We start from the raw sequence: 144,179 nt of genomic DNA, 5'->3' as shown, positions 1-144,179 counted from the left end.
GCATTTTTTTATCCACTACAATGTCATCAAAATAGATTATATTCTATTCAAACTGAGGTCAAAAGAAACACATCCTTCTTCTTTTGAGGTGCATTTATATGCAAAATCTGTGCCTTTAGTGATTTTTGTGCTGCAGATCAAAACAAGTATGGTTTAAACTAGATAGATGACATTTTATGAAATCACAAAATGTGCCTTTAAACATCATAATGGCTTTAATGCATTTTAATTAGCTATCTGGCAAATCAACAGATGTACATGAACAAGCTTGCATAAATTATCTGCTAACAATAGTGTTGGTCCTTTTTAAGAGGTTGTAACACTGCCTGCATTAACGCTTTTAATACATCATTGATTTCTGGCCTAACAATGTGCAGTAGTTTTAAAAACAGTACCATTTTGAAAATGTCAACAAAATATATGTTTTCCATAATCTGTGCAGATGCATAGTCTGGTACAAGTAATTTCTCACAACTGACACTAGGGTCTGTCAAAGGATATGTCACAACTTGGAGTTTTCATAGATAATGAGTTATAATCTATACCAGAATCTAAATGTCCCAATTTATTTTATATTTCCTCAAGGAAGCATTTTTATTCCTAAAGTTGCATAGCATATTGGTTTAAGGGTCACACTCGGGAGGCAGATTGCTCACACTTAAATACTGCTTCTAGAACTTCCTGGCTGTGTGACCTTGGATAGCTTATTTAACCTTATCAAGGCTTTGTTTCTTTAGTGTGTCATGTTTGGTAAATAAAAATAACATCCTTGTTGGATTGTTGTAAGGAAGAAAAATTGTATAGGCACGTGAAGATTTTTCAGTTAAGAATTTATTTGGTTTTAAAATTATTTGATGAAATGTGAAATCAAGAACTTCAATCTTGTTTTTTGTCAAATATAAGAAAAAAGATTATCTTTTTTAAAAAGTGTATTTTGCTCTTTATCATTGCATCTTGGAGACTTCTACTGTTGCATTGTTTCATTCAGGAGGCAGAGTAATGCTAGTTAGTAACCCTTCAGGAGCTTCCCTGGTATAATCTGAAACTTGCCCCTGTACACAGAGAACAGGAAGAGATGGAAGAAAGACACAGGCCACTCTATGTTGCTGGTGGCAGTTTTAAAAAGCAAAGGGGAATTATGTACAATGTTTGTCTTGGGTGGCAAGAAGACAAAAGGATCTCCACAGCCATCTGTCCATTCTTAAAAGTTTATAAAGAGGTTCCTTAACTGGATTTAGTCATGAATACCATTCAGGGGTTCTCTACACCACATCACTATCTCAAAGCTATTTTCTTGGAGGGGCCTCTTGGTGTGGGGAAGGTAAGCAGAATCTGTATTCCAAGGAGGTGGGGGTAAGGAGTCTCCTTGAATCTGGGTTCAGGTCACAGGTCTATCAGCAGTCACAGATTTTTGATGATGTTCTCCAAGACTCCATTCTTCATGACCGGCTCTTACAGTATCATGTGACTTACTTTTCCATAGTGGTCCCTGAGCAGCCAGCAAGGGGTTTCATTAGTAGGGATATAGTTCTTCTGGAGGCTGTGTGGCTGCATTGGAGGTAGATGCCACAGTAGCAATACAGGCACATGCAACAGAAAACAAAGATAATTATGATAATAATTCCCCAAACCATTGAAAACTTTTTCCACTAAGAGCCCTAGGATCTAAATCCTTGATTTACTACATCCTTTAGGCTGGGGGTTTCAAGGCGTTCATTTGTGTCCATGCGATTTAATGAAGATGATTCATTAGCAGACTTATCAGGTATTAACATCTAATATTCTGTTTGGATAATGGCACAAGAGCCTCATTCTGAGGCAGTAATAAAGTCTAAGGCCAATTTATTTTGGAGAATGGCTTTTCTTTTCAGAAACATTTCAATGTTCTGTAAGGGTAGGCTTTGTTTGCTGTCATTTAAGGCTTGCTGAGTGAATTAACAAGGGCTTTCATGTGTACTATAATGTCCTACAAGCCAATCGAGAGAAGAAAGACAACAGCCAAATGATCATTCAAAATAAAATATTCCTCCCCCTATCCAGCCTTGAAGAGAGGGAGGTTGGCAGCTTTAGTAATTTGACCTAGTTATATATACCATACGTATTTACTGGAGCAACAGCACTGTCAGGCATGAGGAGATGGCCTGGGGGTGAGACATGCTACACCAGGAACCCCATCTGTTCCCCTCTTTCAAGTGAGCATGCCCCATACCAGGTATAGTGTGTTGCAGTTGGTCTAGCTTGCAGGAGGACAATGGAATCCCAGTGAAGATTGAGTAGTTCCCCTTCACCCAGTGGTGCAGAGTAATTCACCCATCCCACTGAGATGTCCCATTGCAAATTCCAGGATATAATTTTTTTTCCAGGTGTGATGAGACTTGGTGTTCTCAGCAACACAGCATGTTGATTTACTGAGAGAGTTGGGGCAATTCCTATTTACCATGATTTACACACTTTTGTGATATTGGATGTCTAGGCAAGTGTCCCCAGTCTGGTATATGGGACAACAGGCCCTACTAGTAGAACATTCAAATGTATTAAAGACTGGAATAGTATTTTAGTTCATCCAGCCAAGGTGATTTTACCTGTTAACAATTTAATTGGCTGTTTTAATATTTCATTCGTCTTTTTACCCACCCTGCTACTTGTGCGATTATGGTGGAGATGGAACCTCCTTTCAAAGTCATGTTCTTTTGCACAGTCTTGCATATCATGACCTTTGAAATGTGATCCCTTATTATTATCTATTCAACAAGGGTATCCATATATGGTATTCAGTTTATTTAATCCCCTAATAGTGGCATCCTGGATTGAATGGTGGCAGAGGAAAGCTCAGATTCGGTCAAGTGCAGTGCTCACATAAATCAAGACATATTTAATACCCTCACTGGGAAGAAGGAAGCCAATAAAATCAATATGCCAATTCTTCACCAGCTGGAAACTCTGACAGATAAGCCCCAGATTCTTTTGGCATTTCTTTGGGACTTGTTTAGAACATTTAGGAATGGGCGTCTGGGTGGCTCAGTTGGTTGTGCATCTGACTTCAGCTCAGGTCATGATCTCACGGTTTGTGAATTCAAACCCTGGGTAGGGTTCTGTACTGATAGCTGGGAGCCTGGAGCCTTCTTCGGATTTTGTGTCTTCTTGTCTCTCTGCCCCTCCCCTGCTTGCACTCTGTCTCTCTCTGTCTCTCAAAAATGAATAAATTTAAAAAAGATTTTAAAAAGAACATTTAGGAAATCCTTTACTGCATTAACCAAGTCACTGTACTTCAAAGGTATTCCAGTATCCTTGGCAACATGGTATCGTATTGAGGCACTCTGGTGGCCACTCTTTCTATGCACCCAATTGGCCTTTATCTACTGAAAGGTCAGTAGTAGATAGGGCTTGTACCTGAGCAAGGGCATCAGCTTCCTGATTGCCAGGGGGTTCAGTGCCCTATTAGCCGGGACATGAAAAAAAGTGAGGATTGTCCCAGGTTCAGGCAAAGAAACCCGAATGTCTCATATCTTCTTGACCCCACGAGGGATAACTACATTTATCTACATAACTACATCACCTACATTTGGCTTCCCGTTGTCCCAGACAGAGGGTTAATTCATTTAAAATAAGCCAACAGTCAGGGAAGAGGGTTAGTGGCTATGGTTCCAGTGTAACCACCAGCCAGACCAGTTTGAGCTCAACCCACTGGCTGAGGCACTGGGTGCTATGTGAGAGGCTCTATCCCCAGGAGTGCTGTGTATATAGCTAGGAGCTGTTGCTCTATGGGATTATATCAGATTTTTACACATTTCCAGAGCTGGGACTAAAATCCCACTGGTATTCTCCCCTTTTGTGGTTTTTGGCACAACTCACAATTCATACCTTCCATAGTCAGAGCACATCCAAGTCAAATGTTAGCTTAAGAGATGTACAGAGCTTTAATCTGTTTCATTAGTATTTTTGTCTTCTCAAAGGTGGTTATTGCTCTGCTTCTTAGTCCCATATGTTCCCTTCCTTTACCAGGTGGTAAAGAGATGAGGGCACTGTGCCAGGTGGATATTGAAAGTCTTCCAAAAGTCCAAAATTCCTACAGAGGCTGGCTTGCACCTCTTTCACCTTCTTAGGGGTTGGATAGGCTTGCACGTTATCCATTATAGTTTTGGGGACAACATGTGTCTTATCCAGCCAGACACCCTAAACCTTATGACAGTGCCTGGGCCTTCAATTTTGTTTGGTTCACTGACCATTTTTTTCCCTTGCAGATGTTCCAGAAAAGCCTGCAGGGTGTCCTGCAGGAAAAGTAAATCTTTACATGTTAAGATTATACCAGTAATGTAATGGGCCCATTTTGTTGAAGTGAGGAAGGAGAATCAATGACAGGTCCCCAGCTAACATCTCATGACATACTAAGATGCTATGCGGGTAGCTTTGGGGCAGCACTTGAAAGGTTCATTGTCCCCCCTTCTCCCCCCAATGAAGTAAATTGACTTTAGTTATCAAAAAACTGTGCTTGTCAAAGTCTTCCACAAATCTTGAAGCACTTTTGCAGGAACATTTTTTTTGTGCCATAGCATTAGATCAAACAATAACTGTCTGTAAATGACCAAAAAAAAGCCACTTAAAAATGACCACAGTTACAGATAGGATGAGACTTCATTATAATGCAATTGACAATGGAACTTCTATAGGAGTTTATATTTTGAAAAGACTTCCCCCAACTTCACATATTTTTTCAGTGTCTATAGACAAATATTTTGGTTATCTTTAAGATGTTCATATTTCAAATGTGATAAGATTTACAATTGCAGAGATAGAGAAAGAATTCAAGTTTTCTCCTAGGCGTTTCGGGGTAATTTCTGTTTAAAATTTTCCTTTTTATTAGGGGTCAGAAGGCATGGAACATTTTGTCTGTTTCCTCAACAATTATCACAAAATATTTCTCTTCATTTTCCTTACTTTTTAGAGATTCCACTCATAGGGTCCTGACCAGACTTGGTCACAAGTGCCTGGATAGTAATCTGAGGCAGTGTGCACCCTCCTAGCTTTGCAAACCAGCACACTAAGGTCTAACTTATCCTACTCTCCCACCTTGTCCACTTGCCCTAAAACCATCAGGCTAGTGGACACTGTAATGTGCTTCTCTAGTCTTAGCTGACCTTCTAACATGAGCTTCAGCCTTCAGTAGAGGTCTACAGTGGCTTCCATGAGCTTCCTTCCCTTCCCTTCTGCAGTGCATTATGCACAGTTCCACCAACAAGCACTTTAGACTGGCTGCTATTTTGGGGCATCCTTGTAGGGGGCAGCCCAAAGGTATCTAACACGTGGGCCGTCCCTCTCTCACATAGATGTCAATGGCCAATCTGGGATTTCCCCCATGAATGTCTCATTCCGAAGGCCCATTTCTTCAGTCTCCTGGCTCACTAAACAATTGTTCATTTTGTACCTTTTTGGGAGCTTCCAGGATGTAACATGAAACTGGGCTCCTGCATGTGAAAGTCAAGGAGAGAAAAAAGAAAGAGGCCCGCCACTCCAAGTTGGTAAGTGGCTATTTTAATAAACAAAGTTAACTTACAAATAAGGCTTAGTTTGGACAGCAGCAAGAAAAACGGATCCCCACACTCACCCGCCAAATCTTAAAAGTATATAAAGAGGCTTTAACCAGGTTCAGTTACATACACCATGCAGGTGTTCTCAAAATCACATCACTATCTTATGGCTATTTCCTTGGGTCAGTGCCTGAAAGTGGGAAAGGCGAACAGAACCTACATTCCAAGGACAGGGGTTGATAATAAGGAGCCTCCAAGTGCTTGGGTTCAGCTTACAGGTCAATCAGTGGTCAAGACTTTTCTATGATATTTTACAACAGTAACTAGTTTTTGGAAAAGTGTGTGTATGTACACGTCTGCAATCATGCACAAATGTGTTCCTTTCCTCACATTTTACATTTAAACACTTTGACCTAGAGTAAGAAAGATTGTATAGATTTCCAAAGCATAACAATGCTCCAACCTCTTATATGAAAATATAACCTTTCTAGTGTCGGCTATGGTCCTAAACTAGCAAATGACTGCATGGGATTCCAATTAAGCTGACTTGTCACAACCTATAGTGCCTCTTATTATGCCTGTTTCCTCAATAAGTGCTTTTTGCCTTTTGCCTCCAAATGGACTTTGGTCAGGGTAAGAAGATGCTGTGAGACTTTCTCAATGGCTAGAAATGCACATTCTTAAGAGAGATGAGGTAACTCATGGACAACTATTTGATCAATGAGAGAGAAAAACCATTCTCTAGCTTCTCCCCTTTCCTGTCTCTGAGCAGAAAGTACATAATGGAAATGGAGATTAAGAGGTTAGGAAAGCATAAGAAAGAAGGAAACCTCAATAAAACCTTGTTAAGTCAATTACAAATGACTTGCTTGTAAAGAATTCAAATTTATTGAATTTGAAAATTTATTGAATTTTATAAAAATTTTATTGAATTTATGATTCAAATTTTATTCTCTGAGAAGGAAGCCTCTCTAAGTAGAAGGATTTCTCCAAGATCAATTAATAGAGCCAAAATTATTTTTTTCTGGAATATTTCCTCCAATTGAAATTATTTTCCCAGGACATGGAGTGTGGACAATGACTAAAATGACTGCCATTCTGTCAAGTGTAAAACTGAGCTCTCTAATGAAGATGGTGAGGTATTGACAACAGAAGACATAAAGAGGTCAATGGAATAAAATAGAGGACCCAGAAGTAGACCCAAATAAATATATTCAACTAATCTTTCAAAAAGGGGAAAAACAAAACAAAGAAAAATAACATTTCCCTAGTACTGGAGTAATTCGGCATCTACATGCAAAAAAAAAAACAAGTCTAGACAAAGGCCTTACATTTTTCACAAAAAGTAACTCAAAAGGGATCATACACCTAAATGTAAAACACAAAACCATTAAGCTCTAGAAGATAACACAGCAGAACCTAGATGGTCTTGGGGATGGCGATGACTTTTTAGATATAACACTAAAATCATGAGCCATGAAAGCAAGAATTGATAAACTTGATTTCATTCAAATTAAAATTTTCAGCTCTGCAAAAGCACTGTCTGTAGATTAAGAGGGCAAGCCATAGACTGGGAAAATATCTGTTCAAGATGTATTTGTAAAGGACTTATCTAAAATATAAAAAGAATTCTCATAACTCACATTAAGAAAAGAAGCAACATGATTTTAAAAAGGGGCCAAGTAGCTCATAAACCACCTCGTCAAAGAAGACATACAGATGGGAAATAAGCAAATGAGAAGGTACTGCACATCAGGTGTCATAAGAGAAATGCCAATTAAAACAAGTATGAGGTATGATTGTACTGCATTACTATGATATAGTTGAATGGCCAAAATCCAGAACACTGACACCAAATACTGACAAAAATGTGGAGCAACAGGAACTCTCATTCATTGCTAGTCAAAATGAAAAATGGGACAGCCACTTTGGAAGAAAGTTTCAAAGCTGCTTCTGAAACTAACCATAGTTTTGCCTTATGATCTAATAATCGTGTTCCTTGGTGTTTGCCCAAAGGGGTTGAAAACTGGTATCCACACAAAAACCTGCACGTGGGTGTTTATAGCATTTTTACTCATTACTGGCAAAACATGGATGCAATCAAGATGACCTTCAGTGGAAGAATGGAAAAAAATATATGGTACATTCATATAGTATAATATTATTCAGCACTAAAAATAAATGAGCTATCAAGCCATAAAAAAAACTAAACAGGAAACTTAAATGCATATACTAAGTAAAACTCATAGAGTATACACAACTAAGAATGGAGCTTAATGTGAACTATGGATTTGGGGTAATAATGATCTGTCAATGTTGGTTCATTAGTTGTAGCAAATATATTCCTCTGGTGGGGGGTACTGATAATGGAGGAGACTGTGCCTGTGTGGGATAGGGCTTATATGGAACTCTCCATACTCTCTGCTCAGTTTTGTTGTGAACCCAACACTGCTTTAAAAAAGAAAGTCTGGTAAAAAAAAAAAAAAGAAAGAAAGAAAACAACTGAGTTGTTCATTGACCTTGTTGTCTTCAGATACCACCAAATCTCTGCATTCATCTTGGGCAATACTTAATATTGTTTAATAAGAAAGTAAAATAGCCTGGAATAAACTCTAAAATACTAGGTATTAAGTTGCACTCTAAGAGCAATAGGTGAGCAGAAAGTGTGGGATGTTATCGTGTGTCCTTGCACACTATAATACTTACATAAAATGGTCACATTGGAGATATGGCATTGAACTAATCCACCTTCTGAGATCCTGAAGGATACATATTTATTCACCTGGTGGGCAATGCGAAAGAAATTTCAAAAAGTCCTCAGGTTAAAACCGCCAGAATTATGAAAAAAAAAAGTTGATTTTAATTCCTTTGGAAGATTCAACTCACAACATGAAAATACTTTGATTTTTTTCTTTTAATTCCTTTTAGTCTTTGGGTTTTGACTTGCAAGGGGATTTTAATTTCTCCCTGGAAATTTGATAATGAAGTGTATAAAGCAAATGTGTGATTTTTCTATGCTACTTGTATTTTATTTTTGACATGGCCTCAACATTTGATTATTTGAGTATATTTATGATTATGTTATTTTCACTATAGATAAAACATGTGATTGGGAAATGTAGATAGATATCTTTGGGGAAGTGAAATAAAATAGGGTATGAGCTTTCAAGTTTGAGCTTAACGTGTCCTTATAATAGATGTACCTCTTTTGCTATTTGATCCATAAGGACAAGAAATCCACTGCTCAAAAAAGGTTCTATGAATATTCACAAAGGGAAAGTTTGTAAAGTGTGAACCTACTCATGAATATGGGAGATTGATAGACTGATATTCCCCTACCTAAGGGCAATAGCCATATTCCTGGTTGAACATCAGCTTAAGGTAGGAACTGAAAAGACAGGGGCTTAGAAATGTTAAAATAGAAAATTTCTTATGGCAATTCCTTACAGGTAATTGATCTTAAGAAATTACAGGAGCTTGGTAACTATCTCTGAAAGACTCATTCATCATTCTGCATCTGTTGCCGGATCTTCAGATCTGAAGTGCAGGCCATCAGGAAGTAAAGATGAATATAGAGTAGAGTAGATCAAAGCTGGGATGGATGCACATGCATGAACTGGAATCCCACAAAAGAGAAGTGAAACTCGTGTCAGTTTTTGTTGTTTCTGACCTTAGTGACTACTGAAGGAGACAGTAGCCAGAGCCCTTCCTCAGAACTAGACACTAACTTTTCATACACTGGTGGGAATATCTGAGGGAGGATTTATGGCAAGGCAGAGCAGGTGCAGGCTCAACCATTGCGTTAAGCCAATGAGATGAGTCTGTAGGTCAACAACAATGTGTGTGAATCACAAAATGACTTTTTGCTTTCCTCCAAACTCAGTCTCTCAAGATTCTTTCTTGAATCCCACCCTTATAGGAAATATAATGGTGGAAATTCTGGGAAGTAAATAGTTCAGCCTAACAAGTTAACATATTATAAAGCCACCACACTATTCTTTTCCCTGTTCAAAGAGGGGGAACTCTGTCTTTGAGACTCTATCTCTGGCTGTCTTCAACTGAATGCCTTCACTCTTCCCCTTGATAGAGGTAGAGCAAGTTACGTGATGATGGTAGTAGTATTTACTTATGGTTTTGGATTTAGGAAAAGGAATCTGTATAAATTGTGGACATAGCAAAAAAAAGTTAGCCCACTGGAGGCAATAACCTAGCAAAAAGAAACTATTCTGTTCATTCAATCTATTCTCCAGTGGGCTGGAGAGTAGATGGTTAGCAAGTCTGCTTGGTTCTCACAACTAAGCCAAATTTTCCAATATGCTTTACAGCAGAAATAAAGCTTCCATTTTGTTTCTACATTTTTTAGAGTTAAATGTTTTGTTTATTAATTTAGAAATTGGGATGGGGGAAGGATGACATTTATTGGCCTTTCAATGTTATAATGGAGATAGGAATTCAATATTTCAAACTGTAACATATGTACTAAATACAATTAAATGTCTTTAAAATTGTATTCTTTTAAAGGTGATACATTTTCGGATGAATTTTGGCATTAGAAACTTGCCTTGAATATTGCCTTGAATAGACAGTTCAGGTTTCTAGCTAAAATATCCAGAGGGATTATTTAAAGTCTTTGCCAAAATACTATAAAAACAAAATATATTTTTGAAAATGCTTATCTCATAACGTGAAATGAGAACTGTGCAAAATTATATCATATAGACACCTGCCGAATGCGTATATGGATGTGTTTTCCATTCCTATAATTAATACTACCCCTTGATAGCCAGTGTTTCAGGATAAGGTTGTAGCTGTTATAATGGTAGAGAATAACAGTGTCATACTATTGCTATTTGTCCTTCAAAAACCAAGATCTTGTATATTTAGTTATATCTTTGAGAAAATTTGTCTAAAAGCTTATTTTGTTCCTGATTAAAATCCTCCTGGCCTTGGAGAAGTATTATCAGAGTGTCTGGAACTGGAGTGGCTTTCAGAAAGGGTATACAATTTGATCTTCCAAAACTGAGCCCCAGGAAGTATGATGACTGTTTACGATACATTGGGTTTGTAATAGATGAAGAATATGCCTGTGTTCTATTTTGCACCTGAAGTTCTGGAATGTAACTTAATATGAAGACCCTAATGTGATTATGAACAACAGAGATAGCAATGTGACATAACTAGCTAAAAACTCCCATAATGACTAGAATATGACAAAATAACATTTCTTTATGTAATTGAATTAGCTAAATTAATAAGACCACATCATTCTTCAATGATAAGTATTTATACAATAATCAAGTAAAAACTTTTACTATAATCATAGCGTGCTTAGAAAAAGAGAAATATAAGATAAAACATGATATGGGAAGGAGTACAAGCCCTACAATACTTGGAAGAGCTGGTAAAAAAAAAAGGGGGGGGGATTAGACTTAGGTGAAATCATTAAAAATCATGGATATAAGGTCACCAGGAAAGACTCTTCTTTACAAGAGCATATGAGAAAAGAAGCTATGCATAGCACTCTTTCTCTGGCAGGTCTTCTGTGATATGGGAAGAAGGGAGCATCATTGGTAAAGGACTATCTTTGATGTAGATAAATGGCCCGAAGTTGGGCTAGAGGATGGCATAGGGCATGTGGCAGATATGGAGATTTCCACATGCCTGCTTTTGAAACACAGATATGCCAAGAGCTCCCCAACGGACCTGGGCTTGTGTAGAATGCCCAGCTGACCAAATGCAATGAGTCTGCTTTCAAATGATCCTACAAGATTCTATGTGATTCCACATGACTGATACATTGCAACATAATTACAAGTGGGAATAAATTAGGGACATGGGCATCTCAGTGGAAGTCAGAAAAAGCCTCAAAGACATCAAATGGACCAGATTATGCTCCTAAAGTTTCACTTCCTGATTATAGAAATCCAGAAGGAATCTAATTACAATTTTGCCTAAATCAATGATATTCACATCTTCCTTCAAAACTTCTTGAGTTTTGTGGATTTCTTAGTAGCATTTTAATGTATTATTATTATTACTAATTATTATCATTTGTTATTACAACTTGCTTCTAATTAAGAATTTGATCATGGAAAACAGGCAGCAGAAAATAGAAAATTGTAAGATACTTGGAACTGGTTATTGTGTTTAAATGTGGTAAAAGACAATTATCAGGAAATGCCCATCCAAAGTTTGGAGTTAAAAAAAATTAGAAACACATGATTTTCAGAGAGAAAAAAAAATACCATGCCATATCCTCTACTTATCTGAGCTCTTGTACTTACTGAGAATATTTCTTTGGGGAAAATATATATGTTAGCTAGCATAGGCCAATTAGTAAGTACTTGGTGATTCAACTTTAAGAAACTGGAATTCTGAGTCATATTTGTCCTAATCTACATTCCATGGGACCTCCCAAAAAACTACTTTCCATCATGCCATGAAGAAAAATCGGTAGAGAAATGCCATAATCTTTGAAGAAATAATCGTTGTAGGGTTATTTTTTTTCCTTTTCAAGTTGGGATTATAGGAGATAAGAGTTTCTATCATAAAGAAGCTTTGATATCAGCAGAAACAGAAAGAAACTGAGACACCTGAGTCCATTCCCTGTATTTAACAGATCAATATAAATGTGTATAAGGTTAATATAACAAGCAGTGGAGTAAGCATGCTAATTGGATTCAGCAAGTAGTATACATGCTGTGTACTTTGGATATGGCTAATTAATCATGGAGCTCTTAGGAAAGAAATCAACAGGCAACCCATTGACAGAGCTACCACAAAATTTGTATAAACTGAGAAAAGTACAAGGTATCCATGCCTTTGGAAAAGAAATCTAATTTAACCACCAGTACAGATAGTTGCAGGCTCTACCTAGGTCTGTGTCACAGACACAAAGCCCCTTGAATGAAGTCCGTGTACCCTTGAAGAAAGACTGTTCTAACACTACACTCAATAACCACTAAAAGTTCTTTGTAGTCATTTCCAATACAATGCGTGGCTAGTTTCCAAGGAAACTGTAGACTAGGAAAAGCAAAATATCCATATAGTTTAGGGATTATTAAATTCTGGAACTAATAATAATTTCAGGGAACATAAAAACATCTTGGCCAACTGTTTGTGTGGGGTTGGAATTCAGGAATGCCAGGTGATAAATGAAGTGGAAATCAAATTTTGTATCACGTTAGGATTCTTGAAATTCTAAACATAACTGTTGTTTTTTATTTTTGAAATTGTGTAGAATTGCTATTGTTTCTGTCTCAAATAGCTGGTAGGATTTACCAATAAAGCCACTGTGGATGAAGTTTTGTTTTGTTTTGGTTTGGTTTTTTTTTAGAAAGGTTTTGATGCAAATTCAATTCCTTTGTTAGACTGGTTGTGTTCTCTTTCTTTTTAAATGATTTTGGTAGTTTTGTCTTCCAGGAATAGATCGATTTCATCTAAGTTATTAAAATTATTTGCACAAAACTTTTCCTACTGTCATGCATTATCCTTTTACGTCTGTGTGATCTATGTAATATGCCCTCCTTTGTTCCTGATATTGATAAGTTGTGTGTTCATATTTTTTTCTTGGTTTGAATAGAGTTTCAACAATTGTTTCTGACCTTAAAACATTGTTGGGGCGTCTGGATGGCTCAGTTGGTTAAGCATCTGACTGCCGCTCAGGTCATGATCTCATGGTTTGTGAGTTCAAGCCACACGCCTGGGCTCTGTGCTGACAGCTCAGAGCCTGAGCCTGCTTCTGATTCTGTGTCTCCCGCTCTCTCTGCTCCACCCCCGCTTGTGCTCTGTCTCACTCTGTCTCTCAAAAATGAATAAACATTAAAGAGAAAAGTTTAAAAAAAGAAAAAAACATTGTCTTTTATTATCAAGTACAATATTAGCTATAAATTTTCTATGGGTTATCTTTATCAGAATGAGAAATTTCCCTTATATTCTTTTGTTGTTGTTGTGGAGTGTTAGATTTTGTCAAATATTTTACATGCATCTCTTGTGATGATGTGTTTTTTTTGTTCTTTGTCTATCAACTTGGCATATTATATTAATTGATTTTCAAATGTTTAACCATTCCTGCATTTTTGGGATAAATCCCACTGCTTAATTTTTTTGAAAACAATTTCAAAAATTGGTATTACTTATTCTTTAGTCGTTTGGTAGGGTTTGACAGTTAAAGCATCTTCTATTTTTTGGAAGATTTTAAATTATGTTTCTATTTCTCTAGCTAGCCTCGCCTCTCCCTCTTGTTCTTTCTATCTTTATGAAAGATCACTGAATTAAATTTTCATTCATATCATACTTTAAGAATAAATTCTGTTGCTGGGATTTGGAGAAACTCAAATGAAGTTGTTATACCCATATTTCTCATTTAAATCTATTTGCAATGATATACTTTCTGAGTATTAAAAAAAAATTTTTTAATGCTTATTTATTTTTGAGAGAGACAGAGTGTGAGTGGGTGAGGGTCAGAGAGAGAGGGAGACACAGAATCTGAAGCAGGCTCTAGGCTCTGAGCTGAGCAGCACAGAGCCCGACACGGGGCTTTAACCCGTGAACCATGAGATCATGACCTGAGCTGAAGTCTGGTGCTTAACCGACTGAGCCACCCAGGCACCTCTCTGGGTATTTTTGAAGGGTTTTGATTTTAGTTTGTAGTTATTATATGGCTTAAGATGAAGTTTCTGATTTATTTTTCTTGTCATTGTTTTTGTTTCTTCAAGTAAGACATTACCATCTATAATCAGAAGTACTTGAGAATTGTTTTTTTTTTTATTTTAATACTTCTTTTATTTTAGGATACTTTCAGCTTTACGAAAAATTGTAAAAATAGTACAGAGAATCTCTATATAAACCATTATCACCATTTTATTAGTATAGTACATATGCAACAATTAATGAACCAATATTGATTGACATCTTATTATTAACTGAAACATATACTTTATTCAGATTTCCTTAGTTTTTACTTAATATCCTTTGTGTCTTTAATATCCTGATGATCCTGTTCCAGGATCCCATTTAGAATATTACATTACATTTAGTTTTCATATGTCCTTAGGTGCTTTTTGGCTGTGACAGTTTCTCAGACTATCCTTCATTCCTTCCATCCTTCCTTCCTTCCTTCCTTCCTTCCTTCCTTCCTTCCTTCCTTCTTTGCCCCCTTTCTCTCTTTCTTTCTTTCTTTCTTTCTTTCTTTCTTTCTTTCTTTCTTTCTTTCTTTCTTGCTTATGATCATGAGAGTTTTGAGCAGGGCTGGTCAAATGCTTTATAAAATATTTTTCATTTGGAATTTTTCTGATTTTTCCTTATGATTAAATTGAGGTTATGAATTTTAGAGAGGAAGACCACAGAGGTAAAGTGTCATTCTTATTGTACCAGGGTGCATATTATCATCATGACTTACCACTGTTGATGTTCATGTTTACTACCTGAGTGATGTATTGCTTTTCAGGTTTCTCCACTATAAATTTACCATTCCCTCCTCAACTCCCCACTTTATACACTATCCTCTTTGGAAGGAAGTCACTATGTATAGCCACATTGAGGCAATGGGGAATTATGTCCCACCATTTTGAGTATGGAATGTCTTCATAAATCATTTAGAATTCTTCCACATGGGAGATTTGTCTACTTCTCCCATTAATTTATTTAGTTATTCAATTATGTAATTATGGACTCATATATATTTATTTTGTACTTTTATTTATTTTATTTCTCAAATTATTCCAGCTTTGTCCTTTGAAAGACCTTTGATTTGCCTTTTATGTCCTTTTGACATAGCCCCATCATTGTCTCTGCATATGTGTGTGTGTGTGTGTGTGGTCCTTGTGTGCATATGTGTTGGTTTACTTGTTTGGTTGTTTGTTCTTGAGCACTTCTTTTTGACACTATTACACTGCAGGTTTATCCTGTATATTCCTTGTCTCAGCCTAAAAATAAGCTGTTTCTCCAAGGATTTTTAACTCATTTTGGTTGGAGAACAATATTAGAAATCAAGATCTGGGGATTACATGTGTTTCTTGCTACCAAGGAGTAGTTGCTTCTAGGCCCTCTCTGCTTATAAAGCAAGAATGTGTGTGTGTGTGTGTGTGTGTGTGTGTGTGTGTGTATACTAACAAATATAAATGCACACGCCTTTAAATATTTCTGATATAAACATCTATATTAAGTCAGAATTATTTTCAAAGGGCAGAAATATGATAATATTTTAATTTAGGGTGATAGCTATTCATCTATGAATAGATATAATGCAGTAAAGAAGAATCAATGTTGGAGAGACAATGTATGAAGATTACAGTGCAGATGGTAAGAATTCTCTTTATTTGAAATACATTAAAATCATTCAAAAATTCAGTGAATATGGATAATGAGTAACAAGGAAAAGTTACTTTCAATTTTTGTACTTTGGATAAAGCAAAACTTTAAATATAAGAAAAAATATAAGAGGGACATGTCTTTGTCTATTTTTTTTCTTTTTTTTTTTAAACTTTTTTTTTTTTAATGGTTATTTATTTTTGACAGAGACAGAATGCGAGTGGGTTAGGGGCAGAGAGAGAGGGAGACACAGAAGCAGAAGCAGGCTCCAGGCTCTGAGCTGTCAGCACAGACGTGGGGCTCGAACTCACGAACTGTGAGATCATGACCTGAGCCGAAGTCGGACGCTCAACTGACTGAGCCACCCAGGCGCCCCTGTCTATTTTTTTCTTACACAATGGCTGGAAAATCTGTCTGTCTCCAATTACATCATATGAACAAGGGCAAAAAGTTTTGAGAGAATATGGGAAGTAAGATGAAGACTGAATTTTTTTTTTTTTTAAACATTGTTTTTAATTTTTTTTTTTTTAACGTTTATTTATTTTTGAGACAGAGAGAGACAGAGCATGAATGGGGGAGGGTCACAGAGAGAGGGAGACACAGAATCTGAAACAGGCTCCAGGCTCTGAGCTGTCAGCACAGAGCCCGACGCGGGGCTCGAACTCACAGACCGCGAGATCGTGACCTGAGCCGAAGTCGGACGCTTAACCGACCGAGCCACCCAGGTGCCCCGAAGACTGAATTTTTATTATCCTTTGTCTTTTAATTTTGTTTAATAGAGGATTATATAAATTTTGAAGAAGAAACAAACATTGTTAAGTTCAGTTTGTTTCTTATTCATTAATTCAAAGTCTTTTGGTCCAGTATGTGAAGAAAATAAAATAGAACTCAAAGATCAACTAGAACCTACTTTGTTCTTGAAATTAAAATACCTTTGAGTTGCATCACTATTTGTTGCCCTCTAGATGTTCAATGTCAGCACAAAAGATCTACATTCCAAGGGGTCATCTTTAAATTGAAGAGACAGCTTCCTGGAGTTCACTTATTGTTCTACATCGCAGTTTAATATGTAGAAAGTAGCCCTTCTTTTGATATGCCTCTAAATTTATCATCTTCTAATTTATTAAATTTTACTGAACATACTGTGGGTTTCCATAGAAAGCATGTATTTCAGCATCAGAAGTAATTTTGAAAGGTGAGTCAGCCTTTCTATCCTTAAAATTGATTCTTTAAAATTATTTTGAATAATTATTAAATTTCCTCACCGAATGTGCCCCTTCCTAGATTTAATTAAATGTATCTCCAAATTTTTTGTCTCTCACATGCAGTAAAATATAACTCAAAGTGTTTGAAGCAGACTATCTTCATCTTTATCAAGCTGTAAATCTACCCTTGGGCTATTTGGCACCATTTTTATCTTTTCAGAAGTAACATCTCTTCATGACATCTCTAAATGCTTTTTCAGATGTTTCCAAAAGGTGACAAATGATTGCAATGATAACATAAATTCTCACTTGTCTTCTTGCCTCTTCTATGTTGGATCAATGATAGTTGAAATAGAGAAAAGTTAAAAGGTCTCCAGGACTTTTTGTTTTCTGTGTGGGAGAGTGAAGAGAGTTCTTGGGTCATTTGGAGTTCGTTTTAAGGACCAAAATGAATAAAACAGAGAAGGGGAAGCCTCTTTACACAACAACAAAATATATAGTGAGAAGGCAAAAGTTGATGGAAGTTGAAAGAAAATAAAATATCTGCTGGAAAATTTTTGAGAAATAGGGACTAGCCCTCCTCTTAAGCCATCTCATTGGAGGAGAAGAGACGGGGTTTGACAACCTGACAGCTTCCCAGTCACACTGCAGGAGCTGGGCTCTTTGTGGTAGGATAGCATAACCACAAAGAGCCCAGGCTCAGGGTCCAGACTACTCAGTTGGATTCCCAGTTCCAGCAATGAATGGCTTGTAATCTTTGACAAGTTACTTAGTTTTTTCCTGCCTCAGTTTCCTATTCTATTAAAAAAAAAAAAACCAAACAGAGATTATACCAGTGTCTACCTCATAGGTGTTATTCTGAAAACATAATGTACTAATATGTGCAAAGAATTTAGAGGAGAGTAAAAACAATAAGTGTCAGTGATGAACTTGTCATGTCACACAAATCCAGCTCTCATTTGGAGCTACCTAAAAACGTATCATGGAGTCAAGTGTTTGTATATCCCATCAGTCCTTTTTTTTTAAATGCTGAATATAGATCATTTATCATTGGTCATTGATATCAGTTCCAGCTGATCTTTTCTTGAAATACTCTAATACAGATTAGATATCTCACTAAAAGAAACACTACAGTAAGCCAATAATTGACAATCATAAACAAGTAGTCAATAAGATGGCTAAGAAAGGGTATGTGATATTTAAACAGAGCAATTTTAGACTGAATTAGTTTACAGATATTTTACAGAGTTCTACAATATTAAATTAAATTCTTGATTTTTTTTGCAAATCAATATACTATAATTGGATTTTTTTTAAATCCTAGAATTTTACTTTCATTTAAAAGGTATAAGAGCCATGATGATATAATGATTTATATTTCCCAGTTTAAAACCTACATGTTTGCTTTTATCAAAAAGATACTTTCAAAGGGAAAATTCATGAACATGTAAACATCTGTGTTCATTGAATATTAAAGCCTAAAATACCAGGTTGTCGCTAATAAATTAGAACCCGATACAGAAAAAGTGCTTTCACGCATTGATATCTTTTTAAAACATACTCAGTTCTGTGCCTCATTAAGTATCATATTTTTCTAAAATAGATTAATTTTCCCTCAAGCACAAAATTTTTCACCATTTAAATAGAGAAAATGAGTGCTTTTATATTGTACTGATTGCTCTCCTAAAATTCTTCACATCACTGAAAACTATTTTTATGTAATGTGTTCTTATATAAAATGTCAGTATATCAGGTAACTAATAGCGATATAGCTGCACATGCATTTTTTCTCTTACAATGCATATAGAGCTTCTGCAAACAAATAACATAAATAAGTGAAACATAAGATGTACCTTATATTTTGAAAGTACAATATCCATACATTGAATTACATAGAATTCTATAAATAGCTACATGGGAAATAAGTTGTAATTGGATCCATACATCCGTATATTCATTCATTTGCCATTAGAGTAGTTTTCCCTTGGCTTCATGGAAAATTTATCTGCAGTGCGCATATAAAAAAGGCCGAATCTAGATCCTGTGCCCCTTTTACCATGCGAAGACACAGCAAGAAGGCACAGGCTATGAACCAAGAAATGGGCCCCTATCATAATATGACCAGGCAGGCACTTTGGTTTTGGATTTTCCAGCCCCTGGAAGTACGAGGAAGCAAAATTTCTGCTGTATATAAGCCGCCAAGTGTGTAACATTTAGTCATAGCAACTGGAATGAACTAAGACACATATTTATATGGTATATTTGGGTGGAGACACACCATGAGAAGGCAGAGGTTTGGGATAATTAATTTATATATTAGCAAATGTCCTTTTATTTAAATATTGCTTTAAAAAACAAATAACTAAAATATAGATTATATTATCATTATGGAAGAAAGCTGTACTTCAGGTCAGTAAGAAGATCAAATAAAGATTTTTTAATTAAGTTCCAGAAAAAAAAATAAGGATGTTGTTTTGATATAAGTGTCCATGTGTATTTACATTTTTAAACTACTAGCAAAATCATTTCTATTTCTCCTGGGAAATAAATTAGTCAGTGCTTAGGAGGCAAGGGGGCTGTCTTTGCTAGGTGATGGGTGAAACACATACCTGACCAAATTTCATTCAAGCTTATTTTCTGGGTAAAATAGAAAGCTTATTTTTCTTGAAAATATCTTTAGAATTCACAGTGTCTGGATTCAGAGTATTACAAAAAGCAGGGACTCCCTCTCAGTTATGCTAGTTTAAGAGGAAAAGTCTTCCATTTGAAGAAAATTAAGAAATGACATAAAAACACATAAGGTCTTTCTCCTCATCTCTGGCACAAGGAGTAACTTAGAACAGAGGTTTGTTGAGAGTCCACTGCCATGTGGATTATCCATCTCACCTTGCTCAAAATCAAATAATCCAAAGCAGAATAGCTTGCTGGGAAATATCCTTATCCAAAAAATGTTAGCAACTCATCTAGGCAACAGATGTCTGGCTATATTTAAACAGTTGTTTAGGAAAGTCATAACTTCTTGAAATATTGAATCATTTTGTAAGGACTGGTGACATCTAAGTTACAAAAATCTATTTTTGTTTCATATGTATTTTTGTCTTTGTATATATAAGTGAAAAAAGTACCAAAAATAATATTTCTGTTATTCAGTTCTGTTTCTCAGAACTCCAAATAATAAAACATTATTTATAGAAGAATCTACATAAAAACCTGTAGTCATTACATATAATATTTGGGTAAATTAATATTGTGATGCATGTGTAAATAAATTTTAAAAATGTATATATGTATGTATGTGTGTGTGTGCATATATATATATATATACACATATATATGTGTATATATATATATATATATAATTTATTTATTTATTTATTTACCACCCATGGAACAATGAAAAATTTTTGTTTTTGTTTTTGTTTTCAGAAAAAAACAATTGATTGTGGGCCTTGCAGTTGTCTGTCAAAATATTGAGAATATTTCAAGGAATGGCATATACCTGCATCTGTGAATTTTTGCTGTGAATACATGCAGTGTTTTGCATTTTAATAAAATTTTTCCACAAGTAATCCCAGTACCAACCTTGATCTATCTTTTCAGCTATTGTTTTGTATTCTAGATAATAATGGGACTGAAATATTCAGGTAGCCACAGGTATATTAGAGACTAACTGAGAGGAAAAGATATTTATCTTCCCTTTGAGGCAAGAGAATGAAAAGGAGAAAGAAAGGTTAAGTACTGCCATGAACTTGAATTGGGACTATCAAACCTCCTATGCTTGAACATGCATGCTTTGATATGAATTATAATTATTGTTAATTTAGGATTTATAAATATTATTAACTTAGGAAACAAAATGGAGAGTTTTATTTCCAAGAACACCAGAGAGGAATATTCCCTGCATGGAAAACTCTTACAAACCTATTTATACTACTACGCATCTAAATCTCAATATTCATAATAAAAGCTATATTCGGAAAATATTTCAAAAATGTTAACTCTTTAAAAAACAATATAGAACATTATTAGCAACAACTCTTGTTCTATAGAGAATAGAGATGGGAAAAATCAGAAGTCACTTATTCCTAAGTCCACCTTCATTATGCAATAATTCTCAGACCTGGAAATAACACCCTTGTGGCTTTAAATATATCTCTTAAGAGGCATCTATGAGTGCATTTTCCCCACCATAAACAAAACATAACCTTAGGATCAGTGTGTACCTTGGTGATTACTTATGTATTAAGTCTACCTTCCAATATTGAAAGCATACTAAATTAATTCATCATATATAAATGAGTACAGCATCAGTATATCTGTTAAGGTACTGAAGTAATATTGCAAAGGAATTAAAATTATTTTTAAAGTTATGAAAATAATAAAGCAAATCTCATTTAAAATGGAGTCAGGAAGCCCTAAAAGGGAAGTTCTCTTGCATGTGCCACTCACTGAGACTGCCTAGCTAGCAGGAAGAAGAAAGATAAGAATTACTTTGACAAGTGAGGACATGTTTCATATAGGAAATTTACCTCCTGCATTTAAAGAAAAGAAGGAAGTACCCTCCCTACCCTAACAACAAGGCACTAACCACCCATTACAGAGAATGAGAAACTGCCACAACCTCAAATTTCCATTCAAAGCAGCTCGCCTGGATTTTCTCCTAACCTCACAAAAGCTTACCTTTTCTTTGTCTCTTCAGACTTGCCTATGGTTCACCATAGCTTGCTTGTCCTGACTTGTTATTCCTCTGCTACTGTGTTAGTAAAATGACAGGCTATTTTACTTTTGAGGTTGACAAAGTTGAACACGAATGATTATTAGAGTTCTAGTTGACAGCCAAAAGAAACTTTAGAAAATTGCATGAAGATTGGAAACATCTTTTGGTAAAACTATGCTCTATATTTGAGTATTCCTGACACACAGCCAAATGCATGCAAAGAAGAATGTAGTTACTATATTAAAGATACTGCATATAAATTTGCAAACTGGAAGTTTCTGTAGACATAGAGGTCATCTTATTTCATTTATAAGGCCTTTTCTCAAACTGGTCAACTGTGTAAGTTACTTTGGAGACTAAGAATTATATATCTGTGAATGGACAGATAGATGATAGATATAGATAGATAGATAGACAGATGATAGATAGATAGATAGATAGATAGATAGATAGATATAAATTTTAAGCCAGAGCTATAGAACTAGAAATTAGAGAAAAATATGCAGAGAATAATGCCATACATGAAAGATGACTTTGAATGATAGAATAGGATTTTGTAAGTGAGGAGTCAATGGTGATGGAATGACTTTGTTAAAACTGGAAATCATAAAAACCTCCACCAGTGGTCCAGTGATAGAATGTCTAATTGCATTTGAAAGGAGGATTAACATCATAAGCATTCGTGGTATCTGTGTTTTGAATTTATTATTCCAAGTACAATGGTAGAAGAGAATTATACACTTTGAGTTTAAGCTCCAGCTTAAACTGCTGGAAGTTTCATACTGCTAACACAGGTTTTAGAATTAAGAACTGAAGCAGATGATGTAGGAATAACCAAGCTTGGACGGGAAAGTTTAGGTTTCAGAAGAATTGGGGTAGAAAAAAAGCACCTTTTGTAAGAAAATTCTCACTCTAAATTCTCACCTATTTAATTCAGTGTGGGGGGGGGGGAAATGTAAGGGGGATATCCTTGTTTCCCTCTGGGAACAAAACTAGATCTCTGAATATGGATTAGAGTTGATAATGCAGACATAAGGATCTTCCTATATTGGTATGTTTCTTCTGAGTACTCCTTCATCTTTTTGTTTTTGTGGTAACTTTTCTTTTTTGATCCATGATTGCATTGCAAAAAGTAATCTAACTGCTGTCAGATTATTTGTTATTTGTTCAAATAATACATTTATTCCATTCATAAAAAGTGGAACTTTCAATGACTAAAAGTGATAGAAATCGATTTCTCATCTTGCTTTATACAGTAAATAGTTCAGTAAGTATTCCTCCTTTATGAAATAATTAAAGGAATCTGGCACAGGCTCTACCATTTTGAACAAAACATTTTTTGAGGTTGTCTTGGGGGTTGATGTCATCTAGGCATCTGGAAGACAAAAATACAATACAGTACAGTAGGGGAACTTGGGATATTTTATATGCCAGAATTAGAAGTACACTTATCACTTGTACCACACACTAATGTTTCAAAAAGCCATACCTGATTGCAAAAGGTTTGAGAATCATAGAACTTGAAATCTAATTTTTGGTAAAATTATGTGATGCTACATAGGAAAGCATAATTTATTGGTGGACAGCTAACTATCTCCACCAGCAATCCTAAACCTCAAACTAAGTCTGTTTGTTATTCATCATTGGATTGGGCTGATTCTTTATTAGTAATGTGTTAGTTGACAACAGTTTGGGGAGGAAGTTACTGATTAGTCAGGCAAAGCAAGTAGCTTCATTTAGGTGTTTTGTGTAGTAAATATGTTGCCAAATTGCCTAATAATGCATACTTTCCTCAGAAGTATCATCTCTAAATTCTTTATCCTACAAAGAAGGATTGTGTGATCTGTTTAGTTCTCTTAAACTAATTATGAGTTATACCTGAAGTGTTTATTTCTACCTATCACTTCTATCCCACCTTTCTATATAGACAACCTGTTTCTAGTCTCACCCATACACACAGATTTCTGGCAATTGGGTTGTGAACATACCTTTTGGGAGATTCCATTCAACTCACTACACTGACATATTGGAAATAATACCACTGATGTAAAGGACATGGTACTATTCTGCCTAGAATTTCGGTGTATATCTCACTTATTTTGAGATTTTGAATTTTCTATAGCCCTTTTCTCAATCTCTTTTTAGTTCAGCCAGAAATAAGGAAAATATCAGTTAATTCACTTGTACACTCTTGGGAAAGTGGCACTCTCTTTTTAAGGATATGGTTATTCTTAAAAGACAGTGCAATTCTAGAGTGGCTAGTGACCATTGTTCCCACAGCTTGATTAAAACCTGACTCAACAAGAGAATAAAACACACCAGAGAATGTTTAAAACAGCATATATTCCTAAGACCATCATTGTATTCTTATAACCACCTATGTCTCTATCCATTACTCTTTAACTTGTTAGATATACAAATTGAACACATCCCTACCTGTTAATGCTACTTGAACTTGAATTTCTGTCAGTTATCATACAAAAATCATTGTTACTTTTAAAGAAGGTAATATACATAAAAACACAGCACAGCACTTAAATATTTTTTTATTTCCTTTATAAAGTGAGTTCATTTCCATGTCACACATTTTAGTTTTCTATATTTTCCTCCAGAGTGAAATAAGTTCAAAAGCAGAGATACTTCGTCTCTATGTTTTTAGTGACTAGTATAAAACTACCATATGGAAGAGAGGAGATTCTGTGAGAAATAGTACTAATATAATTAAATGATTTAATGGCCTGAACCACCTTTTTTGTAGAGGATTTTCCTGCTGGTTTTGCTTAGTGTAGTAAATCCCAAAACTTTGTTTGGCTACAAACACCAACTGTGTGTGAGAGTGTAAATTACAGACCTGATGAACATGGAGCTTTCTTGGTTGAAGTGGGAGAAGGAGCCTAGCAGCACATCTATTTGTTCCTTTCATAAACATCTGCCAGTAAAAGCTACTGAAGTGCCTCATGGTCTCCCTTAATATACTTGGCACAAAATACATCGTTCTTGATCAATCTATACCAAATAAAATCTATCTAGCCATCAGGAAAATTTGTTGCTAGAATAAATAATTTTTTAAGTTTATTTATTTAATTTTTGAAAGAGAGGCATAGAGAGTAAGCAGGGGAGGGGCAGAGAGAAAGGGAGAGAGAGAATCCAAAGCAGGATCCACACTGTCAGCATGGAGCCCTACGTGGGGCTCTAACTCACAAACCATGAGATCATGACCTGAGCCAAAACCAAAAGTTCGATGCTCAACTGACTGAGCCACCCAGTTGCCTCTAGAACAAATAATTGTGAAGCTACATTATCATTGTGGGATACATCACTCTCAATTTTTCTTACTTCTCTGCAAATCAGCAATAATTATGGAACCCTAGCCTTAAGTTGGTCATCCAAACAATTTGAGTCCACACGAAAATAATCTGAAAATATAAATGCTTCTGTTTTTCTTCTAACGTGAAGCATCATTGGTGGCCTATTTGTAGATGGCATTACTATGTGTAATTAATTATATAGCAAAATACTGATCATGTATTATATTTATACTATTTTCATGGAAGCCTTTAATACAAAATGTAGACTTCTCCACCTAATGGTCTAACAAATATTGGCTACAAAAACTTACCAATGCATTACCTAAAAGTAAGGAAAAGCAGTTAAAACATGACCAATCTCATGCATGAACTATATGCAAATCCTATTATACTGAGTCTCATTCAGCCATTGAACTGACAGTTATAACATACAAAAGCCCTGGAAATTATTATATTTGTAAAAAGTTATATAGATAAAAAGTTATCTATAATCCTTAAACAAATAGGTTATGTGTATGAATCTTGGTGCTTGCAACTCAAACCAATTAATCAAGAATTCTAGATATGAATGTAATTATGTGAATAAGATAACATTAACCACTTACTGTTGCTTTTTGAGTACTTCAAATTTAAAAATTCTTAATTATTTCTAATCAAACTGAGTCATCAATAAGGATATAAAAATAAGTGGGCTAGTATTTTCTACCATTTTTATGGGACTAGTTATACTATATATGCACTCGGTAGTGGAAATCTATCTGGCTGATTGAAATATATACTCAATTCTCCATGACATAAAAACAAACATGATTCTGTAGCAACTTGTAAAGGTTCTGCTTATAAAATTGTCAAATCCTACTCTATGGAGAATTAGACTGATTCTCTATGATCACTAGAGAGAATGGTATGTCCTATGTTTTCTTGATACTAAGATGGATAATTAAACTCTGGAGTCAGTATTTTCTTTTTTTTAATATCACTTGCTTAACCCAAATGAATCACCTCAGAAACTATTTTTTAATTAATAGACTTCATTTTTTAGAGCAGTTTTAGTTTAAGAGAGAAAATTAAACAAAAAGTACAGAGAGTTCCCACATTCCCTTCACCGTACTCTTCAATTTCCCTTATTTTTAATACCTTACATCCATTAATATGGTTTATTGGTTACAACTGAGGAGCTAATATCAATACATTATTATGAACCAAAGTTTACAGTTTAAATTAAGTTTCATTGTCTGTGTTGTTTATTCCATGGGTTTTGACAAACATATAATGTCATGTATCCACCATTACATATCATACCAAATAATAATTTCATTGTCCTAAAAATCCCTCATTTTCCTCTTATTCCTCCCTCCTTTCTCCCCCTACTCAACCACTCATCTTTTACTGTCTGCATGTTTTTTTCTTTTCCAGAATGTCGTATATGTGGAATCATACATAGATAGCCTTTCCATATTGGCTTCTTTCACTTAGCAATATGCATTGAAGTTTCCTCCATGAATTTTTGTAGCTTGTTAGTTCATGACTTATTATGCTCAATAACATTCTATTGTATAAATTGCAGTTTGTTTATCTAATCACCTACCAAAGGACATCTTGCTTGCTTTCACATTTTGGCAACTATAAATAAAACTGCTATAAACATTCATGTGCAGGTTTTTCTGTAGATATAAATACCTCGTTTAAGTAGATATTAAGGGGTGTGATTGCAGAATCATATGGTAAGAGCATGTTAGTTTTATAAGAAACTGCCAAACTATTTTCCAAAGTGACATACCGTTTTGCATTCCCACCAACAATGAATATTTCTGTTGTTCCATGTCCTTGCCAGCATTTGATGCAAGGTATAAATTTTAATCCATTTCAACATATGTTAAATGTTGTCTAAGTATCAAATATTAAATAAATATTAAATAGAATAACAAATAAGTATAATTAATAATAAATAATATATAAATAAATAATATAAATATATAAATAAATAATAAATAAATAAAATAAATGAATGTTAAATAAATTTAATTTGCCATAGAATTGTTATATCTAATGAAATATCAATGTAAATAAAAAAGTAAAAAAAAATGAAGCCACTAAATATATCTAAATGGATTTAACTACCTTACTATGTTATTTAATTTTTAAAAATGTGAATCATTATTCTTGTCCACTACAATAATATCAGTTATTGCCTTGCACATGAAGAGCCTGGGTTTATATTTCTAACATATTAACTTGAGGATTTTATTTTTTAACCCCAACAAATCTTATATTTGATGTTCAAAACAAATATTTACATGTCTTGCATAAAAGAAATTTCATTCACATTATCTGTTGTTTATGTGGTGCTGTTTAAAACTAAAACATTACAGGGGCATCTGGGTGGCTCAGTCAGTTAAGTGTCAGACTCGGTTTTGGCTCAGGTCATGATCTCAGTTTCATGGGTTCGAGCCCACATTAGGTTCTGTGCTGACAGCTGAGCCTGTTTGAGATTCTCTCTCCCTCTCTCTGTGGCCCTCCTCCAGAGACATGCTGTCTCTGAGAGAGAGAGAGAGAGAGAGAGAGAAACAGAGTATGCATGGGGGAGGCGCACAGGGAGAGAGGTAGGCACAGAATCTGAAGCAGGCTCCAGGCCCTGAGCTGTCAACACAGAGCCAGGTGCAGGGCTTGAACTCATGAGATCATGACCTGAGTCAAAGTTGGACGCTCAACCAACTGAGCCACCCAGGTTCCCCAACTTAAAAAAAAAAATAGTTTAGAAAATAAATAAATAAAACTAAAACATTATATATAAGTATATATAATTATATACATATATAATTATATATAATTATTGTTCTACTTTATTTACAACACACTATTCTATGCCCTGAGGATATAGTGGTGAACAAAAGTGTTCTGGCTACATTGCTCATAGATTCTAGAGGGAGGAGACAGAACATAATAGAAATATTAATATAAAATATAAGGTCAGGTAAGGGGAAGGGAGGTGTAATTCAAAAGGATTATTCAGGAAGGATTTCCTAATAAGATAACATTTGAGTAGAAGCCCAAATGAAGCCCAAATGAGAAGAAGCCTTGAGGATATCTGAATAGAGATAATTCCAGAGATATGGGTGAATTCAAAGGCTCCACAGAGAAGGCTGTTTGGCTCATTCTGATGACTTATAGTCAGCTTGTGAGGCTGGAAGATAAATCTGATCTAAGAACAAAGACAAAGAAAACTGGTAAGAGTAATGAGTGTGTGATAGTCTGAGTGAAAGGAGGAAAACTAACTGGAAAGTAGCTACTGTATTCCAGACAAGAGATGAATGTTGTTTAGAGGAGGGTGTAGTTCTAGGTTTGGTGAACAGTTGATAGATTTTTGAAGTTAAGGACTCCATGCAATTTTATTGATAGACTATGCGATAATAAGAGAGACAACATTACTGATGACTCCAGGGTTTTTATCCTGACCTAAAGACTGTACAGAAGTTTGCTTTGTTAAAGATGGAATGATAACAGAAGCTACTGCTTTTCAGTGAAAACCAAGAATTTGGAGATAGGACAGAAATGCTTTTTGGATATCCCTTTTGAAATGTCTAGCAAACCATTCAAATTATTATTAAGAAATTCAGGGGCTGTAATTGGAAGCCATCATTTGGATTGGATGAAATCACCTAGAACTACACTGTCCCATAAAGTACACACCAACCTCATGTGGCTCTCATATTTAAATTTAATTAAATCAAAGTTAAATAAAAAAATTTAAATGTAGGTCCTCAGTTATGCTAGACACATCTCAATTCTTTTTTTAACTTTTTTTTTTTTTTTTTTATTTTTGAGACAGAGAGAGACAGAGCATGAACAGGGGAGGGGCAGAGAGAGAGGGAGACACAGAATTGGAAGGAAGCTCCAGGCTCTGAGCCATCGGCCCAGAGCCCGACGCGGGGCTCAAACCCACGGACCGCGAGATCATGATCTGAGCTGAAGTCAGCCGCTTAACCGACTGAGCCACCCAGGCGCCCCATGCCAGACACATTTCAAATAGCTACAAGTGGCTACTGGCTACCATATTGGATAGTGCAGAACATTTCCATCATCACAGTTTGAATCTTATGTACTAGGACACAATATCATTTGATGAAAAAGGTTTTATTCTTTTCCTCTATAGCTCTATTCGTTATCTAATAAAAATGGAAGATTTTATTTAATATTTAAATCATATTGACACTTAACCTAATACATTGCATCTACAGATTTATTTCTATGAATGAACTAAACAAGGAACATAAATGTTGATCTCCATGCTCTCCATCCCCACACAAAGACACATAAACACAGCTCAGTTCAAAAGCACATAAGCCAGCTTGTTAGTTGTTCTTGTTGTTTTAGCAAGGAGGTTTTTGTGCAAGAAAAAGAAAGTTGTGTATATTAACACAAAGTTATAGTTCTCAAAATTACCATCTAGCCTCAAACCCTCTCTGAGCCTTTCCCAGCTGTGTATATTTGGTCAAATTATTTAAACTTTATAAGTCCTGTTTTCCTCATGGGTAAAATGAGAATAATAATGTCTACCTCAAAGTATTTTTATAAGGAATAAGAGAACTGATGGTGGCTATAAAGTGCTTTGCACAGTAGCTGGCACATAGTAAGTATAAAATAAATATTAGCTTTAAAAATATCAACTGTAATAATAACACTATACAACTATATAAAAATAAATTGTTATTACTCATATGTTGGAAAATACCATAACTTTATTAGATTTTAAGAGAAGGAAAGGAGATGTTGCAAATAACATTACCAGGGTTGGTATGTGACTTTTGGCTGTAACATTAATAGAAATATTAAAAAATTTTTGAAGCATTAGTGAAAATAGATGTAATTAATAAAACATTAATGTTTATAAAGCTCTGGAATCATGCATTTAAAAACTATATATTTTGTATATTCAAATCTATATTAGAATATTTTCTCTACTTTTAAGTTTAATACCAGATTTCAATATCAGACTATGTTTCAGCATATCTAATCTTCTCCTTCATGTCAGAAGTCATTAGCAGTATAAGAAGTTGTAGAGAACAAATAAAAGCAGATTTGGAAGATGGAGATAAAAATAGTACTGAATTATTGGAATCTTTGATTAATTCGCTTGATATATAGTAGTCTCCCTTTATTTGTGGTTTCACCTTCTGCAGTTTCAGTTACTTGTGGTCAATGTTGGTCCAGAAACAGATGATTCTCCTTCTGACATCATCAGAAGGTCAGCAGTAGCATAACACAATATCACAGGGCCTCTGTCATTCACCTCACTTCATCTCATCACATAGTCATGTTATCATCTCACATCATCACAAGAAGAAGGGGGAGTACAGTGCAGATATTTTGAGAGAGAGACCATATTCACATAACTTTCATTGCAGTATATTATTATAATTGTTCTATTTTATTATTAGTTATAGTTGTTAATCTCTTACTATGCCTAATTTATAAATTAAACTTTATCACAGGTATGTATGTATAGGAAAACCCATAATATATATTCTGCAGTTTCAGGCATCCACTAGAGTCTTAGAATGTATTCCTTATGGATGATGGAGGTCTACTGTATAAGTAAACCTCATCCTTCAATTTGCTATATAGGTTTAAAGATCATCAGTTTTCCCAATCTTGTATAAAGAAAAATACACAGAAATCTGGAAAATGGTCTTTGGACATATTTGTGAATAGTAGGTAAAAATCATAGCTTCTCCAATGAGCTCCTCTTTTTCCATGTCATGCGCTGAGATCCCTTAGGGCTCATCATCTTATTATGCCTGTTCATCCTTAGTTAACTGAAAATGAGGAGTCCTGTGTGAATCCACAAATGTTTCTTAAACTATAAAATTACTCCATAAATGTTATCATTATACAATAATAATAGTTTGCCTTCAATTTTTTTTTTAAATTTGTTTATTTTGAGAGAGAAAGAGAGCAGGAGTGGGGGAAAGGCAGAGAGAGGGAGAGAGAGATAATCCCAAGCAGGCTCCACACTGCCAGCGTGGAGCCCGATGTAGGGCTCGAAACCACGAATTTTGAGATCATGACCTAAGCCAAAATTAAGAGTCAGACACTTGACCGACTGGGCCACCCAGGGGCCCTAGTTTGCCTTCGGTTTCTAGTTGGCTGAAATGTAGTTGCACAAATGCATTTAAGATCAGTGAATGATATTCACTGAACAATTATAAATTTCGCAACCAATACAAGCCTAGCAGGAGAATTATTTCTTCATACTGTAATGTTCATTACACACAATACCATGATTTATTACCAAGGGTAGACTATTTGCATTTGAACACTTGTTATTGGTTATAATGAGCACAATAGAAGTAGAACTAAAGCTGTAACTTATAAAGCATAACAACTCAGCACTGCATTTGAGCCACTGAATACTTTGCTGAAAAGACATTCTTTTATTTACTTTGTGTTCTCCTCATGTACATATTACAATTATTAATTCTTCTGCAAGACAAATTCAAAGGTTAAGGTCAAAGGTGATGGAGGAGACTGAGATACAGAAATTATGGAAAGGAGGTCAAATAAAGAATCAATTAGATTTTTCCCTATTTCCATCAAATATTTAATTACTTTAATTCAACAAATAATAAAACAATGATTGTTGTAAAAGTTAACATTATTCAGAAAAAATAATCTTGTTATTAATATGAAAAGATACAGAGCAATAGCTTCTTTATTATTATCAATGTTGTTGTCTTTCATGGAAACAATCACTTAATTTCAAAATTTTTGATAATACAAGGTCCCTTAGGAACATCAGTGATCAAATTATAGAAGAGAAAGTGTTGGACTCTGAGACATAAAGCTGACTAATAAATTGCCCACATCTAAAGGGGCTCAAAATATTTGAACAAAAAAAATTGAAATGTAATATGCAACATATAAAAATAGAGTATTTTTAAAAAACGTAGGATGGAAGAAAGTGCATTAACTTTTCTTTGAGAGTCAGTGAATAATTCACAAAAGAGTTTATCTTTGAACTGAAGCTTTAATGACCAAAAATAACTAGCTAGAATTTTTATTTCTGGTAATAGTTCTGTTTAAATAACTAGATTACCTCCCTTGTAAACAAAACTAAACTAAACTAAACCAGCAGTAAGGATTTGCTTGTTATGGCAGTGATGGGAAAAAGTCTTCTTAAATGTGTCAGTGAGCTGGGAGACATAAAGTAGCTTTCTTACCAAAAACTAAGGGAGGGAGAGTAGCCAGAGAGATATAAAAATAGTGATAAAGATAGCTTTTGGGTCCCTGGCATTTGTATGTTTTGGTGAAGTTGAAATCTGGTTCTCATTGTTTCAAAGCACATAAGAACAGAATGCAAAATTCACAGCATTCCCCAAAAATAAAAACTCATAGAAAACCCTCCTCATCTCAGGATGAAAGTGTTAAAGTGTGAACCAAATAGGCTTTTTTTTTTTTAATGTTGAGTAGAAAGGGAGAGAAAACAAAAACCATTGTGAACATGTTTTCTCATTAAAATAGAAGTCTTAAAAAACATTAAACATTTCTATTATTTCTTTCCAGGGCTGTTTATGACCTCTATTTGATTAGAATATAGAAAGGGAAAGGCTAACATACAGCACAGCTGGCCTGATGCTAGTGGCCATCATGAGATCAAAAACTATTGCTGAGTGTCTGAAAACTTAAGTATTTTCTGTCCTTTGTAACTACTCGGGCACTTAGAACAAGTTTGAGGTAGTCATCAGATTATTTGAAAAAGAAGAATGAGGGATATGTTTGATGTTCTTTTAAGACATTTATTTCACAGGTAATAATTTTTCTTGATCACATACTATACATAGTTCTAGTCCTGCATTAGCTGCTCTTTGTTACTGGTGAATAATAATGCAATGACTTGATTTATATTAAAATAAATATAAACTGGTAGTGTTTTATTTTGCAGGTTCAATAAAATTTAGCAGGGACAGTAATGTAATAGACCTATGTCAACTTTCATTAGCTGTAGGTCCAACAATTAATATTTGTTTGTTAATCACTTTTTCATGTATTTTTTCAGTAATTTACATTATATATTTGTATAATTTGCTCCATAAGATATTTTTCTTTGTGAAAAAATTACTTACAAGTAGAAATAACTTATAATTTATATTAAAAGATTATGCAGAAAAGATTATAAGGCAAGGAAAAACATGATTTGGGGTCAATATTGATTAACTGTAAAATTGGGACAGAGATAATCCACAGGCATTTACAATTGCTATTCTTGAGTGACCATTTTAATGCTAACCTTCTTGGTATTGAATGCTTCCAGAAAATTTGTATTCAAGATCTATCAGGAAAAAAATGTTGATTTAACTTTTTTGGTACAGTGTCTTTGTTTAAACAAAATACTTTTATATTCCAGAAGGTAAACTTCTTTGCCCATTGCCCTCTGTATGCACTTTTCTTGCATGATTTCATTCCATCTCTATCAAGTTATATCCCTTCCTTCAAATTTTGGAATTTGTTATCAATTCTTTTATATATTTCCCACAAGGTCTTTCACAACAATCTGCATTTTAAGATGTCTAAAACACTCATTTCCCCGCCTTTCTCCTATTATATCCTTTTTCTTTACTTTATATCATGGCTAGGTCCTTCTCACTAGCAACCCTACTAGAATGAATGTCTTCCTAACCTTTCCTTATGCTAACTCATGAAACCAAGCACCAAGCATTGCCCTATTTTGCCATTATTTTGCCTGTTTATTTTCTTTTTTCTTTTTTTAAACTATTTTTTTAAATTTTTTAATGTTTATTTATTTTTGAGAGACAGAGTCTGTGCAGGGGAGGGGCAGAGAGAGAGGGAGACACAGAATCTGAAGCAAGGTCCAGGCTCTGAGCTTTCAGCACAGAGCCAGACTTGGGGCTTGAACTCACGAACTGTGAGATCATGACCTGAGCCGAAGTCGAACACTTAACGGACTGAGTCACCCAGGTCCCCTGCCTGTTTTTTTTTTTTTTTAATAAGCATATTCTTTCAAGCCAGAAATCTAGTTGTAACACAATCTTTCCATTCTGTTTCCATTCTCACAATTTTTCTAATAGCCACAAAGGTGATCTATGCAAATACTTTTCAGTTTTCTTTCCCATCTAAAACTCTTTAATAGACCACAGCATTTACTAGATAAAGCTGGTATGCAACATCAACTATGCCAGTGCTAGAATAGATCTTCAGTCCTAACATTCTCCTACACCCTTCAAACTACAAGAAAGCCAAGTTACCCTTATAGTTTCCCAGGCATAAGATGGAATTTTTGCAGGTGTACCTTGGATTTTGCTTTTTCCGCTGCTTACAATTCTCTTTCGCCCCTCTTCCTGCATCTCCTTCATTTCCAACAAGGAACAGCCACCTCATCCTACAGGTAATTATACAAGTAATTACTTTTCCAAGAATTGATTTAGTCTTCCAGGCTGAGCACCACTCTACTGCCAAATGCATTATCTTCCATTGCCCTCAACTTTGTAAATAATAATTATTTGTCTATCTCACAAATTAGATTGTAGACTATTGTGGATGCTATTTAAGTCTCATTCTTCTTTATGTATCCTTTATATCCTCAGCCACCAGCACATTTTCGAAGTTAGAGATACCATAGAATATAATTTTCAGTGAGTGAATGAGAAGAGATACCCTTGTTTACTTATCTCAGTACAACTACATTTCTGTTACAATTTGAGTTACGGCTTATTTGAAATGTGCTATAACTTGTAAAATACATTCTGCTCACACATGTTTTTATTTTGCATAGAATATTTCCAAAAATAGCATGTCTTGCTATCACTTTTTTTGTTCATTTTACAAATGAATGTGGTTTAAATAAATTGAGTACATGAAATAGCATAAACGTATTCTTCTTGCAAGCTTATATTTGTAAGCATTGAGAACGTAATTCAATTCTGATCTTTCAAATTTTTTCTTTAATGCAACATATCAAATGTGTATATCTCCTTGAATACTTCTACTCTTCACAAATGTGACGGTTTGGAAATCTTTGAGATTCTGTATACTTACTATTTTTTGGTTTAGTTTTGCTTTAAATAAATTCATTTAAATTCAAGTTAGTTAATATACAGTGTAGTATCCATTTCAGGACTAGAACCCAGTGATTCATCACTTACATATAACACCCAGAGATCATCCCAACAGGTGCCCTCCTTAGTGCCCATCACCATTTAGCCCATCCCCCCATCCAACATCTTTTAGCAACCCTCAGTTTGTACTCTATTTAAAAGTCTCTTATGGTTTACATCCCTCTCTGTTTTTATCTTATCTTTCCCTCCCTTCCCCTATGTTCATCTGTTTTGTTTCTTAAATTCCACATGAGTGAAATCATATGATATTTGTGTTTCTCTGATTGCCTTATTTAGCTTAGCAGAATACACTCTAGTTCCACCGACATTGTTGCAAATGGCAAGATTTTATTCTTTTTGATCATCAAGTAATATTCCATTGAATATGTATACTTCCATTGAATATGTATACATACATATGAATATGTATGTATTCTTTATCCATTCATCAGTCAATAGCTATTTGGGCTCTTTCCGTACTTTGGCTATTGTAGATAGCACTGCTATAAACATTGGGGTGCATGTGCTCTTTTGAATCAGAATTTTTGTGTATACCTACTGTTAAAGGAAATATAATGAATCTATATATCCTTGGGAAAGGAATCTAATGAATTCCATAAACAAGATGATATAATCCAGATGCATATGATCAGGTAAGGAATTCTTTCCATGGGGAGAATGCTGGCTATGCATTAACTCAGCAACTCTAAGAAGGTCCAGGGGCCTCTACCTGTTTTGCTACTGGGGCAAAATTTAAACCAGAGAAATCACAGTGATAAATACAGATTTTTTTTTCTTTCTTCCTTTGAATCATTTTAGGTTTACAGGAATTTTCAAATATCATAGAAGATTCCTGTATACCCTTCACTCAGCTTCCCTTAATGTTAATATCTTTTATAACAGTAGTACACAACCATATAAAAAGTAACTTTAATACAATATCATTAACTAAACTGAAAACTTTATTCAAAGTACATCAGTTTTTCCACTTGTCATTTTGTGTTCCAGGGCCCAATCCAGAATCTCATATTAGATCTGGTTGTCATATTTCCTTAGTTTTCTGAATGCTGAGACAGTTCTTCAGTCTTTCCTGGTCTTTCATGACCTTGACACCTTTGAAGACCACAGATCAGTTATTTTGCAGTGTCCCTCAAGCTCAATTTGTCTAATGTTTTCTCATGATCAGATTGAGGCTATGCAATTTTGGCCAGAATACCAAAGAAGTGAGGCTTCTTATGCATCCTGTACCAGGGGACATTTTACTGATGTGTCTTATTACTTTTGATGTGACTCTTGGTCACTTGTTAAAGTAGTATCTGCCAGACTTCTCTACCATATGGTATATATTTTTTCCCCTGGGTGATTAAAAAAATTTTTTTGTGGGATACATTTTGAACTTTGGAATCTTTTATTTTCCTCAAACTTGTGTTCACTAATTTTGCATCCATTGGATGTTCTTGCCTACAATAATTATTACTGTGTTATTCTAATGGTGATTTTCTATTCTCCCCCTTCCTGTGTTCATTAACTGAAATTTTTCTGTAAGGAAAAAATATTCTTTAATTGAAATTCTTCTATAAGGTAAACTTGGCTTTTCTCCTCAGTTTATTTATTTATGTTAGTATGAATTCATGGATATTTATTTTATTCTATGGGGTAGGATACAATGCTACTGTTATTTGATTTGTTTCCAAGCTTGTTCCAGCTTTCACAGTTGTGGTCACTTTCATGTTGGCTATCCTGCTTTTGAAATATGCCTTCATATATTTTTGAGGACTTTCTTACTTTCTGACACTATGAGATGCTTCTTGGTTCATTTTGTTCCTTCTCTAACACAGCTCTGGACTCAACTAACTTTCGAAGGAGTCATGGTTCCTTTTATTGGAAAGTGATATTTAAAAGCAAAGATTTGGGACCTTTACATGTTCTATGCTCATTTTTACTCTTGTGTCATTTTTTTTGAGACTCCAGAGGATTGAGCTAGGAGATATAAGTATAGATACTAAGTCATACATACTTATATTAATATATGTTTGTATTTGTGTTTGCTTCATGAACATCAGACTTACAAATGAGGTAGGAAGTGTTAATTTTTCTTCTACTTTTTGGAAAAATTTAGTAGAATTGATGTTATTTTTTTCTTAAATGTTGGTGGAATTCACCAGTGAAATATCCCTGGAGTTTCCTCTTGGAGAAGGATTTTTTTAATTTTTTAAAAATTTTATTTTAGAGAGAGAGAGAGCACAAGATGAAAAGAGTGAGAGGCAGAGGGAGAGAGAGAGAAAGAGAGAGAGAGAGAGAAAGAAAGAATCTTAAGCAGGCTCCACACTCAGAACAGAGCCCCACATTGGGTTCAATCTACTGATCCTGGGATCATGACCTGAGCCGAAAACAAGAATAGGACTCTCAACTGACTGAGCCACCCAGGCACCCCCTTTTATAAATTGAATTAAATTTTATTGGAGAGAGAGAGAGACAGATAAAGTTTTTAATTAAAGATGTTACTTTCTTTAATAAATATATTACACACATAGTCTAGACAAGAAGTAGAAGAAAGAAGAAGAATAAAAAGTGTTTCTCCACTATCTGTCTTAATTTTAAGAAGCATTTTCAGAAATCCAACGGAATAAATTCATTGAGAAAAAGTTAGTTTCATAATCATGTGTAACTGCAATGTAATCTAAGAAATGCAATTTTTACCTGGATACATTGCCACAAATACAAAAGTTTTATTACTAACTAGGAAGAAATGAATGGCATTGGTGAGGCAATTAGTTTCTTCCCCTCAGTAATATTAGTAATTAGCTAAACAATATTAGTAATTAGCCAGAATACTATATTAACCACAGAGGGTCTGAAGTACCAGTGGGTCAATCTTGATGAATATTCAATAAATATTTAAGTATAATAAACTGGAGCATGAACTTCAGATAAAAATGGCTTTGTGAATTACAATTGTGTTGTGACATGATGAGGATGAATAAAGGTTCAGGAAGAGATTCTATGCTAAGAACATATAACTAGTAGAGCACCTAATCTAAACAACAACCAAAGCTGTGACACTGAAGCAGAGTGTAATAATTTCTACTGCATACTAGATAGGTTTCCAGTAGAGACTTCTTATAACTCTTGACACATCCAAGAGTATCAGTTACAGAGGACGAATGATTGTGTGTGTAAACAATGGAGAGACACCTTTTTTTCCGGTTCTCGTTTATGTTATAGAAACTGGAATGTGGAAATCTAGAATGACAACGTTTTATTCTGTTTTTATGCTTAGTGTTCTGAAATATCACAGTGATATGCTTTGGTGGGGATCTTTTTTATTTATATGGTATGCATTCAGTGGACTCCTGCACTTGCTTTTATTACTACTTGGATAATTTCCTCTGCATATTTTATGTGGAAATTATATTATTTCAATATTTTGCCTCCCAGCAGGTCTTCTTATTGTCTTTTCTACTATTTTCATTTTTGTATTTTTCTTCTCTTTTTTCCTTTTTAAAAGACAGTCCCAAATTTACCATGAATTAAACTTTTTTCCTATCATATTTTACACAATATTATATCTACTTTGGTTTTGCATATATTTAAATTTTATTTTCAAGGCTTTTTTACCCCTCTTATCTGTGTGTCTTATTTTCCTAGACATCCTATCTTGTTTTATGAGTGTAACAATATCTGTAATATTTGAGGGTATTATTAACTATGTTACACAAATATGTTTCATTTTTTCTTGCTTTCTGTATTTCTCTGTTATATCTTAGTTGTTCTCTCCCATCTTTCTTTTGTAAGAGCTTTTGAAATCCTCGATTATTCTCGGATCATTGCCATATTTAGGAAATAGTCTTTGTTTTCTTGGATAAGATTTGTCAATAGAGAATCTAATATTAAGGTGATCTAGCACGGGGATTGGCCATTTTTGTTGAAAGATTCTCAAATGTTAGAGTTGGTGGTCTCTTAGGCTTTCCAGTTTTTCCAAAAGGGATTCTTTTATTACTAGACAATTTTGAAGGTGACAGCTAGCATTCTGGAAGCTAATCAAGAAAAATGCTGGATTTTTAAGCATTCCATGTACAGAATTATTATTTATTTCCTTTCCTTCTTTCAACTGGGTATGTTTTCCCAAAGTTGAGAATCCCTTGTTCAAGTTCCACTAACAATAATACTTGTCTTCTATCACTGTGAAGTAGTCAAATAGACTGTTTGTGTTGGAGGTAATCTATTTGGAATCCAACTATAACTTAAATTATCTTTCACCAATTCTCTGTTTAGTGCCATTCAATGACATATTTTCTTTTTTTTTGAGTTTTTTTTTATATTTTTAAATTTTTTAATATGAAATTTATTGCCAAATTGGTTTCCATACAACACCCAGTTTTTCAAAGGTACTGTTACCTACATTTCTTATGACCTTCTTGGATTTTGTGGCACAAACAATTTTACATATTATTGACTTTCTGTGCTGAAGGTTCTTATTTAAAAAAAAAGAAAAAGCAGATTTAAGTCAATTATCACTCATCCATCTGCAAAATATCATAAACAAATAATTTGACATTTTTTAATCTACTCTGGTCACCTCTAAGTTCTCATTGTCCTTGTCTCTTTATGTTGTTTTTATTGTATTCTAAGTGTAGGATTTGAGAATGGAGTAGAGATAAACATGTTTTATCCTCCAGCTCTAACTGCAATTATGAATAGATGTGATTTTCTTCCTTATTAGTTCTTTTCTTCTATGTCGAGAAGTCGAGCATCAGTGTCGAGCATCAGTGCAGGAAATCTGTGTTTACTGCCACAGAAACATTAGAAAAATAGTGAAAAAGCCAATTAATTCTGTCTTTACAATCCTCCTTCATTATTTCTTAGTGTTTCTAATAATTATGTATAGGAAAATGTTTTATATTTCTAAATCCTAGTACTTCTATATGAGTAGGTCAAAATATGTTCTACAACTTTGATATGTGAAAATGCCTGTTGGTGTTCTCGTTTCTCTTACCTAAGGATTAACATAATTAAAAAAAAATTAATGTTTGTTTATTTTTGAGAGAGACAGAGACAGAATGCGAGTGGGTTGGGACAGAGAGAGAGGGAGGCACAGAATCTGAAGAAGGCTCCAGACTCTGAGATGTCAGCACAGAGCGCGACGTGGGGCTCGAACTCAGGAGCTGTGAGATCATGACCTAAGCTGAAGTCAGGTGCTCAACTGACTGAGCCACCCAGGCGCCCAGGATTAACATAATTTTTAAGACAGTGAAGGAGAAGGGAGTAAAGCAGAAATATAAAGAATAGAGATAGGTGGTATTGGAATGCTTGAGAGAGATTCTGTGTCTAGTCTCCCTTCAGCCTTTTTGTCACTGGAGCAAGAATATGATATAACCTCTAGGAACATTTAGTGAAATTTAAGAGTGGAGAAAATTTTGTTTCTTCACTCCCTGCTAGTACTCTGGAAGGTGAGAACTTGGCAGAAATTCCCAGCACCTCTTTGGTGTGACAACACCGTGGGTGTGTGAACAGGAGGAAAAGGTACCTGCCACAGGTTTACCAAACCTCTTGTTACCCTAGAGTTGGATGAGGAAAGAGCTAAATATTCCTGTGACACTCAAAAACATGGATCATTTAATAAAAGGGAGAACCTTCAGATCTTGAAGGAGACTTAGCTGCCCAGATCCCGAATGGGCAGGCACCACCAATGACCAGATGCTTTTCTTGGTGCCATAACAGAATATAAACTTCCAGAAACATAAACAGTGTCCTAGGAAGGAACTGTTGAAGCTCATATTAACAAGGCATAATAAAGCAAGTCTGTTTATACTGAATTGACTACAGTTTTTATTTTTTTTGGATTTCACAAAAATGAGGAAAAAGTTGTGATTTAGTTATCAAAAAATAAAGTCCTATTTTCTTTGCCACCTGGTTGTTGTTGTTACTATCATTATTATTTTATTATTATTCTAAAAATCATATCTGTGTGTGTCATGCTCAGAGAACTGAATATGCTGAGATTTCAAAATGAGTGTCAGATAAAAAGTTGTGGTGTGGTTGGAACATGAGGGTGTTCACACACTGCTAATAAGTACAAGGCAGAACTGTGGTTAACAGTCCATGATAGTTAATTTTGTGCATCAGCTTGAAGGGTGTTTTGGGATGAGATTAACATTTAAATGGGTGAACTTTGAGTAAAGCAGATTGCTCTCCATTATGTGAGTAGGCCTCATTCAATCAGTTGAGGTTTGAATAAAACAAAAAGACAGACCCTCCTGTGCAAGATGAAATTTTCTATTGGACTGTTTTCTGACTGGACCTGGAAAGTCAGCTCTCCTGAGTCTCTGCCTTTCAGCTTTTGGACTAGAACGGCACTGTTAGCTCTCCTAAGTCTTGAGCCTACCACCCACACTGCAGGATTGGGGCCAGCCAGCCTCCATAATCATGTAACACAGTTCCTTACAATAAATCTCTTTCTATATGTGGAATCCTATTGGTTCTGTTTCCTTGGAAAACCCTGCCTGATACACAGGGATTAATCCACTTGTATTTAACTGTCAAATGAGAGATTATCATCACTCGATATTTGCTATATTATCCCAAGATATGCTACCTGATGTAAGTAAATTTGAAATGATTAGGTATGCTCATATGATATTTTCATAGTAAGTACATAATGAAAGATTAAGGTGTGTCCAATAGGTCTTCAATTGAAAATACTTGATGCCATGTGGTACAGCCATATCTTCCCATAAAATAGTCCTAGAAATCTCTGTCAAGAATGAATTTAGGATTAGAAGGATCACTTGTGTAACCCAGTATGACATTTCTTATGCTCTCATAGAGATGATTTCATTTGGCAAAAAGATTTATGCAGCCTCTAAGAACACAAGGCAGATGACAAGTGCTGCTAATAATTGATATGGTCACTATTCAGATAGCAAGCCAGGATTCAGAAAAAAACTCTTCCATTTGCCCAGGCTCTGCCCCACAGAGCAGCAGAACAACAGATCAATTCAGTCAATTTCGTCCCACATCCCAATGATTTGTGGAGAAATTGAACCATTTTTAAGTCTCACATTAGATTAAACTATTAGCGGAATCTGGTAGTTTAAAATTTTGCCGTATTAATACTAATAGGTAAGATAATTTTATTACACTGTAAAGCACATTGAATGTTGAAATGTTGTTCTCCTGATGAATGAAACTGTTAAAAATAATAATCATTTGAATATATTAGCAAGATAATGCGAACACAGGAATATGATTTGCCTCATAAGCACATAGAAATTTCCAAGGAAATATGAAAATAGAAAGAAACAAAAAAGCTACCTCTGTGAAAGACTCTGCAAATGGTTAACAGCCAGATGTCAGAAGCTTTAAGCATAGGTTGAGCAATCTATAATTTTTTCCGTCAATAAGTCTATTCCTATCTCTACACACATGCAAGAAAAGATTTATAAAGTTATATCCAATAAAGTATGTAAACAAAAAGTAAATTTTTGTTAGAATCTTCCTCTTGGATCTTACGTGATGACATACAATTTCAAGAAACACAAAATAAAACACTTTTAGACAAATATTCTGTGCTGAAATTGCTTGTAACCTCACCAACTGGATCAATAAGCTTGTAACACAAACTTACATTATCCAGCATTCAAGATATTTCCATGCATATTACATTATGCATCACCACTTTTGCCTGTTCTCTGACCCACTGTTATTCTCCCTCCTTAGCCACCTAGTATTTAAAGTGATAACTAGATATAGTCGAAAATTTTGAAATATGATTAAAAGGGACACTGTTTAATTGTGTTTCCTTCCTTGTTTTTTTTTTTTTTTTTATCTCTTTGGTGATTAGTCAATTAAATTAACTTCTGTGAGGACACAATAAAACTACTTAAAATGGTTTCTTGAAGAGAACACATTTTATGACTGTTTTGTTCCTTGTACCCTAAAATGTTCTCTAACTCCACATAAAACCTCACTGCATTCTAGTTTTTCCGTACAAGCATTTAGTGGCCAGGGTCTATCTGGAAGAAAAGAAAATCCTTCCATTTTTGGTGTAGATCCAAAATATCCCTCTGGAAGGTAAAATGCATTTTTCCTTTGCTTGGTTGTAGCTCAGTAACAGTGAAATGTTGTGGTGACATTTTATTATTTTTTATTTATTTATTCGTTTATGTATGTACGTATTTATTTATTTATTTATTTATAGAGGGAAAGCTGTATTTCCATCATGTAAATTAATTTAACATATAAATTCAGTTTGGGATTCACCTCATACATGTAAGCAAACTGCCACCCCAACATACTGACATGATGAATCCCATTCCCTGCACTTTTCTTGCTGAAAAAATGTGCATAGAGATTCTGTGTTTAAGCTGGGGACTCTCAAATGTATTGTCATTATTTTTACTGTTTATCTTTTCTTATTAGACTCTACGTTTATGAAGACAAGAGAACATATTTACTTGTTTAAGGATGTATCCCTAGCATAATGCCTAGTGCCTGTCACAGAGTAGGTTCTGGATAAATGCTTATTGATTGATGATTGACTGAGCACCTATTCTCTCATACATATTATATTTATTCCAATTTCTTATTCATCCTGCTCCTTTTCCATAAATATACTTTCCTCAGTGCACAACATATTTTCTGATTGGCTTATTTAACTGATAGTAAATTTGAAATACAGGTATTTTTTTGTCCTTTTTTTCACTGCAATTGGATTTTTGCTATGCTATGCACTAAAAGATAAAACCAACAATAATTAATTATGTGCTAGCTCTAAGAAGCAGTACAAGGTACTATGGAGATACAAAAATTTATAATCCACGGTAAAGTTAAATCCATAAAAAGTCTAATCTAGTTGACATAATAATATTTAATCAACTGAAGGATCATTTGAAAAGTAAAAGGTTTAAGTAATAGTTCAAAATAAAGATAGAAAATCTGTAAAAATATGAAATTAACTTTACTTCTGGTATCAAATTGAGCCAAAATTGCAGTAGAAATTTGAATAAAAGTAATATCTTAGCATTTTACAAATCAAGGAAATCATCACAGAGGAGATGGACTGTGACCTCTTTTAAAGAATGTTGAGAATTGTGTAGGCACACAGGTTCCAAAACAGCAGCAACTCACTTCATATTTAGAATTTGAATTTCCTTGTCTATTTACCTTATTTAAGTTTTTATTGTGTAGAATAAACCCCAAATAAAACTTGGTTTTAGATACTTTTAAACCTAGAAGAGGTTTTCTAACTAAGACCACCTTCTAACATATATCATTATATTTGTTAGGTACCATTTCAAAAGTCAGATTTTTCTAAGTCCCATCTCATTATTATTCTTTATTCATACCTCATTGAGGTTTGATTGGGCCACAAAAATGACATTTTTCCTTTTCCTGCCATGTCCCAAACTGACCAAGAAACAGACATAAAGGATAATATACCTACAGATCTACACATCGTTTTCATTATTGAGATTGTTGATAAAGCACAGTGTGATCTAGGCATGCTGCAGTAATGGATTTCCTAACATTGAAAAAGGACATTGAAAGATTTCTGACCTATTCACATGGCATGCTAGGCAACCACAGGCCTTCCAGTCTGGGGACTAGTACTTGGATAACTTATGACATGAAAAAGCAGCCCACAAAGCAGTCCTCTGTTCAGGAAGACAAATCCTGAAAACAAGAAGAAATAAGAAGCTGAGATATGCCCACTACCTCTTTAATTAACCAATAAAAGAGATCACCTGTCTATTCAGAGTAGGAGTAAATGGGAGAGAAGGAAGGGCAGGAGCTAGGAGTGCCACGTTAATGGATAACCATCCACACAGAAGAAAACATCGAAAGTAGGAATAAAATTTTCCATGAGCACTTTTAAAAAAATAAAAATTTAATGTTTATTTATTTTTGAGAGAGAGAGAGGAAGAGAGGCAGAGTGTGAGGGGGGGAGGGGCAGAGAGAGACAGAGACACAGAATCCAAAGCAGGTACCAGGCTTTGAGCTGTCAGACAGAACCGAGCCCTAAATGGGGCTCCAACCCACCAACTGAACCATGAGATCATGACCTAGGCAGAATTCAGAGGCTCAACTGACTGAGCTACCCAGGCGCCCCTTCCCTGAGCACTTACATGTCTCTTCCTCCAGATCATTTGCTTCTGATGGAGCTAGGATTTTTGGTTGCTTTTGTTTGTTTATTTGCTTGCTTGATTTAATTTCAGAATGAAGTGCACTGTAATGACAAGACCATTAGTTTTGATGTAAGGAAAATATAGATTCATATTAATCAATTCTTGGCCTAACAAGTTTTACTCAATATTTTACAATGGTATGATTTAAACGAACCTTTTAAAATTGGAGAACATATCAGATGTATTTCCTCCAATATGATTAATTTGTATACTCTTAGTCTTTTCTTAGAATCATTCAGAAAATTTAAATATATGATAACGTTTAAAATACCCTCTTAGGTGACTACACTCAATAGTATATCTTGGAAAGTACTACTTTTCCTTTGAGTATTTGGTTCTGAGAATCAATTAATACCATGTGTGTGTGTGCCTGTATATACGTGCTTAACTGGATTTACTTTTGTGAATAAAAATGGAAAGCCTCCCTAAAGAGGTGACATGTGAGCTGGATAGTTAAAATGAATTAAGCATGTGAAGACAGAACTGGTATAAGAACTCATGGAAGCTACACAAGGCTTGGCTTTATTAAGGAACTGAGAAAGAATGTCAATGGGACAGGATTAGACTGAGTTAGAGTAGCAATACTAAGGAGTAAAGTTGGAGAATTAGTCAGAATGGAGTTAATCAGACTTATTGATCATGGAAAGAAGTGTAGATTTTATTTTAAGAGCAATAAAAACCCATTGAAGGCTTTAAGCATGGCAATGAAAGAATCTAATTTACATTTTTAAAGGGGTGTTTCTCTATACAAGGCTGAATGGATAAGAGAAAAACAAAGTGGAATGAGGGATTTTATTAGTCAAGAGGAAGCAGATTTTGGTTTGGATGAGTAAAAAGTTCACTAAAGACTTTGGTATTCCTTTAATATTTTATAGCAGCTTCCCTACCAGGGAAAATCTTACTTAGTTTCAAGTTTCAGCATTAAGATGCTACTAAGAGAAAAGATTAAATTATCAAAAGAATAAACGTGAGGACAATGGCAATTTTTATGGAAAACTTAGTCTCTGCAAGTTCCTTTTTAAAATTATTTTTTGTTAATATAAGAGTCTTTTAAAATGAAAACTATAAAGGACATCAGTAAATCTATAATTAAGATTATTTTTTTCCATTGAAATGGGCCCGTATCTGTTAATAAGATTAATGTATATTTTTTGGTGATACTCTTAACATTTGTAATTCTTATAGTTGTGATGTGCTTGAATTAAGCTAATTTAGGAGAAAAATAAATGAAATTTTCAAAGATACAACTTTGCATTGAATTATTCACTTTTTATTCATTTCCATGAAGCCTGATGTGAGTCAGAGTAAAGACAAAAACAAAAAACAGTAACAACAACCAAAAAATCCCAATGTTATCATTTAGTTGTTATCTGAGGCAACAGAGTTGATACATCATAAGTAAGGGCTAGATAACATGGAAGGATAGCTAAAACAAGGTTAAAGAAAAACTCCATGTGGATTAAGACTATGAGAATAAGTTAGAGAAGCCAGAATACTCCCTACAATTTATTCAGTTATTTACTTTTTACCCACTTGTACCTAAAATAGGATCCATCAAGATTAAACATATAAACAAGTTAAACACATGCACATACATACACACAAATGAAACCTGATTCTCTGACTCCACACAGGGCAGAAAACAGCAATACAGTAACTGAGCCATTGGGCAGCCCCTAATCAGACATCATGAAACGAATCACTGGTGTTCTCCATGAAAGATACAAGGAATTTGACAGGGATTTCTCCCTCAGAGGCCTCCTCTGTGCCTGTCCCTGCCACATCTACACATTAAGAATAGTTGAAACAACCCCCATGCAGCATATAGGAAAAGCACTACCATCAATGTATTTCTCTAAGTTAGATTCCAGGCACTTGTGAGAGGTTAAGTAGAAAAATATGTTAGATCACAAGAATTATTTGGAGGTCTACTTTTCACATAACAAATTGATGATACCTGCTTATTTTACTTCTTTTTTTTAATGTTTATTTATTTTTGAGATAATGTGAGAGAGCTGTCAGCCCGGAGCCCAACATGGGGCTTGAACTCATGAACTGTGAAATCATGACCTGAGCCAAAGTCAGATGCTTAACCAACTGAGCCACTTAGGCACCCCTCTCCTTCTGTGTAAAGTTACAAATCCAAAGAAAACAGAGAGTACTTGAAAATTCATTGGAGTGTTGGGGCGCCTGGGTGGCGCAGTCGGTTAAGCGTCCGACTTCAGCCAGGTCACGATCTCGCGGTCCGTGAGTTCGAGCCCCGCATCAGGCTCTGGGCTGATGGCTCAGAGCCTGGAGCCTGATTCCGATTCTGTGTCTCCCTCTCTCTCTGCCCCTCCCCCGTTCATGCTCTGTCTCTCTCTGTCCCAAAAAATAAATAAAAAACGTTGAAAAAAAAAATTCATTGGAGTGTCATCAAAATTTAGAAAGTCTGTAGAACAACTTTAAATGAATAAAATCTTTCCTAAAGATATAAAAAGGTAACATTAAAACTAAAATTATGTATGACTGTCTTTAATTTATGAATGTATTCTAAAAGAAATCAAAATAGAAAATGTATTTGCTGACTTTTCTCAAAGGTATTATTTACAATACATTTAGAAAAATCTACCACTACATATCTTTACGTTGATCCAACTGTGTATTGATACTACTTTTATTTTGTTGCTGTTCATAATTAATCAGATTTAGTAATATTGTTGCAGGATTTTTTTTTACCTCAATTCCCGGGGTTCCTCATCTTGCAGCTTCGAAGAATAAAGAGGTGGACACAAAATGAGTAGCAGGCAAAAGTTTATTACAGTATAAGATCAAAAAGGAAGAATCGTATGAAACCTGTCTTTATAGACAGGGGACATTTGAAGGTGAGTACCTGCGACTATAGACAAGGGGCCTTGTCTTAGAAGGTTCTCGTCGCCCCCTCCCCTTTTTTTCCCCCTCGTTCTTTCTCAGGTACTACCCTTCCTTATTGGCTTAATAACTCTAGCTACTGGGTTTTCCACTCCTGATTGGCTCAACTCCATTGTGGGAGAGATGGTCGATGGCCATACAGTTCCTTGTGGGTCACAGGTTTTATGGTCTACTTTCTTTAGTCAGGTGTTTTGTCAAATTCCTAAGGGGAACTTGAGGGGCAGTAGGTGGTGTCTGTTACATTCTTAAGAGGAACATTATGCCTGAGGGGGTTTGCTGTGATCAGACACTCCCAGCATTGTTTCAAAATATGTGTTTTTCCCCAACCAGGGAACTCATGTCCTAATTTTCCCTCTCTGTCTATTTTACCCTATCTTTTCCCTATCATAATATTAAATTTTATATTTAATTTGGGAACATTCTTAGTTAAGGAGAAATTTCTTATAACATTTACTGATTTCAAGAGTGTAGGCGTTACTAAGAATTAATTCAGAAGATTGTACTAAAAAGCAAGAAAGTACAGCAATAGTTACTTGTTTGTTTTTATTTTAGTACAATCTCTTAAGAATTGACAATTATGATTGTTAAGTGCTATTTTCATCACTCAATAGATCCATTCATCTGCTTACAAATTACTAATTTCATTTTTCTTCAAAAGTATACAATTTATTCTTAAAAGGAGAGAGGTGGTCATATGTGTCATATGTACTAGTAAAATGAGAAAAACACAAATTAAATATATTATTAATTTACTTCATATTTCACAAATAAAATGAATTTTTATTATTTAAATTGTCAACGATAACATGGTAAATAGAATTCATTCTGTTAGTGACATAAATGCAAAATTAAATGCAGATTACATTTAAATAGCAAATTATTTTGTATAACTCATTAATATTAAAGCCATTCTATGTTCAAAGTAGAGTAAGGGGTAAAATACTATATATGCTATAAAAAGTACTCTAAACAATTTATAATTAAGTAGATGAAATTTCAAAAGCATAATTAATGGCTAAAGAATTTAATAACAACAAAAAATGTTCTTTGAAATAGGTAAGCAGTGTTAAAATGAGTCATAGAATGGTTACTTCCAGAAGATAATCTAGGAAAATATTATGAGTGAGAAAACACTGATTTAGAACCCAAATTTTAGCCTTTGAAATCCTAGTAATTTTTGAATAATCAGAAATAAGAGGTAGAGAAATTACATATAAGAACAACTTTGTAAGTAAACTGAAGGCATGCAAATAAAAAGAAAAAAAAAAACCCTTCAAGTTGTTTGTAACATAGAAATGTCTAAAAGAGAGGAAGAGCATGAAAAATATATTGGGAAGCTGGATTATTAAAGTTCTTAAATACAAGGCTAAGAACATGATATATATATCATGTTATAATCTAAGGGACAAATGACAGGGATAAGTAAGGTTTGCATTTGAGTTTGTTTAGGATGACAATAATGAGTTCAATCTTCTACATTTTCCCTTAAATGTTTGTACCTTGCAGATGGTTAGACATATGGACCTTCATTTCTAGTTGTAATAGAGACTGAATTATTCAGTCTCTGAGAGAAAGGGTCAGAGGAATTCATTGTAATCTTGTGACAAGTCTAGATCATTGAGGAAAGCATGCAGTCACACAAGGGCTGTGACCAATAAGTGAGTTTGGCATTGTGGTGAAAATGAGATAATCCCAAAGTAGAGCAACAGTTCTAATAGTGGTAGGAACTGAAAAGCAAAAAGTAGTAACTGGATGTATGAAGGGAATATTTGTAAGAATGAGACAGCAAAGGAGACTAAAGTATGAATGTTGTGGAGGCCAAAGAAAATGGCTGTAGGAGTTTTTAAGAAGGAGGTAAATAGACATAGGTATCAACTCAGCAAAATGCTGCAGTATAAGTGGAAGTAAAGAGCAAGGAATAATGGGGAACAGGAGGTTTACTAGAAGTACAGTTATTTATTTATTTATTTTTATTTTTATTTTTATTTTTATTTTTATTTTAAGTAAGCTCCATGCCCTACATGGGGCTTGAACTCACAACTGTAAGAACAAGAGTCACATGTTTGGGCACCTGGGTGTCTCAGTTGTTAAGCATCTGACTTTGGCTCAGGTCATGATCTCACAGTTGGTGAGTTCCAGTCCCACATGGGGTGAGCACAAGCCCTGCTTTGGGTGAGCTCATGTTCTACTTCAGGTGAGCATGAGCCCACCTTGGGTAAAAACAGGAGCCCCAGGTGAGCCCCCCTTCTCTCTCTCTCTCTCTTTCTCTTAAAAAAAAAAAAGTCACATGTTCTACTGAGAGAGCCAGTCAGGGGCCCCTAGAAGTGCATTTAATGATATCTGTGTGGCTTGGCCAGAGTTCAGAATATGGATACACATGCCTGAAATGCTACCCAAACCTTAGTTAAGTCCAATATCTGGTAAACTCAAAGAAAATGTGCTTAATATTGCCTTTTCATTTTTTATTCATATTCAGATGGAATCTTTCATCTTCAATTAGATTGTAAATCACAAACAAATATGACACTCAAGGAATTGATAAAGAAACTAAATTTCAGGAAAATAACTCATTAAAAATTTCTGACAGAAGAGGAACTGGATGTGAGTGAAAAATTACAAATGTGTCATTGTCGAAGAGGATAATTTAGCAAAGGAATTCTATCTCCTAGAATGTATTTTACTTGAACTATTCCCAAATTCCACACTGTAAAATTTTATTGACTACCATTCTCAGATAATGGTAGTAATGTGGATTATCATTTATCTCTGATCTGGCTATGGAAAGAAGAATACCATGGGCTTTAATGATTTTTATTTTACTACAGTATATTATAATTACTATTCAAAAGGAGGAAAAAAATCAAACAAAAATATATTTCACCACAATGTTTGCTAAGTAGAGTAACTTGCTTCTTTAACAATACCTGGTTAAATGAGAACCGACTCTATAAATAATCACATTTGCTGATGTTTAGAATGTAGAACATATAAGAAAATTGAAAAAATAATAAATTCATGAGCAAGAAAAAAATTTAATTTAACATTAACTGCATAGGGTGACTTTAAAAGACAAGGTATATTGATTATTTACATTAACAAAGTAGGCATGATCTCGTGCATATATATTCTAAGTTAGTTACATTTCGATGACTATTAATTCCTGGTGTAAAGACTATAATTCTTAGACATTAAATATAAGTAGATTTTATCACAAAGAAGTGACAACAATGTGAAACATAAAGGAAATAAGAAAGATTTTGACTAATACTTGGAAAAATGACTCTTTATATTGAAACAAAATACATGAGAAATGTAATGTATTTTTAAAATAATTTATTTTCTTATAATCAATCACTTCCATATTGTACTCTTTTATAATATATTATATTTTCTGTTTAAGAAAATTATAATTTCAAAGATTATATAATACAATTAACTGTCCTTTTGTTTTATTTTATTTTTCAGTTTTGTGTTTGCATATTTAGAATATACTCTACACGCATGTATTTGCAAAAACTGAAATTCCAGGTCAATTTTAAAATTGAATAAAATTTTTTGGGAAAAATATTTTAAGTGTAAAAGAATGGAAACATATTGTACTGAAAACATACTGAATTGCTAAAAGAATAGATTTTAAAAGTCATCATAGCAAGAAGAAAAAACAATTTCTATCACTAGGTGTGGTGGTGCATGTTAACTAGACTTACTGTAGTGATCATTTGGCAATGTATACAAATATTGAATCATCATGTCATACACCTGAAACTAATAAACTGTTATATGTCAATTATATCTCAATTTAAAAAACAAGACTAGAAAGAGATCTCTGCAAAACCCCACATTTTCATGCTGTGCATAAGGAGACATATTCTATCTTTTACACAAATATAACTCAAACATTGTATCTGCTCACTCAAGCCATGTTTGAACCTGTTGGGAGTCTGTCTGGCTTTCTACAAAGACCTCATTAAGTATGTAATAAAGAGGCGCCTGGGTGGTTCAGTCGGTTGAGTGTCGGACTTCAGCTCAGGGCACAATCTTGCGGTTTCTGAGTTCGACCCCGTGTCAGGCTCTGTGCTAACAGCTCAGAACCTGGACCCTGCTTCCGATTCTGCGTCTCCCTCTCTCTCTGTCCCTCTCCCCTTCAGGCTCTGCCTCTTTCTCTCAAAAATAAATAAACGTTAAAAAAAATTTTTTTAAGTATGTAATAAAACTTTCTATCCCCTCTTGGAACATGTATAGTGATATCAGTCTGAGCATCCAAACCAAATTTGGGTTTGGGACATGCATCTCATCTCTGTGAAGTCACTATAATGCTTCATAATTGGTTATACAAATACAATTTTAATAGTATTTGATTATCCACTCAGTTTTAAAACTATTATGAATAACTCAAAAGAGAGGTGAAGCAACCTAACACGAAATTCTGGATTCAGTTCAATTGACTTTATTTTTATGGCTCCGTGATTTTGGTGAATGACTCAATTTTTTAAGCTGATGAAACTTTTTTGAAACCCGACACAGGGCTCAAACCCATGAACTGCAACATTCATGACTTGAGCTGAAGTCAGATGCTTAACCAACTGAGCCACCCAGGTGCCCTAAACAGTATGTTTATATGGAGGCTGCCTAAAGTATACAGCTTCTTAGTGTCAGTTTTACAACTTTAACAATAATGTTTTTGATACCATATTCCAGTAACACCTGCTCTAATGTAAATGTGGGAAATTTACAAAATAAGGGATGAAATAATTTCTGATAAAAAAGTTGAAAGTCCAACATGCATAAAATAAGTTCTATAGTAAATAGAATTCTTAATAAAAATATAAATCTTCTAACACTTGGGGCACTTCAAGTTAGCATATGAGTCAACATTGATGCTGTCATCATTAAGAACAATCAGTGCTTAATGTGTGTCAAGACACAGGAGGAAGAAAATTTTGTTAGGACTCTTCTGAATGAAAATGTTTAGTTCCTGTGAGCAGCTGCCCTTAAGGCTTGCCTTTCACTTTAGTAGAATGAATGCCCTTTCATTTCTCCCTCCATCTAAATACAAGTCCAAAACAGTATTTCAGAATGAAATCTGAAGAGGAACACTAAAGAGCCAGTGCAGGTCAGGGGAAGCAACAGTAATTACCCCTCGAGTTGTTTTTATTGTTTACATGAGAATAATCAATTGACCACTTGGAGTAATCAGGCAGTCAGCAGGGAATCTCTCCAGTCTGGACAAGTCAGTGAAGATACAGCCCAGACTTGCACTTGTATTATCTGGGGCTCTCTGACTCTGGGTGGGAGCCACTGCAAGGCACATCCACTCTTGATGTGTCTAAACCCAGCCAACATCAGGGAGCCAAATTTCATCACTCAACTCTGCCTGTGTGAATTCGCTCGTAAAATTATAAATTTGAACCACATAAAGTTGCTATTTTGCAGGTCAAAAACATTAAAAAATCAACATTTTTTTAACAGATCAGTAATATCTTTCCTTTTGATGTAATAAAAGTAATTGATACCTCTTTCAGGTGTCACAGAGCAATGACCTCATTATAATTTTAACTCTGCAGCTCAAGGCTTGTGCCACTAGAATTATTTTTTGTATACTAATAAAGTATCTCAAATAGTAAAGAGTCTGATAAATAATCAAATTAATCAATAACTTATTACTACAAGTCAAATTTCTCTGAGTTTATTAAAATTTTGTAACACAAGGGGAGTTTAGAGGAAAACTGACCTGTTTATAGACATTTAGCTATTATTTGAAATCTAGATACTCATAAGTAGTCAATGAATGCTAAATATAATTTTCACAATGATATTATTGAATATTTTTCTGGGTTAAATTTTGTATAAGAAAATTACTATGAGACTAATTTAAATCAAAATCACTTATGAAGCAGCTATAGAGTGGCATCTCAAGAGATGAGTAGATTGATATTTGGAAAAACTCAGTATTTTGTGGCAGGTTGTTAGAAAATGAGACTTCCAAAAATGCTGTCAGAAGAACTTTAAGATTTTAGAATAACCATGCAGCTTGGGGCTTGGAAGCAGGTAGATACATACTTGAAGTAAATTATCTGTACTGGTAATCATTAAAAGTCAGGATGCACAACAAATAAGAATTTATTACCATTGCAAAACCTTCAAAAGTATCTCCTGCTAGGGCATGCTTTTGATGATAATTGAGGTACAGATAAGATACCCATATTTTTCAATGCTAATATGTATGTATCTTTGGTCTTCTGTTTTAATCAGACAAATGACATTCAGTGAGCTATATTTATATATATTTAAAAAAAAGCAACACCGATCTTGGTCTTCTCCTTGCAGTTCAAAGCAAGAGGGGGCCAGTAATAAAACAACTTTTAACATTCCACTCTTCACTCATCTCGATTTATGTCTTGTTTTCAATAACCTGGCCAATAAATGATCCACTCTTTGTTTTAAAAATTCAATTTAAGAATATATAACCAACTCTCTCGATACATTTCTTGGCATTTAGTATTAATACTTGTGTCGGGCATTTATTTTTATAAATTTGGGGGGTGAATAAGGCTTACTCTTGGCTGCTTTCCTTGTATGTGACCTGCTCTTGTTAGCCAAACTCTGAGGCACACATACAGTGAACATTACGTAGAGTCTACTGTCTGGCAAGACAGTGAAAAGTAGACCAAACACACCAGGTCAGACTCTCCCTGAGGGAGGGGGACTTGAGATAAAGTGTTGAAGTCAGAAACAAGAATGTGGACTATGGAAGAGGATCTACCCCCCACAGGTGTATATGAGGGCCAGCTGCCCATGAGGAGGAGGGCTACAAGGGTAGTACAGTGCCAAATGCTTCATTGTTGCAAAAGGAAGAATGATTGAACAGTTTAAACAATCTTTTACCTTGTCTGTTCAGGATTGGTTGAATGAATGCATCACTGTGCAGGCTGATTGTTTAATGCCAAGTACATTTTGATTTTTAGGAACTGCGTTGGCCTATTAAGTCAGTTAGGTTGAGTCTAGAGAGTATAACTTGAGTCCCCATAGCAGTGAAACTATAACTGCTTTCTATTGATTTTAACTAAGTTTCAAAAACTAGTTTCCCACTTTATATTCTCTTAAGACTTACCTAGTTGCTATCTTTAATTTTTCATAGTGTACAGGCTCAAGGCTCTAGAAGTTATCAACTTCATGAAGCCCACATTTCCTTAACTAAAGGAACTCATCTCTCTTGATTGAGCTGATTAATAGGAATTTTAAAGCAGGTACACGAAAGTGTTGTTCTTATCTTCATATTAGATGGGTTTGAATTAAGACCCTAGTATCTTTAAATAAGAGAAATGAGAGGGCTTTAAAATGATAAAAATTGGAATCAACAATATGTAATTGTTATGATTATTTGTGCACAAAATACATGGGTATCAGCATTCCTGAAGCAAAAAATAGAGATATTTCAAGCAGAAGTTGAAACAAACCCATTTACCCCTCTCATATATTGTTCAACATTATTAAGAATCTAAATGCAATCAGTAATACAATTTAAAAGTTAAAGAAATTTATATGCATATCAAACTCTATGTCACTGAAACATAAAAATATTTTTGAATGTCTATGGAACCATGAAAAATTGATATATATTTGATTATAAAAACCCAGATAGTCTAAAAGTAGGTAAAGTCTACATTACTAAAATAAAATACTATTAAATACTAAAACAGAAATCAAATACTATATTAAAAACAATCTTATTAAAGTTAAACAGAACACTTTTGCAATATTTAAAGAAGATATCACAAAGTATTTGGTAAATAAATTAAATGAACAGACTACACATAATTACTGTTAGGATTTAGCAAATTCAGTCCTCAGAGAAAAATTAATAGCCCCATTTATACTTTTTTATACTAGTACAAAATATGAAAATTAGTGAATCAAGTCTATAAATCAAAAGAAAACTAGAGAAGAGAATACAAATGAAAGCAGAAATTAACTAACCACGAAACTTTAAAAAGTGGAGCTGATGGATATACACAACTATTGGCTTATTGAAAAAAAAGAAGAGTAGAAGTTAATATTTATTTCCACTATAATTCTATACTATATTAGTGGTAAGTGACAACTGGGAATTTCAATTAATAAAATTACCATACTCAAAATGGATCATAGACTAAAAACATATCATCTAAAACTATAAACTTCTAGAAGAAATCTTATTTTTTTTTTATAAATTTTTTTTAATGTTTATTTATTTTTGAGACAGAGAGAGACAGAGCATGAACGGGGGAGGGTCAGAGAGAGAGGGAGACACAGAATCGGAAGCAAGCTCCAGGCTCTGAGCCATCAGCCCAGAGCCCAACGCGGGGCTCGAACTCGCAGACCGTGAGATCGTGACCTGAGCTGAAGTCGGACGCTTAACCGACTGAGCCACCCAGGCGCCCCTCTTATTTTTTAATTTTGTTAACAAAAGATTTATCCAACTTGACACCAAAAGCAGGATCTTAAAAAAAGTTAGATATTAAAAAAAAATTAACGTTTATCTATTTTTGAAAGAGAGAGACAGAGCACTAGTAAGGGGAAGGGAAAATCTGAAGCAGGCTCCATCCAGGCTCTGAGCTATCAGCACAGAGCTTGATGCGAGATTCAAACCCAACAGTGAGATCATCACCTGAGCCAAAGTCGGGTGCTTAACTAACTGAGCCACCCAAGCACCCTAAAAAAGCTGGATTTTTTTCAGTGAGATCATCACCTGAGCCAAAGTTGGGTGCTCAACTAACTGAGCCACCCAAGCATCCTAAAAAAGCTGGATTTTTTAAAAGTTAAGTGCTTCTGCTCTTAAAATACACTGTAAAGAGAGGTAAAGAAAACATTTGCTATTACATGTCTGATAAAATACTTGTATCCAGAATATGTAAATAATTCCCAAAATTAAATAATAAAAATTGAAGAACCTAATTTAAAGTGTACATAAGATTTGAACAGCTACTTCACCAGGGAAGATACCAAGTAAGCAGAGAGAAAGATATTCAACATCATCAAGTCATTATGAAAATACCAATTAAAACCATGATGAGACAACACATCTATTAGAATGACCCTGTTAAATATTGGCAAGGAAGTAGAACTACTGGAATAATCATATCATTGCTGGAAATATAAGATTTATATCTTTGAAAGTCAGTTTAGCAGTTTTCTGGAAAGTTAAACACATACCTAATATATGCTCAATCTATTCCACTTCAAGATTTATACAAAAGAAATGAAAGCAAATTCCAATACATTGTGTACGCATGCAAATGTTCATAGCAGCTTTATTCTTAATAGCTAGAAACTAAAAACAACACAAATGTCCATCACTAGTGAGTGAAGAAATAGATTGTGGTATATCCATACAGTGGAATGTAGCTCAGCAATACAATTTAAATAACTATAGTTATACACAAAAAAGTGGATGGATATCAAAATTATACTGAATGAAAGATAACAAAAAGTATGTATATTGTATATTTCTATTTATATGAAATTCTTAAAAACATAAACTCATATATAGTGATAGAAAACATGTTACTGTTTGCCTGTGGAGAGAATATGGGGATGGGGACAAGGAAAGGCTAGAGGAAGGGATTGCAAAAGAGCACAAGAAAACTTCTGGAGGTAATAGTTCTATTCATTATCTTGATTGTATTGATGATTTCTTTGGGTAGACAGATGATAGAGGATAGATTAATAGTTAGAAATATATATACATAGGTGTCAAAAGTTATAAAACTATATGCAGCTCAATGAATTTCAATCATACCTAAAGAAGGTTGTTCTAAAAATACTAAGTCTGTAATAAAACCATTTGTGCTATCTGGTTGGCAAAGGTTTTATAAAATGTCACCTAACTGATTAAGTCATCAGAAAGTAAAGTCCCATTATTTTTTGCAGTTGTATGAATTCCTATGAATTCTAGAGTTTAAATTAGCTATATATATCAAATATGTGAATCTCCACTAACAGTAGTTATTCAACAGGATATTAATGTAACAGGATATTAAAATGAGAATCTTTCTCTCTCAGAGTTGACTGAATTTTCAGACTTGAAAACACTACAATTGTGGCAAGGTACCTCCATATCCAAAAACTAAATGTTAATCTGCCAGTATATGAAAATCTAAAATGCTATAAAATCCTTTTGGCTAACATTAACTGTCACTCACCTTGTGGGTATAAGTGTTGAGGTAAGAGGTTTGGAGAGGACGGTTAAGTTGGTATGTTGTGTATGGTGCAGGGAGCTGATAGCATTTTTTCCTTTCTTTCTTTCTTTTCTTTCTTTTCTTTCTTTCTTTCTTTCTTTCTTTCTTTCTTTCTTTCTTTCTTTCTTTCTTTCTTTCTTTCTTTCTTTCTTTCTTTCTTTCTTGAGGAAAGTGAATGGGGATTCATAGGAACCACATAAACATCTTGACTTGTGTGTTGGCATTGTGAGGAGGTAGGACATGATGTTTATAACTTCGTGACTGCATTAATGACTAGGTAGATGCTTTGTTGGCTCTGCTGTAGATAAGTAAATAAACCTAATGGGGGATGGCTGCACTTTATGGTAGGACACGGCTAAAACTTAATGGATGTTCTGCTGTCCTAATCAACCCCAAGATATTTTTAAAAGGACCCTGAATAGAAAAAGGGGTAGAACTAAAAATCAGCATCTAAAATTCAGCAGAGAAAAAAAAAAACAGGACAGAGTTTTTATTTATATTTCATATACATGATTCTTATAATGTTTTGGAAGCTCCCTATGAAGTAATATTTAGCATTTTGTCAAGATTACTTACATAGAGGAAAATGGTGAGTTTTTGATTTATGAAAAGAAACTTGATGACTTTCTTTTATCTAGAACTATGAAAATCAATGTTCAATGATGCACAAATGTCAACCACAGTCCTACCAGATGCAAGTATGCATGACAACTGAAGGAAAGTCATTTAAAATAAGACAGATGACTTTTTCATATTTCCTCTAATTTTTAAAAACTATTTGCAGTTACTGAGTGAATTTTTTTCTTCAGTGTGTACGTAGATTCCTGATAATACCATAGTCCTAGTAAAAGAGCAAATACCCAAGCGTGATTTTTCCACCCAAGAACGGACGGACATTTGAATTTGGGATTTGTCCAACTCCTTTTGTAAAGAAAGAGAAAATTGCTTTTTTGCCAACTTTTAAGTGTTTTTGCTTTATAGGTGTGTACTGGGTATAGGTGTGTTTGCTTTATAGGTGTGCATAGGTGTGTACTGGGGCCCATGGTTAACGCAATTCCCTGCATCGTACATGGCTTTCACTTTTCCTCTCACTCAATTGTTGTGCGATGCAAACAAGAAACAATCATGGTCTTAACTATGCAATATAGGAGAGACACTAAGCATGTCAACGTATTTTAGGGATAATGTAAAATTTTTACAAAGTTATATGTTTTGTTATTATTTTGGCAGCAGGAAGTTAGAAGGGACAATGCATCGCCTCTTTGTGTACTCTAACAAATTTCATTAGGAATCATTTGTGGCGCCCCGTGTGATTTCATCAATGCTTTGTTGGAAGAAAGCAGAAGCAGAACATGACAGCTATACACAATGCACCCATGGAATAGTCAAATTATTTTGTTTCCCAATGACTTCCTCAAGGTCCGTACTTGGCTGCTGTAAATTTAGAGAATTTTCATTGATTTTTCAAGAAAATGAAAGCATTACAAGATTGTTATCATTTTGCATTTCTTGAAATAAATAAACTTTCATTAAATGGAACCCACCTGTTCCATACATCCTAGCAAACATTTAAACTTTCCAGCTTGATGACTTTACTCTTCAACTTTTCAGAGGTGGGACAAATTTCATTTCATTCCTATTTAATTTACCTTTATACATCCCAGTGGAACTAAAGTAGTGAGATGTCAAGGCAGGGGCTCAAGCAGTCACCCTGCAAACCTTCTAGTTATTTCCTCTGAATCTTTAGCAACCACTAACATATATATATATATATATATATATATATATATATATATATATATATATATATAAAATAGGTGAAATCTTATAAGACTAAAAAATATCACTAACATATATATATTAGTAGAACTTAAGAGAAAATCTACAGACTACAGATTCTAAAGTAAAAAGTATAGTTAGTTAACACAATTTAGTGTCTGGAAATAACAATTATTTTATATTAAAAAAACTATGGTGTGTGTATATAAAATATCTCATATATACAAATATACACAAAGAAACATAGTTTCTTATAAGAATAGATAAAAGTGTTTTATTTAATTATAATTCATTACCTGATTAGAAGAGTATATTTGAAGATCTAATTTATATTTGTAATTATGTTAAATATAAATAAAGCTTTAGGAAAATGCATCTATAATGAAGTGGCAATCATATTTTATTCACTTATATTTTCAAGATATCTTCAATAAGACTCAAGAAGATGTAGACACTATGAGACAAAATCCCAATCAAAAAAGTTTTATAAAAATTGAAAATAACAGGATTTATTTAATGACCATTCTTAATATATATTGGACACTGCTAGATTTCATAATGAGATTTTTATTAATACAAAATTGGACAATGTTGTGGTCTAAAAATAAATATACTCTCTATCTTTGGGAAATAGTAATCATGAACAAATAAAGCAACTTAGGACCATAGTGAAATATAGTAAAATAAAACACATACCAAATTTTGAAAAATAACCCTAAAATATTGAGTGTAATAATTCCTAGAAATATCTGTATTCATCAAGGAACCCAATTGGTCTAATTTAACCTTGTTAACTGTGCCTCAACTGAATTGACTCTAACTTGGCCTCCTTTGGCATAGCTAGGCTTGAGCCCCTGTCATATATTTCTGTGCTTAATTTAGGCTGCAATTTCTCAGCAAATATGGTGTATCACTTTTCTACTCAGGTCTACATCTGAGTGTGATCTTGAATCATGGGAAATTCTGGATGGGTTTTTCCATGAAACATGCAGTCAAGAGAAACTTGTGAGGGCGGGTGACAATGTGAACCTACTTTCCCATTTTCTGCCTAAACCCTTCACACTAACCTCCTACTCACCAACACAAGTCTCCAATTCCCCAACTCTGCTGGATGGGCTAGCAGTGTGGGGTTCCCTGTCATGTGGTGTTCATTATGCATTGTTTAAAGGAACTCAAACTCTCTATATCATTATTTATTTATCTAATTCATCAATCTATCAATTAAAAAGCTACAACTGTTTCATAAATGTCATTTACTTAAATTAACATGTGTCTACATGCATGAGTATTTATTTTTATAGAGTTTACTGTCATCATATTCATAGTTTTAAATTTAGCAACGATGAAGTTAAGAGCTAATATGTAGTATCATTATGTATAAATTGCTTATAATCCAAGTTTATTAAATTTTGTGTTCAAAGTCATTTTGACAATATTATTTATGGTATTTTAGGAGCCCAGGCAGACTGCCTCATAATGTAACACAACAGCATGTTAATTATTTTGAATTTAAGTTACCTGGGAAACACTCAGAGCCTCATATGTGCTCCCACAACCAGGAAATAAATTTCCCACATGAAAAGTACCCTCCCTGTAATAATAAGTAAAAAGGCATTCTTACTACCAGATCCAGGGACTTTAAAACAGAAAGCTGTAGAAACAAATCTTGTTACATTTTTTACTAACCTATTACCTCAGTCCAAATTCCACTTAGAGGTCCTTATTAATTAAGTTCCCAAATCCCTTTTTTCTTTTTTTTTTACATTTATTTTTTGAGAGACAAAGTACAAGTTGGGGAGGGGCAGAGAAAGAAGGAGACACAGAATCCGAAGCAGGCTCCAGGCTCTGAGCTGTCAGCACAGAGCCCGACGTGAGGCTCGAACTCACAAACCATGAGATCATGACCTGAGTCGAAGTCGGACGCAGTCTGAGCACCCAGAAGCCCCTAAATCCCTGTTTTCTTTATCCTATCAATGTCTCACAAATTTATTGTCTCTTTGTCTAAAATATATATAAACTGCTTGCCTTGGTCATTTCTTTCAGTCTCCATTTCATTATTTTGTCCCCATGCTTGCATAATAAAATTTTGGTTTTTTTCTTCCTGTTAATCTGTCTCATGTCAATTTAATTCCTAAATCAGCTGGAAGAACATTGAGAAAAGAAATAAATTTCTTCCTCCTCTATAGTACCTTTATATAATAATAATTTAAAAAATTACTGCACTGGTATTAAAACAATACAAAAAACTTCATCACAAGACCTTAGAAGATTTAATACATTTTTAGCATTTTATCACCTTTGTCAAAAAAGGTAATGGAAGTAAGAACAAGCACCTGTCGTGAAATTTGATCTCATTCCGTATAACAGTGAGCTCTGATATTGGCTAAACTTTATATTGTTCTGCCTATTCATCTATAAAATAGGAAACATAATATGTTCTATTTGCATCACTGCAATGTTAATGAGGATTAGTGAATCAATATATAAGTCAAGTGGTCTTAGGACACAATCTGGTTGTAAAGAATCACTTCATAGTTGAGAGAGTTATATGATGTAGAACAGGCTTTATTGAGAATAGAGTATGTTTCACTGATCTTGTAAATTGCCCCATTACATATCAGATTTCACTTTTTCCAGTTTATTGACAAGAAATAATCTTCAAAAATGGACATGGGACATTTGTCAATGTCTATCTGTATCATACAATTGCAACTAAATAGGTACGGCAAATACATTTCAGTCAACTGGGCATTTCATACATGTTAGCCAATGTGATGATATATAGGATATAGGGAGGAGATGGGCCATTTGTGATGAATTCAGTTGACTTCATTCCACACCAATGGACTCTGGTTAGCTGAAGGTACCCTCCCTCCTACAACCAATCTACTGGCTAACATTGATCAACTGCTTTTAAAATAAGATGTAACAATTATCCTTTCATATGTTTTATGTGAGCATGTCCACTTGTGAGAGGAAAGTTATGAATTATTGACACAGTTGTTTTTCCCCTTAATAAGGGAGGATATTTTTTAAACATTCTGACACTTTATTTCCACCTGTAAGATATAATCAGTCTCTCCAAAACTTTACTAGAACTCTTTCAGGCTTTGATAAAGGTGTTTATTTTATGAAAAAAAAAAGTGCTTATTGAAGAATAATAACTTGTGAATGCCTTTCTTAAAATCAACAAGTCAAATGTACAAATAAAGTAACTAATTTTTTGTTAATGGGGTTAGAGCAATCAAATTATTTTATATAAAAAGGTGACCTAGGATTGTCCTCTGTGCTGTTGTGACATTTTTTATTAATGACTAGTCCAAAAGCAGATTTATCAAAATCCGTTTTGCATATTCATTGTTGTTACAATGGGTATCAAGAGATGATATTTCATCTTATCTTAAAAGATATTCCTTCAGAAGTTATCAGCTTTATTCCCCAACTTATTCTGAAGAATTTATACTTTGGTGGGCAAAGGGCTAAAAGAGCCCAAAGCCGACCTATCTTCTAGATTCTGTTCTGGAATTGCGCTTCTGGGTATACTAGAGTGTTTTTTTGTTGGCCAGAGGACAAGTTGTGTGGCTAGAAGCTTTGCCACTTTTGAGTACAGCGAGATAACATGTACAATCTCCATCTTTCCCTAAAGAAAGAAGCGTTGGGAGCAGATGTGAACGAAATCTTCTGCTTTATTTCTGTGAACAGAGACAACAATCCTAACAGCTCCACATAAACTAGTCAGCTTTCTCTCCGCTTCTCACAATCCATTGTCTATCTTAATGGTCATAAATCAGGAGTACTCTCATTTAGCTTGTAGAATTCTACACTGATACTTACCTTTAGAACTAGACATTTAACATAAGCATATCTGGTATGTTTTAAATGAATATTTTAGTTAAATACTTAGTTTTTGATTTTATAAAGGGATATCATATCACTTAAATTATCATCGCCCATAGTTCGAATCTACATAATGAAGTAAAGAATCCTGAGAGCTATAATGATGCATGTCTGCTAACTTCTAGGAATTCGGTAGATCAAAAATTCTTACTAAGACTGAGGCTGGGGGGACCTGGGTGTCTCAGTTGGTTGCCAGGCCAACTCTTGATTTCAAATCAGATCATGATCCCAGGGTCATGGGATCGAGCCTACTGTTGGGCTCCACACCAAGCACAGAGCCTGCTTAAGATTGTCTCTCTCTCTGCCCCTATGTCCCACTTGTGCTTGATTTCTCTCTCTCTAAAATTAAAAAAAAAAAAAGACAGAGGCTGATAGAGGTATCATATTCACATGTTTGTTATTTAAGAATATGTTAATTAGAGTGTAGAACCATGAGTAAATCAAGAGTCCGAATTACAATAATATAAATAAGGGTCAGTGATGGATCTGGATATTTTGTTTATGTGGTTTTTTTGCTATTAGTAAGTCATCTGGAATTTATATTATACAAAACTTCTTTCACAAGCAGAATATTTAGTTTAGTTTGTATTGATTGTTATCTCGAGCATTTTACTTCCAAATAAAGCACTGAAGATAGTCATTTTTTGGAATTAATTTGTAAACAACAAATTGCATCCAAATTACATCTCCCTTCTGCAGAAAAACTGGAATTTATTTTGAAAATCTTTGTTTATCAAATAAATGGAATCACATAAATCTTAGCAGAAAATAATTTAATCCTTCAATGTTAATTTCCATATATTATAATACAACTTTTTAATCACTGTTGCTAGATTTGCCAGTTATATATACACTATTTTAAAGTCATTGTTATTATAACTTATGTACAATAAAATTCACCCTAAAGTATTGAATTCTATTGAATTTTAGTGAATACTTATAGTTATGTAATTGCCATCACACTCAAACACAGAACAATTCCAACACTCCAAAAATTTACTTGTGGCCCTTTGAAATAAATCTCATGATTTGAACTCTACCCTGGTAACCACTGATCTATTTTCTGTCCCTATAGTTTTACCTTTCCAGAGGATCATAAAAATAGAACTAAAAAATATGCAGCTTTTTTAGTTTACCTTAGCTGAGCATAAATTATTGGTGGTCCAGGTATCAGTTAACTGTTCCTTTTTTTTTTTTTTTTCATAGTAGTTTTCCAATGTATAAATGCATTGCAGTTGGTTTATCCATTCGTTTGTTTAAGAGCATTTGGACTGTTACCCATTTTTGGCATTTATGAAATAAAACCACTATAAATGTTATAGGTAAGGACTGTCTATGGACATCAATATTCATACAAATTTGATTAATACTTAGGAGTGAGATTTCTGGAACATATGGAAAACACACATTTAACTTTTTAAAAATTGGACAAACTGCTTCCCAAAGCTGTTAAACCATACTGAATTCCCACGAATAATGCTGAGAGCTCCAGTTATTTCTCACCCTACTCAGCCATTATTATTTTCAGGGTTTCTTTAATTTGACAATTCTAATAAGTATTTAAAGGTAAATAATCAGGGTTTTAATTTATATTTTCTTAATAATTAATGATGTTGAGTATTTGTTCCTGTGCTTGTATGTTACCCATATATCTTTGATAAAGTATCTATTCAAGTCTTTGTCTACCTTTAATTGTGTTATTTTTTCATTCTTATCTGATAATTGAGTATACCAGTATGTGTGTGTGTCCAGCAAATTTTACTGTTAGTAAATTATATATGTAGATATTTGTTTTATGTGTATTTTTTCCGAGTCTCTCAATTTTCTTTTCATTTGCTTAAACATGTCTTTTGAAGGGCAGGATATCTATATCTATCTATATATCTATATATAGATATATAGATATAGATATATATTTTTTAATGTTGAAATCTAAACAACACTTTTTTTTTGCCTTGATGAGTTGAGTATAAATTCCTTATAATGTTGACTAGAAATCATGAAAGTAGATATGCTTGACTATTTCCTGATACTAGGTTAAAGCATTTGTTATTTTATCATTCTGCATAGTGGGAGAGTTAGTCTTACCATAGGTGTCCTTCATTAGATTGCAGAAATTTGATTCTTAATTTGCTTAGTTTTTTTTGTTTTTGTTATTTTGTTTTTTATAAAGGTATGTTAAAATTTTTCAAGTGCTTCCTTTGCATCTAGTAAGATAATTATATGGGTTCTTAGCACGTTCATGTGGCTAAATAAATTTCTTTTTGAGTGTTGAACCTACTAAGCATTTCCGGGATAAAGCCCACTTAATCATACTTTTTATATATTACTGGATTTAATTTGCTAATAATTTTGTTGAAAATCTCTGAGTCTATGTTTACAAAGAATATTAGTGTGAAGTAGTTCTTTTCTTTTTCTTCTTTCTGATTTTGGTGTCAAGGTAATGCTGACTTCATTAGATGAGTATCCCTTTCTCTTTGACTTTCTGTGAGAATTTGTGTAGAACTGGTATAATTTATTATTTGATTGAATTCATCACTGAAGTCATTTGACTATGAGATTAACTTTGTGGGAACATTTTTGACTAAGAATTTAGTTTTTTAAGAAATGTAGAACTATTATGATTAACTATTTCTTTCTGAGTGAACATTGCTAATTTGTGTTTTTTAAGGGATTTGTCCATTTCAGCTATGTTGTCTAATTTATTGGCATAAAATTGGATATGATATTTTCTCCTTTAAATATCTATGAATCTCTATGGTGATGCCCCCTCTTTAATTGGTGATATTGGTAATTTCTGTCTTCTCTGTTCTTTTCTTGATAAATCTAGTTATAATATTACCAAATTAATATTTTCAAATAATGCGTTCTTGATTACATTGATATGCTCTATTGTTTTTAGTTTCATCAATATCTGCTCTATTTTCTTTTGCTTGTTTTGGGTTTATTTCACTCTTCCTACTTTCTTAAAAAGTTAGTCATGCTAATACCTTGCAACTTTTTTATATAAATATTTAATATCACAAATTTATATTTAAATGCTGCTTTAGTTATGGTTTATAAATTTGGATATGTTGTATTTTTATTGTTGTTCATTTAAAAATATTTTCTAATTTCCATAGTAACTCCTTGACTCATTCTCTCTTATTTTGGCCCTACCTGCTTAAGAGTTGTTCCTTAGCTTCATTGATACAGAGACTTTTTCTGCCTTGTAACTGATGGGTGTTCTGCAAGAGAGAATGTCCTGCCTCTTTCCCAGAAGGAGGAGAACTCTGATGAGATAGGGTTTAAGGGACCAGCACTGTTTCTTTCCCTTACAGAGTGTAGAGGACTTTTCCTTCCCTTTCTTCAAACAACATGGGTCTTCACTTGAATCCTCGGAGTGATGTGTTTGTTGCCTCTTTCTCAGTACAGTAAGGCTGTAGCTCCATTTGAAGAAAGAGTCTGCAAATGGAATTAGGGATTCAGACCTTTTTTATCATTAATTTCCACAATGCCTCAATTCCCCAAATAGAATCTCCCCAGTGTTTCTCCTCAGTACCCTGTGGAAGTTGTGAAAAAGAGCCTACTAGAAAATGTGAGCTCCTCTTGTATCCATCTCCCACCACAACCCCAAATTCACACTAGTTCACATTCTGCTCTGAGCAGTTTATTAAAATGTTACCTGGTTTCTACTTGCTTACTTGTGTGATGGTTAGAACATTTTCCTTCCATGTTTTGCAAAAGTGTGAAAATGTGCATGTGCCAGCCCACCTTGACAATTGGGGAGCTGCTTTTTTTGTTTGTTTGCTTTGTTTTGTTTGGTTTGTGGTGGGTTTTTTTTTTTTTGTTTTTTGTTTGGTTTTGTTTGTGTTGTTTTTGTATGCTGCTTGGTTATCCTGAAACCTCAGCTCTCATGGGTTGAAGGAAAGTCATGCACTTGTTCATCCAAACAAATCACTGTTAGACTGAGAGTGATGTCCTTCCAACTTTTTACATCCCAGACAGAAGCTACTACCACCTTCACATTTAGAGAGCACATAATCTAGGCAAAATTAATTTCTAATATGGGCATATTTCTCCCTTTTTTTCAAATACTGAGAATTACTGTGCTTTCAATATGGAAGTAAAAATAAAGACAATTGAATAATTATTTTGTGTCTACACAATAAAAATAACAATCTAACTCCAGTTAATGGTAACCCTTCTTATTTATCTACAGAATAGCCACAATTTTTTAGTTTTCTTGAACCTGGAAAGGTTCTTTTATATATTAAACTACTAAAATTTTTAAGAGGTTAGATCTTAAATATTCTCAATATGATTTTATTTCTTTTCAGGGAATCTGATAATTAACAAAAATAATATTTCTAAAAACAAAAGACAGATTAATTAGTAGATTGTTCAGAACATATTACATATGGAATTTTATACATTAAGAAGCTATTACAAAAATAATAGCATGCTTCTAAAAAATAACACATATTTTAATTATTATTAATTATGATCTTTAAACTATGGTCCCCGGATCAAATTCTTGACCTGATTTTGTGCAGCCTTCAGCTTATAAATGTTTTTAAATTTATTTTACATTTGCATTACATTTATAGCATATTAAAACAAAACAAAATAAAGAAAAATATGTGACAGTGACTGTATATAGCCCTTTATGGAAAGATTGCTGGCCATTTGTATAAATAAAAATAATTGCATGAGTTTTATAATCATCAATATTATTATTCAGTAATTAATATATTTAACATTGAAACCATTAGGAGGGTACTTAGCATAAAGTTTAAGAGGGCAAGAACCGGATTAAATTGAGTAAAAATCTTCTACCATTTTTTTGTTGATTGATCTGGGCAAATCTATTTAATTGGCTTTTCCTTTTATTGTCTCATCTGTGTAATGAGGCTAATAATACTAGATATCTCCTTATTTAATGGTAAAACGTAAGTGAAGTACTGTAGCAAAAGCACTTAGCACAGTTCCCAACATATGTTAAGTATTAGTTATACATTTAAACAAATGAAGGAAACATACATCACATTTTAAATTATGGTAATGACAAAGATGTGAAGGTTATAGCTACGAATCACAAAAATAGTGGTAAGCAAAAAAAAAAAAATCCTCTATGTTAGTACTACTTACTTAAGAAAATACATCTACCATTTTGGATGCTATTATTTGGGTACCTTTTGGGCAGTACTTTTTATATTTTCTAATTTTGCCACACAGTGCAAAAATGAAAACTCCATGACAGCGGATTCTTTTACTTTAAAAAACATTTTTTTAATGTTTATTTACTTTTGAGAGAGACACAAACTGCGAGAGGGGGAGGGGCAGAAAGAGAGAGAAAGAGATACAGAATCTGAAGCAGGCTCCAGGCTCTGAGCTGTCAGCACAGAGCCCTAAGCAGGGTTGGAACTCAGGACCGCAGGATCATGACCTGCGCTGAGGTCGGACGCTTAAGCCACTGAGCCACCCAGGTGCCCTGACAGCAGGGATTCTTACTTAATTTTTTTTGCCTCCATAGATACTGACACATAGTAGATGTTCAATATATATTTATAAAATGACTGAAGAGAAATCTTGTTAGGTGAGCATTATAATTAGTCCTACTTCACTCAGATACAGAGGGATTAAGTGACTTGAATATAAATAGATACTTAAAATATATGAGAAATAAAAATGAAACTACAAATCTTAATTTTAAAGATCAGAATTTTCACAGTATTACACTCCAACTTCCATGCTTAGTCCATGGTGCATCATTGAAGCATTTATAAATTTTTTAAACTTTTAAATTTCTTAATCCATTACTGCAGTTAAGGAGACTTTTCTTTATGTAGGCTACCATAGCACAGCTCTCCAAAGAGGAGCAATCTGCAATCTTCCCAGTTAGGTTTTTATAAAATAAAATTTTGGAAAAATCATTATTGATTCTACTACATAATGTTCATGTTTAGAGCATCAGGCTTGTTTTGGCCATCATTGTGTCTTTACATCTGACATTGTACCTGGCAAAGGCAAGATGCTCAGTAGAATAATAAGCAAATTAGTTTGGGATTTATATATTATATATATTATATACATATTTATATGTATTATATAAATTTATAGATATAAATAATATTTATATATGTAATCACTTTAAGGAGACATATCTTCATTTCTGAGTATTTTAAACCTGAAAGGATGAGTTAACTAGACAAGAAATGGCAAAAAGAATATCAAGTCCAAAGATCATGTATCATCAGGAATATGGTTTAGGCACTATGACTCTAAGTAGTTAGAGCCTAGGAAGCAAGAAGGTTACAGGTGTAAGATAAGATGGAAAGGAAAGTAGAGACTATGATGGGTCTTATGAACCATATTAAATATTTTGGAGCTTATCAGTAATAAATAATAAGCTTATGGAGGAACTTCAGTAGTCAAAAAGAAGTGTCAATTTGTAAATAAATATCTAAAAAAAGTACTTAGCATAATAAAAAATATGTATTTTGAGGTTTATTAAGTTTACAGTGATGAAACCAGTATAAATTTTGAAACCGCTTTTAAGTATCTTGAGTTTGGGTTTTAAAATAGATGTCTTCATATATATGAGAGAATTAATTTTCCAAAATTTATGTTCACCAATAACAAACAATATTAACTTTTATAAAGTAGATTAGCAAGCACAAAAAAATTTAAGTTTTACCATACTTATTTTTTTCCTACATAGGATTTATATCATTGAGTCATATGTTCTGTAGAACTGCCATTACTGGAAAAAAAATGAAACCATTTTTTTGGAGTTATGACTCTATGATTATTAATTTTTATCATGGTGAAGATGTACAGATCTAGTTAATAAAAATGGAGCAGAGCATAAACAGTTAATTCCCTGTGGTGGGAAAAATCAAAAAGACTTTCTCGAATACACCATCCATGAAGGAACTAGATAAGGACTCAGCAGTGAGAGAAGAGTATGAGACAATTCCTTTGAATGCATGCCAAATTGAGGTGTGGGCATATTAATTCAAAATATGTTTGAGGGAAAAGCTACTTAAAATTTTTTTAATATTTATTTGATTTTTGAAAGGGAAAGGCAGTGTGAGTGGGTGGAGGGGCAGAGCGAGAGGGAGACACAGAATCCAAAGCAGGCTCCAGGCTTGGAGCTGTCAGCACAGAGCCTGACATGGGGCTGGAACTCACGACCTGGAGATCATGACCTGAGCTGAATTTGGACACATAACCGACCCAGCCATTCAGGCGCCCCATTTTTTTTTTTCAGGGCAAAAGAAGCTAGCGTTAATAATCAGTGGTAACTGTAAATGACTAGGTTTCCCAGTGGACTGTAAATATTAACCAGTTTCCTTTGCAAGTTTGTGAAACTGCCTTTAACATTCTCATATTTCACTTTAGGAGTTTGCACAAGGAAACAAATCCTTTCTGAACTGAAATTCATGGGAATTTTTTAAATGTGGTATTGCAGTCAATCTCTGAACTAGATTTCTTCGTCTTGTCAGCTTTTATGGTGTAGTTAGGAACTATTGTGTCTTTCATGAATTCATTTAACAAATATTTAATAAACACTTCTTATGGACCAGGATCCTCTAGTTTTAGAGTATACTCCAAGGAGCAAACTAGATGTACCTGCTATTGTATTTGAGTAGACAAGCAACAACATAAATGGAAATATATACCAGGAAGTGGTCATTTCAATGATCAAAAATAGAGTAGGCTGTGGAGAGCTATCTTTATGTTTCATGTAAGTCTTCTTTCCTATAAGAACTTTTTATAGATAATCAAAGCTCAGGAATTTTATATTTTATTTCATTGGTTGAGTTGAGAAGGTTTGCACAGGATAATCTTTTTGAAGACAGCCTAATTAGAATTCAATCAGTTTGAACAAATTTAATTGACAGGTGTGCAAGCATAACACCTTTATTTAAGCAATTTTATTGTGTTTTTTTTTTTTTTGTTGTACCTACCTCTAGAAATTCTAAAAGTATGGAAAAATGATCTGATTATATACTAATATCAAATATTTGGGAACATTTTTTGGAATTCTCTTTCGGAAAGAATTCCAAGCTATTTTTTTTGTAATTTTGTATTATGTAATATTTTAAAAATATCTGGAATTTGGAGGTTTTATATTCTTCAAAAAGGAGCTATCGAATAACTGAATGGCGACAGATGATAGCCACACTTGTGGTGAGCAGAGCATAATGTATAGAGATACTGAATCAATATGTCATACCCCTGAAACTAATATGATATCCTGTGCCAACTATACTCAAAAAATTAACTTAAAAAGAACTGCTGAATAAATGAGATAAAAGCATTGACTTATTTATTTATTTATTTATTTATTTATTTATTTGTATTTGATTGTCATTTGGTATTACTTGGTCCGTGGGGAATTACATTAGCCTATGGTGACTCTGACATGCCAAGGAAAGTAATTTCAGAACATTTTCTTCTGTTCCCCCTTCTCCCTCTCTCTTCCCCTCTCCTTCCTTCTCCCTCTCTCATTCTCCTATCCCTCCTCTTCTTCTCCCTTTTTCTTTTTCTTCTTGGAATAGTCATGCAAGCAATTCCTCATGATCTTTTGTTATTTTTAATAGTCTCATGGGAAGGTAGGGTGGATACAAATGGATAAAATAAAAATAATCCTCAGCAGATTTGTTAAAAATGCCTGGCCTCAGTCTCTCTCTCTCTCTCTCTCTCTCCCTTTTTAAATATAAACCAGAGTATTGTGCAGCTGTCTAACAGGTAGATACAAATATTATGAAATAGCAAATGGTATATTCATCAAATCTAAAAGGTGAGATGAAACTGTACAAATGTACTTACCAAAAAGGTTAAAGAAATTCTGAAAGAAAAGGAACTATAAAGTACCTGTAATAGTTGAGAGGATTTTTTTATTTATTAGAAGTGAAATAGTATAATAACGGATTCAATTTCTTCACTAGTTATGGGTCTGTTCAAATTTTCTATTTCTTCCCATTTGAGTTTAGGTAGTGTGTGGGTGTCTAGGAATTTGTCCATTTCTTCCAGGTTGTCCAGTTTGTTGGCTATAATTTTTCATAATATTCTCTGATAATTGTGTTCCTGTGGTTTTGGTTGTGACCTATTCTTTTTCATTCGTGATTTCATCTATTTGGGTTCTCTCTTCTTTTTGAGAAGCCTAGTTAGGAGTTTATCAATTTTGTTTATTTAAAAAAAATCACAGCCCTTAGATTCATTGATTTGTTATACTGTTTCTTGGGGATTCTACATTGTTTATTTCTGCTCTAATCTTTATCATTTCTCTTCTTCTGTGAGCCTTGGGATTTTTTGCTGTTTTGCTTCTAGTTCCTTTAGGTGTGCTATTAAATTTTATATTTAGGATTTTTTTGTTTCTTGAGAGAGGCCTGGATTGCAATGTATTTTCCTCTTACGACTGCCTTTGCTGCATCCCAAAGGGTTTGAACTGTTGTGTTTTCATTTTCATTTGCTTCCAAATATCTTTCAATTTCTTCTTTAATTGCCTAGTTAACCCATTCATTCTTTAGTAGGATGTTGTTTAACCTCCATGCATTTGGAGGCTTTACAAGCTTTTTCTTGTGTTTGATTTCAAGTTTTGTGATCTGAAAATATACATGGTATAATCTCAATTCTTTTATATTTATTGAGGCGGTTTTGTGACCCAGTCTGTGATCTATCTTGGAGCCCTGGGCCAGATGGCTTCCCAGGGAAATTCTACCAAACATTTAAAGCAGAGTTAATACGTATCCTTCTCAAGCTGTTCCAAAAAATAGAAATGGAAGGGAAACTTCTGGACTCATTCTATGAAGCTAGCATTACCTTGATTCCTAAACCAGACAGACATAAAAAAGGAGAATTACAGGCCAATATCCCTGATGAACGTGGATGCAAAAATTCTTAACACAATACTAGCAAAGTGAATTCAATAGCATATAAAAAGAATTATTCATCACGATCATGTGGGATTCATTCATGGGCTGCAAGACTGGTTCAATATTTGTAAATCAATGTGATACATCGCATTAATAAAATAAAGGATAAGAACCATATAATCCTGTCAATAGATGAAGAAAAAGCATTTGACAAAATACAGCATCCTTTCTTAATAAAAACCTTCAAGAAAGTCGGGATAGAAGGAACATACCTTAACATCATAAAAACCATATGTGAAAAGCCCACAGCTAATATCATCCTCAATGCGGAAAAACTGAGAGCTTTCCCCGCTGAAATCAGGAACACGACAGGGATATCCACTCTCACTACTGTTGTTTAACATAGTATTGGAAGTCCTAGCCTCAGCAATAGAACAAAATGAAATACAAGGCATCCAAATTGGCAAAGAAGTCAAGATTTCACTTTTCGCAAATGACATGATAGTCTCCATGGAAAACCTGAAGACTCCACCAAAAAGCTGCTAGAACTGATACATGAATTCAGCAAAGTGACAGGATACAAAATCAATGTACAGAAATCGGTTGCATTTCTCTACACCAATAATGAAGCTACAGAGAAATCAAGATATCAATCCCATTTACAATGGCACCAAGAATCATAAAATACCTAGGAATAAACCTAACCAAAGATGTAAAACTGAAATAGTTTAGGTTTCTAATTAAGTAACATAATTCACAGTGTTAATAAGCATAATAATGCAAAATCCCCTTAATTAACAAGATGAAAGATATCACTAGTTTATTTGGAAAATGTGAATTTAATACTGAATGGAAGCAGTTCATGGTTTTCATTAATAAATCATGTTTTAAATGTCCTTTCTATTCTTTTTTTTTTCTAAATAAGGCTGTATAGATTGGAGTCCTTTCTATTCTTTTTTTTTTTCTAAATAAGGCTGTATAGATTGGAGTCTAGATTATTTTTGGTCAATGCCACTTAAATGTTCTTCTGACAAGCTCAAGTAACTTACCCTTTAAATAATAGAAACATTCTTGCAGTGTAGGAGTAAGAATACACATAGTTGAGGACGCTCAGCTTCTGAAGTCTTTTAGATGATGGTTCTTATCTTGTCCAACAAATAGAAAATTAGGATCTTTGCTTTTATAAATTTAGAACTTTGGGCAGAGACTTGCAGCCACATCATTAGAATATTTTTTTCATGTTTCTGTTTTATAGAAAAATTCTCTGAATGAATTAGTCAATAGTCCCTATAGATATGACCCATATTGGTCCATACCGTTTGCAAGTTAAATGATATCCATGGTTTATTGCCTTGTAGGTCACTTTGGGTAAACAGTGTCAAATGAGAAACTCTCAGAAGATGATGGAGCCCCACCTATAACTGGATCATACATACTTTAAAAGTAATTTTACAATGGCATGCTCAAATAGAGGGACTTAGATCTCTGAACTTCTGTTGTCACATAGCATTAAGAATAATCACTGTTGGTCAAAATATCATCATATGCAGTGTAAGCTACATTCACAATTGCTTGTTTTTTAACATTTCTGTTACCCAGAAATTTTAATTAGCAAAATATTTTTAAAACAACTAAAGCAAACACAGTGGAAGAAAGGGAAATTTAAAAAAAACAATAAATTGAGTAAGGCATAAAAAAATAGAAATGATAAAATTGTAACCCCAAACATATAAACAGTGTCCATTATCAAGAAAAGCATGGCTTAAATAATCCTTACAATTGTCAATAATAATAAGACAGAAGTTTATTAGAGAATAAATGTTTAAAGTACTCTTTTGTAGTTCCTGGATTTTGGGGATTTAGGTCTAAAATCACAACTAATAGGCTACTCACCTCTCAATCATCAAATTGTACATGTAACAAAGCATAAGTATATAAATAATTATAGAATATGAGTTAAATTAGTTTATAAGATTTGGAACAACCCAAATCTCCTGAATCAAAGCTAAAGAGTTAAATCCCTTCTCTCACTTTGATAATTCTTTGAAGATTCTGTGAAAGTTAAAAAAAAACAGCTTTGGTTTCAAAAGTTCCCCGTGTGTCTGTGTATTTTAAGACTACCTTAAAATAGGAGTAAAGAAAATTTGATGGCAGGTATGGAAAGTAACTTAGTTCATTCAGCTCCTGTGAGAATAACAAATCTTTAATAAGTTTATGTTTTAGGCTCATTCTAAATTCAAAAACTGAAAAATTGATGAGAGCCCTCAAATAATAAAACATATTTTAAAAACATTTTACCTAAATTGAATTGAATATTAATAACTTATAAACTATCATGTGTAATTTCAATTATTTGTATTAGGTCATATGCTTTTAAATTATTGATTTGAACTTCTCAATTAATTCTCCAAGTCTATAATTTATCAATACTGCAATTTGAGAGCATTTTTTATAAAGACACACAAAACATACTTTAGTTGCTAAGAATAACATTATCAAACATATAGTATTTATAATACAATATTGAAGGAGTGATATCAAGACATACCCATTGTATTGTAATAATGAAATTTGATACTGGAATTACATATAAATTTTATATCAATGATGTTAACATATTTTAACCCTGATTAGCACAAAGATAGAATGTTAATTATTACTTAGGAATATCAGGAAAAAAATTGTCGATAAACAAAAGTTATAGATTGAATAAAGCCTAAAAAAAAAAAAGAAAGAAAAAAAGAAAAGTAGCCAATGTGTTCCCTTTGTCTTTTATTTTAATTTTTTTTCCCAAGGAAGAAGAAGGATTATATTCCTTACAGAGAGATGCGTTTAACTCTTTCCCCCAAACTCACACATGCACACATAAATAAAATCTATTTATTTTGTGACCTTGCAAACTTAAGTGGTTTAAGATATTATAGGTGGAAAGCTTATCACGAGGATGCTTGAATGCAAAGGAAGGCAAGTTGTGAATGGGGCACATGCAAATAATAAATGCCTTTTGTCCACGTGGGCAAGATCCATTCCAATATGTGTTTCCTCCTATTTTTGTGAACAAAATTAAAAAACAAAACAAACAAAAAAAACAAGTTAACATTACTGAATTTATTTCTTCATAAAATTTGATTCCTTAGCATATTACAATGGCTAAATTTTGAAGTTGGCATGTCCTTTCTTTAATTATAATATTATATTTTTTCTTAGGGAACATTTGCTTTCTAAATATTACATAATTATAGAAGGCAGATTATAAACACAGTAAGTAATTTATAACTGTAACATAGTTTGGGAGTAACTAAATTTTCCTTAAATGAAAAAACCCAGCTTGTGTAGGGAAACTCAGTATATACAAGTACATTTCTCTTTCATCATTACACTTTCCATCTTCACAAATTCACATTTCACACGAATTAACATTTTGTTCTGGGAATGAAAGTCCCTGTTCATCTAATATCACATAGCTATAGATACAACATAAAGCTCTCATTACAGTATATTCTAAATTTCTCTCTCACATACCTAGTACCATTATTGTCACATTTTACTTGAGAATATGCTTATAAACATATGATACATGATTATAATCATTGATTTATATAGTTAAAGATATTTTGCAGCAATCAAAATGGAAAACAATTGCATTTTACCTTCATTTCCCCAATTCTGTGTCACTCTGTTTTTTTCTAAATATCAGAGATTCTAATAAAAACACTTCTTCCATCCAAAAATTTCTTTTAGCATTCCCTATAGCGCACATGTGTTGAGAATGCATGTCCCAGGCTTTTTATCACCTGAGAAAAATTTTTACTTGCCCTTCACTTTTAAAAGATATTTTCTGCAGGATATAGAATTCTGTTTGGACATATTTTTCAATCATTTTAAAGCTGTTACTACATGGTCATCTGGCATGTATTGTTGCAGATGGGATGTCTACGCAAATTCTTATCTTTGTTCCTCTCAGGTTATATGTAAGTTTTCTTTTGGCTACCTTCAAGATTTTTTATGTTTTTCACTTACTGTAGCTGGAATACGATATATATCATGTATATGGTTTTCTTGTCTTGTTTGTTTATTTAGGTTTTGGTATTATGCTTGGTGTCCTTTGAGATTCTCAGATTTGTGGTATTCTGGTTTACATTACATTGGATTAATTGTCAACTGTCATTTCTTCAAATATGTCTTTTTTTCCATTTACTCTTTCTCCTGAAATTCCAATTATTTGTACTATCATGGCTTGATATTAGCCAACAACTATTGTTGTTGTATGTACGTTACATACTTTTACAACTATTTTTTTTATCTTTGCATTTTATTTGGGTAATCTCTAGCAATCTACTTTCATGTTCACTGATAATTTCCTTGGTTTTATATAATTTGTGAATGAACCCATCAGAAGCACTTTTATTCAGTTCTGTTACTATTTTATTTTTATCATTCACATTTGATTCTTATAGTTTCTATCTCTCTGCTGAAATTAACCATCTGAGCTTTTATAATGTTAACATTTTCCATTGTAACCTTTAATATAATTATCATAATTATTTTGATTTCTCTCTTGGTTACTTTCTTTTTTTTTTTAACGTTTATTTATTTTTGAGACAGAGAGAGACAGAGCATGAACAGGGGAGGGGCAAAGAGAGAGGGAGACACAGAATTTGAAACAGGCTCCAGGCTCTGAGCTGTCAGCATAGAGCCCGACATGGGGCTCGAACTCACGGACCGTGAGATCATGACCTGAGCCGGAGTCAGACGCTTAACCGACCAAGCCACCCAGGCGCCCCTCTCTTGGTTACTTTCAACACTTTTCTGGGTTTTATGAATTTGATTCTAATGATTGCCTTATCTTTTCAGATTCCTTCCCCCCCCCCCATCTTTTGATCTACTGTGTTATTTTATTAGTTTTTTTTAAGTTTTTAAATTATTTTTAAAATAAATTAATAAAATATATGGTAGATAAAAAGACCACACGCACACACACACACACATATGTATGTATATATTTGGTGTCTAGTATAATTTTTGTCTTATTTGGCATTTAGTGAGAGATATGTTTATCTAAGTAAGAGTTTGGTTTAATTTGAAGAATTTTGTTATGAAGACCAGACTTGAAATTTGTTGTTGCTGTGAGTAATAGAGGTTTCTATGGTCTTCAAGGACTTTACACTGTCAAGCAAGCCCATGTCCAGTTTTCAATAGTCCTTTAAACTTTTCTAGTTTGATCTTCCTATATATTTACATGGCATTCATCAGCATCAGCCCCAGGTAAATAAATATTCAGCCCCCATTACTTTCTGAATATGTCTGTTTATCTCCACATTTTAGTTTGCTCATTTGTTTTGTGACCTCAATTATTTGATGGGTTCAAGAAAAATTATTTTGCAGTATCTCTATTTTTTCTTGTTTTATTAATAGGAATGACACTCTACCAAGTTCTCTAAATTTCAAAACTAAAAAATGGAAGTCCTTTGGATTATTCTAAAAACTGTAGTTACCTAACAAAACTCTCTATTAATTACCGACATATTTGTGTACTTAATCGTCACATTCATTTGAACTCAATGTTTGAATTCCAATGCTCATCTATTCATATTATGTCTCTTGGTTTTTAGTCATTTGTTATTGTCCCCTGACATGCAGATTTGATTTACATACAATATGTTGTGCATACAAAGTATTTATTACAATATGCTAGCCTCCGGTTGATACTATCTTCTCCTGAAGTAGATTTAAATTTTCAATATTAGAACATGAGCTGAACACTTAAATATGTTTTTGAAACGAGCTGTTTAAAGCTAGGTTACAAACATGTGTGTTGGCTCATTTATTTAATTACTCATAGAACTTCAAGAACATAACCTCCTCCAGGGTCCTAACTGGTATATATACCAAACCTTGTTTGGCACTGAACACAATTATTCTCTCCACCTAGGTGAAAATGTGGGAAAATCTCATTTTTGAACTATAACTACTTGTCACCACCTTTAACTAATCTAACAGCCTCACAGTTCCCATCTTTGTATATTGGTAAATTTTGTTGAGGACAAACCACCGGAGAAAGCTGTTCTCCCTTCTGGAACTTTTCTTTCAAATCCTAGCTACTCATTTTTTTTTCTGTCTTGGCATCTCTCAGATATCTTCATATACATGTTCTTTTTTATCTCATTATTTACAATGTGATGTTTAGAAACAACCAAAATTATGTGCCATTTCTCTAGGCAATGTTTAAAGTTGGATATATAAATATTTGATGTTACTGTGACATTTATTCTTTAAAGCTATTATTAAACATCGCAGTCTTTATCATTTAGCAAAACTTCTTTGACATTCCTGGTGACCCCTTTCTCTTTTGACTCCAGTAATACATTGTGTATACTTCTGTAATAAAACTTTATGAACTAGTATATATTATTTTTTGTGTTCTATAGTTATGAAGTTCATAGAGATGAATTACAATACCTTTATATACAAGCTCTCATCACTTTACATGACCCTGGTATATATGAATTTTAGTTACCACAGATGAATAATGCCAGCCCTCCAACAGCACAGTTCACATTTCTTTTATCATGGTATATTAACTGTAAATAATTGAGTAAAGCACGAACTTTGCTACTAGATCTTTAGTACACTATCAGTATCAATATGAGTAACTAATATGTCACTTCTTTTAAGTGAATTTGGAGAATGCGCACCTGTCACTCACTGTATGCACAGACAGCAAAGCATGTAGTCTCATAGCTTCTATTTCCTAGCGATAACTCTTGTTATGTTTTATAGAAATATATTATTTTTGGAGTTTATTTATTTTGAGAGAGAAAGAAAAAAGAGAGAACATGAGCATGCATGGGGGAGGGGGAGAGAGAGAGAGAGAGAGAGAGAGAGAATCCCAAGCAGTCTCCAAGGTGCCACGTGAGGCTCAAACTCATGAACCATGGGTTCATGACCTGAACCAAAACCAAGAGTCGAATGCTTAACTGACTGAGCCACCCAGGCACCCCACAGAAATGGATTATCAAAAGAAGAAATCAGACACGGAAAATGTAGCAAAGAAACCAAATATGATATTTCTGTAAGTGAAAGATTTTAAAATGGCAACAGCAAAGCAAATATAGGACTTGACCAAGGTAAGCATGAAGTTAAGGTATGAACTATATTGAAAGAGTTTGATGAATATATTTTTTAAAAAGGTAAACTTCTTTGGCAAGTTTTAAATTACACTATGTTTGAGATGGAATGCTTGCTTACTTCTACTTTGTAATACATGCTTCCATTAAAAAAAAAAATCTCAATCTCTTTGGATAGAATGCTAGCCAAAAGCATTGAATTAGTTGGTACATTGAAAACAAAAAACAAAAAACAAACAAAAAAAAAAACAATTAGTAAGAGACTGAAAACATTTGTTTGTTTGTTTGTTTGTTTGTTTACTATCAACAAGATTGGTCCCATTCAGGAAATGAAATGCATTGATTATTATTAAGCTGTGTAGTTAAGCTACTAATGCAGATTAAGTACGCTGCTGTAAAATTTGGAACCAGATTCCAAGAATTAGTCCAGGCAGATGTTTGTAGCCAACAGGATGATGTTATCTCAGAGGAAGTAACAAGGGCAAAATCTTTATACCAAAGGAACTCTCAGAGATAATTCCTGACATTGAAATCAAAAAGGATGAAATGCTCGAAGCTAATCCAAATTTATAAAGGAATGTAACAATTCACTAAAATATAGAAATGAAGCTCTCTTTATATGAAAACTTTAATAGTGAGAGGAAGACAAGCACTGTTGACGCAATTCGTCATTAGTTTTTAAAAATAGCAAAATGCCTAATTGTCAATATTTCTTATATTTTAAATTACAGTGTACTATCTAAAGATATTTTACTTATCATTTTCTTATAAATATATAACATATTTTAATATAGTTTCTAATGTTTCACAAAAGCTTGTAAAGTTCACAAAACAAACTTTTTTTTCCCCATTGATTGCCTATATGCAAATCCATCAGGAGAGAAAAATCTGATATAAAAAGAAAATAAAGTTTTATTCAAACTCAGATTAGGACAACTGCCCAGGAAACATGATCTTCACGGGGAAGAAAGTCCTTTGGAGATTGAACAATTATTACAGGGTTATATGCCATTTTTATATCTTGTAAAAGCTCAAAAGATTATAGATTAGCACATAGGCAGGAATCATGAGTTTTAAAGTCAAGGAATGCAAGGAGTAGGACCACGGATCAATATCTCAAGGGCAAGATGGTTTTCCATTAGGACAGTCATTCACAAAATAGATGTACAAAGCATGTAAGCTGCCGTAATTCAGGCTTTGTGTTTGAACAAAGTTTATGTATAGTCATGCTGACCTAGAAAGAAATCTACAGTGGCTTTGCTTATAGAGCAGGTCTTTAGAGATTTTTTCTATCAATGGTTAAGAGAAATTTGCAAAGTTTTAGCCTTTTATGTTCATGTACTGCTGTGCAAAGGAAAAAGCATAAAGAATTCACTTAGTAATATCGTCAAAAAATGCAATGAATAGGCAAATGTATTACTATCACTTTTTATATATAAAAATAATACTAAAAGCACCATCTGTGAACCCAAAAAGTTTTTAATGTTAAAAGAGGGACAGCATTTTTTCTTATTTGATGTTTGTTGTCACAACTTCTTTTGAAACATGAACAATTTTCTGTTGTTAAATGTGTCTTTGCATGATAAACTTGGTGTGAAAGATGAAAAAAAATCTCTTTTCTCTGTATATAATCGAAGTTAAAATTTTAAATATGAATTTTAATTTTGTAAAGATTATGTCTTAACATGCATAATAATGAAACACAAAATTTAATCATGCTAAAATGAATACAGAGATTTAAAAATATTTAGGTATTGATATATTTTTATTGCACAGGTGTATAAATATATAAGTATACATATATATATATATATAAAATTAGGAAATCTTCAAAATTTTATGTATATTTATTTGAATACTCCAAAAACAAAACATTGAACAAAAACTTAATTTGGGATGCAGAAAAGATATGTAATTCCTTAAGCATGCTATACTCTTCCATATTGCTGCTGTTTACCATGTGCTGACAAAATATTCCTTTTTAGTGTTTTTAAATGTTTATCTATTCTTGAGAGAGAGCACGATCAGGGGAGAGGCAGAAAGAGAGGGAGACACAAAATCTGAAGCAGGCTCCAAGCACTGAGCTGTCAGCAAGGAGCCTGACACGGGGCTTGAACCCACGGATCGGGAGACTATGACCTGAGCCGAAGTTGGACACCCAACTGATTGAGCCACCCAGGTGCTCCCCAAAATATTCCTTTTTATTCTTTGGATAACTTTTAGCTTGAGTAAAGCATCTATTTATTAAATAAGGGTGGTTTTTGGAATCAAAGATTGACCATGCTAAAATAAAGTTTAGTTTTGAGAACCCTATCCATATTTTAATGAGAAAGCACAGAGGTTAAATGTTTACATATGTTATTTTTAAAATTTCCTCAGAAAGAACTTTTTTTTGTACCTGCAATAAAAACAATGAGAACATATGTCTCAAGAAAAATGAGTTCAAAAGACTGATAAAAATTACAAAGTTACTTACAGACACACTAATAATAACATGGCACCTTGCTTACTTCTGCTTCTATGCCAAAGAGAAAGGAAATAGACATTAAATGGGGGAGAAAATGGATGGAGGTAGGAAGTGGTGGGGGAGAGAAGGCAGGTTTTTGTTATGTTTTGTTTGTATTGGCTTGATTGGTTAACTGACATTTTAGAATTTCTGTTTAGTAGGAATGTATACCTAAGGTTTCTCTCCAGTCTTCATTTCAATAGCTGTATTCTAATATTTAATCATAAGTTAAAAAACATACACAGATACAATAGAGAAATAAAAGTTGTCAAGATTTGCTATTTTTACGAGGATTATAATTTTATCAGTTCTCCAGTATGCGTAGGCATAAAATCACAGAGAAAGACGTTTTATCTATATCAAGCTACAGAGTTGAGCATCAAGAGGGGAAAGATATGTATTAAAGTGACTTACTGCACAGTATAACATTTTAGCTACCTTCCTTTTAGTGCATACGATCATTTATGGCCCACCACACCACACTCCTTGGATAAATGCTTATGCACTAGAAGAGGCTACCGCTTTGCAAGGCTCTCTGTTCATCAACCCTTTCCCATTTCTTCCACAGCTTTGCTTTGCAATTTCACTTCCTACTGAAAAAAAAAATAAATAAATAAAGGAAAAAAAAAACAAAAATCAAAACCCACAAACAAAAGAAAACAACAATACAACAGAACACAACAACAAGAGTGGCTTCTGCTGCCTGAAATAAACTCTGGGTTTATTGCTGACTCAATCTGTATTAAACCAAACTTTCCCTATGTTTTACTACAATAATACACAATGTGGTTTAAAATTAAGCTTTGTCTACTAATTTAGAAAAGATTACATTTTGAGTCTCAAGGTCTCTTGTATTTTTTCCTTCTATATAGGTTACTCCTACCCTTGATACAATGTAGAATGCAATAAGATAGACTTTAAAGTGTTTTGCAATTATAATACTATTCAATAAGATTAAAGAACAAAATAACTTTTAAAGGATGTGAGTACTTGAAAGATAACAAAATACTTGAATTCAATAGCATAAATACTGAATACATCTGTGTGAATTTTTGAGTTACCTAAATCTGATCTTTTTCGATTTATTCTTCTATCATTATTTCTTAAAATAAACTTTCAATTTAGGTGGAGATTTCTGTCATTAGTTGCCCCACCTGATGGTGGTTGTTTTCTCCTTGTCTGGACACTTTCCCCAAAGGTTTCATAATTTCTCTTCTATATTCTGATGGGAGGTGGAAAGGTGTCTGGAAATGGAGAAAATGTGATGGCATCTTCCTAAACACTAGTAATACTTTATTTCCTGATATTTGTGGAGGCTGTATAGATGTGTTTAGTTTAGAAAAAAAAATATATGCACATTCTTTTTGTGCATTTACCTACATCTCAATTTTAAAAATATTTACAAAATAAAGAAATTGCCAGAAATCTGATAATTAGTGGTGTGATGCTTTAAGTGGTCTGGAATCCTTACAGGAACTGTGAAGAATGGGAAGGTTTTAAGAGTTCTGGTTAAAATGTAAATCTAATCAGAAGGCTACAAAATTTTGGAAATTGATACTGGCGATGATCATAAACCACTGTGAATACACTTAATGCCACTGAATCATACACTTAAAGATGATTAAGGGTAAATTAAAAAAATTAAAAAATTAAATGTAAAACTATTAACTCAAGGGTCTAGAGATGTGTTCATACTGTATACAATAAAATAATTTAGTGATTTAATTTTGATTTGGAATAGAATAATATTGGAATAATATTAGTTATTTTAGCATAAATAGCTACTGGCAAAGATTCCCTAGTTTAAAAGTGGGATGGATGTGAAATGTGCTGTTACATATAAACTTTCAAGCCTATTTTATTTATCTTGCTTTGCTTTACCTGTGTGAGGAAGGAAAAATAATTTCCCTTTACTCTTCTAGGTTCCTGGCTGAGAAACCTTTGTAATAATAATAATAATAAATACCAGGTTAACAGGAGAAAAACAAACAGAAGTCTAATAACATGTTAACTGAATTGGACAGTGTTAAATGGCCACATCACTTGGGCAAGATCTTGCAGTCAGTGGCAAACACTGAAGGTTTTAAAGTGTGTTTAAGGTGGTGGCTTGGGCCATTTTGAGGAGTTACTCAGTTTTCCTGGGTCTCTCCCATGTATAAACAAGGTATACATGTTATTAAACTTCTGTTTGTTTTTCTCTTGTTAATCTGTCTTATGTCAACGTAATTACTTAACCAGCGGACGAACCTAGATGGAAGAAAGGAAAACTCTCCCACCCCTACAATAGCATCTGTCATGGTGTTCAAATACAAGTGGTGCTAATTGAGGTTTGGTTGTAATGTTAAATAACAATAATCCAACAGAGTAAATTTTACAGATCTAATTGGCTTCACCGAATGATTCATAAATGGGCAGCATCCCATTAAGTGAATAGAAAGACTTGCATGTGAAGACTTGCATGGTCTCAGGCTTTAGTAGATATTGAGACAATTTAGGAAAAGGTTTAGTCACATGTATTGAATCTTTATAGGTTCTGTACTTTTTATTCACCCAATGTCAGTATTAGAAGCATCCCACAGATTTTCAGGCCCCTTGATTAAACTGACGACTTTTGAATTCTTTTTCTTCTGTATCAAAAGTGGGTTGTAAAGAACATAATAGATCAGGTTTAGGTTGGTCAGGAAATTCTCAGGTGAGGTATCCATTGGTAGCAAAATGTCCTTTAACTTTAGAAAGGAGATGTCTGCTTAATACATTGAAAAGGGCTGCATCTTACATCAAAAGGAAATGTTTTTCAGTAAAAGGTCCCAGAGTCATTTGTATTAGTTGGGATAGAAATTCTCTCTGAACTTTATACCCCCAATAGGGAAAGCTCTTTTTTGTTTTCTCCAAGGGATTTGTTTTCCTACGAGAATAGGAGTTAAACTAGAAAGCATAGCTCTAGTATCACGTATATTACGTCAAAGTTTCCCGTTAATTTCAATTTTAATTTCAGCTTGGGTGTTTAAGGGAATTTCTGGGAGAATCCCTTGGAGTCAATCAACTCAGGGAGGGACACATGTGGTGGGCCTACCTTGGCGATAGATATGGGGCAATTAAGTTGAAGAATTTGCATAGGACCTTAGGGGATAATCTTTTTTCCAGTGTTCCAGTTGATAACAGATGAGAAATTGATTTGGGGGCCACTGTCTTCATGATAGGACCCTAAGAGGGCACCGTTTGAAAGGCCTAGGTATTATTTGAGGTCTCTAGTCTTGGATTTGTTGTGGCTGCAAGATTAATAAGGCAAATTTTTGTTTGAAGTCATACTCCAAGGTCATTTCAAAGTGCTCATCTGTAGTCATGAGCTCAGTCAGAGGGTTGGCCTCCTGTCTATATTTTCTGCTTTTTTATTAATCCATTAATCTCAGTATATAATCCATTTATAAATAGAATAGCTAGAGCAAGTGTTGTGACCTTATATAGTGTATGGAACCTGGAATACTATTGGAAGACAGCTTCCAAAAGAGCTTTGAAGTCTGTTATAGATTCATCTTTCTTTTGTTTGTATGTTTGAATAATATACCAATCAATCAGTAAGGGAAGGAAAAACTCTAGGAATGGACTGTAAAAAATCAGTTGTTATTTCACAATATCTTTCTTAGCCATAAAGGGAACACATTGAGGATCAAGGGTATCAAATATTGTCCTCAAGGTTTTACCATTCTTTTTGTAGCATATATTTTTGGGTTTCACTAGATCCTAACCAATATGTGCACTAAAAGATCTAGCAGCCCAGGGTCATAGGCCCCAGTGATTATTCTAAATTCTTCAAAAAACTTTTGGGGATCCTCTCTAGCTTTAGGAAATTCTTTAACTATGATTATGAGTTCAGTCTTTGACCAAAGGGTGAAATATATGTGCGGAAGTTTGTCTGAAACCTCAGGTAGTTTTATTTTAAAGTATTTGAAAAGGTTGCTATTTAGTAGTATCTTCAGAATGGAAAGGCTGTTTGGACAGAGAATTAGTAAAATGTGAGTACTCATGTAAAGAAAAGGGAAGCAGTAGAAGTCACAATGGTTTTATTATCTTTTTAGTTATCTCCTGTGCCTCTAATTTTTCACTAGTCTTTTCTAACAAGTCTTTTAATGAAGCTATTTTGGAATCTTGAATTCTTAGGGAAGCTTCGTCATATAAATTAAAATAGTTATCCTATTCTATTTAATTTGGGAACCCTTGTTTTCATGTGTGCTGCTTCTTCTTCCTTTAATGTTTATTTATTTATTTTGAGAGAGAGAGAGAGAGAGAGAGACAGGGAATGAGTGAGGGAGGGAAGGGCAGAGAGAGGGGAGATAGAGAATCCCAAGCAGGCTCCTTGCTGTCAGTGAACAGCCAGAGATCATGACCTCAGCAGAAATCAACAGCAGGATGCTTAGCCAGCTGAGCCACCCAGGCGCCCCTCACGTGTGCTTCTAAAATGAATGATGTTGTCTAATTGGAACATGCCCCATAAAGATCATTGTAATTTGAGATTATTTTTTATAGGATTTTGTCATTTTTGTAGATACTTACAGCTTCCAGGACTACAGTTCCTAACCATAAAATAAGCAGGTTTCCTGGAAGATGGTATGCTTAACTCTTTGGAAGTTAATGATCCCATTTTTAAAAAAAAATATTTATTCATTTTTGAGAGACAGAGCACAAGCAGGAGAGGGGCAGAGAGAGAGAAGAAGTCACAGAACATGAAGCAGGTTCCAGGCTCCAAACTGTCAGCACAGAGCCCAACGTAGGGCTTGAACTCATGAACCATGAGATCATGACCCAAGTCGAAGTTGGACACTTAATTAACTGAGCCACCCAGACACCCCTAAAGATCCCATTTCTTTTAGCTAGCCTTCATCTACACAAAAAAGAAAAACAAACATGTGCATCTTAATATCTTAGTGGTTACCAAGTGTTACTGCACCCTAGCCAAGAGAAGCCCCTGTATACACATCTGACAATTTCCAGCATGGAACTTGGGACTGGGGAATGGACTGAACAAGCAGGCCTCAACAAATGGAGACTGCAATCTGATTCCACACAAATGGGGTACTGCAGCCCATGGTTTCCAAAAAGGAATCTGGGTATGGAATCAAGAACTAGAGTTTCCAAATAAATGAAGAATTATGGTCCAAACTGCCAGCAGTTCCCATTGTCGAATTAATGATTCCAAAGAGTTGGGGAATAGACTCAAAACCCAATTAGATTGGGAGCTCAACATAAAGGTAGTGGAGCTCAAAACCAAGAGGAACTTGGCCATAATCCTCAGAAATGGTGAGAAGGGCAGCGAACTCAAAAGAAGGTTCATGAGTACCACTCCTCTGTTTCTCATTGTCCCTGAATGTCATCAGAAGTTTGCTTCAGGGGCGCCTGGGTGGCTCAGTCGGTTAAGCGGCCGACTTTGGCTCAGGTCATGATCTCGCAGTCCGTGAGTTCGAGCCCCGCGTCGGGCTCTGTGCTGACAGCTTGGAGACTGGAGCCTGTTTCAGATTCTGTGTCCCCCTCTCTCTGACCCTCCCCTGTTCATGCTCTGTCTCTCCCTGTCTCAAAAATAAATAAAACGTTCAAATAAAATTAAAAAAAGTTTGCTTCAGATTCCACTGCCACTGTCACCAGATATGTCAAATACCAGAAATTCAACTGAATTGAACATATATATATATATATATATATACACACACATATAAATATATATGTATATATACATATATACACATATGTGTATATATGTATATGTATATATACATATATGTGTATATATGTATATATATGTATATATATATATATGTTTCTAGGTAGAGTGTAGAATTTTTAAAAATAGGCATCATGTCTGTTTTTTTCATCCTCATATACATATGTCTAGAAAAGTTTTTAGAACATTATCTGGAACAAGTATAGAACATAGAGGTTACTTAAGATATAATGGAACGACTTATTTATGGCATAAATTGTTTCAGATCAGACTATTCATATCTATTTTCAAGACTACATAAAATAGTTCAAAGAAGAACTGGCCAGAAGGAAAAAGCATTCTACCAACCCAACAAAGTCAGAAAGTACAATGTAATTTCAATTTGATTGTAAAGAACTGTTAAAGTATCTCTGTGTACTTTTCTTCCTTATATGTGAACATTTTTAATTTATATAATATTTTACAAATTTAATCCACTAAGGGAAAATGAAATCTGAACATTTCTAATTTACATAATATTTTATACTTTTAATTGACTAAAAGATTCTTTTCCTGTGGAGTTTAGTATACATGTACATAAAATTATTGTTCACCATGTAGGTACAGATTTTTAAACTTTATCAATAAATATTTTATTTAATTCACACAACTATTAGGGGCTGGAGTATTAAGAAACTCCTGTATGTGAGAATTTTAAAAATTAAAGAGGCCAGGGGCCTTATATTGCAATCTCTTCCCATGTGAATAAATAGTACTGGCATTCAAACGCTATTCTTCTAATGGCAAATCAAGTATTGTTTTCCTTGTTTTAAAAGTGGCAGAGCTGAGATGGGGAAATATAACATAAAGCATTTAAAGACAACTTTAAAAACAAAAGACAGTGGTAAGAGTAATAACTAAAAGTCATTTTGTGTATACAGTGTTAATTTTGGATCATTTTATTCTTAAAAACAAACCACACACACAATATATATATATATTTCTTACTCAAGTTTGTGCTGTAAAAACTATGATTCAAAAGGTCAGTTTAATTTAGTCCATCCTCATAAATCTCAGGAAAGAAAAGACATGCTTACAAATCTCTTTTATATTAACATTCACAGTCTTAGGTCAGCGTATCATGAGGGAGTGCTGGAACATGAACTAGAGACTAGTACAAAATTTTCCCAAAATGTCTTTCACAGCACAAGGATAAGTGTTGGGAAAGGACAAGAGAAAAATTCCCTACTTGGAAGTAATTTCTGGTTTCTATTTCTGGACCAAATACAGAGAAGAACAGATTCAAAAAGCATATAGAAGATTAACATCCTTTCAAATGATATATTGATAACTTCATTAAAATTATGTTAAGGCCTGTTTTCTTTTTTGTTTTTCTTTCTTTTTTTTTTTTTTTGAGAGAGAGAGAGTGAGAGAGCGAGAGAGAGAGAGGGAGAGGGAGGGAGGGAAGCAGAGACAGGGAGACAGATGATCTAGAGCTGCCTCTGTGCTGACATGACAGCAGATAGCCTGATGCAGGGCTTCAACTCAGGAACCTTGAGAGCATGACTTGAGTTGAGGTCAGATGCTTAATCAAGTGAGCCACCCAGGTGCCCAAGACCTGATTCTTGATAACAATGATTCCTTCATAGTTGTGAATGTCATTTGTTGAAGATACATTGAGCCCCAGAGCACTTAAAAATGAATATGTATTTTGAGAATGTTTTGACCAAAGGAAATAAATTTAAGAAGGTAAGTGTTGTTGTTTGTTTTTTTTTTCAATAAACCACCAGATTTGTTAGCAAATAGTATAATTTTTATTTTAATTTCTGCTCTGAAAATATTGTTATATTAATTTCAAATTACGTTATTCAGATCCAAATGGAATTACATTTAAGAAGAGGCTTTAAATGTTAAGATTTCTGGATCCCTTTAATTAGAAGACAAATACATAATCTTAGCAGCCCAGTGATTCAAAAAGAGAGTTTATGGCTACTTTAATTTATATATTATTGAATGAAATGTCACAGAGGCACATTTCAAGATGAAAGTCACAGTCATTATAAATTTTTACTATTTTTGTTGGAGTTGAACACTAATAAAGATATATATTCAAAAAGAAATTGACAAATATAAAATTGAAATTGAGCCCATAACACAAAAGCAAATATTTTGAACACGTTTTAAAAAACTTATGTTTGTGATTATATAGTTTGGTTATTCATATGAATAAACAAAAACAATCTTCAAAAACTTGTACTGCCACCTTTTCTGCCAGATTCTAATATTTCCTCCTTTGAAAATCCAAACTGAAAGGTCATATTAAACTTCCTGCTTCCTCTACTTTGAGACTACATTAAAATAACAGTAAAAAACTAAAGAAGGAATAAAACCACAATGAGGAAGATGATATGAGGGATATTTCAAAATGTTTCTAGGACATGCAAAGAATATAAACAAATATTGACTTATGAAACATAAGACATAGCCTTCCCAAGTCCTTAAACAGCAGAAGGACCTGAGCTGTCAGGCAGGACCTTAGAGAGGGAAGTTTTCAGTCTCAGAGGTGCAGGGGTACCATCTTGCTTTTCTCTGTGACCATTTAAAATTCTGCATTTAAAAGAGTTAGAATCCTTCTTCTCTCTCTTACAGCCTCTTACACATTTTCACACTGAGTTGCTAGCTAACAAGTTAGTATTTAGAGGCATAAAATTGAGAGGATATTCTCTAAAGAAATGAAACAGAGGAACCTGTGGAAGATGGCGGCGTAGGAGGACGCTGGGCTCACCGGGCGTCCTGCTGATCACTTAGATTCCACCTATACCTGCCTAAATAACCCAGAAAACCGCCAGAGGCTAGCAGAACTGAGTGTCCGGAGCCAAGCACAGATGAGAGGCCCATGGAAGAGGGGCCCCTCCTGAAGTGGATCTCCGAAGAAAAAGTGAGCTGAACCTGCCCCTCCCGCCCCCGTGCACCTTGCGGATCCACCCCAGCTAATATGCCAGATCCCAGCACCACAAGCCGGGCAGTGTGCAAGTAGCCCAGACGGGCCACACCACACCACACAGCTCAGAGCCTGCTGTGCGTTCTGTGTCTCCCTCTCTCTCTGTCTCTCCCTCACTCACACGCTGTCTCTCTCACAAAAAATGAACACTATTTTTTTAATTGCAAGAAAAGCAAAGTCCAAATATAAAGATAACAAAAAACCACTATATCCTCCTGAGAAAAATTTATAATGCAGATTAGAGATCCAATGGAATTCATAGTAAGAATACTCTGGGTCATTTACTTGAGAGTTTTGTAAAGATTAACAGATCATAATACATTTGCTTATATTAAATAATACTTATAAAGCAAAATCATATTGGATATGTTTTAGAATAAACACAGACAGAACACTGGTGATGTCACTATGGTTACAGAAGAGAATATACACCTTAACATGGAAAAGGTAAAAATAAAGGTTTAGTTGACTAAGAAAAAATGAAAAGTGGGAGAATTATTGACAAGATTGCTGATACCTCATGTGGCTTAGTGGTGATTAGAAGGATAAACTCTCTAGAGCAGCAACACAATAGAGAAAATGCAAAGACATTGCTATAATTTTATTAGAAAGAGGAAAGACAGACATTGGTTGTAATTTTTTTAAAATGGTTATTTATTTATTTTGAGAGAGAGTGAGAGCAACACATGAATGGGGGCGTAGAGAGACAAGAAAGAGAATTGCAAGCAGGCTTCTCGCTGTCAGCGCAGAACCTGATGCAGGGCTGGAACACATGAACTGTGAGATCATGACCTGAGTCAAAACCAAGAGTCAGACGCTTAACTGACTGAGCCAGCCAGGCACCCTTGGTTGTAATTTTTTTAAGTCCAGTAAAACTATGCATCTAAATAATTACATAAAGATCAAGGCTATAAACATATATAATGCTGAAATATAGAAGTAACCACCAGGAAACTAAAATCAGAAAAAGTTAAAAGAGGTAGTCTCTGTTTTTTTTTATTTAAAAAAATTTTTTTAATGTTTTATTTATTTTTTTAAGACAGAGAGAGAGAGAGCATGAGTGGGGATGGGGCAGAGAGAGAGAGAGAGACACAGAATCCGAAGCAGGCTCCAGGCTCTGAGCTGTCAGCACAGAGCCCGACATGGGGCTCAAACTCATGAACTGTAAGACCATGACCTGAGCCGATGTCGGACACTCAACTGACTGAGCCATCCAGGCACCCCAAGGTAGTCTCTGTTATAAGAGACTAAAGAATAATGGTTGAAGAAGGGATTATTGCTTTTCATTTTTAAATTACTCTCTAGCCTTTTGCAAATGTAAGAATAACTTGCTCTAAAAGAGAAGTCATAGAGAGGTGCCTGGGTGGCTCAGTCAGTTAAGCATCTGACTTCAGCTCAGGTCATGATTTCACAGTTCTTGAGTTCGAGCCCTGCGTCGGGCTCTGTGCTGACAGCTCAGAGCCCGGAGCATGCTTCAGATTCTGTGTTTCCCTCCCTCTCTTCCCCTCCCCTGCTTGCGCTCTCTCTCTCAAAAATTAATAAACATTAATTTTTTAAATGAGCAATACAGGGAAGTTATACATCAAGTGGATTCATTAATGTCACCGCTGTGGATTACCAGGTATGTTCACCTTCAGAAACAACAGCCAGATCTTGAGACTCTCCTAAATTGGCTTTGGAACAGGTTGGAAGGATGAATTTCTCCTGCCATTTGTATCATTCCCCCCCACCCCCCATCCAAATAACTTCAAGTAAATGATTTCTGCTTCTAAATGTCTGGTACACCAAACACTTGTTTTTGCTGAAACTTATGAGTGGGTTGGTATCAATGAAATTGTTGTTATTTATCAAGTTAACCTGAAAGCCATTTCATAATACATGTCAAAATATTATGAATTTAGTTCACGTTTTGGTTGAAAACAATTTGAAACCTTTCACTAGGCTATACCCACTTAAAAATCCTTATTAAAATCATCTACTATTGATTTCATAAGTTTGAGAGTTTATTTTCTTCTTTTAAATAATACTAAATGATCTTAAACCACACCTTGGCAAGAGTCATTTTCTTTAGTCATCTGTCTTCTTCCAATGACTCAGGTGAAAAAATAAAAATGCTGAATTTTCTTGTTAAAAACAGAGCCTGTTGAGGCAGATGAATTGAATAATAAGGGGCTAGTCAAAAAGCAAAGAAAATTATGAACATAAGCTCTTTTAGAAACGAAATAGATTGTTACACTACTCAGACTGTACTAAAGTTATCTTAAGTACATACATTGCAGATCTATGTCTATATCTATACCATGTCTAGCCCAAATGAATAACATGTCTGACCAAAATTCAATGCATGACTGAAATGCTAGGAAATCAAAAGACAGGTATTTTGTCACCTGTGCTTTATATGGGGTTAAAAGTAACTCAGATAAATAAAACATTCCTGTAGTCACCCAGCCAGTGTGAAGAGTGAAACCAAATTGTTGAAATTTTGCATTAGAAAAATCCACTTTTTAAAAAGCTTGTTTTTATAATTTTCCCAGCAATAAGATTTATATGTGCAAAATTGAGACGTTTCATCACTAAGAGCCATCACACAGGCATGCAATTTCAAAGTATTCTTCACACAGTGCATGTCAGTGGGTCTCACATCAATCCTAGGTAGGGCAATTAAACTTGGATTTCTTCAGTTTGCCCATCAATAAATAATGGAAGGTACTATTCTTTTTATGTAAGCCTGTAAGTGGAGAACTAAAAAAAATCTTTAATAAATGAATGAGTGCAGCATTTCTAGTCTTTTGGAGGACCAGTGGTCCACTTACTAGATGCACATTAAGCTCATGAATATAATTAATGTCTCCAATAAATTTTTAATAAAAAAATGGTTTGACTCAAACTTTTAAAGTGTATTAAATAAAATATTTTTAAATGACAGATAATAGCTGTGGACTTTAGTTTTCCATTTATTATTAGTTTCCTGGCTTGTCCAAGTACACTTTAGTGGTTTTTCTAATTTGGCAACATGCACAAAATATTATTGGCAAATATTTAAGTAGGGTTTGAAAGCTCATTCATATATTTAGTTACTCTGAAAAATTATTCAAAACAAAGCAAATGAATGAATACAGTAAATAAAGTAAAATTGTGGAAAGCAATACACTGTTTTCTACATCAGGGTATATTTTGTCATATTTTTCAAATGGTAAGTTTCCAATAATAATTTTGTTGAATTGCCAAAAGAGAACAAAACAATGACTTTGGTGGGAAAACACAATTATAAAATAATGAAATTAGATTTATTGAATCTATGCTAATATACCACAAATAACAAAATCTTATGTAGACTAGTTATTTATAGGTTGAATCTAGCTTCTATTAATGTATTTTTTGTCTAAAATGACCACATGGTTCTTTTTGGGAGGGTAAGAGAATACTTAGAAAAAGCTATTCTAATATGAAAAATCATGTCAAATGAACATATAGTTCATTAAACACCATTAGTTAACTCTAGTGACTTACAGTGAAGTATGTTAATTTTAAATTATTTAAGCCTCACTTTTTAATTTGTATTAGCATCATCCTCACATATGCTAGAATATAATTCTATGTGCATAAATAAATTTTGGTTTCTGCAAGTTCAGCAAAATTTATATTAAGAATTTTAGTACCAAAACACATATTTGTCATTTTATAATTTTTAAAACAAAGATATGGTGAAAACTAGCAGCTGTGTAATAAAAGCCTGGTTGTTTTAGACAATGATTTTTGTCCATAGAATAAGCAACTTTCATGAATCATGAGAATACTGTTAATGACTTTAAATAAAAATAATATAGGCAGAAGATGAAGCAGTTGGAGAGCTTTTAACCTCTTCATTAGTCTGAATTATTTCTAATGCCTTTACATTTATCTTAAAGAATTTTGAACATCCAAACAGAAAAAGATCAAAATAGAGACATATAAAAGTTCATTGCAAAGAAAAATATAAATTAATTGTTAGATCCCACTGTTGGGTATTATTTTATGAATTAACCATGTATATGTTTCTGATTTGATTGCAAGTGATAATTAAACACTTAGAAGAGTGAAACCCTATGAAAGAAGTTGATAGGCAGCATTACCCCAGATGCAAGAGTCCAGAAACATGTGATAAAATGAGACAGAATTTTGAAGTAAAGTTCTTACGATACATAGAGAAGTTTCTTTCAGATAAATGCCCACATAGGAAATTATTATTTTTCATAAAAGCCCACTATGGTCTATAATTCTATCAGATGGTGATTATAGCAAACTTTTAAAAGGAATATATATGGAAAGCACTGCAGAAAACATTTGTATAGACAAGAATGAGATATCTGGAAGATCCTGCATTTACATAGATCTATACTGTAAGAAGAATAGGATCATAAAAATATAGTACCTTTGGAAATCATGTGAAAAACTTAAATATTTGTACATATTGTATTAGATAATTTACATTTATCTGAAACCCAAAAGTGACAAGGAAAATGTGACTACATATCAAAATGCAAAACAAACAAGAAAGCAAACAGATACACAGAAGTGAATCATTCCTTGGCTTAGATGCATCATGATAAAAGACAGAGAATCTTTTTGAGAATAACTTCTCTTCTCTAAGAGTTTTCCTGAAAGTATATATATATTTTACTATAGCTTCTACTTGACTATATGCTATCTTTAGCACATTGGATATGATGTGACAATAACTCAATTATTCTGTAAGTGTGTTTGTGTGTGAATATGAAAGTACACAAATGTTTTAATTTATTTCAGAGGATGGCCCCAGTTTATTCTCTTAATAAGAAGTCTTTAGATTCATAAACACAGACTCCATATACTCCATTTAAAAAATGATGCAAGGGGCGCCTGGGTGGATCAGTCAGTTAAGCGTCCAACTTCAGCTCAGGTCATGATCTCATGGTTCATGAGTTCAAGCCCCACGTCAGGCTCTGTGCTGACAGCTCAGAGCCTGGAGTCTGCTTCAGATTCTGTGTCTCCCTCTTTCTCTGCACCCCCCACCTCCACTCACTTTCTGTGTCTATCTCTCAAAAGTAAATAAACATTGAAAAAAATTTTTTAAATAAAAAATAAATAAAAAATACCAAGGGGTGACTGGGTGGCTCAGCTGGTTATGGGCCCAACTCTTGATTTTGGCTCAGGTCATGATCTCGTGGTTCATGAGTTTGAGCCCCACGTGGGGCTCTCCACTGACAACACAGAGCCTGCTTGGGATTCTCTCTGCTCCTCCCATGCTCTCTCTCTCTCTCAATATATAGAGATGATAGAGATGATAACATAAACATATATGTGTGTGTGTATACATATATATATATATATATATATATATATATAATTTTTTTTTAATGAAGCCAAAAGATGACAATGAGGAAAAAAGAAGTTGGTTTTAGAAGTAAAAATTTGACACAACAATGAAGTGAGTTGTGTCAGGATGTCATCACCTTATCTGTTCTCACCCATAAGAACTCTATAGTTCAGCTGCTGAGAGGTCGCCTGGAGCTTATCAATAAAAACACATGAAGAAACAACTATGGCAAAGGGACATGTAGACAATGTGAGGTCTACCTGAATGGTTAGCCTGAGCAAGACTAAACTTTGCTGATCTAAAGTAGCTCCCCAAAGACTTTGGGGCAATTAGCTCTTGCCTTAGGCAAGGTGACTCTTACAGGCAGTGGCAAAAGCCAGGCAGTGGCCTGAAGATCATCTTGTCTTTGAACACCAGCACCCTTGTTTCCTGGCAGTTTGTCCACCAACACAGGACTTTTACTTTCGTGCCGGTGGCTGGATGTCACCTTTCAGTTAGCTAAGCCAGATTTTCAGAGTACCAATTCCTAACAACGTTCCTACAAAGACATACTTTAACTAAATTTGGACTTTATTTCTTTCATCAGCCTTTGCCTGGAACAATAGTGGGATTAATCTAACATGGGTTTGGAGTACTTTATTTCTTTATTGGCGAACTTCATTATCCAGATCCCTTGTGATCTGAATAGCACAACCCAAGGTTTCAACCAGAATTAATACTCCGGTCAGCTGGATGTTGGTGGCGTTGGTAGTGATTGTATTGAAATTAAGGACTTTCTGGAGGTAACAGTGTTCAAATTATTAGTTCTTTCAAACAAATCCTAATTTAAATAACCAAATTTAAGTGTGATGCCTTAGTTCTTAAAATTTACTCATTTTTTTTAACGTTTATTTATTTTTGAGACAAAGAGAGACAGAGCATGAATGGGGAGGGTCAGAGAGAGAGGGAGACACAGAATCTGAAACAGGCTCCAGGCTCTGAGCCATCAGCACAGAGCCCGACGCGGGGCTGGAACTCACGAACCATGAGATCATGACCTGAGCAGAAGTCGGACGCTCAACTGACTGAGCCACCCAGGCGCCCCTTAAAATTTACTCATTTTAAGAATTGCTACCAACTCACACAGACCATATATTGGGAGAGGTTACACTCAGACAAATACAATTTTAAATAATGTCTAGGATGACCTAGGAGAGGTGGATTTTCATATTTATACAAACTGTGTATACCAATCTTTCAAGATCAACTCCCAAGGGTGTGACTAATAAGATGAAAAGAAACGAATAATGAAAACATGAACCCAAACCATTTGCTTCAATAAAAATGTCACATTCTAGCATTGTATTTTATGTGCAAGGCCTTAGTGATGGTACCCGTATTTATTATATGCAACTAATGTAAGTAAACACATTTCAGGACCTTCTGAACTAGTTATTCATCTGATATCAGTCATTTTCTATTCTACCACCAACTTCTCTTGATGTCCAAACTAGTCAAAGAAAGCATGAACACATACAAACATACACACAGGTCTGACAAGTAAACTTAATGTATGGAAAGGTAATCTTTTAATTTCTGTCTGTAGCAACTGACCCCAGTGCCTGTTGCCATTTGTAGTCTTTTTTGTCTAGTAGTCTGAAAACTGCACATAATACACCTCCATATTCTTACCAGCTGCACACAGAGTTTGTCTTCTTTGCACCTCTGATTTATATTAATCTGGGACTGGAATTTACTGTATGAAGCTGTGCTTCAGTGTTTTCTATGATTACTTCTGTTCTGCTTGCTTAGAACTGTCCTTTTTTCATACAGAATGGAGCATCTGCTTAGACATTTTGCTGTTCTCCATGTTTTGCATGTGTCCTGCAAGCAAAGTTCTACTTCAGCAAGCATCACTTTGGTGTCAGAAACACTGTGTTCTCTAGGACTTAATTTTGACATTTGACAAGGATGTAGTACATAATGATAAAAACTGGTAGACATTGAGTGTGGAGAAAGTCTGATGTCATACAGACACCTAGAGAGTTTATAACTCTTTCTTTAATCTGGTGAATGGCAGAATCGTCTGCTACTTTTTGAAGCCTCAAGTAAAGCAACCTGTCTTGATTCTGTTTACTATATTTTTAACATAGTTGCATTTTTTTCCAGATATAAGCCATGTAGGTAGGACAATTCAATGGTAGATTTTATTTGGGAATTTTCAGTAAATATTTCAGTTAATGGCATTCAAGAGGCAGACTGGAGCATAGCTTCCATTTACTTCTTTCTATGCTCAGGTTTCAAGAATAAACATCAGAATATGGCAGTATCTTGATGACTATCTCATGAATTTTCAATGATGCCTCCTGCCTATAAATTGGATATTTCCCAGAGGACTAAACACCAATGTCTATATTCTTTCTTGAACTCTCATACCCAAGGCTGTGTCATAAATTACTATTTTTAAAAATAGAAATAAAGGTGAGTTAACAGTATACATTGTTATGTACATACACATTTAAGATTTTTATGTCTCTTTTGTGAATTTATCTTTATGTAATATTCCTCTTAGTTGCTAAGAATATTCATTTTTATAAAATCCACTTGCTCTGATATTAACATGGCCACTCCAGTTTTATTTTGATTATCATTTGTATGGTTTAGCTTTTTTCTAATTTTTACTTTCAACTTAAATATTCCTTATATTTAATATAGGTTTCTTATACACTGTATATAGTTTGAACTTGTTTATTTAATCCAATGTTCATCTTTAATTGCTGTGTTTATACCATTTATATTTTTACTGAGGAATAGTTTGCATATAAATTTTACAAAATGCATACAATTTATTTTTTTAATTTTATTTACAAAGTTGGCCTATCATCACCACTTTCTAATTCCAGAATATTTTCATCACTCCCAAAAGAAACCACATACCTAAGAGAAGTCACTGCCATTTTCCTTTTCCCAGCCCCTGGAAACTACTAGTCTACTTCCTGTCTCTATAGTTATGCCTATTTTAGATATTTCATATAAATGGAATCACAAAATCTGTGAGATTTTGTCCCTGCCTTATCTATTTACCACAATGTTTTCAAAGTTCACCAATATTGTACTTTATATCAGTACTTTATTCCTTTTTATAATTACAAAAATCCCACTTTATGGGTATTCTGTTTTCTATTTATCCATCCATCTATTTATGGATATTTGGGTTTCTTCCACTTTGTGGCTAGTATGCATAATGCTACTGTGAACATTCATGTACAAGTTTTTGTGTGGACGTATACTTTCTATTTTCTTGGTTACATTACTTAGGAAGGGAACTACTGAATCATATGATGATTTCATGTTTAACTTTTTGAGAAGCTGCTAAACTGTTTCCCAAAGAGGATGCACCATTTTACATTCCACCAGCAATGTGAGGTTCCAATTTATCCATAGCCTTGTCAAAATTTGTTATTGTCTATGTATTTGGTGATAGCCATCCTGGTGTGTGTGAAATGTTACCTCTGATATTTTTATTTGCATTTTGTTAGAAACTAGTGATGTTGAGTAGCTTTTCATGTGCTTATTGGCCACTTGTATGACCTCTTTGGAGAAAAGTGTATTCAAGTCTTTTGACCATTTTTAATTGGATTAGTTGCCTTTTAATTGATGCTTTGCCAAGGTGCTTTGGGTCCTGCACAACACTCTTTCCCTTCTGTGATATCCACCCCTCTCTATCCCAACCTGGCCTTTTGATGACTTTCTTCTTGTTCTTCTGACCAGGAAAATGGATTTCTATCCATTTCAGCCACCTGCTCTTTCCCACATCTCTGACATTAGTACTACCTTCTGGGCAAATCCTTCAGAGAAAAGAAAGAGAAAATGGGAAACAGCTTGTAGGTCATTTCTCTGAGTTTTGATTCCCATCTACTATTCAACAGTTTTGTTTACTTTCAGAATGCTTCAATAGTTACTTTTTGCCTATTGCAAAAAAAATTTAGTTATGATTAGTTAGGAATACAGGTTTTGATAGGCTTACCCCTCCATGCCAGAAGAACTTTACAGTCTATAGACTTTTAAAGTGTAATATTATTTAAACTCTCAATAAAAAGACAGCTTTTTGTGAATAACAGTGAATTCCCACACACTGCTTGGAATGATATTATTTTATTTCAAAGTCCTGCTTGCTCACTCTTATAGAGGTCTGTAGAGAATAGTACATTTATAGGGATTTCATGATAATTTTTACATAGCTGCAACTATTCTGAGATTTAGCATCATATATTTTTTCCATTCATTGTTTTTACTATTGTTTTGCTATTCATTGTTTACATATTGCAATTATTTTCATTTTACCATTTTTTAAATTTCACAGGTTCTTTTTTACATATATTTTTATTTATTTTTGACAGAGAGAGAGAGAAAGAGAGAGAGAGAGGCAGAGTATGAGCAGAGAGAGAGGGAGACACAGAATCCAAAGCAGGCTTCAGGCTCCGAGCTGCCAGCACAGAGCCCAATGCAGGGCTTGAACTCATGAACCGTGAGATCATGACCTGAGCTGAAGTCTGGTGCTTAACCAACTGAGCCACCCAGGCGCCCCAGAGCCTGGAGCCTTCTTCAGATTCTGTGTCTCCCTCTCTCTGTTCCTCCCCTGCTCACACTCTTTCTCTCTCTCTCTCTCTCTTTCTCAAAAGTAAATAAAGATTAAAAAAAAAAATGGGGCACCTGGGTGGCTCAGTTGGTTAAGCGTCCGACTTCAGCTCAGGTCACGATCTTGCGGTCGGTGAGTTAGAGCCCCGCGTCGGGCTCTGGGCTGATGGCTCAGAGCCTGGAGCCTGTTTCCGATTCTGTGTCTCCCTCTCTCTGCCCCTCCCCTGTTCATGTTCTGTCTCTCTCTATCCCAAAAATAAACAAACGTTAACATTTTTTTTTTTTAATTAAAAAAAAAAAAAAAAAAAAAAGAAGGAGGCAGCTCCAGGCTCTGAGCTGTCAGCACAGAGCCTGCCGTGGGGCTGGAACTCCTGAAGTTAGAGATCACCACCTGAGCTGAAGTCAGAGGCTCAACCAACTGAGCCACCCAGATGCCCCCGCTTTTTTTGTACAGTATGCCCCCCGCTTTGTATGTACAGTAAATAACTGTAAATTTAATATAAATTAGCTTAGTTATATACCAACATGTATATTAAATTATGATATATAATGGGAATTGTGCATTAATTATAAGACACTCTTTTCCAGTTATATTAATTCACAAAAAAATTCTATAATAATATTGTTCAGTTAACAAAGAATTTCTCCTCTCTCTAAATATTTTATTTCACATATTTTAAATTCAATTACCTTGGGCATATATTTGATATGAATGAAAATATTGTATTATTGAGTAAAGTCTTCTGTTGTTTGAATGTGTCTATATTTTTAAGATTTGCAATTTATTTAAGATTAAAATGGATTCTGCCAACCTGAAAATTTTGAGAAGAAATAATATTACTGGGTTAGAAACAGAACTGTTTTAATATCTAATAATATTATACTAGGTCTTGACTTTTTACAAGTTATCAAATACATAAGATTCTTATGAATAGCTATGTACTGGCATAAGGAGGTCCTATTTACCTCCTAACCTATGAAGTCCTCAGTGATACAACCAAGTTAAAAAAAGTTTTATAGCGTATACTTTTCATGACATTACAGTCCATTATTTTTTGTCCTAACTACCTATTGTCTCTTCTTACTGAAGTCAAAGAAACATCATAATACATTTTATTAAATCTGAAATCATCAGACATTATGTTTTGTTGAAAATAATAGAATTAAATTAATTAGTAATTAATTAAATGATTATATACCATACAACATTCCGTGAGATATGTTTTATTGTTTATATTAAAGAAATTCATTATCTAATTGGTATTTCAATGTAGCATCTGTAAAACATATACTGTAAATGTTCATCTGAACTGATATTCCACAAAACATGTTTACATTTTTAATAATTATGATAGGTAAAGCATCTGTTAGCTGCCTGTAGATTACTCTTAATCATGATCTGTGTTCGAAAATGTGTACTTTTTGAAAGCAAATAATATGCTGGTGGTTAATAATGCCACCCAAAATAGGAAAAGCAGTAAGCAACTCTACAATCACCAAAAGAGAAGATCAATTTTCTCTTTCTATTGAAATTGCCTTTCCCCAGGTGGTCAATTGCACTTGTCATCTGTTATTTTGGAAAATGTACAAGATTTAATAGATGAGGTATATCAAACTAACTACATTAGCAATGTACCAGCTGTCAATATGGCTTCAACCCAGCATCATCTTTTGGGAAAAACAAATTCCAAACTGCAGACAGTATACTATTAGTCTGATAGAATGATTATAAGTTCTACCATCTGTTGCACATTTTGCAATTAATTGTGATTTGTTTTCTCTAAAAAATGCACATTTTCTTTGTTATATAAGAAACAAGATATTATGGAACATTTCATCGTCTGGTAATGACAAATATGGACTATAAGATAAATGGTACCGTATATCTGCACGATAATTATCCCCAAAACTAATTACAGATATTTATTCAAAAGTAGTAATTCCATGCCAATTAACTCAATTTCAGTTTTATATGGATTAAAATTATCTCTTAATTTTCTTTTCAAGTATTACTATGATGCACCTTATGAAAAATGAAATCAAACAGATGAAAAATAAAAAATTCTGTTAAAATTTTTATACATACTAATAGTTTACTCTATGACAGGGTGCTAATCCTATCAACACAGAGTGTTGGTTTATCATTTAATTTTAATACTAGTTGTTACATAGAGTATCATACAGAGTATGATGTTAAAGTAAATGTCTACATTATTATTTTTCAATTTTTTGAAAAAAGTTGGGAAATTTCTATAAAACTGCTATGATACACAAATTAATCATTTACTCATAATCTCTATTCTGATTTTTGTAGCTTCCACCATTTCAAAATAAGGGAGGGTATATGTGTCTTCTGGAACATAATGTTAATTTTAACATCAACATAGTTTTAAGGCTAATCTACAAGTAAAGTTTTAAATAATTAAGGTCTGTGTCATTTCTTACTCATCTACCTATTTTTGATGGACTAATTTCAGATGTTTCTGCTTAAAGATTGGTGAAACTATACTTCCATTCTATGTGTCTTACCCTAATGTACCCATAATCTACTTTTTTGACACAATGACAAAACAATTGGTAGTTCTTTATTTTATGTTTAAAATCATCTGGCAAAGTTCTGGAAAGTTCTGAATTACAGAATATCTAAATATAAACTACATGAATTTACCTATTTTATAATTATGAAACTGTTTTTGAATTAGAATATTACTTTGAATACTTTTGTCAGTTGTAAACACAAATAAATAAATTCTAGGACATAGACAAGTAAATGGAACCATAAATCTAATTAGGTAAAGATTTGTGAGGTTTTCAGGAAAATTGTTTCCTAGTTGTAATTACTATTGATGGTATTTACATTATAAAATACAGAAGGCTCTTGTGCTCATAATTGCTAACTTACTGTTCTATGATACCACATTTGGGAAAGTCAATCATGCACTACTGGAAAGATGCCCAGATTTGTGGACATCTTTCATACCACATGTATCAAAAGAACAATTATTTCGGGGATTTTTTTCCTAATTTAAGGTAACATTCTTTGTATGTTTCTAGAAATAAATATTTATTTCCCCCCCAAATGATGAAAAGATGTGACACAAAACAATTGCAAAAAATAAGCTATGATGCATCTTAAAATAAAAGTATGTCCAAAATTATTTATTCAATGGCCCAATATGTCTAGGTTTTAGAATACATTAAGTAGTTAGAGTAATCTTATCAGCTGTTAACCTCCACTATGGACTGGATTCTATTAGATATCTAGGTAGAAAAATAGGGCACATGTGATTTAGACTCTGCTCCCAAAGTGCTTTAACATCTACATCGATATTGAAGAAAGCTACGTGTGAAAGCATATTACTAAGTTACAAGTAATACATTGATAGTGTTGTTAAATGGTTTTAGAAATAAAGACAATATAAACTCTGTCAAGAAGAAACATTTCACTAAAAAATTGGATGATCATTATATCTCAACCTCATTGGGAAGAATAGTGAGATTTTACAGACACACTGAGGATCTTCTCTCTTGCAGGTACTCTACCACACACTTTACATTCATCTACTATTTTAATTCACATAAAGGTTTCATGGGGCAGAAATTATATCATTTTATAAATAAAGAAATTAAACTTTTTAACATTTATTTTTGAGAGAGCAAGACAGCATGAGCAAGCAGGGGAGGGGCAGAGAAGGAGACAGAGAACCCAAAACAGGCCCTGCATTGTCAACACAATGCCTGATGAGGGTTTCCAACCACGAACCACAAGATCATGAACCATGAAATCATGACCTGAGCTGAAGTCCGACACTTAACCGAATGAGCCACCAAGATGCCTCAAGAAATTAAATTTTGATGAGTCTAACTAAATGCCTCTATAAAATGGTTAGTAATTACCTGTTAGTATTACATTTCAGCAGTGTTGTAATGATTATATAAAATTATTTATAAAAAATAATGTATGAATATAGAGTATAATTATTTTGAAGACCTGGCAGTCCTATATACAACCCGTTTTGGGGAACTGCGAAGGACCTGAGATTTTACCGTACTTTCAAGGTAAGTTATTTTTCTAGTTTCACGGAAAATGGAAGAAGATATAAGACTCTTGGGTCAGAGACAAAGGACAATTTATTACTAACACATAACAGCAGCCAGAGTAACATTACTGTACTGATTCCTTGGACCCCAATACTTAGTGTTATGTGGTGAGAGCCAAACAACCCACACATTCAATAGTATGTGTTATAGAAAAAGAATCCTAAGATTGGGAAACCCTGATCTTATATATGGGGCTGCTAACAAACATGACCAAAATGCCGTAGAGGGAGATGTCTTATTTTCCTGGACATTAAGCAAATCCAGATACATTAAGTATCTCCAGAGAGAGATACTATATCTTTCAGGGATGATCACTTTAAAACTTTTTTGAAAAGATAATCTGGAGGAAAATGGCCACTAATGTCTTTGTACATAAATGGGCATAAATGTGAACAAGAATGACCTCTATGCACCTATATCTATAATTGTATTTGATACATAATAATACATGAATAAATGTTAATCAATCAATTAATTTATAGAGTAGTCAAATAGAAAATGAAATAGTAATTCATATGATCATTGTTTTCTAATAAAAAGATAAGTTATATAGTTTGATAGAACATTTTAAATATTTAAATGTTTAAAATATCTGTATGATTAAGCTAAGAAAATGTATGAAATAATTTTAATGAAAAAGAGCTAAGTCTGGGCTGGAGTTATTAGAAAATAATGTTTGAAGATTGTTATTCAAGGTGACTTTCATGGGTAAGGCAAGAGATAGCAAAATGAGGTCAGCTTTAATACCAGTAGGCCCCTATACAAGAAAATAGAAAGAGATGTTATGGTGGGGCTTCTGGAAAAGAGTAGTCCTGGTCTACTAGGGTCATGCCAAATCATGGGTCAGTAAGCACTCAGTCACTAAAGAGCAATTCATTTTTGGAGACTGTATCTAGGGAAGAAACTTAAGTATACAACCACAGAGGTTTAACATTGGTTTAGAAACTAGGTGGAGATGAATCTTCAAATGGTAAATCTTTTTACTAGCAATGTAGCAAGAAAGGAGCTGGCAGGAATTGTTCTGAAAACAAAAACTTATACCCCATACAATCAAAAGATAGTAAAAGATTTATGTAAATGCAAGATGATGTTCTGCTTGATACTATAATAAATGCTTGACTTGAAAGCTATTTTGTAGGAGAGAATTGGGGTGAGGTAGGGAGAGGGATTAACATATAAAATTGTATTCAAAAGTGGTTTTTATTTACAGATGATGATGTAGATTAAATCCGTGTTTGTCTCTAGTTTCATATTATCGGATGACTTTTGACTCATAAAATATTTAGAAGAGGTAAAATCCAGAGTTGTGGCATAAAGAAGCAAACAAAATTTACGTCTCAATCAGCAATGTACAAATGGAAATTTATAAATAAATTGCATACCCCAATAGAAAAATAGGAAGGCAAAAAATAACAATTCACAGAAAAAAATATCTAAAAATTTAATAATTAATTAAAAGTAAAATCCACCTCCCTAGAAGTTAATTTGAATTTTAGTAAGTGTTTTATAATAAAATTATAAAATTAAAAGTATAAGTTCTAACGACAAAGCAATGGGAAAAAATGTATTCTCATAGACTGCTAGAAGAAATGTACACTCATGCCAGCTTTCTGGAAGTAAATCGGTCAAGTAGATACATATTTAATGCCTTAAACATGCTCATTCCCTCTCCAGGAATTTATATTCAAGACATCTCAGTAAGATCCTAGTCAAGATGTGAGTGTTAATCATGTGGCACAAAATGGGGTTCATTGTTCTTTTATCATCCGTACTGCCTCTGGATCATCAGCTTTAGTCATGAGTGGGTCGTTTATCAAATAGTGTGTTAAAATTATGCAGAGAATGGGCTTAGAATTGGCTAGACCCATGACCCAATCTGAAAACTGAAGATCTAGGCAAAGTTTTACTGAGCTTGGCCACATGGGTAAATCAATTTTACCTTACGAGCCAAGGACAGAATACAACCAACTCCCTACTGCACAGCATGTGTGAGGATAGGGTCAGTGTAGGAAGGAAAGTAAAGAGAAAAAACTTTGGTACAACAATCTGTTTGATGAAGTCAGAAAGGAAATCTAATAATATAAGTCAGGATGTATTTTAGCTCCAGCCTCTGGAAGAAAATGTGAATGCTTTTCTGCTATAAGTAAGGTTATATTTTTTCTAATTATGCAGTAAATATGTCACATTTAGACATAAAGTCACTCCTTTCTCTATCTCTGTCTCTAATTATAGATATCTACAAGTCAATCCACATTATTCATGGATTTCATATTTCCTGTTTGTTTACTTATAAAAATTTATTTTTAACTCCAAATAAATACTCATTTGCTTTCATGGTCATTCACACACATGCGGAGAAGTGAAAAATTTGAGTAGCCCACTACTCAGGTTCCCACGTAATGTTGACCAAAGTGATGTTCTGCCTTCTTGTTTCAGCTCTCATACTGTAAAAAATATCTTTTTTTTCCAGTATATTTAGTGTCACATTTTTGTGCCTTTGGCTGGTGATTTTGCTATTTAAAATGGCTCCCAAATGCAGTGCTGCTGTTCTGTGCATTATTCCTAAATGTGAGAAGGCTGGGATGTATTTTACTGAGAAAATTCACGTGTTGGATAAGCATCTTTCAGATACGAGCTATATAGTGTTGTTGGGTGTGAATTCAATACTCACAAATCAACAATATATATTAAATAAGATGTCTTTAAACAGAAATACAGGTAAAACAAGTTTATGTATTGATTAATTAATGAAAATGTTGTGACCAGAGGCTCACAGGAACCGAATCATGTCCAGGACCCATGCTTCACCATTACTAATTCTATGTTCTTGGTAACTTCATAGAATATAACTACCACAAATTGCAAGAAACCACAATATATATGCAGTATGAGAATGCTCTGTGTCTTTGCATCTCTTTCTCTCTATATATGTACATATAAACTGTTCCAAGTGTGTATATGTCTGTTTATGTGTGTCTGTTCACTGTATATATACACAGAAACAGAAACATGGACATATAAACACACAAAATGATTCTTGTATATATTAATATATCTAAATAAATATTAAATGGACAGATTACAACTGATTTAATTTATTATTAATTTATTTATTAATGTATTTATTTTATTTATTATTTATGTTATTGAACATTTCCAAATACTTTACATTTACTATTATTTTCACATATCCAAAGAAACAAATCTCACTTAAAAATCATATTCTGTTACCTTTTAGATAAAACGTTTAAAATGTCTACTTATAGGAAATTTTTAAAGTAAAATAAAAAATAGTATATAAAAGTAATGAGTGAGAAGATGCATTATAGCATCATTTATAATAATAGTATAAGATTGGAAGCAATTTAAATATTTCACAGTTGGGAGATGGTTAAGTAACCTATGAAATATACGTATGAGTAAATAATTTTCTCAGAGAACATTTTATAATATGGAGAAGTGAATATATATTATTCATTGCATAAAGGCAGCCACACCATTAGACCACAGAACACAATTTTTTTAGAAAATAATACATGTAATATTAACATGTTGCCAAACTATTATAATATGTAATATAAAATAATATATATCATAAACACTTTGTATGTTAAATAATATTAAACAATATAGAGTTAACTGTACACAATGGGAATTTCATTTCTTTTATACCTACAGTACATTCTTGTATTTTGTTTTTAGTTCAAAGAAAATGTGCTTCTTCAAGAATAAAATATTAAGTGTTTGTGACACAACAGAATATGTTTTAAATGTTAAAATGGTCACCTCATATATTAGTTCAAGAACATGCTGCACTATGTATATGCTATTCTGAAGTAATAATATTTTCTGCTTTTTTAGTAATAATAAAATGTAACTGGTTTATTCAGCAAATTTACATACTAACCCTGAGAAGGCAACTCTAAAGTGAAGGAACATTATGTTGGGGTGCCTGGGTGGCTCAGTTGGTTAAGCGTCCAACTTCAGCTCAGGTCATGATCTCATGGTTCGTGGGTTTGAGCCCCGCAATGGGCTCTGTGCTGACAGCTCAGAGCCTGAAGCCTGCTTCAGATTCTGTGTCTCCCTCTCTCTCTGCCCCTCCCTAGCTCACACTCTGTCTCTCTCTCTCAAAAGTAAATAAACTTTAAAAAATAAAATTAAAAAAAAAATAAAGTGAAGGTACATTATGAAACATGGGTGTTATGAACAAAATGGAAAGGAATAAAGTTTATAGTCCCATATTCATGTAGTGTAAAAGTGTATCTAGTTGCAATGAAAAATGACATAATTGTATAAATATGAATGCATGGGACTGTGTGGGAGATGCAGAAGAGAAGCACCAAAGGAAAAGACTTCAATAGGAAAGGGCTGAAGAAGGTGCAAGGCCTTAGGACATGTTTACACAGCTGAATGTGCCTGCAGCTCGTAAGGAATGCCCAGAGCCATTAACGTTGTCCAGGGCCATGACAAGTAAGAAATTGCTGCGGCTGAGGTCAGAGAGGTTTTTTCCTGCTTTCTCCTCTAGGGTTTTGATGGTTTCCTGTCTCACATTCAGGTCCTTTATCCATTTTGAGTTTATTTTTCTGAATGGTGTAAGAAAGTGGTCTAGTTTCATTCTTCTGCATGTTGCTGTCCAGTTCTCCCAGCACCATTTGTTAAAGAGACTGTCTTTTTTCCATTGGATACTCTTTCCTGCTTTGTCAAAGATTAGTTGGCCATACTTTTGTGGGTCTAGTTCTGGGGTTTCTATTCTATTCCATTGGTCTATGTGTCTGTTTTTGTGCCAATACCATGCCGTCTTGATGATTACAGCTTTGTAGTAGAGGCTAAAGTCTGGGATTGTGATGCCTCCCACTTTGGTCTTCTTCTTCAATATTACTTTGGTTATTCGGGGTCTTTTGTGGTTCCATACAAATTTTAGGGTTGCTTGTTCTAGCTTCGAGAAGAATGCTGGTGCAATTTTGATTGGGATTGCATTGAATGTGTAGATAGCTTTGGGTAGTATTGACATTTTAACAATATTTATTTGTCCAAGCCATGAGCACGGAATGTTTTTCCATTTCTTTATATCTTCTTCAATTTCCTTCATGAGCTTTCTATAGTTTTCAGCATACAGATCTTTTACATCTTTGGTTAGGTTTATTCCTGGTTATTTTATAATTCTTCGTGCAATTGTGGCATCAGTTTCTTTATTTGTCTTTCTGTTGCTTCACTACTAGTGTATAAGAATGCAACTGATTTCTGTACATTAATTTTGTACCCTGCGACTTTGCTGAATTCATGTATCAGTTCTAGCAGACTTTTGGTGGCCTCTCTGACCTCAGCCACAGCAATTTCTTACTTGACACATCTCCAAAGGCGAGGGAATTAAAAGCAAAAATGAACTATTGGGACCTCATGAAGATAAAAATCTTCTGCACTGCAAAGGAAACAATCAAAACTAAAAGACAACCAACAGATTGGGAAAAGAGATTTGCAAATGACATATCGGACAAAGGGCTAGTATCCAAAATCTATGAAGAACTCACCAAACTCCACACCCGAAAAATAAATAACTCAGTGAAGAAATGGGCACAAAACATGAATAGACACTTCTCTAAAGAAGACATCCAGATGGCCAACAGGCACATGAAAAGATACTCAACGTCACTCCTCATCAGGGAAATACAAATCAAAACCACACTCAGATATCACCTCACGCCAGAGTGGCTAAAATGAACAAATCAGGAGACTATAGATGCTGGAGAGGATGTGGAGAAACGGGAACCCTCTTGCACTGTTGGTGGGAATCCAAACTAGTGCAGCCACTCTGGAAAAGAGTGTGAAGGTTCCTCAAAAAATTAAAAACAGATCTACCCTATGACCCAGCAATAGCACTGCTAGGAATTTACCCAAGGGATACAGGAGTCCTGATGCATAGGGGCACTCGTACCCCAATGTTTATAGCAGCAGTTTCGACAATAGCCAAATTATGGAAAGAGCCTAAATGTCCATCAACTGATGAATGGATAAAGAAATTGTGGTTTATATACACAATGGAATACTACGTGGCATGAGAAAGAATGAAATACGGCCTTAACAACATGGATGGAACAGGAGAGTGTTATGCTAAGTGAAATAAGTCATACAGAGAAAGACAGATACCATAGTTTTCACTCGTATGTGGATCCTGAGAAACTTAACAGAAACCCATGGGGGAGGGGAAGGAAAAAAAAAAGGAGGTTAGAGTGGGAGAGAGCCAAAGCATAAGAGACTCTTAAAAACTGAGAACAAACTGAGTGTTGATGGGGGGTTGGAAGGAGGGGAGGGTGGGTGATGGGTATTGAGGAAGGCACCTGTTGGGATGAGCACTGGGTGTTGTATGGGAACCAATTTGACAATAAATTTCATATAAAAAATAAATAAAATTATTTTTTTTTATTTTTTTAATGTTTTTATTTATTTTTGAGACAGAGAGAGACAGAGCATGAATGGGGGAGGGTCAGAGAGAGAGGGAGACACAGAATCTGAAACAGGCTCCAGGCTCTGAGCGGTCAGCACAGAGCCCGACGCGGGGCTCGAACTCATGGACTGCGAGATCATGACCTGAGCCGAAGTCAGGTGCCCCAATAAAATTAAGTTTTATATCTCTTAAAAAAACAAAAACATTGTCCAGGGCCGGATCCTCCTTCACACTTGACCCTTCGTATTCACTTCCAATTAACTCGAAATTCAACCTTGAAAAGCTAAACCATTAGATTGATTAACACACTTGCTTAGCTGACTTTATGCATGTAGTCTGTAGCAATTATCCTACTAAAAAGAAGCTTCATTCTGGAGTCAGGGCCTCATTCCAACTCAAGTATGAGGACCTTCACTTAACTGCACTTTGTTTGCAGACTCATCTTTTGCAACTCTGGCCATACTCCCTGCAACAGGACTGTCTATTACATTTTTCCAAACTTTTACAAATACGGCTTTTGAGATAGGAATGGAAGAATTATAGTGTTTCTTCCATAAGACACATATTTTTTTCCAGGAAATTATAAGGAACAGAAGCCAGGTTTAAATCAGAATGTTAGCTAAGGGTTAATGTAACACCAAGGCCTGTTGCCTAGAAGGAAATAGGTAGGACTGAAGGAATTGCTTTTAGCAGAAAAAAGTGTAAAGAAAAACTAGAGCTTTCAAGCCCTAAGAGTCACATCTGAGTCATCTTTGATTGAAGCTAAAAAGTGCTGAAGACACTGAGGCTGCATTAAAAGTAGTGACTTGGATATGGGGGAAATTTATCCTCACAGAAAATGGAAATGGTAATACTGCAATGAGTTTGGGACTATGCCAGAAGTTTATCCCAAAAAGCAATTTAGAAATATAATTAATTGTGTCTCCTTTTGACCTGTTTATTTATCAATGCATGGAAAGTACATTTTTTAAAAGTACTCTCTTCCAAATTAGATATACCACCTCAGAACTTTTCCTGAAACAAGAACCTAAATTCAATTTTTTTTTTTTATTACATGGAAAGCCCTCTTCCTTCTGCTATTTGGGAATAGTATCAACCAGCATGTATTATGTGCTTACCATGTAACTGGTATTGTAAATGCTTTATATGTACTAATTCAATTAATTGTTATTAACTACTTTACAAAGTAGGCAATTCTTTAGTCCGATTTTATCAAACCAGTGCCATAAAGCTGTCTAGTGACAGCATTAGATAGCTGTTAAGTGTCTATGTCAGTCTGGATTCAGAATCCTGTATCTTAACTAGTATCCTAGTATATAAAATGAATAACAAACTAAATATTCCACCAAGATAAATTTTAATGCATTCACTTTGTCATATTGAATAAGTTGTACGAATTTTTATCCCCCAAAATAGTCCAAGAAGGCAAATCTAATATCATGCAAGAAAATAACCAATATTTCACTACCTATAAAACCCATATTAAGCTATTCCAGTAAACACATTAGAGGAACAAGATAGAGCTCTTGGAATCTTAATTATAAAATAGAAAGGAATGGGAAGTCACTGTATTCACATATTAAATGCGAGAAATCTCTGCACATCTCAGGTCAAAGACACAAACAGACTCATCAATAAAATAGATTATTTACATGATCACTATGCAACGTGCATCTAATTCCAACCCCATTTTGTTCTAATAATAAAGTTTTAAAAGTCAGATATGTATCCTATGCAGAATGCATATTTCATGGTGCAGAGATCATTCACATGATCCTTTTCTAACTGGTAGAAGAATTTAAAAAATGATAATATTCTCAATAAACTATTTGGAGGGTGGTGGGAGACAGAAATCTCCCAAAATAAAATATCTGCATATATGCCTCGTTTGTATATGTTCCAAGGGTATATGTATATATATGTATGTATACATATACCCTTGGAGATATATATGCAGATATTTTATTTTGGGAGATATATATACAGATATTTTATTTTGGGAGATATATATACAAATATATAATATAATATATACAATATATTGTATATAATATAATATATACAATATATATATATTGTATATACATATACATATACAATATATATATTTTTATATATATTATATATATACAAATATATAATATAATATAAAAATATATAATATTTTGGGAGATATATATACAAATATATATGCCCATATAGGCATGTGTGTGAGATATATATATACACACACACACACACATATATATATATATGTGTGTGTGTGTGTGTATATATATATACTTGTATGTATTCCTGGAAGTCTCATGGTGTGTTATAATTCAAATTAAAGAATGCTTACTTTTATTCTCTGAAGTCTTGTCATATAAGTTCAATGACACACCTAGATTTCTTGGAGCTATTTATTTTATAGATATGAAAATAAAGGGTACATAATTTTTAATTGCTTAAATTTGTAATTGTCTAACCATCAACTCCAGAGTTCATATGGACTATTCTGATTCCTATCCTTGCTCATCTTCATCTTTTTCAGGACATATAAGACTATTTATAATTTTTTCCCAAGACAATACTTTTGTCTATATTGACATTTATAAAACTAATTACTTACTAAATTAATTTTTAAAAATTTAATATGAGAATAGTTGACACAAAATGTTACATTTGTTTCAGGTGTACAGTGTAGTAATTTGACAAGTTTATATGTTTTGTTATGTTCACCACAAATGTAGCTACCATCTGTCACTATACACTGATATTACAATATCATTGGCTATATTTCTTATTCTGTGACTTATTCCTGTGACTTACTCATTCCATAACTGAGGGCCTGTAAAACTATTTTAACCAGAGTGCTCACCAGAATCTCTATTTGGATTTTCATCAAATTACTCTTCTTATGTCTAAAGAAGACATAAGGGGCGCCTTATGTCTTCTTGGGGCGCCTGGGTGGCGCAGTTGGTTAAGCGTCCGACTTCAGCCAGGTCACGATCTGGCGGTCCGTGAGTTCGAGCCCCGCGTCAGGCTCTGGGCTGATGGCTCGGAGCCTGGAGCCAGTTTTCGATTCTGTGTCTCCCTCTCTCTCTGCCCCTCCCCCGTTCATGCTCTGTCTCTCTCTGTCCCAAAAATAAAAAAAAAAAAAAAAAAACGTGGAAAAAAAAAGAAGTACTCTGAAGTTAAACCCTTAGGTGTCCACTGAAAGATGGAGAACTGAAAGTGACAAATTCTATATCTGGCCAATGTTATCTCTCATGATATATTAAGTCTCATTTTGCTCTAGTTGGATAAAATGAAAATACGGTGATGTTTTATTTTTTTTTTTAATTTTTTTTTTAACGTTTATTTATTTTTGAGACAGAGAGAGACAGAGCATGAACGGGGGAGGGTCAGAGAGAGAGGGAGACACAGAATCGGAAGCAGGCTCCAGGCTCTGAGCCATCAGCCCAGAGCCCGACGCGGGGGCTCGAACTCACGGACCATGAGATCGTGACCTGAGCTGAAGTCGGAGGCTTAACCGACTGAGCCACCCAGGCGCCCCTACGGTGATGTTTTAAAAAGCTGTTGCCTGAATCCTAAAAGCAAACAAGGTTGTAATTTTAGTGTTTTGGCAATTATGATTGGCCCTGGGCTACATTCTGAATATTTACTTTGTTTATTTTTTTCCTGAATATTTAGTTTGTTTAATTTGTGTCTTTCTTCCAATAAGAAAATTTCATGAGGGTAGGGATCCTATACATTTTGCTTAATCCTGTGTTCCCCGTATTCAGTATATTACTTGTAATGTAACAACAACATTTATTCACTGAAGGAAGTATTAAGTGCAGAAGTTATCAAATTTAGTTCCCAAATATCATGTTTATATGAATATAAATTAATTTTATAATTTATATTATATTAATATGTTTATATTAATGTTTATATTAATATAAATTAATAATGTCAAAGATATCTTTGTATCAAGGCATGATTAAGAAATAATAAAGTATATGAAAATGTATAATGTACAACAGTAAAATATTCTCATCTCTCTCTTAGAATTGTTTATTAAAAAGTAGAAGCAGAAACATGGGTGATTTAGTCTGATTATTTTAATAAGAAATTGGATTCCAATCAAGTTGGTAATATTCTTGAAAACAAATTCTTGTCCAGTATCAGAAAACTTTCATATTTATACCATATAAAACAGTAATACATGGGGGCACCTGGGTGGCTCAATTGGGTAAGCATCTGACTTCAGCTCAGGTCATGATCTCACGGTCTGTGAGTTCGATCACCACGGTCTGTGGTGCTGACAGCTCAGAGCCTGGGGCCTGCTTCAGATTCTGTGTCTCCCTCTCTCTCTGCCCCTCCCCTGCTCATGCTCTGTCTCTCTCTGTCTCAACAATAAGTAAATAAATAAAAATTAAAAAAAAAACAGTAATACAGTTATAAAAATTATTTATCTTTTTATCCAAATGTGTCAAATTGCACTTAGGTTTAGTTCCAAATAAATTCTAGAATAATTTTATCAATTTTGACAAAAATAAAATAAATGGCTAATATATTGACTTCAAATATGTTTGAAACTGAAACTAAATTATTTCTACATACCAGCACAGTATTTATTCAAGATATATTTCACAAACACTGAGCTCTAGAAATTCACAAAATTTTAAAACAAACAGAAAATATTTATCCAATAATAAATACTAATCCTCACTTAGAACTGTGGATTTTGTGATGCTTTAATTTAGAACTACTCCCAAACTCTAGCCTCAAGAACCAACAGCTTCTTAGCCATCAGAAAAGGTGTGCCTGTTTGGCACTCATTGGAAGTCCCATCACCAGTTTATTTTATGACCCAACATGATGTTGTCAGGAAAAGGTTCTTTCCCTGGGTGTTGTGGCTGTTTTTTTTTTTTTATTTTTTATTTTTATTTTTATTTATTTTTTATTTTTTAATATATGAAATTTACTGTCAAATTGGTTTCCATACAACACCCAGTGCTCATCCCAAAAGGTGCCCTCCTCAATACCCATCACCCACCCTGCCCTCCCTCCCACCCTGCCCTCCCTCCCACCCCCCATCAACCCTCAGTTTGTTCTCAGTTTTTAACAGTCTCTTATGCTTTGGCTCTCTCCCACTCTAACCTCTTTTTTTTTTTTTTTTTTTTTTCCTTCCCCTCCCCCATGGGTTTCTGTTATGTTTCTCAGGATCCACATAAGAGTGAAACCATATGGTATCTGTCTTTCTCTGTATGGCTTATTTCACTTAGCATCACACTCTCCAGTTCCATCCATGTTGCTACAAAAGGCCATATTTCATTTTTTCTCATTGCCACGTAGTATTCCATTGTGTATATAAACCACAATTTCTTTACCTGACTCAGAGCTCAGCTCAGGAGGAGAAACCTTATCCTCAGGCAATGAAAACAATCAGCTACAACTGTTTAACATAGGAGCTTTTTAAGACTACAATACAGTTTGGACAAATGAGCACAGTCAAAAATTTAGGGGTAATGTCTAGGAAACAAGAAGTATACGAGGGATTTTAAAAAGCTGTGACAAATTCTTGGTAATTGAGAAAATTGCATGCATGGGCAAGAAAGACTGGAGGGCTGTAATTATTTACCTCTGGCTATTCCTGAAGCATTGCATAGGTAGGAATAAAGCGGAATTATACACTGCCTGTACATTTAAGGTAACCCTAGCACACACATGCACACAAGTTCTCTTCTAAAGGAAGAAGACCCCAGAAACTTAAGGAAATTATAAGCTGACCATTAAGCTATACTGACTCCTGGGCTCAGGTAGAACTGTTAGAAAGTCAGGAGTAAAAATAAATGTGATTGATGTAGGCTAAATGTTAGTGTCCCTCAGAATTCATGTGTTGAAATGTAATCCCCAATGTGATACATTTGCAGGCATGGCCTTTGGAAGTTGCTTGCATCATAAGTATGGAATCCTCCTGATTGGAATTCGTGCTATATAAATGAGATCCCAGAGAGATCCCTTTGTTCTCTGTCATGTGAGGACATAGCAAATGTTGCCTTTTGAACCAGGAAGAGGTCTCTCATCAGACACAGATCTTCTGGCACTTTGATCTTGGACCTCCTAGCCTTTATAACTATGAGAAATAAATATCTGTTTTCTGTAAGTTACCCTGTTTAATGGTATTCTGTCATAGCAGCCCAAATGGACTAAGATAATGATAATAATAAAAGCAAACAAACAAAAACATCAGAGGCATCAGCGGTTGCACACTACTGGGAATAAAAGCTATAGAGAATTAGTCTATAAGAGTAAATAAACAGCAATAATAACAACAAAAACAGCAATAATAACCTTTGATGGATATGATCCCAGAATTGCTACAACAAATTATCTAAAACATCCAGGTTTAAACAAACAAACATAAAATGGAGATTTGCAAATAAACAGGAAATTATAGTCCATACAAAAGAAAAATAAGCATTCAATAGAAATTGGCCATGAGGGGACCTGGATGTTGGACTTAGTAGACAAACACTATAAAATAACCTTTATAAATATGCTCAAGGAATGAAAGGAAACCATGTCTAAAGAAATAAAGTATGACAACTCTATCTCACCAGTATCTCAATAAAGAGATAAAGATTTTATTAAAAACCAATAGAAATTCTAGAATTTAAAAGACCAATAACTGAAATGAAATTTTATTAAAAGGGCTCAACAGAAGATTTTGTTTTTTTGAATGTTTACTTTTGAGAGACAGAGCATGAGCAGGGGAGCTGCAAAGAGAGAGGGAGACCCAGAATCCCAAGCAGGCTCCATGCGTCAGCACAAAACCTAATGTGGGACTTGAACCCACAAACCATGAGATAATGACCTGAGCCGAAGTTAGATGCTTAACTGACTGAGCCATCCAGGCCTCATCAAGGGCAGATTTTAATTTAGAGAAGAAAAAAGTCAACTAGAGTGGTTGAATTAGGGTCATTTGAATAGCACTGAGCATACCTGGCACTCAGGTCTTGGTTTCCAACACCATTTTCTAACGTAAGGCGCTGAAACTCTTTGGAGAAATGTCTAATTCTAGCACCAGGACAGGGAAAATACAAAATAAGCCTGAAGCACCTGGTTGTACAGAAATTAAAGAACTGCTCACATAATAAAAGGATGCAGGCATTTAAAAGGAACACAGGAGCCAACCTGAAAGAACTCCCAAAGGCCAAAGCTGGAATAGGTAACAAGAGTACCAAATTATAAGCCAAAGAGTAAAATAAAACCCCTAAATCCATGGATTTTTGAATAAATTAGTAAGTAAATACACGCACACATGCACACACACACACACACACACATATGAACAAATCTCCCTTGCTGAAAAATTCCAAATAATAAATGTGAAAAGAATCAAGGGCATAGAAAATCATCAATAGAACCCCAATAGAACCCCAATGATGTTAAGTGAGATTCATTGAAGAGTGTTAAAATTACGGACGAAATTTTATGGGAAGCAGGACATTTGATTCACCTCCCTCAAAAGTTGTTTCTTATTACTCCTCCATCAGAGGTCAGGCTTAACTTGGTGATTTTCCTTTAAAGATAGGGTAGTATTAAAAGGGGAAAATAGTTACTGCAGTGGATAAGATGTAATAAAAAAAGGCACCCTGGGGTGCCTGGGTGGCTCAGTCAGTTAAGCATCCAACTTTGCTTCAGGTCTTGATCTCTCAGTTCGTGGGTTTGAGCCCCATGTGGGGTTCTACGTTGACAGCTTAGAGTCTAGAGCCTGCTTCGGATTCTGTGTCTCCCTCTCTCTCTGTCTCTCCCCCACTTATGCTGTCTCTGTCTCCTTCTTTCTCTCTCTCAAAATAAATTAACATTAAAAAAAGGGCACACACCTCTGTGTTCTTCTTCACAAAAATCCATAGTTTCAGCATGATTGGGTGAAAACATCAGACAAATCCACAGCAAGGCACTTCCTACAAAATACCTTATTACCATTTTTCAAAACTGGCTAATTGTGAAAGTCAAGAAAATTTAAGAAACTGTTATAGATTGAAAGAGACTAATTAGATAAATTATTAAAATTTATTTTAATTAGATTGGATTCAGATTGGATTCTTGCAAGACTAGAGGAAAAAAGCACCAACTACAGTTTAGCCTACAGTATGGAACAAATATTAATTTCCATGTTTCAATAAATGCCCCATAGTTATGTACAATACTAAATGACAGGAAATTATCAGAGTTATACATGAAAACGTGATGTACCATCTTTGCAACTTCTATGTAAATTAAAAAAGCTTAAAGTTAATAAACTGCAAAGTTAACAAGTTCAAAAAATTAAAGATAAAAATATTTAAAATGTTAAGTTTTCAATGAAAATATTAAAATCCATGAAATTAAAAAATAAAATTATAGTTAAATATTCTGTAGTTTTAAAAGTTTAAGAATTAAAAACTTAAAATATTAAAAATTAAAATACAAATGCTTTATAAAATTAAAAATGTTTCAACAAAAATTTATTGCACTCTAGAGAGCTTCTATTTATGTCATTTTATCTTTCAATAGCGAACACAGTAAATACTAAAACTGAAAGAAATAACACTATTAAGTCACTTAAAATTAACAATAATAAAACCAGTATCAGCACAAATATTTCTCAATGAAAATAACTATATTATCTATTCAAAACAATGTGCTGAAGAAAATTGTTTTATATTTGTGCAAGTCTCTTTAATTTCTGGTTTACAGTAAGTCACTTCGAGTTTCATTTGCTTCTGCATTTAATCTATTGTCATATCTTGCTTTGGTTAGTGTATATGAAGAAAATTTGGCTTCATAGCCATGTGTAATTAGAGAAACAATTTTAACAGCATTTTGAAATAATTGTGGGTATTCTTCTTTGATACTCCACCTGAATTTGACAAGTGCTATAGTATTAAACATTAGTTGCAGTTTGGAATCTCAAGCCATATCAACAAACCTTTTGCACTTTGTTATATATTGTATTTATTTGCACTGTGCATTACTTGCACTATGTTATAAATTGCCTTGAACTTGAATAAAACTTTTCCACATAAATAATGTCATAATATCAAGCATGTTTCACTAAGTTATGAAGATTTTCCAACCTTGACACATTTCATTATATTTCACCAAGAATTATTCACTAATATCATCATCTATTTCATCACAAAGGTCATAAAATACTGCATAACTGTAAAACTCACAGTGGCAAATATAAATTTTCTACAAATCTAATTTTTGCTTAAAAATTCAGATCTTGTTTTCAGCAAAAAAAAAAAAAATACTCTCAGTGCTTTTCTTAATGTAACAGTCCCACTTTGATACTTTTTGTAAAATGTCTACCAAATACTTAAGTTTGAATAGTATATATTATTAGTCAGACATTATTTCAAGTATAAATGGTGTTCTATGAAAAATACTGGCTATTTCAGCTCACAACTAAAACAATCACACTACTGCTTTTCTCAAGACAACAATTATAAGTTGATAAGCAGCAGAATGCTCTATGTATGTTTCACATAGGATAGTAAAAAGACTTGTACTAAAGAGTTAAGATTAAATAAATGTAATATTTTCACTGCTTCATCAAAGCCCTCTTTCAGCAAAACTTTCCTTGTGTAAATGTGAATGGTGGTGAAGAACACAGGACTACTAATACAATTTGGTGCTCTGCTTCATTCAGGTTAAAGTACCTGTAATTGTACCTACCATTGTTTTGCCTCAGCAGGGAAAATATCAACACAGACAAGAAGGAAAATAATATCTTAGTATTATTAGGAAAATACTTTACTTTCCATACTCCCCAAAATTATCTATATATCACAGGCTGAGAAAACCTGGTCTAGTGCAATGGGTATCAACTCAAAAAGACAGTTCAGGTTCCTAAGGAATAGTCCCAAAGCATAGTGGAAGCTGCTTCCTAGATTCTGTTATATGTAGGACTCTAACTGCTATATACTTTCTAACTTTTTAATCTAGTTTTACAAATTTCATGAAAACAAAAGAATAAGATGCTTGAGTATCTTTCATTTTCTGCTTCTTGGTGGAGATATGCAACATTTACAACAGCATTCTATGCACCTTGGATTACCTAGTCTCAGAAATCATTTTTTTTTAATTTTTAAACTAAAACTCATAGTATGCATAGTGTTTGGGAAATTACATATTTTACTCATAAAAAGGTCTCATGATGGATAGATAGATAAATAGACAGGTAATAGGTAGATAGAGTGATATAAATAGGGACAGAGAGAGAGAGACACAATGTTCTGATCATCTCTAATGCTGGGAAGTGGTTAGGATCTATTTGTGAACAAACATTAGTTTATAAAAGATAGATTCTAGTAACACTGAAATAGTAATGCAGCAAAACCAGATATCTGGCATCTGACATCTCTAATGTCGGCAAATATATGGTCAAATATGGGTTGATATGAATATTGCATCAATTCAGAGAAAGTAACTTCGGCTTCAATTTAAATTTCAAGATTTTAGAATAATCAGAATTTATTCAAAATTTTCACCAATATACTGAATGTACTGGAATATAATAATCATTATGTATCAAATAATTATTATCAATGCACAGTAAACTATAAAAGAAATAGTTAATGATACATTTTTCCAAGTGAAAAATCAAAAATCAAAAGATATAAAGCTGTGTAAATAAACTGTACAGCTATTTCATTTTTTTTTTTATTGCAGTAGAGATGTAGTCTGGCATGTGGGCAGTCTTAACAACTTGATTTAAAACTCTACCACTTATTATCTGATTCTTACAAGAATTCTGACAGATTTAGACAGATTAAACAAGGATTCTGTGAACTAGCAATTCCTATTGTCCCTAATGACAGCTGACTTTCCTTCTTAAATCAGTAAACTGTATATCAGAGAGGTGAGTTCATAAATTTAAATTAATCCCCTTTGGAGGGGTAATACTTCTTTGGTACCTCCTCTCAGAATTATGTAGGAGAAATATTTTATGTAGGTTTGGGATTAGCGTTTAGAACTGGTGACTCACTTCCTAGTTCTGTTCTTTAGAATAGTTACTGGGGCTCCTGGGTGGCTCAGTTGGTTGGGCGGCCGACTTCGGCTCAGGTCATGATCTCGCGGTCCATGAGTTCGAGCCCCACGTCGGGCTCTGTGCTGACAGCTCAGAGCCTGGAGCTCAGATTCTGTGTCTCCCTCTCTCTGACCCTCCCCCGTTCATGCTCTGTCTCTCTGTCTCAAAAATAAATAAACGTTAAAAAAAAAAAAGAATAGTTACTTAATCTTTCTGACTTTCCATTTTTTCTAGGTAAAATTATGAAGTAAGTTTTTCTTTCCCACAAGAATAACCTCCATTCCTTCTTCCTATAGTTTTACCACTATAGTTTTTCAGCTAACAGTTTACCACTGTTAGTTTTTCAGCTAACAGTTCAAACGATATATTTTACTTATAATTTTTTATATAATTTTTTTAAATGTTTATTTATTTTTGAGAGAGTGAGATACAGAATGTGGGGTGGGGGAGGGGCAGAGAGAGAGGGAGACACAGAATCCAAAGCAGGCTCAAGGCTTTGAGGGGTCAGCACACTGCCCAATGTGGGGCTCCAACTAAGGAAAAGTGAGATCATGACCTGAGCTGAAGTCGGATGCTAAACTGACTAAGCCAACCAGGCCCCAATATATTTTACTTATAAAATCCAATTAATAAAATTTCAGATTAATCATTAGATATAATTGTTTATGATGCTATAAACTGTTTTTTGAGAACTTTTGTTTTCTAAAACAATTCTTTCCAATTTCCATTTGAGAGGTACTATGAGGAGCAATGAAATAGGCTAACACAGGTGTTTTGAAACAGTCAGAAGTAATATGAAAAAAGAATGGGAGACAAATTAGAGTATATGCAAACCTTGAGACCAGATCATAAGAATTTGGGGGAGAATGGATACGATTCCCTTATGAACAATTACTAGTTTATAAAAGATAGATCCTAGTAACACTGAAATAGTAATGCAGCAAAACCAAAGACCTAAATGAATTTCTAAATTTACAGGTTAAAAATTTGAACCTGAAAAATATCGGTTACTCACCACAGCAATCTGAATAGCTATATTTCAAAGTAAACTTTCAGGGATAACAGCTTTGAGTTCACTTTGTCTATGAGTTTTTATAGCATTCATAAAATACTATGAATACAGGATAAATTCAACAAATATTAATTGAGTATAATGATTTCCGTGAAACACATAATTTAAGTAATTGGGGTTAAGACCTTGCCTAAGGCAATTCATTTTACCACCTAATTCTGGCACTGTTTCTCATTGAAAATATATTATTTGCTTCATTAGCTCTAGTTAAAATTTCTATAACAATTATTCCCAAATAGGTGAACAGGAAAACTTTAGAGAAATTTGTACTTACTTTCCTTTGATATTTTAGTTTATCCCTTATCTCCAGATATGATTTGAATAAACTAAATCTAAAACAAAAAATAGGTTCAATAAAATATAGGGAAAATAAGTTTAGCTCAAATGAGATGAAGCGTTTAGGCTGAGAAGACTCAACATATCAGACAGCATGTGATTAAAAGATAAAGTTACTGCAATTTAGCATTATTAAGTCAGGCATATTTCTTCCAAATATGTATTTTAGAAACATGGTGGAGAACATAAATAACTGACAAATACAAATCAAATTTATGTCTTAATAGAATTGTCTATATCCAACATTTTTTTACAATTGTTTTAACGATTAGGTTCAGAGCTTATATTACTATACTTTCCAGGTTAATAAGAGTTTACTCTAGTCTCACATCAGTACTGGTAAACCCATGGCAATAGGAGAAAAATGGTTGTCATCTTGTGAATTTTCAACTTTTTTCTTATAAGAAAAATCTGATTACACATCTCATTACACCATAGATAGAACCATGTAGACAATTTCTTTCCAGGCTTATTTAAATTGTTTCTCTTATAACCTTTCAGATGAAGAAGTCTCACAACTGTTTACCTGTTTATTTCCAAGCACTGAATTCAACCAGAGAGAGTGTTCACTAATATTGCCATATTTCAGCTAATCCATTACTTTTATGAGATAGAGTTTAAATAAGCATGCCAGTGAGAATAGAAGTCAGAATAAATCATAGAATTTTAAGATAACTTCAAAGGCAATTTTTTAAATTATTTTTATTATTTTTTTAATGTTTATTTATTTTTTGGGAGAGAGGCAATATGAGCAGGGGAGGGAGACACAGATTCTGAAGCAGGCTCCAGGCTCTGAGCTGTCAGCACAGAGCCCAACGTGGGGCTCAAACTCGTGAACCGTGAGATCATGACCTGAGCCGAAATCAGATGCTTAACCCACTGAGCCACCCAGGCTCCCCAAAGCCTATTTCCTTAAAGCAGAGACAACATATATATTATATTCAATATGCTAAGTTCACACACACTTTTGATTATTTTCCTTTGTTTTTGGTATATTAGTTGCAAATATCCACAAATCTTTACCGTTTTTGGAATTATACCTAACTTTCTATGATGAGATGGAACTTACTTAACCTTTGTAAATATAGACTGGCTTTGTGATGGGCTCTTAACAGCAGAAGACAGCAGAAGTGACACTACACCACTTTTTTTTTTTTTTAACCTTAGGAAAACATGCAAATTTCTTAAAAAACCTTACAAGGCTGCAATACAAGCTATACGTCTATCTCTTTTGCCTTCTTCACCATATTTAGACTCTTGGGTTGACTGTAATGTAGTAAACTGTTATCTTCCTTGGGCATTCCTAGAATGCACCAAGAACTTCCCTTTTTTAAGGATTTGAACATGTAATAGCTTCTAAACATTCCCTTTCTCTTCATGTCACCAACTAAGGATCTTTAAATAAAGTAATTTAAATATCAGTTTAACTGTCATAATTTTGTGCAAGACTTCTAGAAACACAGGTCCTTGAAGTAGGACTCTTATGCACTTTATGCCTATGTTTTGGAATGTTAATCACATCTGGATTTATTAAACTAGCAATTTTAATGGCTTTCTTTTCTCTTAATCTGTAGATACAGTCCCAAAAGAGTAGAGATGATGTATTTCCTTTTTTTCTAGACTTAGCACATTGTCAGTACTCAATATTTAATTGTTGAATGATAAATGAAAAAAGGTACTCAATGGAGAAAACACTTGTATTCAATTGATAAGTATTCCCTAATAAATTTTGGAAACAGGTGAAAGTATATATGTCAACTATCTTCTCTCCCACTGCAGATATAACATATTTATGTCTACATCCTAGATGGTGTGAATTATTTCTAGGCCTCAGTGACTCCCCTCATTGAGGTCATTACCAGAAAAATTCTCAATTCCTAACTGTGCCAAGTCTGACAACTATCTATCCTGTGGAAGGAAGACCATGAGTCAGTTAAAAATATAATGTTAGTTTTCTTTGCCAATTTGACATTTTAATCTTCCATCTAATCCTTTCAGTCTTCCACATACTTATTGAATTGTCTAAATAAGGTGGTGTCTAATTAAATATTCTGCTAATGATCCTACCATGTTATGATTTCTCTATATAAGCCCACAGGAACTCATTTATTTTATGCCAGTACCTAGGCAGTTCGCTGCCTTTTGGCTTCTTCTAAGATACCTAAGTCTTCATTTTGAAGCACCTGTAACCTCACCATTGAACCCATATAGCACATCTGTGTAGATTACATCTCCACCTTTCTCAGTGGTACCCTACAGCCTGAATTACTCTATGGCAGTAGAAACACAGTTTAGCATGAAAAAAACACCTGTTAGTGTTCTTCCTAATGAATATGACTGAGATGCTTAGCCAAATGGTAAAAATACTTCTAGTAATCTAACAGCAATTATTCTGGCACATGCTGACAGAACAGCATGCAGCAAAGGCAAGCCACAGCCCTCAGCCTTGCTTGGAGCAGTTAATGGTGTTCCCAGAGAAGAGGGTTTGGGTTCATTGAAGTGCCTATGGGATATATCAAATGAAATCTTTGCAGAACCATGGAGAAGTCAAGAATTATCAATTTTTACCCTAGACTTATGTGTGCCTAAATATGTTTGTTTCATATTTAAAAAGTAAGGTAATTTTTTCTCCTACTAAAATGCTTATAAACAAGTAAAACTTGTTATCTGGGCTTAATATCTGGATGGTAAAATTTCATTTTTCTTCATGTTTGGAAAGAAATTATTGTTGTGATGAAAAGATGGTTGTAAAATGTGTGTGCAGCATAGTAATATTCCATGTAATTAATATTTTAATGTGTAATCCTAATTAGAACTCTGTGAAACTTTTCTTATAGATAAGTGAATCACATCACAAAGTCAAGGAATTAATAAGGGTACACATCATTCACCTTCCACTTCACCTCCAACATCTTTCTGATTTTCATTTCTCTGATGAAATTACCATCATTTTCTCATGCATCAGCTCACCCATCTATTCAATAAATAGTTCCAAAGCACCCGATGTTATATTACATGAATAAACAGCTTTACTGTTAGATCTGCTCTAACCCACTTGAGAAGATGGATGATCCAAACTCTATACCTTTTCCTTGATAGCTATGGGCTTATTTTTGTAGAAAGTTTGAGGAATCACCAAACTTGAGAAATATTGGCCACTATCCTCCACACCACTTTGTAATATCATCTAAAATATTTGGAAAGAAATTGAAGCACTCTGTCCTAAAACAGCGCTATTAAGAAGGTAGCTTTTCAACAGACATCATAGGTTTGGAAGGATTTATTACTGTGTGTACAATGTCCCCTTGGCATTTTGAAATCAGCACACACTGGCCTCACTCCCAACTGCCAGTTTGTTCATCTCTTTAAGAGCTTTCTCTGCTGCTGAAGTCACTTTCTCACACATGCAGCAGAATGAAATGCTGGGAATTAATGCTCAAGTTCAACCTTCAAGTGATACTTGATAGGAGCTGGTGTTTAAAATCTCTCTGTCCATTTGCCTGTCCATGGTCTGACTCTGCAGACTTTTCCCAATGATGTTAATTTTAAGACATTTCAGGGTAACTGGACTCATAATGCATCCACAAGAGTTCTTCCTTTCCCATTTTCCTACACTCCTACTGACTTACTCTTCACCTTGCAAATAAATTACTCTTAGTGGAATCTTTGTCCCAAGATCTGCTTCCATAGAATCCAAGCTAAGGCAATAGTAATATAGTTGTTGGAATTGGAAGTTTTATAAGTTGAAGGAATTCATGGCAGAAATGGTTTGGAAAATATAAGAAATAATTCAAAATCTTTGGAGTGAAAGTGTCTCTACTCATACTAGTACATTTTCACTTACTCAAGGATAGAAACTGCCTCAATTCTGTCATTTCTGGTATGAATTACAATGATACATATTTAAACCCTTCTCAAGAAAGAAAGTTATAGTGTCAATAATTGGATCATAGGTCTCCTTTAGTGTCATTCCTTTTATTTTCATCAAGAAAATTCCTACATAAATAAATGGTGTAGGATAAAGATCTTTACTTTTGAATTTTCAAAATGAAATCTTAAGCTTGGATTTTCTGCTTCCTGTCATAAGAGGTGCTGAAATGCAATCACTCTAAAAAGTCCAAGACAAAGGTTGAGGTAATACTTATTTTCTGACTGGAGATATGCACATTACAATGTGTGGAAGCTTATTTAACTTAGTGAGAAAAAATAATACGGGATTTCGAGAACTGTTTTATCATGCCAAATGCAATTCCTTAGTTAAAATTATATGTGTATTTAGAAGTTTCATAACTGTTAGGCTATAGAATATTAGAAAGGTGAGGACACAGATTTTCTATCCTCTCACTCTCATTCAAGAGTGAAAGATTTTGAGTTAAATAAAGTAAATTTCCCAAAGGAACACAACATCCCCCAAATATTACAAAGAAATGGACATACTCTTAATTCTAATATCCTAACTATCCAATTTAAGTTTCAATTCTATTATTGTAAACTTACTTTTTTATGACTTTCTCAATTTTCTTTCCTATCTATCTACTCCTCTGGTCTCTTTTACCTAACTTACCTTCAAGGCTTATTGTTCCAGAAGTTCCTCTAAATTCCCCTATTCACTATGCATTCATTTGTTCTGAATTGATTCTCTCTCTCTCCTTTTCTCTCTCCCTCTTGTCCCTCTCCCCTCCTCCCAATCTCTTTCTCCCTCTCTCTCTTACTTTCTCTCTCCCTCTCTCTGTGTCTCTCTCTCACACACACACACACACACACACACACACACACACACACACTTCCGCAAGGCCCTTGTTGAGTCCTCTTTGAAAACCCTTCAAATTTATATTCTGCACCATTTATCATGGGCTCCCAATGAATGCTTAATCTTAATTTTGAATAAATAGATTTTTAGTAACATGCATCTTTCTCAAGCTTTTTTTTGAAGCATTCCCCACTAATGGTCTCAAACAATACATAGAAAGTAACATCTCTCTTTGGCTAAGTCTTTCTATAATTCTTCCATCTCTTTCATTAGTAAAAATCATAACACTTTATACTTGAAGGCAATTTCAAAATCTTCATTGCTAAGTACAAGCATCTTTATTACACATGGAAAAGTCCAGTTTATATATTGTCAGTTGAGCGGCTCTTTTGGGCAGCTTTCTTACAAGTTGTGAGTCAAGTATCTAGACTAGAACTTACCATGCTTCCTTATTCAATGTATGACCTTTGGGCTAACTAACAAGAGAAAGAGAGGTAGGATATACATATACATATACACATATACATATACATATTTGTATATGTATATATGTATTTGCATATGTAAATATATGTATTTGTATATGTATATATGTGTGTATTTATGCATATATATATATATATATATATATATATACATATATATATAATGTTTACCATTCTCATCATGAAGTGTCTCTACCATTAAGAGTCTCTTGTGGTCTCTTTCCCCTTCCCATATGTTCATCTGTTTTGTTTCTTAAACTTCACGAGTGAAGTCATATGGTATTTGTCTTACTGACTTATTTTGCTTAGCATAATACATTCTAGCTCTATCCATGTCATTGAAAATGGCAAGATTTCATTCTTTTTGATGGCTGAGTAATATCCCCTTGTGAACTTATACCACATCTTCTTTATCCATTCATAAGTTGATGGACATTTGGGCTGTATCCATAGTTTTGGCCATTATTGATAATGCTGTTATAAACAATGGGGTGCAAGTACCCTTTTGAATCTGTATTTTTGTATCCTTTGGGTAAATACCTAATACTGCAATTGCTGGATCATAGGATAGTTCTATTTTTAGTTTCTTGAGAAACCTCCTTACTGTTGTCCAGACTGGCTGCACCAGCTTGCATTCCACCAACAATGCAAGACGGCTCTCCTTTCTCGCCATCCTCAACAAAAAAACTGCTGTTTTTTGTTGTTAATTTTAGCTTTTAGCTATTCTGACAGGTGTGAGGTGGTACCTCATAGTTTTCATTTGTATTTCCCTTATGATGAGTGATGTTGAGCATGTTTTCATGTGTCTGTTAGTCACCTGAATATCTTCTTTAAAAAAGTGTTTATTCATATCTTCTCCCTATTTCTTCACTGGTTCATTTGTTTTTTGGGTGTTGAGTTTGATAAGTTTTTTTACAGATTTTAGATACTGACACTTTACCAAATATGTAGTGTGCAAATATCTTCCCACATTCCTTCAGTTGACTTTTAGTTTTGCTGACTGTTTCCTTCACTGTGCAAAGCTTTTTATCTTGATGAAGTCCCAATAGTTCATGTTTGCTTTTGTTTCCCTTGCCTTCAGCGATGTGTCTAGTATGAAGTTGCTCTGGCTGAGGTCAAAGAGGTTACTGCCTGTGTTCTCTTCTAGGATTTTGATAGTTTCCTGTCTCACATTTAGGTATTTCATCCATTTTGAGTTTATTTTTGTGTATGGTGTAAGAAAGTAGTTTCATTTTTCTGTATGCCACTGTCCAGATTTCCCAGTTAATTTGGTATACTCACTTAGCCAGTAAAATTATCTAAATAAAATTTATTGTAACATTAAATTTTTTTAAAATTTGTGTTATAGGATATATTGCATACAAACTATCTAAAATCTTAGGGAAAATCATACTTTAAGGTGTAATTGGTTTTGTTTCTTCTTTGGGGAGAAATTGAGGAGAGATCTTTGGGAAAAAGTAATGGCATAGAGTCTAGAAGCATAATATTAAGCTGTTTTGTGTAATGGTTGGGGAATTGTGTGTTCTTGTTACATAAAATGTCTAGTTGTTGTTGCTTTTTAAAATTTTTTTTAAGTTTATTTATTTTGAGAGAGAGAGACAAAGGGAGAGGAAAGGGCTCAGAGAGAGAGAATCACAAGCAGGCTCTGTGCTGCTGACATGCATCCTATTGCAGGGCTGGATACCATGAGCCATGAGACCATGATCTGAGTGAGCTATTTTCTAATCTATTGGCATAAACATCTCAATGGCATCTAATCACCAATGTTGGATTTAACTTTGCCCACTAAAGCTCATATAAGATTAACTGTGAATTATAATCTACTACAACTAGAGGACAATGTATTGAGAATAACAAAAATAAGGAGGAGGAGAACCTAGAATATTCTCAGAAAAATGTCAATGTGAGAAATACTCATTTACTGAGAAAACCTTACTTTCTATTTAAATAAAATTATTTCTACAGTAGTAGGTAAAAAAAGGCCAATACCCACAAACATGCCTGTTGTGCTAATTGTTGAGACACAAAGTATGACTGGGAATCAAAAATTCTCCTCTAATGTTTTTAAATACATACTTAACATCTTTAACTTAATTTTTAAATTAATATGACATGAAAACCACAACAGCATCTTCTCTCATTAAGTGTTTTTTGTTTGTTTGTTTTGTTTTTATGAGCTACTAAAAAAATTAAATAGCTACTTTCTCATAATGCCCCAACTCCAGAATACCTCAACAAATTGATTTGATTTGCAAAGACCTGAAATTTAACATCTTTCCAGGCTTCTCCTATGATGGAGAAGAAAGATAGAAAATTGCATGTGTAAGTCTTCTTCATATATTTAATTATTCTTGGACATATGGTTTCCAAATATTTTCTTCCAATTCATAATTGCCCTTTGTTGATTTTTTCCTTTGATGCACAGAAACTTTTTAGTTTAATACAACCCCAAGTGGTTATTATTTCTTTTGTTGCCTTTGCTTTTGGCATCAAATTAAAAAAAAAATCAATTCCATGACCAATGTCAAGGAGTTTTTCCCTGTTTACTTCTAGGAGTTTTAATATCCAAAATATATAAGGAACTTATAAAACTTAATAATAAGAAATAATCTGATTAAAAATGGGCAAAAAACAACTGAATAGATACTTTCCCAAAGAAGATATCTAAATGGCCAACAAGTATATGAAAAGATGCTCAACATCACTTAATTGTAGGGAAACTAAAGGCACAATAAGATATTATCTCACATCCGTTAGGATGTCTATTATCAAAAAGACAAGAGATAAAAAATGTTGGCAAGGTTGTGGAAAAAAAGAAACCCTTGTATACTGTTGGCAGGAATGTAGATTTTACAGCCATTATGGAAAAAGGTATGGGGGTCCTTCAAAAAATTAAAATAGAACTACCATAGATCAAGCAATCCCACTTTTGGTATATATCCAAAGAAAATGAAATCACCATCTTGAAGAGTTATCTGTACTCCTGTGTTTACTACAACATTGTTCATAATTCTCAATAGCCAAGATATGAAAATAATTTAGGTCAATGGATAAAAAAACATAGATTTTATTATTTTATCTTAAAAAGACTTACAAAAGAAGGAAATCTTGTCATTTGAAACAACATGGATGTATCTGGACAACATTATGTTAAGTGAAAAAAGCCAGATAAAAACAAATACTTCGTAGTGTTGTTACTTCTACGTGGAACTTAAAAAAAAAAGGAAAGAGAGAAAGAAAGAAATAGAGAGAGAAAAGAAAAGCAAAAGTACAAACTTGAAAACTTGCAGTTATAAGGTGAATATAGCATGGTGAGTATAGTTGCAATATTGTGTTGTATAATTGTATTATTGGAATTTGATAAAAAAAGAAACAGTAGATCTTGCATTTTGCTAAAAAAGGGAGAGACAAAGAGAGAGAAGAAAGAAAGTTGTGTGGGTTGTGGATCCAGCTAGGAGTGCCCTGAAGGCTGACTGAGCAGCTGGCACTTCTCTCCAAAATTCCACAATAAAAGATTCATGCTCCAGAATGGCAAGAGGTGTGATGGATCCTGTTCTGATCACAAAGTGACTATAATCTATAGGGCTGAAGGTGCCCATACTAAGAATATTCAGGGAGTTTACTGGGATCAGAATTTCTGTGAGGTGTTTTCAGCACTTGGTGATGGGTTTTTTAAAGTTTTGTCTGGGCCTATGTGTAACTTCTGAATGACATCCCAGAAACTGTTCCCAGTCTGGTGGTTCCATCTTAGTAAAAAGCCATGAACTGATTTCCATATGGCTTTACTGCCCACTACTCCATTCCTGTCCCTCTGGGGAGACATAAACTTGAAGATCTTGGCAAGCTTGTCATCTAGCTCCATCAGCATTAAGTAACCACAACTTCTGTGGCCAGAAACACAAAGTCCTGGATGAGTCTGACCACCAGTCTGCAGCAGTCTATTTTTCAGTAAAGTCATCATGAGTTCTTTTTAAAAACCACTCTATCTTTGTTTTTGGTATTGTTACAGTCCTTCTTCACATTTTCTAGAACAAACGTTCCCAATCCTGCCTGGCAAAACAAACAACAAAAAACAAAAGAAACACACACACACACACATGAACACACACACACGCACACTGAAAGATAGATTCATGTACCCCAGGGCATCTACAAAGACTATTCAGTTGCTGATATTATCAATGAAGAAGATTCTCATGGAGTTATACATATGAGTGAGACACTTGCACATTCCCAAAATCCATTGCCCCAGCACAGAAGTGCTCATTTCCTGAAAAAAAAGCTCAGCTCAATTTTCTTGACTACAAACACTGGTTTGTGTAGGAAAAACTCATTTTCCTCTGGTAGTGGCTAATGTAATATTCCTTGATCTTTTCCAGATACTTTCAGTTTAATCTTCTCTTCACCAAGCAAGCAGAGCAACATGTGGTTCTACTAAAGAAGTTACTGGTTTTTATTCTGCCTCACCATAGTCTTGAGTAACTTTTCAAACTTGAGGTTTTAGTCATTTGATTCAGAGAAGTTGAGTACTCAGTTATGGCAGTAAATGGGGACAAATTTATCTTTTCAACTTCCTTCTTCTTGGAAAACTCCTTTGCCTAGATAGCTTTATGGTACTTAGACGTGGTGGCTAAAGAGTTTGTATGCAAAACTGGGTCAAGATGGCCTTGTGGTAGTCCTCCATTCACACCTCATTATGAAGTCTGAGAACTTACTGATGTTATGGGGAATATTAGGTAACTCACATTGCTTAGCTTTACTTGGTATTCCCACAATTTTATCCCTTGATTACTGGTTTTGAACTTGTAATTTGTCATATTATTTCTTTTACTTTTTTTAAGTTTATTTTTGAGAGAGACAGAGACAGTGTGAGTGGGGGAGGGGCAGAGAGAGGAAGACCGAAAGAATCCCAAGCAAGCTCCCTGCTGCAAGCACAGAGACTGCTGCGGGGCTCAAACCCACAAAGCCATGAGATCATGACCTGAAGTGAAATCAAGAGCCGGACACTTAACTGACTGAGTCACCCAGTAACCCGATGATTTACCTTTCTTTGTATATCTTCTTTCCTAATTTCTTCCTTCACTTATTCCCTAAATAAATTCTACTTTTGACATATCCTATGCTTTTTCTACATAACTGCTCTCAATGATAACATCTATTCCAATGGCTTTCACTAACTCTTAACATGGATGAATCACAAACCAATACCATCATCATCAAGCCCAATTCTCTACCAAGTCTCAGTGTTATAATTGCAATTTTTTTGCTGGAAAACTCCACTTGAACACAAGTCATCTCTTAAATAAATGGCAATCAAAATGATAAATTCCCTTCAAAATAATCTTATTTACCAAAGTTCTGTTAATACCCAAACATAGTTCCAAATATTTTAAGCTTACTGCTCATTGCCACATTTTGTTTTTCATCTTCCTTTTGTATTTTTTATATTCTCATCATCACTACCTAGATTATACTTTTAGAGTACTCTGACAGAATATTTCAAAAGCCTATAAACTTTTGTATTCCCAATGACAAATATATCTTCAATATAAATTCCCACATTCGCGCTTCAATCATATTTCTACTCAACTCAGAAAAGTGCCATGATTCCATTTCCATTCATTTTTGTATCTTACATTTAAACCCAATTTAGCATTCAAAATTTTATTTTTAAAATGAATACTTTCAAACACCACAGCCAACCTAGATTACTCATAGTTCTCTAACATTTTATTGTATCTATTCCTTAATTCATATTCTTCCTTCCACACATAATCGTTCCATCTGCAAAATCCTTCCAAAGTTCAATCACCATCTCATAGTCTTCCTGGCAAGCACTCTCCCCCTCCACGTTCATTGGTGTGATAGTTTCCTCCATTAAATTCTACAAATAACTTGAGAACCTCTGTCAAAATTTTAGTATTTCCTATATCTGTATAAATTATAAAAATAATATATGCCTGAATTGTAGCTGTAAATTATTGAAGAGTAAAAGATGGATGCTGACAGAGAAAAGAATTAGTCCAGCAAACACTATGGAAAAAAATTTTCAAATTAGTAAGTTTTAGAGAGAGTGCCTTGCATGTCTTCATGGAGATATATAATATACTATATAAAAACCCTGAGAAATTACACACAAAGTAAATATTTATAATTTTGTACAACCCAGAATGCCAGAATGTGCTTAATACATTTGTTAACAAAATACATAGTATTCTTTCATGAAACACCTAAAAATATTCAATGGATTCAGTATTTCTTAGTGCATTAGGAAGAGCTGTAATAGCAGAATGAAAATATGCCTTTTGATAGCTAAATAACTTTGTTATGACTTTTGATGTTTTGTGTACTTTTTTAAGGTTCAGAATTTTGATTAATAACATATATTCATTGCATTCTTTGTCTTGTTTCACACATGAACTTACTTAAGACTTCAGGTCAAGATGTGCTCATTTACTCAAGATTATTGATAATGACAACTTGTATAATTTTTGTGATTCACATCTTATTATATATATATATATATATATATGTATATATATATATATACATATATATATCATGACCTCCAAATGCAATGCTACTTTATATATACTCCCAGGAGAAATGAGTGACCATGTCACCAAAAGACAAGTAAAATAATGTTCATAGAAACTTTACGCATAGTGATCCCAAATGGAAACAACTAACTTTCCATCAAGAGAATAGGTATCTAAACAATGGAATATTTGATAACAATGGAGAGGAATGAACTATTGTCTCATGTGACAACATGATGACTCTTACAGACATGATTTTTTAAAAATAAGTATGCAAGGTTACATACTATATGATGACATTTACATAAATGTTAGAAACAAAAAACAAAAATCTAAGGTAAAAAACGGCAAGTGATGGTTGCCTTTGAGGGGTATTCAATGAAGAAGGCACAAAAGAAGCTTTGGGGAAGTTGAAAATGTTCTATATTTTCATCTGGATGGTGGTTGTACAAGTATATCAACTTTTATTTAAAAAACTGAAGTTGTATAGCTAATATTGGAGTACATTAGTGTATGTAAATTATACTTCAACCAAAAAAAAGGGAGAAAAATTAAAAGTCTACTCGTTCCATATCCATGATAGAAGTAATTATTATTGAGAACATTCTAAAAGGCTGGCACTGTGCTAGTACTATGGACAAAATAATAAACAATTTTTCTTGTCCAATAGCTTAAAGGCAACAAGAAATAAAAATTTACTGTTTTGAGGGGGCACCTGGGTGGCTCAGTCAGTTGAGCGTTGGACTTTGGCTCAGGTCATGATCTTGCAGTTGGTGAGTTTCAGACCTGCATGTGGCTCTCTACTGTCAGCACAGAGCTCACTTCAGATCCTCTGTCCCCCTCTCTCTGGCCCTTCCTTGCTTGTGTGCTCTCTCTCAAAATTAACAAATAAATCTTCAAAAACTTGCTGTTTTTGTTTTTTTCTACATGCCAAGGACAAGGTAAGGACTAATAAATATTTCCTTACTAGTCCTTTTTTGTGAGGAAAGTATTATTATTGATATTTTAAGATAGGAAATTGATGCTAGACATGTTGAAAAACTTATCCAAAGTATTAGGGAGGGTATAGAAGTTCAGATTTTCCTTACTCAAAAAAGAAAAGAAAAGAAAAGAAAGAAAAGAAAAGAAAAGAAAAGAAAAGAAAAGAAAAGAAAGGAAAAGAAAGGAAAAAAAAAGAAAAAGATCAAGCAAACCAACTGTGCATCTTTAATCTTCAGGCTCAAGTGTTTCTCTGCAGATTTTTTCACATTTATTATTATAATAAATAACTTTATATCAGTATTTTGTCATTAAAACATGCAGAGGTTCTGTCATTTTCATTTTTATATTCCTAAATTTATTTTTTTTAAGTTTATTTATTTATTTTGAGAAAGACAGAGAGTGTGTGAGAGGGGGAAGGACAGAGAGAGAGAGGGAAAGAGAAAATCCAAAGCAGGTTACATGCTGCCATTGTGGAGTTCATAGCAGGGCTCAATCCTACCAACTGTGAAATCAAGACTTGAGCTGAACTCAAGAGTTGGACGCTCAACCAACTGGGCCACCCAAGGGCCCGCTTTTTATATTCCTATTGCCTTGCCTAGTGTTCAGTACAGGGTAGTCATGGGTACTATCTTATGAACAGATGAATAAATATGACCCCGTAAAGCAGTTCATAAATGACTGTTATGTGTTTTTTTAAATATACATTATATGATAGCTTCTATTTTAACTATTCTATTGTCACTATTCTACTTTTTGTCTACCCTGTGGCACTAAAATTTTTTAAAAGAAATGTAATTGAAAAATCACACACAGATGAAGAATTACACTAGAACAGCATGCATTACACAAATACTTTCAGAAAAATTTAATCTTTTGATAAACTACCAAACATCTCCTTTGCTTATTCAGATTTATCAGATTTTTCAAATCATTATAATTCTTAAAATAATCATATGCCTAGAGCTCTCATATCTAAATAATTTTTCTTTGGGATTGATGATGGAGGCTGGAATGAAGCTGTCAAAAGGAAATTAATGCAGATTGCTCAGAGGGCAGGAAAACTATACTGGAAATAGAAAATATGCTTTTCTCCTGACTGAAGAACAAGTTACTATTACTGCATTAAGGTGTAATACACTTGACAGTGAAAAACATTTTTGAAATAGAGCAACCATCATAAGAATGTGGTATTATACACCTAACATGTGCAAAAAAGTGTATTTTCATAAATACTTCTCACCAGAGTCTTTTGGTACATGCATTAGCACAAAAGTGAATAGTTTTCTCTTGATGTTTCCTTTCAATTCAAGAGATTCATAATGAAACACACGGAATATAAGTTATTTTCTCCTTAAGATTTATCTTTTTTTGAAATTTTATTATAAAATGCCTTATTACAATAAGCTGTACATATTTCTAATGTACAATTATATGAGTCTTGACATATGTATACACATGGAACCAAAATCACAGTCAAAATACATCTATGTCACACTCAAAAAATCCCTCATTCTTTTTCATTGTCTTTCTGCAACCAGTGATTGGCTTTCTGTCATTGTAGGTTAGTCTGCATTTTTAGGCATTTACATATATGGAGTAAACATTATATATATATTTTTTGTCTAGACTTTCATGAAGTATAATGAGTTAATATTCATGTTACGATTCATTACTTTTATTGTTGAGTAAGACATACAATAATCTGTTTATTCACTTGTTAGTGGAAATTTAGTCTGTTTCAGTTTTTAATTATTGAAAACAAAATTGCTGTGAACATTTGTGTATAGTTTTTGTGTAGACATAATTTTGTTTCTCCTGGGTATGTGTATATATATATATATATATATATATATATATATATATATATAGGAGTGGAATATCTGATGAGTATGATAAGTGTATTTTTAGCTTTAAAAAAAAACTGCCAAACTGTCCTCAAAATTAGCTTGTTCACCTTATAAACCATATCTGACCCAGAAAAGGACTTTATCATTTTATATTTTTGTTAAAAATATTTTCACTGGGACCTTATGAAGATAAAAAGTTTCTGCACAGCAAAGGAAACAACCAACAAAACTAAAAGGCAACCAACGGAATGGGAAAAGATATTTGCAAATGACATATCGGACAAAGGGCTAGTATCCAAAATCTATAAAGAGCTCACCAAACTCCACACCCGAAAAACAAATAACCCAGTGAAGAAATGGGCAGAAAACATGAATAGACACTTCTCTAAAGAAGACATCCGGATGGCCAACAGGCACATGAAAAGATGCTCAACGTCGCTCCTTATCAGGGAAATACAAATCAAAACCACACTCAGATATCACCTCACGCCAGTCAGAGTGGCCAAAATGAACAAATCAGGAGACTATAGATGCTGGAGAGGATGTGGAGAAACGGGAACCCTCTTGCACTGTTGGTGGGAATGCAAATTGGTGCAGCCGCTCTGGAAAGCAGTGTGGAGGTTCCTCAGAAAATTAAAAATAGACCTACCCTATGACCCAGCAATAGCACTGCTAGGAATTTACCCAAGGGATACAGGGGTACTGATGCATAGGGGCACTTGTACCCCAATGTTTATAGCAGCACTCTCAACAACAGCCAAATTATGGAAAGAGCCTAAATGTCTATCAACTGATGAATGGATAAAGAAATTGTGGCTTATATACACAATGGAATACTACGTGGCAATGAGAAAAAATGAAATATGGCCTTTTGTAGCAACGTGGATGGAACTGGAGACTGTGATGCTAAGTGAAATAAGCCATACAGAGAAAGACAGATACCATATGGTTTCACTCTTATGTGGATCCTGAGAAACGTAACAGAAACCCATGGGGGAGGGGAAGGAAAAAAAAAAAAAAGAGGTTAGAGTGGGAGAGCGCCAAAGCATAAGAGACTGTTAAAAACTGAGAACAAACTGAGGGTTGATGGGGGGTGGGAGGGAGGGGAGGGTGGATGATGGGTATTGAGGAGGGCACCTTTTGGGATGAGCACTGGGTGTTGTATGGAAACCAATTTGATAATAAATTTCATATATTAAAAAAAAATATTTTCTATGTTGGGGCTCCTAGGTGGCTCAGTTGGTTGAGCATCTGACTCTTGATTTCAGCTCAGGTCATGATATCACCGTTTGTGAGTTCAAGCTCCAGGTCAGGCTCTATGTTGACAGGCCCTGAATGGACAGTGTTGAGCATGCTTGGGATTCTCTCTCTCTCTACCCCTCCCTCTCTCTTTCTCTCTCTCTCTCTTTCTCAAAATAAGTAAATAAACTTAAAAAAAGTATCATCTAGGATAAAATTTTCATATTTGCTTTTATTAAATTGTATAGAATTATTATAATTTTATTGTGTAAAATTTAAAGAGTTTTGAAAAGTAAAAAGATAAAAATTCATAAAATATCCCTAATAGAATATCATTTATTAAAATTATATACTAGGGGAGCCTGGATGGCTCCGTCTGTTAATCGTCCAACTTCGGCTCAGGTCATGATCTCACTGTTTGTGGGTCCAAGCCGCACATCAGGCTCTGGGCTGACAACTCAGAGACTGGAGCAGATTCTGTGTCTCCCTCTCTCTCTGTTGCAGATTCTGTGTCTCCCTCTCTCTGTCCCTCCCCTGCTTGCAGTCTACCTCTCTCTCTCTCAAAAATAAATAAACATTATTTTTTAATTCTTTATATATTATTCCAGTATTTCCTATGCATTTATGAATTTAAGCAGTTCAAACTTATATTTTATCTATTCTTTTGATTTGATAACATGTACAAAGCATCTTCTCTATGTGACACACTGTTTTAGATGCTAAGGATAAAACAAAATCCAGAATACCAAGTTCTTACGATCATGGAACAAACCTTGGTGAAAAGGAGTATACAATCATTATGTCAATATATATAAAGCCAAATAAATAAACAACATTAGTATAGGAGATAACTATGTGCCATAGAGTGACCAAAGTGGGAAGTTGTGGAAGGCTAACAGAGAATGCGCTAGCCTGTCACATACATTCTTTGAGATGAGACATAGATGAGGAAAAAGAACCAGTCATGGGAGGAGCTGTGGAAGAATTGTCCTAACACAGCCCATTGCAAACATAATGAGCAGGAAGAGGGAGCAGTCTTAGGAGTCACAGCATAGTGAACAAAGGAGAACATTAAAGGAGTTTAGAGAAGTGGATCACACACAGACATTTACAGTCATGAAGGTCATGGGAAATCATTTTGGTTTTATATGTTTGTTTTAAAATATAGGGGTTATACTATCTTATTTACAATTGTAAAACTGCATTTTGGCTGCTAAGTTGATAGCAAGGGCAAAATTCAAATCAGGAGTAAGTGTTAGGAAACTATTACAGAAGTACAGTTGAGAGTTGAAGTATCTTAGAGAAATCAGGAGACAGAGAAAGTGGACAAACGTGCAAATTTAGAATACGCAACTGTATTCATTGTTGAATTGAATATGAGTTGCAGGAGAAATTTAGTGAGGAAGAAGTTTGAATCAAGAACAGTTCATAATCTTTGGCCTCAGTCTGACTTAAGACCTCTTGAGAAGGATAGAAGAACAGGTTCTGGGAGGAGGAAAGACTTCTAATTTGAATATATTATGCTTAAGATTATTTTTAATGTCCACAATGATTTTTTAAGTTGGATGATGGATATAAGAAACTCAAGATCAGAAGAGGGATTAACACTGGAGTTGCAAATTAATGTTCATTACAAAAGAATATTTCAAACCATTGGATGAATGAAATTACCTATCCATGGAAAAGAGATACATGTATTAAAAAGTCAGATCTAGTTACAGGAATTCCAGTGGAGGTTTATTAGAGGAGAAAACAGCAAATGAGAAAGGCAGTTAAGAAAAGTATATAGTGAGAACAATGTTGTGCAGGATTATAGATGGTGAGCCTAACAGAAGTAATTTTAGCAGAGTAGTACAATCAGAAAATAGGAAGATTCAAGAGTAAATGTAATGGAGGTGTTCTTTTCAATTGGTTCTTCTATAAAGTACATTTGTATGCTGACAGAAATGAACCTGAGAAAAGGAGGAGTCAACATTACAATTGAAAGAAGGTATAATGGTAGGAAATCATTTCTTGAAATGTAAGATCAAATGGGATCCAGGACACAAGTAGAAGAGTTTGTCTTTGATAAATGCACAGTTACAACTTCAATGAAATAGAAGGCAAGGAAGATTATATAATTTATAACATTTTTGTTTTTAACTTATAATTAATATGTCATGTAAATTTTCTCATATCCTTCCACGTTAAATAACATAATTTGTAAACTGTGATCTTATTTTTAATTGACCTTATTTTAATTGATTTAAAATTCTCTTTTTCAAGATCCAAGGGAAAACTAATTTGGAGAATTCAGGGAATAAAAAACAGTGGCCATTAGCAAAAATTATGTGAACATTTCTTCTGAAAGATTTCTTAATGCATTCCTAGGGCTTCTGGAAAATGTTTGGATCATAGTTATATAATCCATATTGTAAACACTGTTTTCTTTTTTCTTTCTTTCTTTCTTTCTTTCTTTCTTTCTTTCTTTCTTTCTTTCTTTTATTTTAGAGAGAAAGAGAGAGAGAGCAAGCAAGAAAGAGAGGGGCAGAGGAAGAGAGAAAGAGACGATCTTAAGCAGGATTCATGCTCAACATGTAGCCTGACGTGGGACTTGATCCCATGACTCTGGGATCACTACCTGAGCCAAAATCAAGAGTTGGACACTCAGGAGCCCCTAAACATTTTTTCCCTAATAATGTATTAACCTCAATTAAAAAGGACAAAGAGTCCACCACTTTGCCTTCCAGTGTGTGTCTAAGGTGATTTTATATCTCCAGATTAGTGGAAGTCAGAGTTACCTTTCTGTCTGTTCTTCTGAAATCCTTATAAAGCCTTCCTTGTTGCTGCATTTTGCTGGCAATGTCACACTCGGCTCATAGAAAACCACAAATGAATGCTATAAGCAGGAGTCATTTCAACTTGAGGTCATTGATTCTCCCTCTCTTTCTCATAACCCTCACCAAAGTGAGTAATCACATAGATATGCACACACACACACACTCACACACACACACACACAGTTCTTGGATTCATAATATCT

The sequence above is a fragment of the Panthera pardus genome, unplaced genomic scaffold, assembly GCF_024362965.1.
Source record: "Panthera pardus isolate Hobbes unplaced genomic scaffold, ASM2436296v1 HiC_scaffold_17, whole genome shotgun sequence".
Taxonomy (NCBI): Eukaryota; Metazoa; Chordata; class Mammalia; order Carnivora; family Felidae; genus Panthera; species Panthera pardus.
This window is presented reverse-complemented; position numbering follows the sequence as displayed.